Below are 125,436 nucleotides of genomic sequence, written 5' to 3' on the forward strand. Positions count from 1 at the left end.
GTGGGAATAAAAGCTCTTATTTAGATTGGCAACTGGGCTCTGCCCTTGATGAATTGCTTAAGGACAGGAACTGCCCTTGAAGTTAAATAAAGCAAGGGGGAGGGAGAGGAACAGGAAGAAATAAGGAAGCTAAGAAGAAGTTCTATGGTCTCTTTATTTATCCTAAATAGCCATGACATCCCCCCCAAAATGTTTTTACTAACTGCAGAGATGGTTCGGAATTGTAAACCAGGCACTTGGCCAAGAGGCTGTCTGGCAGCCTCTTTAGAGGAAGAACAGATAGAGTCCTTCTGGGCCAAACGCTACTGAGTAGGTACACACACGCTCATACACGCAGCTTTCACACACACCATCTCCCAACCTGACTTACACAGCGCAGAGATATATACAGCTGGCTTTATCTGTACAAAGTTTGCCACCACAGTGATATGCCGCATATCCCCCCCCCCATTTAACAATCTCCCAGCTGCCTGCTGCTGGGGTGGGACACATTTAGGAAGGTCTCGAGACCGTTAAAAACAAAAGACGCCGAACACGCTCCAAATCCGCATACATTCAAACGCGAGACACCCCCCCAAACAGGACAGACATCAAAAACAAATAAAAAAAATATTGCACTTAAATTTAAAAAAAAGGGGGGGATTTAGGAAGTTGAGAAATTCTCCCAGACACAACCAGGTGTGTATCTGGCTAGACTAGTTCAATAAATAACCCTAGAGAAAAATGGGGGATGGGGAGGCAGCAGAAAAGCAGTTCATCTGTCTGTCGAATCGCACAACCAGGGTTCCTTCTCAATAGAAGATGCTGAAGTGCTGATCTTCCCCAATTTGCGAGCCTTCCTTCATCCACTTTGAATCCCCAAGAGATAAGAATCTTTTGGGAAGGGACGGCAATGCTGCCCGCCTGCCCACAAAAGCCATCTGGTTCCAATCTGGGGTCCCAGTGTTCAAGCCATCTCCAGGGTGTAGGAGGGGAAAGACAGCTTCAGGTTTCACAGTGGTCTGGTGGGATCGAGGACCCTTAGCCCTGTTTGCTAGGACATCGTCGTACCAGAGCAGGGGGGGAAAGCAGTTCCAAGGATGGGATGGTGCCCAACTACTCAGCTCTCCGACTCCAGGTCCCTTCCAGAGGGCAAATATGGTTTCCATGTCCAGGCAGTCCCCTACCAAAAGGCAGCCGCCACTCATATGTAAACAGACACCTTCCTGGAGAAGCAGGCCCTGCGCTCCCCTCTACAACACAGGGGTGGGCTTCTTCTGGTTAATGAGGTCCAAGTACAGCTCTGAACGTAGGAAACGGGGGTATGAGTCCTTCTCCATCAGCCCGTAGATGCGTCTCTGGGCAAGGTCGAAACTGCTCCGGGTAATGTTTTGCATGTTTTCTTTGGTGTGCTCCCGAGTATAAGAGTCTAGGTTAACCTGGAAGAACAGATGCCAAAAAGGACAGATCAGTGACTTTACCTAGACAAGAGCAGAAACTGTTATGCCAATTCTAGAACTGCAGCAGAAAGGAGGACAGATGTGGGTGGAACAGCTGAACTAGCAAGAGGAAACACCACATCTCATCTTGTCTGGCTGTACAGACTGTTTTTCCAGAGAGCTGAAGGGGATGCAGCCAAAGCATCCTTGCCGATGTTGCGCGCGCGCGCTCCACTACCATCTCTGTTCGCAGGTCATGCTGTGCATAGTTAACTTGTGGAATTCCCTGCCCCAGGATGTGGTGATGGCTGACAACCTGGAAGGGAGTGGACATGTTCATGGAGGATCCATGGCTACTAGTTAAAATGAATACAAGTCATGATGCATACCTATTCTCTCCAGGATCAGAGGAGCATGCCCATTATATTAGGTGCTTTGGAAAACAGGCAGGACAATGCTGCTGCAGCCATCTTGTTTGTGGGCTTCCTAGAAGCAGCTGGTTGGCTGATGTGAACAGACCGCTGGACTTGATGGGCCTTGGTCTGATCCAGCAGGGCCTTTCTTATGTTCTTATGCTGCAAATACCTGCCAAACCAGTGGCAGTGGTGGGACAACAGACACAAAAGCCTACACTGCAGGACGCAGGGCCTCAGTCAATGCCACCATCAACTCTCTAGCCTGTCGTTCTGCCCGCCGTTCTGCCCAGCAGTCAGCTAGCCTCCTTTCAGAACTGCTGCTGCTGTGTGCTTAAAGAGGTTTAGTAGTTATTCTCTCTTCCAAGGGAGCCCCGGAAATCCGGTTCTCTTGGGGGAAGGAATGAGCGCCATGGATCTCGAACTCAGGACTTTTACAGCGCAGCCCTGAGAACTTGTTGCTGCACAAACAAATATGGGATTTCTGTAGCACCTCTAACACTAAACACGTTTGTTACGGCAAACGCTTCTGAATCTGATAAAGCGGGACCCTCGTCCATGAAAGTTTCCATTGCAATAAACCCGTCAGCCTTTGAGGCACCACAAAACTTCTTTGGGATTGTTTGCCGAATGTTACCATCTCACTATGTTCTACTTCCCGGAATTCTCTGAGGAAAACCATGGCAGGTAAAGTGGCATAAAGCCCAATCTTAGACATGCGCAGAGACCCCTGCTCTCTCCATGACTGAATCTTAATTCACAAGTGAGGCCCACAAAAGGGGTCTTGAGAGGCTGCAGAGCAAACAGCAAAATTGGGAGGGGGGGAGGCCTTCTACATTTGCTCGTGCCAATTTATGTGGCTATACTAAATTAATGTTCAGTCTCTTTCAGACTGAACGTTGATTCCAAGATTCAAACTCAAAGTTTTGCCGAAGTTGAGAACTGTCCTCTTTTCAGCTCCAGACGGAGGGCCTAACTATACGCTGAGTTTCCTCACATCCTCCCTGGGTCCTGCTGATAAAACAGTGTCTGGGAGTTCTGTGTTAGGACCCAATTCCAAGGCGCACGAGGGCCCGATTGGGACTGCAACACACACGGAGAGGGTGCTTCGGCCTTTTCTCCCTGGGCCATTTCCCCCACCTGAAACAGGCCTGGGGAGGGGCTGTTTGTTCTATGGGTACACATACGGCTCCCAATACAGCAGACAGCAGTTCCCAGGGGTCACTTCACATCAGGAAAATGTCTGGGGGGTGTGTGCATAAGCCCCTTCAAACATCATGGTCCCGATCAAAATTGTGACCCCCCCCCTCCAAACGTGCCTGGGCATTGAGCTCCGAGCATGGTTTTCACAGTGCACGTCTGACTGATGGGACTCTGGGAGATTGTGAGGATAAGGAAAACATAATGTGCATTTCGGCCTTCAGATGGGCCCCTGGGTTGTCACCACATCCTGCAGCCCCAAGAACATCTGAGCACACCTTATGCTGACCTGGAACTTTCTTGAAGCTCCAAGAGGAACTGCGGATTGGGTGCAGAAGTCCTTGTTAGAACACACTGGCTACAATCATTGCGATATGGCCTGGGATTTGCATTACTTCACATATGCCATGGACACAGAAGAAGAGTTGGTTTTTAGATGCTGAATTTCTCTACCGCTTAAGGAAGAATCAAACCGGCTTACAATAGCCTTCCCTTCCCCTCCCCACAACAGACGCCCTGTGAGGTAGGTGGGGCTGAGAGAGCTGTGACTAGCCCAAGGTCACCCAGCTGGCTTCGTGTGGAGGAGCGGGGATTCAAACCCGGTTCTCCAGATTAGACTCCAGCGCTCCAAACCACCACACCATGCTGGCTCTCAAAGGATTGGGGGAGTGGGAACAGAAGGCACTCCCTTGTCATTAAATCTAAATTTACTCTGGCTGAGCAAGATACCCGCTTTCTTTCAACCTCCCCCCTTCCCCCCTGCATTCCTACACTCACTTCTTTGCAAGACTGGATAGCAATGTATTCCGCAAAGATCTTCTTGGCTTTTGAGGCCATCTTGGACTGGGATTTGATCTTCTTGTAGTCCTCACATGCCAGCCAGAACTCCAGATTCTCCTCGCTAAACTCAGTGCGCAAGAAGGCGCGGAAGGCCGCCAGACCATCTGGAAGGAAGGAGGCACAGCCTTGAAATCCAAAGCAGGCACACATGGAACCCGGGACCTTTTCCCAACAGCCCTGACCAGCCATCCTTTAGGGCACCCTTGAGAAAAAAGTATCCCTCTACTAGATACAGAGTCAACTGCTTCTAACGGGTAACTTCCACATGCAAAGAGAGTATACCTCTGAACTTCATATGCTGGAGACAAGTGAGAGGGGAGAGTGACCACCTCCCTCCCCCACTTAAGAGCTTCCTGGAAACATCTGTCACCGTCAGAACATTTGCCCAGATGGGCCTGCAGTCTGACATCTGCTAACGTTACTTATCTGACAAGGCAGAGTGAGTTCTGGCTCTTAAAAAGACTTTGCCACAACGAAGTTTGTTAATTTTTAAAATGGCGCCAGACTCTTTGCCTTTTTTGAGGGATGTTCAGAACCAAAGGTCCTTACATTTATGTTGAAGCAGCTTTTCCAAGGATTCTCCCCATTTGAGGGCTTCTTCCAGCGTTGGCCTATGGGGTGGGGGAGAAAGAAGGGAGATGGTTTGAAAGAGAGACTGGAATGACGGGGGAGGAAGAGAAGAAAATATCCCTCCCACACCAGGTACTAAAATGCTTTTTCAACAGCCACCCTCCACCCCATGAATTTTTACAAAGAAAGATTCTGAAAAACTACTGGTTCAATTCACTTGCAAAAAAAAAGGGAACATCTGTTATCCTATGCTATTCCCCCTCCCCAAATGTCCAATTTTGGAATTCTTCTTTCCCTTAAGTCTGTTAGTTTCCAGACATGCGTTTATTAGTGTGCGCATTTTTGTAAAACCCAGGGTGTAAAAGCTGATATTGCAAAAAAAAAAAAAAAAAAAAAAAGTCGGAAAAAATCTCTTATTAAAAACAAATTTCTCAAGAAAACTACGAAAGCATTCAAAAGTCCTAAAATCATAATGAAGTTCTGAACTGGTCCAATATTTGCTTCACCCTTGCCAGTTCACCCGACTGCCAGAAGCCCTTCACAGCTATGAGCAGCATCCACAAAGAGAGTCAGATTCCTGTAAAACAATGGGGGAAATTTCCAGGCGGACTCTTCAGAAGAGTGGACAAGCGGGGGGGGGGGGCACGGTGGACTGTGGGTTTTGCGCTCCTGCGATCTCAGCCACGGCACTGAGTGTTTGGCACAGAGTTCGGAGGGACAATTTGAAAAGCAAGCGGGGATGAGGAGGGAGAACGTTGCCTATGCAGAGAACAAAGCAAGTGCCCAGCCCAGCTTTGCTTCTTTGGGGCGCACAAAGAACAAAAAGCCTCATTCCGGTGCCGTGAAATGCATTCGACCCGTTCCCTCGGAAAAAGAGAAGCCCAGCATGGCCCCCCAGGCAACCCTAGACTTACTTCAGAGACTTTGGGACTTTGTCCAGTTTGCTTGGGGGGTGTCCTCCGGGTGATTCGTTCCGCCGTCGGAAGATCCCCAAACGGTTCTTCATATCTTTGGCCCTGTGAGCACAAGCCAGGGCAGATTAGCGGCAGAGGAAAAAGGCATCGAGGGCTCCCCAAGGGAGCTAACAGGCTAATCAGATTTAACTCCTGCCCCCCTCCTCCCGTCGCCCTTGAATAAACGGTGCCAGGTCCAAGCCAGCCTAAAAAGGCATCTTCTAAACCAAGCTGGGCACGCTTAGCAGAAGTTAGCAGTGCCACAAGACGCAAAGCGCGTGAGAGTAAGCAGAGTGCTTCCCACCAGACAGCAGGCACCCAAGACCAACGCTTATGAAAGTCTCGCGGAGGAACTCCGTCGCTAGACAAAGAGTTTTGGGGAGTGGGGAAATGGCACTCTGCGTAGGCTCAGAGGCAAGCGGAGCCAAAAAAGGCATCTTCTAAACCAAGCTGGGCATGCTTAGCAGAAGTCAGCGGTGCCACAAGACGCAAAGCGCCAGAGCGTAAGCAGAGTGCTTCCCACCAGACAACAGGCACCCAGGACCAAGGCATCAGAAGTCTTGCGAAAGACCTTCGTCGCTAATCAAAGAGTTTTGGTAGAAAAAAGCAGGAGTCCAGGAGCACCTTAAAGACTCACAAAAATATTTTCTGGCAGGGGATGAGCTTTCGTGAGCCACAGCTCACTTCTTCAGATCTGAAGAATGAAGAATCATATCTGAAGAAGTGAGCTGTGGCTCACGAAAACTCACACCCTACCAGAAAATATTTTTGTTAGTCTTTAAGGTGCTCCTGGACTCTTAGCCCTTTTCTACTCCTGCAGACAGCCTAACACGGCGACCCACTGCAAAGAGTTTTGGGGAGCGGGGAAACGGCACTCCGCGTAGGCTCAGAGGCAAGCCGAGCACACCGAACCGCGAGGCGTCCCCGTCCCCCCGGCCCCCTTCCGCCAAAGCGCCTCTGCCCAGCCGGGGAGCCCAGCCCGGGGCGACCTACTCCTTCGTGGTGTGCCGCCGCTGCAGGCTGACGCCGAGCCGGAGCCCCCGGGGCGGCGCCGCCAGCAGGATCTCGGCGTGGAACTCGACGGGCTGCGGCTTGGCCGGGTCGCGGAAGAAGGGCATGGCGGGCTCCGCACCGTCCTCGCCGCCGCGCAGCCCGCCGGCCTCTGCCCGCGCCGCCGCCCGCGCCGCTCCAGCCTGCCCGACCGCCCGCCTCCCCCCCAAAGGCAGCTATTAATAGCCGCGCGTCGGGACGCCACCGGCTGCCAGGCGCGCAACACCGCCCCCTGGCGGCCGAGCTGCGTAGCCACAGCCGCCCGAAGCCCAGCCACAGAGGCACTTTGCATATGCTCAGGGCGGCCCCCCAAAGCGCGCTCCTCTTTCCCTGCTGCCCTCGACTTTTCCTACCTAGCACGACTGTCTCTTTCCCTGCTGCCCTCGACTTTTCCTACCGAGCACGACTGTCTCTTTCCCTGCTGCCCTCGACTTTTCCTAGCTAGCACGACTGTCTCTTTCCCTGCTGCCCTCGACTTTTCCTACCGAGCACGACTGTCTCTTTCCCTGCTGCCCTCGACTTTTCCTAGCTAGCACGACTGTCTCTTTCCCTGCTGCCCTCGACTTTTCCTACCGAGCACGACTGTCTCTTTCCCTGCTGCCCTCGACTTTTCCTAGCTAGCACGACTGTCTCTTTCCCTGCTGCCCTCGACTTTTCCTAGCTAGCACGACTGTCTCTTTCCCTGCTGCCCTCGACTTTTCCTAGCTAGCACGACTGTCTCTTTTCCTGCTGCCCTCGACTTTTCCTACCGAGCATGACTGTCTCTTTTCCTGCTGCCCTCGACTTTTCCTACCTAGCACGACCGTCTCTTTTCCTGCTGCCCTCAACTTTTCCTACCTAGCACGACCGTCTCTTTTCCTGCTGCCCTCCACTTTTCCTACCTAGCACGACCGTCTCTTTCCCTGCTGCCCTCCACTTTTCCTACCTAGCACGACCGTCTCTTTCCCTGCTGCTCTCCACTTTTCCTACCTAGCACGACCGTCTCTTTCCCTGCTGCCCTCCACTTTTCCTACCTAGCATGACCGTCTCTTTTCCAGCTGCCCTCCACTTTTACTACCCAGCACGACCGTCTCTTTCCCTGCTGCCCTCCACTTTTCCTACCTAGCCCGGCTGTCTTTTCTAGTGGCTCTTGCCTTCCCAAAGCGCCTTGCTTCGGCGGGGCTCGATCGGTTGTGGTTGTTTCGCGGGGCGCGTTGTGATCCGGCCTTCCCTCCGAGGCGCTAAAAGCGGAATGCGCGGATTTCTCCCTCCCGTGCCTTCATCTAATTCACACGGCAGTCTCGTGAGGCAGGCGAGGCGCCGGTGAGAATAACGCGCCTCAAGCCGCCCACCGACCTCCTTGGCCAGCACACTGCTTGGGATCTTTGTGGGTGTGTAAAGTGCCGTCAAGTTGCAGCCGACTTATGGCGACCCCTTTTCTGGGGGTGGGTTTCATGGCAAGAGACTAACAGAGGTGGTTTGCCAGTGCCTTCCTCTGCACAGCAACCCTGGACTTCCTTGGTGGTCTCCCATCCAAATACTGACCAGGGCTGACCCTGCTTAGCTTCCGAGATCTGCCGAGATCAGGCTAGCCTGGGCCATCCAGTTGAGGGCACTTGGGATTTTTACCCAGCTGCAAATTTCTCTTTCCCAGCGGGGCATACAGGAGGTTGCCTTATCTAGAGTATGACCAGGGGCCCATCTAGCCCAGTATTGGCGAGCAACAGCTCTCAGGCAGAATGACTCCTACTCCTTCCTCCATTATTACTTATTTTGAAAATTTATATATTGCCTCTCCAGAGACTTGCTCGAGGCAACTGGTGTAGTGGTTAAGAATGGTGGTTTGGAGCAGTGGCCTCTAATCTGGAGAACCAGGTTTGATTCTCCTCTCCTCCACATGAAGCCAGCTGGATGACCTTGGGCTATTCACAGCTCTCTTAGAGCTCTCTCAGCCCCACCTACCTCACAGAGTGTCTGTTGTGGGGAGGGGAAGGTGATTTTAAGCCGGTTTGATTCTTAAGTGGTAGAGAAAGCCGGCATATAAAAACCAACTCTTCTTCATCATCATCTTTGATAAACCCTTTCCTAAGTGACACCCCAAGGACAAGTATTGGCGGGCAGCAGCTCTCAGGCAGAAGAAGGCCCTTCTCCAAATCTTAATGTGCCAGGGAACAGAGCCATCTGAGACCTTCCTCTCATTCCTATTTTCTGATGCGTGACGTGCAGAAACTCCACAGGTGAAGCTCTGCATCTCCAGCTTGGTGAGGTGAAGGAAACAGTCCCCATTTAATTAACTGGCTTTTCACATCCTGTGCCTCCCTCCAAAGGTGGCCTACATTCTTCCCCATCTACAGGCCATATATGGGGGCTATCCTAGCTTCACAACACCCCTGCAAAGTAGGGTAGGCTGAGTTTGAGAGACTGGCCCAGCCTCAGGGTTCAAGGGATATTTGAAGTGAAATCTTCAAGTGTGACACATTGCATTCTCTTCTCCAGTTTTACTGCCTGGCATGCACAAAATGTACGATTAATCACTACATCTTTATGCCCTTCGGGTCTAAAAGAATGAGGCAAATAAGCCAAGGCTCCATTCAACAATAAACTATTAAAAAAGACAACAGTCAACCCTGTGAGCCTGAGAGCAAGAACACACCTTTTTGCTGAAGGGTTTGTACAATGCCTAACATTTTACAAATCAAACATGGTTCATCCATTCATTAAAAACATTGCAGGAAACATAGCCATTTAGTCCAACCCCTCCATCTCCAAATGGAAAAGCATTCCCCACCCCCCACACACTCCTGGCCACAAAGGAACGACCAGAGGCATCTGCACTACAGACTACTCAAGCAAGTGATCCAAGCCAGGTGCTGCAGGTTGGAAGACCACTCTCTCCTCTCCCCTCCCCCTAATATCAAACCAACATGCTTCCAACTATTGCAGAGCACCAGCGGAATGCCTCCTATTCCAGCCTCCATTATTACTTATTTTAAAAATTTATATATTGCCTCCCCAGAGACTTGCTGGAGGAAACTTCTTTTATCTTAGATAAACCCTTCCTTAAGTGACATGCCAACAGGGCCAGTGCTACTATTAGGCAAACTAGGCGGTCGCCTGGGGAGCAAACCTCAGAGGGGCACAGAACTGGCCCAAGGGCACAGTTTTAAACAGATTAGTTTCTTGGGAAATGCAACTGGCAACTTATATTTTTGTATTTTAAGATAAGTACCACAACAGTGCTATGGAATATAATTAATTATAATGTCTTTATATAAAAGGTTTTGTGCTTTTATTTTTTCTACAAGATATCTGTTTTTGAAAATTGGTTAGCAATGGGGGGGCACAAGTAGTTAGCCTTGCCTAGGGCACAAAAATGACTGGCACCGGCCCTGCATGCCAAGGATGGGTTTATTAAGCAAACTTCACACAACATTCTGGTTCCAATTGTGACAGCCCCCAATGCTCAGTGAGTGCTGTATTTTGTATGGGGAGTATTTGTGAGTGCTGCATTTTGTACGGGGAGCCCATGACCCTCGCATTCTTCCAGGCTGCCATGTGGACTATTCGCCTGCCCAGGTGTATTTCTGAGAGGAAGCTGAGCAAGGGGCATTGAAGGAAGTCCCCCCACCACACCCACACCCCTCAAGTCTTCCACTCCAAAGCAACACAGAATGGGACCACTGTGCCTTCATTGAATTGTTTTCAAAAGAAACACCTACTTTCTCTCCTCACCCCATACTCTCTCCTGCATATAAAAGGATATATATACACACACACACACACACACACACACACACACACACACACACACACACACACACACACACACACACGGGAGGCAGATCAAAATTTAATTGCAGAGCAAATGCAGAAGAGATGGAAACTCTCAGTGGCTTCCGCCCCCACAGCCTGGGGCCAGAGCAGGAAACTGAAATATCTAAAAGCACCCATGGCACATACAGAATGTTTCCTGCCGGCCTAGTAACCATGGAACCACACTGGGTTTAGGAAAGAGGTTTCTAGTCCACATGCTCCAACCACGGCAATTAAAAGAACTTCTCAAGCAATTCAGACTCAAACAGCAGGTCACTTCTTAAATAAACCAGCTGTTGTTTTGTGGGAGTCTGGTATGGAGTCCGACCGGTTCCCCCATCCTTACCTGGCCAAGTACCACTCGGAAACGCCCCGGACAGAGGGATGCATCTTAGGGAGGAACTTTCAGAGGATGCTACAGCTACTGGAGATTGGCGGGGGGAGGATACAAAACCCACCAGAATCCTCCGTTTTAAGGGGCAGGCAAATTCACACATGCAAAGTTGCGCCGCCGACACCGGACTCTCCCAAATGACCACCCTGGTTGCTGCAGCCTAAATAGCGCAGCTGTGACCAACCGCAGCCTCCCCTCCCCGCCCAACCGCAGACAAGCGTGGAAACAGCGGCACCACGCGGCCCGGCCCTGCAACAGCAGCTGCACATCCATACGGGCAGCAGGTGCCTCTTAAGGCGGGAGCTGTAATGCATCTACTGGGCACCCTCAGTTCTCGCCGCACATGCTCAGAGGCACTCTTGCAAGCCGTGCCGATGTCCACGCGTGAGAATCGAGCTCCCGCCCCCACCGTCCTTTTGGTAAAAACGATGGAGAAGAGAAAACAGGAGATTGTTTTAGGGGGGATCCAATTGTTGGGAAGCAAAGGGATGGGTTGACAGCTACGCGAGGCTGCTGTAGGGTTGCCGGCTCCAGGTTGGGAAATACCTGGAGGTTTTTGGGGCGGAGCCTGAGGAGGGCGGGGAGCCCAAAAATGCTGGCAAGAAAGATGGAAAGTGCCACAAGGAGACAAGAGATAAGGTTGCCGGGGGGGGGGGCTGGAGATCTCTTGGGTTTCCAACTAATCTACAGAGGACAGAGGTCAGTTCCCCTGGAGAAAATGGCTGCTTTGGAGGGTGGACTATGCGGCATTATACCTTGCCCTCCCCAGGTTCCGCCCTCCAAAGACTCCAGGAATTCCTCAACCCAGAGTTGGCAACTCTAAAGAGGAATGGCATGCAGGCGGTTTGCATGTTCAAAAGCCAATGGTGGCTTCAGCTCATAGCTTCTGGGCGCTCATAAGGACAAAGTGCCTTTGATCGCCTTTTCCCTTCGGACATAAATCAGCTTTGGTAGCTGGTTTGTTTGTTTTTTAAGGGCAACATAAGGATAGCGTCTTTCAGCACGTGCTAAGTACACACACTTAAAGTACCATCATTTTAAACGCACATGGAAGGAAGGTATAAACGTTTTTTAATAATTTAAAGAATGCGCACTTACACAGGAATGAAAGAAATCTCCCTTCTCCCCCTGAATACACAGAACCTTTTTTCTGGGTTCACACACCCATTCTGGAAAACTGCGTAGGAGGATAGTGCCCTGAGAAAGTCACTTCCCAGGAGAGACTGCCAGTATTTGTGATGTTGTATGTGTGAGGCCTTTCCCATGTAGCTTGGCTCATTTGTACTAGTGATATTATCCTGATAGGACCTTTGCATGGTGCATTTGGTCTGGATTATGCAGGTTAATCAGGAGTGGTAGGGGGAAAAGGGGCTGGTGGATATAGAAAGTAATAACGCTGCAAGGAAGGAACACCTCTGAGCACATACAGAATGCCTTCCCTTAACAGCATGTAAGCACTGCCTATAAACAGAGGATCACATCTGGGAAAAGTGAAATAACAAAGATAAACATTTTACCACGTGCAGAGGGAATTCCCCTCATCAATAAATCTGGCAGCCTTACACTCATAGTCCTAGAATAATAACAAATGCAAGATAGCCCTTATCGCCTTCTGAAGCACGACAAATGAACTTACTTTTCGCTGTATAGTCTCTTTGAACCATGAATCATATAAAATCTCACAAATCGGCTAACTCCTCTGAAGACAGAGCAGCCTACACCCTCCGTCCGCCACCTTCACAGAGACTTCCAAGCCAAATGCAAGATAGTGAGGGGTAGTGGTTAGAGCAGGGGGGTCCCCAAACTTTTTGAACAGGTGGGCACGTTTGGAATTCTGAATGAAAGTGGTGGGAGCAACCACAAAATGTCAGGGAGTGAAGTCAGGAGTAACTCTAATAGTACCTCTTCAACATTTCAGGCAGAAACTCTGTTTTAACAGGATGCGTTTTAAAATGGACATATTATTTAAAAATATTTCCTTGCAAATATAGAGCTTACTTTCAGCCATGCAGTGCAGATCCCTGTTCTGTGGTGGCAGCCGATGTCAAAGCAACTTTTAAAAAAATCTGCATTGTCAATCAGAACTCCAACGGCCAATCAATCACAAGGCCTGCTGAGCAAAAACCCTACCTGGCCCCACCCACTTTCTAAAAACACTTGGTGGCCCCCCGTTGGGGACCCCTGGGTTAGACTGTTTCCATACAGCCAGGAAGCTCACTAGCAGTACAGTTCTAGGCAGAATTGCACTCTTCCCAGCCCATTGATTTCAATGAATTCAGAGGATTGTTAACTGCTTAGGATTCCACTGTAGGTGAGTTGCTCACTTTCTCACAGGGGAGATTGTGCTGAGTAAGCACATGGAACTGCCTTGTACTGAGTCAGACCATTGGTCCACCAAGGTCAGTGCTGTCCGTGCTTACTGGCAGAGGCTTTCCATGGTCTCGGGCAGAGATCCATTGCATCCCCCACTTCCTGATCCTTCTAACTGGAGATGCCAGCAATTGAACTTGGAACTTTCTCCATGTCCAGCAGATACTCTACCACTGAGCCAAGAAACACACACCCCGTGGGGGAGAATCACAAGCCACTGAGCTCCTTGGAGGAAGGGAAGGATAAAAACGTGATCAGATTGCTGGAGAGATAAACACTGTGGCTCAGTGGTAGAGAATCTGCTGGGCATGCAGAAGGTCCCAAGTTCAATCCCCGGCATCTCCAGTTAAAGGGACTAGGCAAGTAGGTGATGTGAAAGACCTCTACCTGAGACCCTGGAGAGCCGCTGCCGGTCTGAGTAGACAATACTGACTTGGATGGACCAAGGGTCTGATTCAGTATAAGGCAGCTGCATGTGTTCATGTGCCTTTCCGTTGCCAGTGACCCCCTGGCTTTCCAGCCATAAAGGTGTGGTTTTAGTCAGCATTTGGAGCACTAGGACTTCGGCACGGAGGCCAATGCTTAGAGCCCACTGCTGGTTACTGGGGTTATCAGGCATCAAACTTACAGGTTCATGTTCATCCTTTTGCAGGCAGCCATGGCTTCTCGAGTACAGACACAACCAGGGTCCAGCATGTGCTGCTGCTGTGTTGGAAAGGGAAGGGGGGAGAGAAGAATATGTATTTTAGTTATTGTCCATTATGTACATATGTACACATACCTCTCAGTACCCCAGCATATAAGAACACTAAAAACTAGGCTATTATTCACTGAAAATTCAGTAACTGGTGAGGACTGGGGTGATGTTTTGCAAGGACTGAGCTTGCTAGAATTAAAAAGCAACCCCTCTCATAAAAACCCTGCAGGATGGCTTGTTAAAAATCAGTCTTGCAACTCCTAACTTATTAGTATAGCTCAATGAAGTGTTTCAGTTATTATTTTTAGCAACTGTCTTTATTGTTCTTAATTTTGTAAAGCAACTCAGGCATTGTGAAAACAGGATCCAAAATGTAAAAATAAAATTACAGAAAAACCCAGTTATTGGATTTTAAGATAAAGTTTCAACTTTCAAAATTCAAGGTTTTTCTATGTTTTCAAACAGCCCTTAAACCCACAAGCAACACTAACTGACCAATGCACTTTGGACCTCCTTAGGAGCATCCACGTTCACTTCATGCATAGTGGTGTGCGGCCTGAAACAATGCACATAAGTTTTAATTATATTTATTTCATTTTTATCCTGCCCTTCCTCCGTAGAACTCAGGTTGGCATACACTGCCCTCTCCCCTGTGCTCACAACAACCTTGCGAGGTAGTTTGAGCTGAGAGAGAATGATTGGCTGAAGGCCACCCAACAAGCCTTGAGACTGGGATTACTTGCAAGTATGCCCCATTGTGCTGAAAGGTGCTTATTCTCCTATAGGTGTCCATAACATCCCTGCCTTGGGAGCCCAGAGGTTCCAGATGTTGTAAGTAGCTGAAGAGAATTTAGCTTTGGAATTTGCACACACGAGCATGCTTGCCTTTCATTTCAGCTCCTGCAGACCCAACCGTGGGAACCGGCTCCCCAGCCAAAACCTCAGGCCCTGAGCTTTCTTAAGCTCCCTTCCCCAATTTTACCTGCCAAAATTAAGGTGCCTCTTCTTATGACCGCTCAGGACCCAATAAAAATTGAATTGGTGGCAAGGTTTCTACAGTTTGCGATCAAAGAATATAAGCGCTTGTGTATCAAATAAGGCTAGTTTAGGACTGCAAAATTAAGTAATCCGCTTAAATCGATTTGACTGTAAAAATGTTGGCGGTCTGATGTACCTTGTATATTATGGTCTTATGTATTTGCTTTTGTACACTTTATCTTTATGCCAATAAAGACTTAGGATCGGATCAGAGGTTCCAGTTGCTGTGAGCATCTGAAGAGAATTTTGCTTTGGAATTTGCCCATGCGAGCATGCTCGCCATTCATTTCAGCTCCCCGCTCCTGCAGACCCAACCGTGGGAACCGGCTCCCCAGCCAAAACCTCAGGGCCCGAGCTTTCTTAGGCTTCCTTCCCCAATAGGTGAGGCTTCCGGAGTTTATCGCAGAGGCAGCCGCCTTCCCAGGCAGACACATCTCCACGCATTCTGTGTGCACCAGGCACTTCCAGTTAGCCCCCAAACACATTTCCTCCCATTGTTGGTGGGGGGGGGGGAAACACTCTGCTTCCATGCAGAGACAAAAGGCAGAGAGCAGATGAGTGCCGCATGGCTTTCCAGAAGCACTGAAACACATACAAATCCGTGATCCCACCAGAGTGGGTAGAAAGAGGGAACAACCCATCCATAGGGGAGGGGCTGTGGCTCAGTGGTAGAGCATCTGCTTGGCATGCAGAAGGTTCCAGGTTCAATCCCCGGCATCTCCAGTTAAAGGGACTAGGCAAGTAAGGTTAAGGTCCCCTGTGTAAGCACCAGGTCACTCCTGTCACATCCCGATGTTTACTAGGCAGACTTTGTTTTACGGGGTGGTTTGCAAGTGCCTTCCCCAGTCATCTTCCTTTTACCCCCAGCAAGCTGGGTACTAATTTTACCGACCTCAGAAGGTTGGAAGGCTGAGTCAACCTTGAGCCGGCTACCTGAAACCAACTTCCGTTGGGATCGAACTCAGGTCGTGAGCAGAGTTTGGACTGCAGTACAGCAGCTTACCACTCTGCGCCACGGGGCTCCTAAGGCAAGTAGGTGATGTGAAATACCTCTGCCTGAGGCCCTGGAGAGCCACTGCCGAACTGAGTAGGCAATACTGACTTGGATGGACCAAGGGTCTGATTCAGTATAAGGCAGCTTCACGTGTTCATATGTTCATCCCAGGCACGGAAGGAAGACAGCTGTGTGTTTGCGCAGGGTTTTCGAGATCTAAGCATGCTTTGTTTTGCTCTGGACTGCACTGATTGAGAAGGTGAAACTAGCGGATGGGTGGGCCTGACATTTGGGCATGGAGAGAGCCAGGTGGACTTTTGACTCTCTTTCAGTTCTGTGGTTATTTGGGTGGATGCAACCTGGCATGACAAGCATGTTGAGAGCACAAGAACTATGCCAAGTGTCGTCCACAATTGCATTCCACAAGACTACAAACTGGCAGTGCCCACAGAGCTCTGGATTCTAAGAAGCTCAGCTTAAAACAAAACAAAACACAAGATTCTAGCCCTTTGTGAATTACTCCTACCGTTCATTTTCCTTGATGCAATAACAACAATCAACGTTTATGCAGCACACAAGTGTTCAAAACACTTCATTGGTCCATACAATAATGCTGCTAAGGCCAGTATTAAAAGGTAAAGGTAGTCCCCTGTGCAAGCACCGGGTCATTCCTGACCCATGGGGTGACGTCACATCCCGACGTTTACTGGGCAGACTTTGTTTACAGGGTGGTTTGCCAGTGCCTTCCCCAGTCATCTTCCCTTTACCCCCAGCAAGCTGGGTACTTATTTTACCAACCTCGGAAGGATGGAAGGCTGAGTCAACCTTGAGCCGGCAACCTGAAACCAACTTCCATCGGGATCGAACTCAGGTCGTGAGCAGAGCTTGGACTGCAGTACTGCAGCTTACCACTCTGCGCCACGAGGCTCTTTGTGAATTACTCCTACCGTTCATTTTCCTTGATGCCGAGAAGTAAAGCAATAACAACAATTAACGTTTATGCAGCACACAAGTGTTCAAAGCACTTCATTGATCCATACAGTAACCCTGCTAAGGCCAGCATTATTTATCCCTACATTGCCGACAGGAGGAACTGAGGCTGAGAAAGAGTGGTTTGCCTAAAGCCACCTAGTAAGTATGTTTCAGAGGTAAGGTAACTGGAGGATTTCTTTGCTCATGTTCTTAGCCAATATGGTGCGACACCAGTTTGTGTGTGTGTGTTAAGTGCCGTCAAGTCACTTCCGACTCATGGCGACCCTATGAATGAAAGTCTTCCAAAATCTTTGACAGCCTTGCTCAGATCTTGCAAATTGAGGGCTGTGGCTTCCTTTATAAAGTCAGTCCATCTCTTTTTGGGTCTTCATCTTTTCTTGCTGCCCTCAATTTTTCCTAGCTCGACTGTCTCATGACGTGACCAAAATACGATAGCCTCAGTTTAGTCATTTTAGCTTCTAGGGCAGGGGTCCTCAAACTTTTTAAACAGGGGGCCAGTCCATTGTCCCTCAAACACTGTTGGGGGCCGGACTATAGTTTAAAAAAAATATGAACAAATTCCCCGCGTGCGCGGGGGGGGGAGGAGGCGGCGCGAGGGGGCTCTCCTGAAAAGCATCCTCCTCCCGAGCCCGGACCTTCCCCCTTCGCTCTGCAGCTGGGGCTTGGCCTTTCCTCGGCAGACACGGCCTCGCCCCTGCCCCGGCCTCCCTTGCGCTCTCCGCACGCCCGCACGCCCAGAGGCGAGTTAATGGGGAATAAAGAGGCTGGAGTCCGTGGCAAGTGCCTGCGCCTTACAAATGTAGTGGTTAAGAGTGGCAGTTTGGAGCGGGGACTCTGATCTAGAGAACCGGGTTTGATTCCCCACTCCTCCACATGAGAAGCGGAGGCTAATCTGGTGAACCTGGTTGGTTTCCCGACCCCTACACACGAAGCCAGCTGGCTGACCTTGGGCTAGTCACAGCTCTGTTAGTGCTCTCTCAGCCCCACCTGCCTCACAGGGCGTCTGTTGTGGGAGGGTATGGGAAGGGGATTGTAAGGCAATTTGAGTCTCCCTTTAGTGGTAGAGAAAGCCGGCATGTAAAAACCAAGGCCATTTATGCACGGGAGGTTTTGCCTTGGTTTTGCCGCTCTCCAGATGCAAATTTTCCCCATCCGAATTCTCCAAACTCTGGCAGGGGGTGGGGGGAGCTTACTTTTGAGTTCTGAGGATTCGGATGGGGAAAATGTGCATCTGGAGAGCGGCAAATCCAAGGCAAAACCTCCTGTGCATAAATGGCCACAAGTCTTTTTCTTGTTCTCCCTGGAGATATGCCCAGCCCCCCCCAAGGGGCCCCTATAAGGATACCCCCGGGAGGAGAGAGAGCCACAAGCCATGAGAACGCTGCCCAATTGCGGCCAAAACAAGAACGCCAGGGCCACGTTGGGCTGCATCGAGCTCGAGGAGGCCAGGTCCAGCCAGGCCACAAAGCTAGGCAATGGGAGAAGTCTCCCGGTGGGGCATGCTGCGGAAGAGAAGGGGGCGACTGGGCCCAGGAAAGGGGGGTTTGGGCCTGGGAGGAAGAAGGCGAAGGGGGCGACTGGGCGGCGCACGAGGCGGCAAGACGCCTCGTGCACCCAGGAAAGGAGTTTTGGGCTAGGGAGGGTGGGAGGGAGAGGTCAAAGGGGGCGACTGGGCGGCGCGCAAGGCGGCAAGATGCCTCGTGCACCCAGGAAAGGGGGTTTTGGGCTGGAGAGGGAGCAGGGAAGGGGGTGACTGGGGTGGGAGGAAGGCTTCCGGCTGGGCGCAAGCGGCCAGGAAACCCAGAAAAGCTCTAGGGAGGGGGGCAAGGGGGGACTGGCTTTCTCAGTCCCTGGGCCGGACAAAAGCCCTCCGGGGGCCGGATCCGGCCCGCGGGCCGTAGTTTGAGGACCCCTGTTCTAGGGTCAGTTCAGGCTTGATTTGATCTATAACCCACTGATTTGGTTTTTTGGCAGTCCACGGTATCTGTAGCACTCTCCTCCAACACCACATTTCAAAGGAATCTATTTTCTTCCTATTAGCTTTCTTCACTGTCCAGCTTTCATACCCATATATAGTAATAGGGAATAAGATGGCATGAATTAATCTAGTCTTGGTGGCCAGTGACACATCCTTACATTTCAAAATCTTTTCTATCTCCTTCATGGCTGTCCTTCCTAGTCTCAATCTTCTGATTTCTTGGCTGCAGTCTCCCTTTTGGTTGATGGTGGAGCCAAGGAATAGGAAGTCTTGAACAATTTCAATTTCCTCATTGTCAACCTTAAAGTTGTGTAATTCTCCTGTAGTCATTACTTTTGTTTTCTTGACGTTCAGCTGTAGTCCAGTTTACAGAGGTGGAAAAGAGAACTCTTGTCCAATTCCTCATGCCAAGGAAGGCTGAAGAAATTAAGTATTGTCCAAACTGTCCCTTTCAAGCAACCCAGGTGAAAGAGCAATAAATCACTGCCATGCCTTGCAGAGGTAATTTATTATCAAATATAGGCCAGTCTACCAAGAGCCAGTGTGGTGTAGTGGTTAAGAGCGGCAGACTCTAATCTGGAGAACCGGGTTTGATTCCCCGCTTCTCCACATGAAGCCTCCTAGGAGACATTGGGCCAGTCACAGGCCTCTCAGAATTCTCTCAGCCCACGTGAAGGCAGGCAACGGCAAATCACTTCTGCATGTCTCCTGCCTTGAAGCCATAAGTCAGTTGTGTCTTGACGGCACTTTACACTCACACACCCTGGCCATTGCCAAAGCTTGAAGCTAGCAGGGCCGATACTTAGATGGGAAGGAAGATGGTGGCTGCTATGCAGAGGAAGGCAATGGCAAACCCCCTCTGTTCATCTCTTGCCTTCAAAACCCCATGAGGTAGAACTTCATAGGGTTGCTATGAGTCAGTTGTGAGTCCACCGCACGCGTTACCTTTTTAACTATATTTTGCGTTACCTTTTTAACTATATTTTGCCATTCTGGCCAGGAGGGGGCACTCAATACACACTCAATATACACCCATGCATACCTTCAAGAGTGGTGGCTGGGAAACAGATCTGCAAGCAAGAATGAGGCTTCCTTTAAAAAAAAAGAGTGGTGGAATAGCTAGACAATGTGGCCGCTACAAGCCAGCAGACCCTGTGTTTTTCAACAGGTTCTCCCTTTCTCTCTCTGTCCTCCCCCCTCACTGGCTTGCAACCACTAGGGCTGCCATCTGTTACTGCTTGCCCTGCTGCAGTTCCTTTAACGGGGCGGGGGGGGGGGTGTTGCTTGTGACTTAATCTCCATGTCAGAAAAAAAGCTTTCCCTGCTTAATTTCTGCATGTCAAGCAGAAATTAAAGGCACAAGAGCAGGAACGGTTTAAAAGGTGACCACCTCAAATAGCTAAGTGCCGTCAAGTTGCAGCCGACTTATGGCGACCCCTTATGGGGTTTTCAAGGCAAGAGACTAAAAGAGGTGGTTTTCCAGTGCCTTCCTCTGTATGTCCTGATCTCGTCAGTCTGATCTCGTCAGATCTCAGAAGCTATGCAGGGTCAGCCCTGGTTAGTATTTGGATGGGAGACCACCAAGGAAGTCCAGGGTTGCTATACAGAGGGAGGCTAGTCAGTTAGCCATCGTCATTTTCTCAATCATCAGTCTAGCTGTGTAAATCAGACTTGTGTTGCATGGGCATTTATTTCTCTGCCTTCACCAGCTGCCATGTCCTCTGCCTCCACTAGAGAGCAGACATGCGCTTCTAGTAACCTGTGGGAGGGTCACACAGGAAAAAAAATGTGTTATGACAGCAAGAGTCTGAGCTCCATCTGCGAATAAGGGAATGTACCAGGCGCTAGCCAGCCTCAGCCCTACCAGCGAGCTTGGTTTCCTGCAGCTAACTGGTTTAGATGCATGTTAGCTTCGGCCAAGGGCTCCAGTCAAGGCTGAGTATCAGTAGATGGGCCTGCCACATGCACATGAGCTCATAGTGCCCTGAGCTGCCATCCCAGATCCAACCCACACTGTAGGCAGAACGAGACAACCACTTAGGTTTGCTTTTTCTTGAGGACCCCTGAGATTGCCAGGGGAAGTTGGTGCTTTCGCTGCTATGGGGAAAGAAATGCAAAAAATGTGGTACATTTAGACCCTCATTGCAGGATCAAGTGGAAGGGAGGAGGTGAAAAACAGACAAAAGCTTATTGGTATAATTGACTGCTTATATTTCCTGGCCACCTCGCCCCGGCAGACCTTTTGCATCTGTAAGAGGAGGCTGAGAGGCCGAAATTTAACAGGTAAAGCATTGTTCATTTCTGCGCCACCACGCTGGGAGCTGCACCTATGGAATTTTAGCCACAGTCCTCATCCCGAAAGCCTTGCTCCTCACCCCCTCTTCTATTGGAGGCGCCATAAAAGAGACACAGAATTAAAGATACTTCTCCTCTTCAGGACAGAACACAAGAACTGGGAGTTGGCGGGAGTTCCGGGCAAAGTCGCAGGCTGAAGGGAAAGGTCACTGCCTGCCTCCCAAAGAACGGAGGCCCTGGAGTCACGGAGACTCTCCGCTCTGAAAGGTGGGGCTACACATTAAACATCTAGCCAGAACGAGAGGAAGCGGCTGGCTCCAGGGTGGAAGCAGGGAAGCCAGCCAAGAAGGATGGGCAGCTGAGGGTGGGATGTGGGCTCAGAGGCAGAGCACAAAATGCATTTTCCCTTTCAGAGGTGATGTCGCACAGTGGATCAGAGACTGAGTTGTGATCTGGGAGGACCCCAGTTCAAGTCTTTTCTCGGCCACAAATTCACTCTCTGGGCTGACACGAGCCACTCTCCGGCAGCCTCAGCCACCCATCTACAATATGGTGATAATAACTCTGGCCTACCTGACAGGTCAGTTATGAGGACAGCAATTAAAGTTCAATAGAATGGTCTTGTTCAGTATACAAGGTGAGAAGGTAAAGGATGGGAGGCATAAAGTTGGTAAAGTAATACATTTTATTGGCCCAACTTATGTACATAAACGTCCAGGTCTCACAGAATTCTTCATCAGGGAGAATGACAAAGAGCTCTGTGTACCTTTTATATATAGACAGCAGTACCTAAGCATGCCCTGACCTCGAGGGCCCAGGCTAGCCCACTCTTAGATGCTAAGGAGGGTCAGTCCTGATTAGTATTTGGATGGGAGACCACCAAGGAATTTTAGGGTTGCTGTACAGAGGCAGGCAATGGCAAAACACCTCTGAACGTCTCTTGCCCTGAAAATGCTATGGGGGTCGCCAAAAGTCAGCTGCGATTTGACGGCACTTATATACACCTAAGTACGCCTAATGAACTTATTTTGTATGTTGCCTCCTCTCTGAGGCAGGAACTGTTTGGGTACTCACTGTGGAAACCCATGGCAGGGTTTCATTGATTCAGGCCTTGCTAGGTTTTAGCCCCAGAGTCTGTTTTCAGTGTAGCTTAACCCAGAGTGCCCCACAGCATGTGCTGAGCACCTTTTCATCACTGCTAAGTAATTGTGATACACCTGCACATCTGGGGTTAGAGGACAGAGGGAATTTTAAGCTTCATGGAGTCATAGAATCATGGAGTTAGAAGGGACCACTAGGATCATCTAGTCCAACCCCCTGCACAATGCAGGAAATACACAACTACCTCTCCCCCACACCCTCAGTGACCCCTATGCCATGCCCAGAAGATGGGGGAAAACCCTCCAGGATGCCTGGCCAATCCGGCCTGGAGGAAAATTACTTCCTGACCCCAAAGTGGCATTATCCTGGGCTTGTAAGAAAGGGTCACGGAGCCAAACACTGCCCTCCCTCTCATGATCTGCCTAAGTTCAACGAATCAGCATTGCTGTCAGATGGCCATCTAGCCTCTGCTTAAAAACCTCCAAAGGAGAGCCCACCACCTCCTGAGGAAGGCTGTTCCACCGAGGAACCACTCTGACTGTCAGAAAGTTCTTCCCAATGTTTCACCGAAAACTCTTTTGATTTAGTTTAAGCTTCAAAAGGACAGGTTCCAGGCAGGATTGCTCCTCAGCTCCCCATACTTGGGCCTTTAATTTGGTTCACAGCCTGGTTTATCAGGCTCCTGGAAGGCAAGGCTGCTGTTTCTGAACCTGGGAGCACAGAAAGCATGCCGGCCCAAAGATAGATTTGGCACAGGCACTTCAAGGATTAGATTAAGGAAATATGTAACCTTGTCCTCTGCTGGCTTTTCGCAAGACAGGGAATGTATCTGAGAGGTACTTTCAACCCTGTCGTCAAAGCCAAAAGGGCCAAAAAATTACTTCAAAAGAAAACAAAAGCCTGAAAGCAGAGATTCTTGTGATGTTGAATTCTGTGCCCAGCAAAAAAAATTGCTAGTTTTTTCAGCACTTGTGCAGAATTACACGAAACACACAGCTCAGAGTGCTTCTGAACATGAAGGTCAGAAGGACAGCCATCTAAACACACTGAATGCCCAGAGCTGTCTTGAAAGTTAACCCCTGCAAGGAGAGACATGTCTTGCCTGAGCCAAAACCAAGTCTTCCAGTGCAGGGCTGTCCCGTCAGAGTTCCGCAATAATACCTAACAAGTTGCATACAGCACTTTCCATGCTGAAAATGCTCCACATGCATTACCACAGTCAGCCTGACAACAGCCCAGTAATGTAGGCCTGCGTTGTTATCCCCATATTGCAGATGGGAAAGTGAGAGAGATGGGTTTGCCTAAGATCACCTAGTGCATGGGATGTTGAACTCAATTGTTACGAGGGCCGGATATGACATAAATGTCATTCGGTTGGGCCAGGCCATGCCTCTCCAGCCCAGATCGAGAGTGTGTGTAGGGGGTGGCTGCCTCAGCTGGCTCGCGGGCCGGATAAGAACTCTCAAGGGGCAGGATCTGGGCCCCGGGCCTTATGTTTGACACCCCTGCCCTAGTGAGATTTGCACCAGGGACTTCCCACATAATAGTTCAGGGCCAAACTAAATGTTCCAGCTGTGAGGGATGGCGTTAAAAAATTAAAGGACAGCCCAAATAGGCTTACGAGCCCTGTGGCACAGAGTGGTAAACTGCAGTACTGCAGTCCAAGCTCTGCTCACGACCTGAGTTTGATCCCGACGGAAGTGGGTTTCAGGTAGCCGGCTCAAGATTGATTCAGCCTTCCATCCTTCCGAGGTTGGTAAAATGAGTACCCAGCTTGCTGGGGGTAAAGGGAAGATGACCGGGGAAGGCACTGGCAAACTACCCCGTAAACACAGTCTGCCTAGTAAACGTCGGGATGTGATGTCACCTCATGGGTCAGGAATGACCCAGTGCTTGCACAGGGGACCTTTACCTTTACCTTTTTACAAATAGGCTTGGAATGATGCCATGGGGGCGGAATGGCTCCTGCCTCCCACAAGCCATTTTCCCACTGAGGGGTGGTTATTTCCCCTTTTTTGCTTCTCTACGTGGAGTATTTTGTGCATGTGGAGTAGCAAAGACAGGGAAATAAATACCCGCCAGTGCTGTTTCTGTGCAGGAAAATGGCATGGGGGCGGCAGGTAGGAGCCCTTTCTCCTCCCACAGCAGCATTCTGAGCCCGTTTGGGCTCGCCTTTCTTTTTTATAAGCCGTCCTCTGCAGCTGCTGTGTGGCTGTGGGGAACCCCGACCCAACTCATTAAAAACCTGAATGTGTAGTTTGGCCTTCAGTCTGCAAGTCTCTACTCCTCTCCCAGATTCGAGCCAGTAGGCTACTGGGGGGAGGCATAGATAACTTCTGCTCCCACCCCAGAATCTTGGGACAACAGTCTTCAGGGCTAGTGAGCCTCCCCGCTCCCCCAAGATCTCACAGATCCATACTTTCCCCCTCCCTCATTCACCTACAGAGTGGGGAGGAAGCTGCTGTTGGGAAAAACACCATGATGGAGGAAACTCAACGCCCCCCCGCAGCAGAGACATGATGTGGAAGCAGCAAAATGAATTAGAATGGCCTGTGCCCTCCCTGTTCCAGGGCCAGCATCAATTCCCATAGTGCACCTGTGACTTTCTGATCCCTCCCAGCCCTTCCCTGCAGGCCGCCCAGGTCACCTACCTTCCGGTGTCCAGCAAAGAGCAGGCCAAACTGGTGAATGGAGCTCCCATACTCCGTGAGTTCTTTTTTGAGCGTCTTGGGGGACGGCAGCGTCCAGCCGGCAGTGGGGCTCTGCCCCTCGGCGTAATTCAGGCTGGTGTCGGAGCTGAAGCAGTGGCTGCCCCGGGGCTCGTTGAGGAGGCTGCCTTCGCTGTGGGTGCGGCGGCGCAGGGAATTCTGCACGCTGAGGCGGCAGGCCGTCTCACACTCCAAGGTGTCGATCATGCTGGAGCGCTTAGCGTCACTCCTGCACAAGTAGGCCTCATCGTTTTCCTCTTCTTCTTCGTCGTCGTCCTCCTCCTCTTCTTCCTCCTCCTCTTCTCCTTCTTCATCCTGATCCTCTGAGCTTACAAGTTCCAAAGTGGCGATGCCCTCCATGCCCTGGCTGAAGGTGCAGTCCAGTTGCAACTTAGGGATTGCAAAGACTGCAGGGCGACTGCAGGGCTCTGCCTCCTCTTGGGGCTCCACGAGGTTTGTCTCCTTGTCCCTTTCCATAGGGGCGTCCTGGACCTCTTTCACCATCTCCTCTGGTGTTCCCTCTGCCGAGTCCCCTTTCAAGGGGTGGGCAACAGGGTGGGTCGTGTCTTCCCCCACAGAGGGCATGGCTCCTGGTTTCTCTGATTCCGGCTCAAACATCTGGTGGAAAAGAAGGGAAAGGGTGAAGGACAGGCAGAGATCCCAGGGCTTCGGGGAAGGGGAGATAACAGAGGGATGGGTTAATGCCTTAAAAAACAAAACTGGTTCTGGATCTCACATCTACCTGGAATAGGCCCACCTGGAGACCCTGTCTCCAGAATCCTAGATCCTGTTTAATCTTTCATGGTTTTCTGCAAAAGGATAATGGGAAGTGTAGCTCGGGAAAGGGGCAGAAAAACATAGCGACAGCCGGTACCGTGAAGTGGGTTCAAATCACTCACAAAGTCTACCGGGCAAACAGCCAGTCATTCTTTTTCAACTTAGCTTACTTTACAGGTTTACTGAAAGGATAGGCAGCATGTAATGAGCTACAAACTATACAACATAACAAAATAATTACATTTATTGCAAGCTGTACACAGTAAAATTGTCAAAAACACAGGGCCTGGAATACAGGCTACATATATAAAAGTCTGTTATAAAATTCTTACGCACAGTTGATATACAAGCAGCATAATTGACCAAGACTTGACCAGATGTGTTTCGGCCTGAGTAGGCCTTCCTCAATGATCATAAATACATAATTAAAAAAAAACACACACATCTGGAAATAAACTTTATGAAATATTTTTATCTAATATTTTGTGTGGCTTGATGTAAATTCTTAACCCAAATTGTGGGTCTTGCCACGTGGACAGTTGCTCACCCAATCTGCTGCAAAATGTACGCTTCCGGATGGGGAGGGGCTGTGGGATCTGCTTGGCATGCAGAAGATCCCAGGTTCAGTCCCCGGCATCTCCAGTTCAAGCGAGTGGGACTAGGCAGGCAGGTGATGTGAAAGACCCCTGCCTGAGACCCTGGAGAGCTGCTGCCGGTCTGAGTAGACAATACTGACTTTGATGGACCAAAGGTCTGATTCAGTATAAGGCAGCTTCATGTGTTCATGCGTTTACATCAACCTGTGATGAATCTGAATTGGCCTGAGCTCCTTGGAAGAAAGATGGGGTGATAATTTTGTGCTTAAGATCACCCTCCCACTTTCGTTCATAGACCTAACAATCCTGAGGGTGGTTAGTCTGGGAGCCATGATGGTTAAGCAGGACTGGAATCTTGTCTATGCCACCCTCAAATTGTGGGGGGGGGGGGGAGGGAAAATCAGAAAATGCTGAAGGTTCCCAATCAAGAATCTTCCTATAATGGAGGCAGCTGTTTCCAAATCGGTGCTCTCTACAGACCCTCCTGGGCTCTTCTGAAACCACCTCCTGGTCCAGGATTGACTTGTTGCTTTGTGGGAGAAAGTGGACATCAGAAAACACACTGGCAGCCACCACGATTCCCATGGGCACCGCACCAGGGATCACAGCCTTGGTGAAAGGCAAGCTAACAACAGCTCCAGTTTCACGGACCAGCCCAGGCCTGGGGAGACAGGGGGAACAAATCACACCCAACCCAGAGAGTCCCCTCTAGAAGAAGAAGAGTTGGTTTTTATATGCCGACTTTCTCTACCAGTTAAGGGAGACTCAAACCGGCTTACAATCACCTCCTTTTCCACTCCCCACAACAGACACTCTGTGAGGTGGGTGGGGCTGAGAGAGCTGTGACTAGCCCAAGGTCACCCAGCTGGCTTCTTGTGTAGGAGTGGGGAAACAAATCCAGTTCACCAGATTAGCCTCCGCCGCTCATGTGGAGGAGTGGGGAATCAAACCCAGTTCTCCAGTTCAGACTCCACCACTCCAAACCACCGCTCTTAACCACTACACCACGCTGGCTCTACTCAATGCTGTGAACCAAAACTGGCCTTCCGTTAGCCTCTCAGCACACCCATTGCCCCCAAACACCTCCTGTGGCTACATAAGGGGAGGCTTGAACACATGAACACCCAAAGCTGCCTTATACTGAACCAGACCCTTGGTCCATCAAAGTCAGTATTGTCTACCCAGACTGGCAGCGGCTCTCCAGGGTCTCAGGCAGGGGTCTTTCACATCACCTCCTTGCCTAGTCCCTTTCACTGGAGATGTCAGGGATTGAATCTGGGATCTTCTGCATGCCAAGCAGATGTTCTACAAACTGAGCCACAGCCCCTCCCCTGTCTCCTACACTCCTGGCACTTGTTGGCTACCTCTTTAGCAGGAAGGCAAAGCAGCCCCCAAGGAAAACCAGACATGTGGCAGCTTTGGGCAAAAGAGAAGGAGACGTTGGCTACAGTTCAGCTCCAGAGAAATTCTTTCGACTCAGCACCACTTAGTGAAATTAGCCCTGCAGCCTGTTTTGTCACCATGATGCCTTCCCAGGCTGTTGTCCCCAGGCTGCACCATGAAAAGTTGTCTCCCACCAGTCAGAAGATGAACTGGCCCTTAGTCCCCTGGCTATTTATTCCCAAGTGAGCAAGAGCGCAGGCAGAGATGCCCTCTCAGCTTCCATCCAGACTTCTTTGTGCGGGCGTTTTCCTCTCAATTTTGGCAATTGCATCAGTCCAGCTGACTACCAAACATAATTCCAAGCTCCATTCAACGCAAACTTCTCTGCTCCTTCTTCATTTCCTCAATCCCATCCCCAGGCAAAAGTAAGAGCTGAAGGAGAAAGGGCTCCATTCTGCCAGCCCCTTCCCGGAGAAGAACAAACTAGCAGAGAAGCAGGATCGTACTGAACTTCCTGCTCAGGATCTTAGGCTCCAGCTCTTCGTTGCTGGCTATGAGCCCCACCCACAAAAGGCCTGGGTCTGGTGTACACAAACAACAATCAGGAAATTGTAAAAGTTTGTTGCAGATTTCAGTGGTTTTGTTGATTCACTTGATCATTTTATGCAGTGAACTGGTTGAAGGGAAAACTGCCCCCCAAGCCTTGCCTGTAGGTTATAATCATTCTTGGGAGAGGCTGTGCAGACTCCTCCAAGAACTGCCCCTAAGAAGCATCCCTGTGCTGACGGCAGCCGACATTAGATAAAGGCTGAACAGGAAATGAGCAGGCTCTTTTAAGATGGGAAACATTTTTTGGATTAAATTAAACCCTTCACAAATTCAATCAAAGGACCTGACGTGAGCAAGATAGGAACTCGAAAGCTACTGGACGCTTACGACAGTGAAATGCCAGCCCTGCGACGCGTCTGGTCTCTGCTCTGAAGTTGGATGTGAGCATAATAAACAATAGCATTAACAGTAGTATTGGGGGTGGCAAACTGAAGCCCTGTTCCCTGATGCTAAATGTGTAGGGACTGGCTGTGGTTACTTGGGGAGGGAAATAGATCCTATATGTGCTCAAAGGGAAAGTTTATTTCCCCAACCAGCCTGCAGGCCTTGCTGGACCAGACCCGTGAGTTCATCTAGTCCACGGGTTCCCAAGCCTTTCGGCCACCGCCCCCCTGGTTCCACAAACTCAACTACAGTGCCCCCTGCCCTATCCTATAAAAAGCATTATTCAAAATAGGGGCTTGCATGACTCACTAAAGAAGATAATAACAATAAAATTTCAAAACAGTAGCAATTAATTGCACATCTATTCAAAATCAAATTAAAACTTTTTAGTTGAAATTTATTCAACAAAACTGATGAACTTGATCCAGTGGTACCAGCTCTTCAAAGTCTGGAAAAAAACTCTGATAGTTTTCACCAAATTTGCCAGCATGGTGCCATAGCTTGATCTATTGTAAATTAGTGAACAGCACAGTGGAAGGGGCCCACCTCTAGTGTCCCCCTGCTGCCCTCTTGCCTCTTAGTGCCCCCTCCTAGGTAATCCCACCCCCCCAGGGGGTGGTACTGCCCACTTTGGGAACCAATGATCTAGTCCAACATTCTGTTTCCAACACAAGACAGCTAGACAATTTTCAAAAACTGACAAACAGGGCAAAAAACAAACCCATCCCCATGTTTGTGGCAAGCATCAGATACGCTCAGGTAGAGTACCTCTGGAGGGGGAGTTTCTAGTCTATCAAAATTACCAGCCATTAATACAACTGCAGCTCTTCTGTTTATTTAAGCAGCTGCTGCCACCTGAGTGCCAGGAGCAGCCAGTTCTTGTTTTCTCCATCTTCCACTCCCTCCCCTCAGCCTTTCTTTCCATAATTGAATCAGGTTGGCTTGCTCCTCGTTTCTGCCTTGACGCCAGGATGGCCAACTTAAACAGATGCAATCAACTTTAATACGGCCTGCATTCTTCCTGGGTGGACGTCATGCAGCAGCAGCTTCATTATCAGCTCGCAGCCGCAAGATTGCCACTTACGGAGCACAGGGAGGAACCTGGGACTGACTAGCAGGAAAACTGAAGAGGTACTTGTGGGGCCTCCATAGAGTGCTCAGAGAGGATACAAGGGCACCTCTGCGTTAGGGTGGTTTGGTACTGGTTATGCATTCCAGTATATGTTCAGTGTGCTTGACCTCTGCAAGCCTTGCGGCTCTGGAACATAGCTGCATGAATCCTCCGCGTAGCAGATGCCAGGAATAGCGAGCTGTGCACTTGTGTCGCAGTTTGCACTGGGCATGGGACACTCTTGGTGAGCAAGACCTTGGAGACAGTGTGGTGTAGTGGTTAAGAGCAGTGGTTTGGAGCGGTGGACTCTGAGAACCGGGTTTGATTCCCCACTCCTCCACATGAGCGGCAGACACTAATCTGGTGAACTGGATTTGTTTCCCCGCTCCTACATACGAAGCCAGCTGGGTGACCTTGGGCTAGTCACACTCTCTCAGCCCCACCTACCTCACAGGGTGTCTGTTGTGGGGAGGGGAAGGGAAGGTGATTGTAAGCCAGTTTTATTCTGCCTTAAGTGGTGGAGAAAGTTGGCATATAAAAACCAACTCTTCTTGACACCACATGGAAGACAGAGACTGTGAACGCAGCTCCAAAATGGTGCAGTAACTCCCCACCCTGGCAGTTTTGGCTCAGGAAAATGGCATGGTGGGGGAAGGCAGGAGCCCTTCCTCCCTTCATGCTGTGGTCCCAAGCTGAACGGGGCTGCTGCAGTCCTTTAAAAAGGCATTTCCTTGCAGCTGCTGTGTGGCTGCAGAGAAAGCAAGCTTGGTCCTGGGCACCCCAAACCCAACTTATTAAAAAAACAGGCAGACCAAAAAACTCTAACCCTGATAAATTGCCAAGTGTAGAGCTACTCTGTCATAACAGGCAGAAGCTTAACAGATGCTGCTTTAGCATTCAAGAATAGAGATAACAGCCTACATTAATTCCAGCCTGTTGTGCAGTTGTTCAAAAGAACAGAGCCCCAGGATGCTCAGATGGGCAGGACTCCCATACCTTTCACAGCAGGAAGGATCTTAATAGCTGCCCTGCAGGACTGCAAGGAGATGCACCAGCCAAAATCCCCTCGTCGACCCACCTGTTCCAAATACAGAAGTTCCGTTTTCCTTTGCATCTGGGTCACTCTACCCCTTCACAGTCTACAGGTCAGGCCCATCATCAGAATTTGGTGGTGGAGAAAGGCAGATGGTACATTTAGGGAGTTTTGGGAGAAAGCATCATAGGTAAATGCAAAATAAAAACAAAACCCTAAATGCAAGCAGACTAATTTGCTCATGTTGTTAAATGTAGAGTAATAAAACTTCAAAGGTGGTGAACCGAAGAGCGCAATCTGTCGTTCCTTGTGCCTCTGCTAGAAGATGAGAGCAGCCAGTCTTCTTCTCATGAAACTACATAAAATACTGTCTGCCTCTTACATCTCCCTAAGTAATAGAGCTGGAAGTTTACTTTGAAATAAACAACACCAGAAAGCTAAGATCAACAAAAAGAGAACTGCAACAGCAGTCAACAGCCACGAGCAGTGCTGGGTACGCCTGGTAAGGGACTGCAAGCAAACACTATAAAATCTCTCACCCCCTTGCAAGGAGGCAGCTAGTATATAGCGTGTCTGCACTATCTAGTCCACCCCTCCATCCCACATCCTGGGTTTCTTGGCATCAAACAGCAGAAACACCTACCCAGTTTATAGCTCTCTCTCTGGGCTGCTGGTCCAAGCTACCCCCTGCAACTGCAACCCCAAGCAAGCAGCACCCCGGCACTTCACTGGTGCCTTGCAGAGCCACCAGCTGCCCGGCTCCAGTGCGAAGATCTCCTTGCAGCCAGCCGATCCTGCGACACTTATTAATGCTAAGGGCATAAAAGCTGCTCCCAAGGTAGCAATCCTCAGAGTACACCGTTCTATTTCTGGCTCTGCCAAGGCTCCCTAGAGCATCTTGTACACTGCAATAAGGAAAGGGGCAAGTGACCTTCGTAAACAGGAAAAGCCCCGTCTTTGGCTCCACTTGCCTCTTGGATCAGCTTTCCTTGGGCTCCCTGCTCCTTCATGACAGGGATTGATTAAAGCCCTTGGGGACCCCTGTGCTAAGCCTGATCCTAAGAACTCTGCCCTTGGAGCCAATAAGCCATGCATCTGCTTCTGCTATCATTTGCAATCATGTTATTATTCATATACAAAAGCCACAGGTGAAATTTCTGGCCTCGAGCCATGGAGTTCCACAGGAAACCTGCCTCCCCATTAACTTTTCAGCTGGTTCCTTTCGTGCTGCCACTTCAACACTGTCAAGTAGCTCATTTCAGTTAAATGAGTCATCCCCCCCACCCAATGTTTTTGCACTGCACCATAGGTTTTGTATTCTCCAGGCAGCCTAAAGAGGTTACGACGCAGTGCATCATGGTTTTTTTCAGTCTTACGGCTTCACAATCAATTTGCCATGCTTGAGAGCTCTTTAGGGCAGGGAGTATGAAATGCCCCAGACATTTTTTTTAAAGAAAATTATTTCATTTAAATAGAAATAGAAACAGAAATAGAAAATAGGAAAATACAGAAAAAGTAGAAAACAATACAAAAGCCATTCTGGATGGGCATACAAAAACTTGATAGAATTACCATATACATACAATTATTTTACTATCCTACTTGAAAACTGTATTTTGGCAACTTTCTACACTCTTAATATATGATCCTCTTAGGGTTTTTTTTACTTGTTAGCTTATTCTCTATGTTGCTAAAAAAATTAACAATAATGCTAACTTATTTTTGAATTAACATCTAGTGCTTTCTTCTCTAGAATAAGATTATATCCAACCATACTCAGTTTTGTTTGTACAACATTTTATAAACATATGAATAAGAAATGCCCCATACATTGGTGGCTCTGTATAAATAATATATGTAATAAAGGAATGACCCAGCAGTGTGGCCAAGAGTGTTCTTACTCGGCACATAGCAACATGGGCAGAGGGCAGAACAAGGCCCTGAGGGTGACCTCGCAAGGGATGGGCTGGCCACCCTGCATTTTCATTGGTCGTTCATGCATGGGTACTTTCACTCACGTTTACCCCCGGTCTGTCTCGGTTGTTCCTTGGAGTTATGCATGAGTTTCCCGTCCATTAGAGATGGCCTCGCTGCCAGCCCTCACAAATCTCGGGACTTCCTGTTCCTCTGTTAACCCGATTCTTCCCTTTCCCTTGAGCTCAGCTTGGGTGAAATCCCCGTGCATAAGGCAAAGCACGGGACATGCAAGCTTGGTTTCAAAGCAGTGTGTAAAGAGGCGTGGATTCAAATGCTTCCTGCTTCCTCAGAGCTCTTTCTGAGCAGAAGAAAGACTTTTTAAAACTGAGGCTTTGATTTCTCCCCCCCTTTCAGATTGCTCCGTTTTTTGTTCTTAAAATGCTTTTTTCTGCAGCAATTAGGTTTTTTTTTGGGGGGGGGGGTTCTCTCACAGTAAGATATACAAAGTAAGCCAATTACAAAGCAGCATTTAAAAGGGCCAGGACTTGATTTGAGCTTGGAGACTGCTGATGCATAGATTCCCAACAGGAAAGTGTGGGTCCAGCGAGCAACGAACCTCAGGTAAAACTCCCATGCATAAATGACCCCTGACTAACACTGCCTTGTAGCTTTGGACCAAGAAGCTTCCCAGTCACCTCTTGTGGAGTTTAGCAGCAAACAGAAGGAGAACTGAGGGAGCTGAGTGAACAGGAAGCTTGCTGAAGAGCAGGTCTGATTAATAGGGGCCCTGGCTTTTAATTGGCAGTTAAGCCTCTGAAGTTTTAATCACGCCAATGAATCAATGCATGCTTTTCAGCCCCACTCATTCTATTTAAGAGGGACCATGTCACTATCAGATTCTAGGGATTTGGCGGGCGGGGAGGGATTAAGCAACACAGAAGGGCCTGGCTTGTTCCTGGATGCATTCGAGGTTCCTTTTCCTTAAAAAAATAAAACAAACCTGTATGTTTAAGAGCATGGGTTGTGATTATTCTCTTTTCTTGTGGCTCACAGCAGATGCAGCTACATAGAATGGTCCTCCATGTATTCATCCAAGCCCTGTTCAAAAGCCATCCAAGCCAGTGGCGATCACTATTGTTGGTGGTGATAAACCTGGCAGAGGAATCTACTCAGAGGGGATAGACAGACGGTGCCAGAAAAGGTCTGGCACTGTGGGGAATGTTCCCTTCCTTCCTCACCTCCCCACATAACCAATGTGCATGGTAGCCTGTTGTGGGAGCACACAGCACAGGCTGAAGAGCCAGTCAGCTTGCCAACTTCCTTACTGGCCATTCCAGACTGAACAAGAAGCACCAGTGGGCAGTCTTTCCCACGCACCCTTTGTATCCTGCACGCAGCATTCCATCTATCTGTGTGGGATGGATCTTCTCAGAAGTCCGCAGCTATCAAATGCCCTCTTTTACTCTGGATGTGTTTACCCACCACTCAAGCTCAGATTGCTGCCCTTCCTGTTTTTAGCTTCGCATTCCGTGTCAGCTAAGTGCTAATTACGCAATGGACTCGCTTTATCATTAAGGCAGGCTGAAGTGCAAGTATGCTCCTGGCTTTGGAAACAAAGAGGTGCTGGTCAGGCTCCAACACGCCTCAGTGTACAGGGAGCAACTGGCAGGGCCTTGTCGTCCCCAAGGGAGTGTAGGATGTAAACACCTTGCTGCCAAAGTGGGCAGCCGTGCCACATCACGGACACCTGGTGACTTCCCCTTGGCACACACCAAAGAGCAAATCTTTCCAGTGAGCACAATCGGGTTGATTAAGGAATGCTGACTTCGTATTCCCTGCTGCGAGGCACAGAAAGGTGGGGTAGATTTTGGGGCACCCTGAAAAGGGAAGCCATTGGTCAGTTATTTAGTATATTTATTTTTCTGACGACTGATCTAAAATGCTCTTATATGCTGTGGTATAAAATGCAACCATCTTGGGGGTGGGTGATTGCAAGCATGGACAAAAATTTTAAAAATTGAGTTTGGGTGAGTTAGGGGGATGGAAAGGGAGCACTGGAGAGGGTTTTCTTTGCGCCCCTTTGACAGAGCAATCGTAACACCAGGAACCTGTGTGGGTGCGTGCATCACCAGTTTGGGGAAAGTCCAGATCTGCAGTTGGATTTCCCATTTCAGGTAGCAAAGTAACAGGAATCCAAGAGCCAGCCGCTTCTGTACTGGACTCAGTAGATAGGCAGTAGATACAAGACAGATAAAAGAAAGTACCGTATTTTTCTGTGTATAAGACACCCCCATGTATAAGATGCCCCCTATTGTCAGGCGGGGTGGGCGGTGACCTATGTGAACACCAGACATCGGCCAGCCAGGGCGACTGGCCTCTTTTGTGGCTCGCTCTCTTCCCCGCCCGACAGCTGATGGGCGGGGAAGAGAGCAAGCAAGAGGCCGGTGGCCCTGGCCGGCTGGCATCCGGCGTTCAAGCCGGTTGCCGCCCACCCCGCCCGACAGCTGATGGGCGGGGTCAGTGGCAACGTCTTCGGGCCGGGCTTCCATGTATAAGACAACCCCCAATTTTGGATCAAATTATTTTAGAAAAAAAGTCTTATACATGGAAAAATACGGAACTTCCCCCCATACAATGCAGTATGGAACTCGCAGGATGTAGTAATGGCCTCTAACTTAGATGGCATTAAAAGGGGATCAGACACATTCCTGGAGCAGCGCACTTTCAACGGTTGTGAGCCATGACAATTAAACGGAACCTCCATGTTCAGACACCTTATACCTCTAAATGCCCAGTTGTTAGAGGGCAACAGGAGGAGGAGGCTTTGACTTCCATGCCCCTGTTTGTGGGGCCTTCCTGGGCATCTAGCTGGCCACTGTGGGAAACAGGATGCTGGAGCAGATGAACTTTTGGTCTGATCCAGCAGCATTATTGTTACCATTGGGCTGAAGAGATGTCACAGCCTGCCAACACAGAAGCCAACAGCACAGTCCCTGTAAGGAAGAAGCCATTGAGCAATCCAGCCTTGAGAGTTTCACCCCCTAGGGAATCACAGCTGGGATAGTTTTGAGATCAGGTGACACTAATGAGCAGGCAGGAAGCCAAGGTTGGCAGTTAAGTGAAAAAGGGAGGTTGCTCTGGAGGGAGGGGTCTTGGTTTGGGATTTTTGTTTGTTCTACAGTGACTGATAGTGAGAAGGAATAAGACCAGCTCTGTGTTGTAAGTAGAGTAGCTTTCTAGTTGCTTTGAGTTTGTTATTTTCCTTTTTAAATTGCCTGTAACGGTGTGAGAGTTTATTTTATTTTCTGCTCTCTCAGAAACCAATAAACTTGTTTATATTACTTAAGCAAAGGTGTGAGGCTCGTCCCTGTGTGGCTCTTCCCTGCCCAGAATGAACCTGCAGGCTGGGGGAGAAAAGCCTGAGTATTGGGAAATTACAGGCCCAAAATAAAGGAGGTCTAGGTCTCTCTCTCTTGCTTCTTGCGTTGAGGAGAGACTAGAACCATACATGGTGGAAGCGGTGGGATACAGTCCCATATGATAAACAAGAACAGCCACTGGGTAACTAGGATGGCAACTGGCTCCCCCCCCCCGCACACACACAGACACACACACACTCCAGATCATTAATGTGCCGCCAAAGGGTGGCACAGGTATCCATGAGCAGTCAGGCTAGCCAAAATTTGGGGTGGCTTTTTGGAAAGCTGTGGCAGATGATGTCAGCATTCAAACTTGCCTGGAACCTATATGTGAGACCGGCTAGGTGTCAGTCCGTGGATCTTATGACTGTGCACTTTGTATCAGAGATGTGAATTTACACATCGGGCTACTGAACTCAGGTGCATCTTTCAGCGATGAGCCTAATTTGGGCTTCATAGCAAATCATTGACGACTGAAAAAACATAGACAATAAATGGGCTTCATACTGGGTGCCCTTTTCGCCATTTGCTTCACTTTTGTATGAGCGCTGTATGTTCAGTTATAAACTTGTATCTGTCCTTTGTAATACTGGCTATTTTTGTATAGCATCAATAATGTGTTTGTAATTTATGTACACAGTTCCACAGCACATAGAATTCATAGTTTTAAAGCTTGTGGACTCTCTTATTTGAAATCATACAGATTCTTTTTGTTTAATCAGTTGTTAGATTATTGCTGTATAAATACAAGCTTGTTTAAAAGTGTTACATAATTACTGAACAAATACAGTTCTTCAAATGTACTTCCTTTAGTCACAGTGCTACAATTTTTTGCTGGAACCTACACATGCCAATCTGAAAAACCTGCTCCATATACTTCCAGCCATTTAAGGATGAGCTGTGGTATATCGCTGAGGGCAATATACTCTGCATATATTCAGAGGCTCTCTTGGCTTTTGTCGCTGCTTCAGATAAACTCAAGGGCTCACTGGAAAATAGGTTCCAGGCTTAGAGGAGCCTTAGCGCAGCACTGCTTTGCATTTCATCCTAGCATTTGGGGGGGATAGACGTAATGTAGATATGATCAGCTTCAGAAACCAACCAACCACCACCCTGAACTTATTTTCCATGCCAGGGTTCATACAGCAAACACATAAAGTAATCCTTAATGAAGACAGAGTGCTTCTAACTATGTGCAGAATCATTCCCTTCACTAAGTATGCATAAAGCCAACACACGCCTGATGTCCAAAACCTGATGTGGTTCCACATGGAGGTTTTTCCCGACTGAGCAATCTCAGTGTGCCAGGGTGTGTGTGTGTGTTTCCTCATAATATACTCATGCATCATATTTGAAGGGCTGTCACTTAGAGAAGGTCAGGGAGCTGTTTCTGTTGGCAGCAGAAGATAGGGCAATAATGGGTTTAAATTGTGGGAGGAAAGGTATTATTGCGGGAGGAAAGGCTGGATATTAGGGGGGAAATGTATAGTAAGAGTTGTTCGACAGTGGAATCAGCTACCTATGGATGTGGTGAGCTCCCCCTCACTGGCAGTCTTTAAGCAGAGGCTGGACTAGGACTTGTCAGGGATGCTCTAGGCTGATCCTTCATTAAGCAGGGGGTTGGACTAGATGGCCTGTATGGCCCCTTCCAACTGTATGATTCTATCTACTCATTGCCCAGTGTTCTTTTTGTAAATTTGAAAATATACAAGCAAGGCCACCAAGAACAAACCCTTCCATGCAAAAGCACCCCTGTTTTGGTACAGTCTTTCCAGGAAGACTGCACTTAAAGTGGATTTTTGGATCCATAAGGATAGGAAGGTGCAGATTTCTGCACCGCCCCACCCATATCTGGCAAACCAGCTTTTCATCCCCACTTGCCCTTGCATGCAGTGGGGAGGGGGGATGGCAGGCACGAAGGGAAAGCACGGAGAAAACTGCCGCATGGTGGCTTTGATGCGCAGCAGCAATAACAGTAAAACAGAGAATTGGCCCCGCAAGGAAGGAACCCACGTAGACACCCGCATTTCAAGAGCCCCCCCAACAGCTCGGCTCTTGGGGTACAGCCTGTGGGCATTACGCACTCCAGTTCCTTAGGTTTTTCTGTACCCTCCTGCTACCATCATCCTAAACAAGATACCCACAACTAGGTTGTATAATTGCCAGAAAGCCCTTCGAACCCAGGTTCTTGCAAGAACAACTTTGCTCAGTTAAGGGGGGGTGGAATGCAGTGTAGCCCCTGTCTGTACAACCACTGCAAGGGAAGGGTTCTTTGTCCTGGCCTCCCTTCCTACTCCCCCAGCACCATCAAGTGTTTCTCCACCCCACCCCCCAATGAATCACCAGCCTCATCACCTGGTCTACCTCTCCACCCCCCTCACCAACTCCTGATATCCAGGTGCCACTTTAAAAAAAATCAGCTTTGCCTCCGTTCCATTAGCAGTAATCAAGCTGAGATAAAACGATGGGGAAAAGCTGCAGCCTGCTTCATTTCTACCAGTCAGGCTGCTACAATGACACAGGAGCACAGCCAGGGAAAGCATTAAAAAAAGCTGGCAATCCTCGAACTTCTTTTGTGAGTTATAACTATACATTGCGAGAAATCCTATGAAAAATCATTGAGAGACCTGATAGTCTAATGCAACACGAAGCCCCGACTCTCTCATTCCACACACACAAGATCACACCCCTTGAACTCAGCATTAGTTAATCTGGAACAACTACTACATTCTGGTTCTTTACTTAAAGCTAATAAAGACCTGGAATCCCTCTTAAGCTGAAATCTTGCGCCTGCTTTGAAAAAGAGAGGAAGCCCATCCCTTTAGCTATCCTAGCTGTGAGTTTCACTGGGTGGGTTATAACATTTTAATCACTTGTGCCCCCCCCCCAAATATTCACACACAGGAACAGTTATTAGCACCAAGAAGTCACAGGAACATTACAACAACAGATAAGCATGATTTTAAAACCAAGCAAACTAAGGTTGAAGGGTGACGAAGGCAAGCAAAGCCTCGCTAAGTGATCTCGCATGTCTGTTTCTCAAACCCACCCAGATGAAGACGCAATACATATGCCAAGCCCTTCCACTCCCATTTTTTTGATCCAAACTGCTAAAAGCCAGCATACGTACCACGGCACCTAACAAAGTCCGGGAACAGGTGGCAAGAGGGCAGCAGAGCAGGGACTGGAGATGCCAACCTCCCAGTCTTCACAACAAGCCTGTGATCTCCAAAACTACCGCTTGGCACCACATCATTTGAAAGGACCCAGCCCTCGAGAGACGGCAGCGAGGTGGGCGAGGCTGCTGCTGACCTGGTGCCAGGCATCTACTTAGCAGGGTGTTGGAAAGGGTGCTCCGGAAGGGGGCTGCAGGCCACAGGAGGAAAGCCTGGACGGGCGGATGCCTGCCGTCTCCGTTCCTCCTCTCTGCAGTGAGCAACTACCCTTGGCTCGGAGAGCGACACTCACACAAGATTTTATTGTCCTCACTAAATCACATCATCATTGGATTAAGCGCCAGTTAGGGCCTTTGCCAGAAAGCAGCCAATTCAAATTACCCTCATAATTCCAGATGCTGCATTGATCTTGGCTGGACAGAGGCAGGCACGGCTGGCTCCCACCCTTCCCAGGGGCTGGCCGGGAACAAAAGCGCAGCTTTCAGAACAGGGCTGCCCTCAGGAAAGAAAACCCTCCCGTTGGCCTGGGCCGGAAGGGTCCCAGTGTGTATTGGCTCCCTCTGAGTTGGAGAAACAAGACTCCGCGGTGCAGCCAGCCCGGTGCAAATGTTCCTAAGATCTCTCCCAGGAAACAGACCACAGAGAAAGAGGGGAAAGGGCTTGGGATGCCACCTCTTCCCCCGCAGGGCTCTTGAGCCTTAAACAGCTGCATGACTGGCAGAAATCTTGTGGGTGAAACATTGCACTTTGCTTGAATCAGCCCTCCGCCCCGTAGCCACCATTTCCCTCCCTGCCAACCAGAGGGCTTTTTTTTGTCTTAAAAAAACCAGTAATTGACACATCACTGTAGCTTGTGTGTCAGTTATGGATTTTAACCTATATGCCAGTAACATCTGGGAACTGAAGTATGCTGCAGTATAAAATCAGTAATTGACATAACATTGTAGCCTAATGCTACTGCAATGTGTCAATTACCAATTTTTTTAAAGCCCCAAACAGCCCTCCATGCTGGAAGGAGAAGCCAACCTTCATAGGGATGTCATGGATTCTCAACTTCCCCAAGCTGTGAGGACTTGCAGGAGAGGAAGACAGGCTGCTGTTTCCTTGTGGACGACAGAGCACTGGAGCCTTACAACGCCTTCTCTGGTTCATTTGTTTTGTGCAGACAGACAGACAGAGCTAGTCTACAGAGCAGCATCAGTTCCCCCCAAAGCAAGTAGCATCCTCTTGGGGACCCTCTCCTCCAGCACTTATTTCCAGACAACTGCACAAAACAGGTCTGCTTCTTCCTCACTGGCCACATGGCATTCCCCTTACTGGTCTCTTTGCTCGGCCACATCAAACTGGTCTCAGCCTCTCATCATAGCTGATGTTCACACCCTGGCTGGTAGGAGCCACCTGCCATCAAAAGCCAGTGAAGGACCCCCTTCCTCTGCACCCCTCATAGAAACAACCATTGGTCTCCAGGGACCATTAGCAAGCAAGCAATATACCCGGGGCAGGGAGGGAGGTCTGAACAGCCATTATCATACCATTTCCTCCCTCCACATTACAATAATAAATCAGGACCAAAATAGCCTTGAAAAATAAACTAGGGAGCTCTCAACTTGCAGCCCCAAAAGCTGGAATTTGCCTTCGCTGTCCAGTCCAACAAGATCAAGTTAATTCATGCCATCATATTCCCGATTACTATGTATGGGTGTGAAAGCTGGACAATGAAGAAAGCTGATAGGAAGAAAGTAGATTCATTTGAAATATGGAGTGTTCTCGATACTGTGGACTTCCAAAACAAACAAACAAACAAACAAACAAACAAGCCACAGCCCTCAATTTGCAAAATCTGAGCAAGGACATTGATTCATAGGGTCGCCATGAGTCAGAAGCGACACACAATCCAGTCCACCAGCCCTTGAATTGATCAATGCCCTTTGCAACCTGATCAATAATCAACTGGAATTGGCAAACCAGGTGGCAGGCCAGGTGGCCCTCCCGAGGGCACAGTCTTTCCAGCATCTTCCCTCAGGCTTATGGGCTTCCTTACCTTGCTCTCCGCGGGAGGGGCTGTTGGGGTCGTCATTTGCTGCTTCGAGATATTATCAGCCAGGCACCAGCAGACTCTCTTCTTCTGCTCATGGGAGTGAGCCTCCAAGCTCAGCAGGCACTCCAACTTCTAGCATATAGGAGAGAGGACAGGGTTAGCCAAAACTCTGCTTGATACCTGAACGGAAATGAGCCAAAGCTCAACCGTCTCCTAGATTTACAAGCTGGCCTTCTCCAACTGCAGCTGCTGACAAAGTCCTACACAGCCCTCAATGGCTTCTGCCCAGCACACCTGAGAGCCAAACTGTCTCCACCCTAAGGATCTTTTACAACCTCTGATATCCACAAAGGGCCCCTTTCACAGGGCCAAATGCGACTCAGATTCTCAGATGTGCATTTTATTTGCAAAGAGCAAACCAGGGCAGGGGGGAGGCAAGATGACAATATGGATCTGGGCAACAGCACTGGGAAAGGTGGGTAATCTCATCCCCTCCATGTTGTTTTCCCATGTTCTCTGCCCACCTGCCCCCACAGATCCTTTGAGCCTCAGGAGGGGGGAAAGACAGACAATATGTGTCTTTCTTTTTTCTGGGAGGGGCATTTCTGAACTGAAACAGGACGTGGAGGGGGGAGTTAACCCTTTCCACAGCACTGTGGCCCTGATCCACATCATTCCAACACACACTGTGGCTGTATTTTTCAACTCAGATACATATCTGGGGATCCTTCCACTGATCCCCAGCATAATGTATGGTTTAGTCCTTAATGATACCATGCATGCATCAGGTTCAGACAGGAAGGACAAGAAAAGAAAGCATCTCTCAATGTCTATCCCTCAATTATGGAGCTCTTACCCAACAGAGACATGCCAAAGCCCAGCATTTCCAGGATGATAGACATACCTCGTTTGGCATAGCACTGGGCCCCCCAGGGTTAAGTCAGGAGATAGTGGGCACAGTTAAACAAAGCGAGCAAAATATTACTTGGTTTGTGGGTAGGAGTGCTTTTGTAACCTGCCCTGAGCCTTCGGGATGGGGAAGGCTATAAAACCACGTTCAGAGAAATACATTCAGCCAGACAGATTATTTCTCCATTACATCACACACGAAGACTAGGCAGGAGGTTAGTGCCATTTTTATCTAAGATGCCTTTTGGGGCTCGGGAAACGGGCCTGCTGTCGAATGGCAGGGATTTGTCATTTACCTACAAGGTTGCCTTCATTGGAACAGTGACTTTTAAAACCAAGTCTGTCACAAGGACAAGGAAGTTGAATGGTACAATGTTTGTACAATCAGCATGCCATGCATGCATGCTTCATCACTCCTTTGGCTTATCTCTGTTTTAACTGGATTTGCAGCTTTTACAACCTTTACAAGCTTTATTATGGCTGCCAGTTTCAATGGCAAACCATTAATTCATGTAGGACTTTCAGGACTCCCAAACTAGTTTGTCCTTAGCAGCCTCAACGGTACCCAGCTACTTCCTTTGTCTCAATAATACCCATTTCTGTCCTGCTGGGATCTCTGCCTCACACCCATGACTTGCAAAATGACTGTTAGAGGGACTCTGAAAGGCTTCAGGGAAGACTGCCTGTTGGGAGAGACTCTGGGTAATGAAATCGCTGAAGACACAACAAGGCCCCTTCTCTTGGGAGTGGGCTTGTACATTTCTGACTTTCTGCAAGTACATAGCAGCTGGTGCCAACAGTCATCTGTGGACACAAGCACACGAGCTTGGGAATTCTACACTCTTTAATTATCAGGGGCACAGGCCTAGGATCCAACCAGGCTTGTGGCACAAAGTTCCCCCCACCCACGCAATTTTCCCAACTTGAAACAGCTTGAAGGAACCTCTATTAGGCCTGTCAGGAACTGCCCATTTGCTCCAATGGGGCAAACAGCAACTGTTTACAGTTCTGATCAGAATCTGGCCCTCATGCGCTTGATTATCAGAGGAAAATAACTGCCAGAAGTTCCATTTGCAGAATTCCCAGCACCTTGTGTAGTTGATCCCAGATTTAGCCTGGGACTGGGTTTTTGAGATCTTGGGCGAGTCATCTGCTTGCCCCTGGAGGCTTTTCTTTTTCAGGTGGTGCAACTCCTAACAAACCCTTGCTCCTTGCTGTTAGAGCCAGTGTGATGTAGTGGTTAAGAGCGGTGGTTTGGAGCGGTGATCTGGAGAACCGGGTTTGATTCCCCACTCCTCCACATGAGCGGCGGAGGCTAATCTGGTGAACTGGATTTGTTTCCCCCACTCCTACACACAAAGCCAGCAGGGTGACCTTGGGCAAGTTACAGCTCTCTTAGAGCTCTCTTAGAGCTCTCTCAGCCCCACCTACCTCAGGGTGTCTGTTGTGGGGAGGGGAAGGTAAGGTGATTGTAAGCTGGTTTGAGTCTCCCTTAAGTGGTAGGGAAAGTCGGCATATAAAAACCAACTCCTACTCCTACTCCTTCTTCCCAACACCGCAGGACAAGAACAGTCCAGTTACCTAGTGCAGGGAGATGTCGGCTATTTCAGATAAGTGCTTGGAGGAAGCAACAGAGTGCAATTCTCTTGCACTCTGCATCTTCCGCTACCTCCAGGCTCTTCTCCCGCTGGGAAATGGAAGATTGATCCACATCTCCAGCTGGGAGTGGGCAGGCCCTGTGCCAGGCCATGAGCCCTGGCAGGGGCTCAACCACGCTGACCCCTGATGCCAGCCCTACTCTGGAACCAGCCTTGATGTTCAGCTCTTTCATTATCCCAGAGACATTTGAAGTAAGTATTTGAAGGGCTGTCAGAGGAGGGCAGGGTGCGGTTCCTGTTGGCAGCAGAGGAAAGGACTCGCAATAATGGGTTTAAATTGCGGGAGGAAAGGTACCGGCTGGAAATTAGGAAACAATTTTTACACTAAGAGTTGTTTGACAGTGGAATTAGCTCCCTAGGGGGGTGGTCAGCTCCCCCTCACCGGCAGTCTTTAAGCAGAGGCTGGACAAGCACTTGTCAGGGATGCTCTAGGCTGATCCTGCATTAAGCAGGGGTTTGGACTAGATGGCCTGTATGGCCCCTTCCAACTCTATGATTCTATGACATCTCCAGGTCCTCCTCACCCGTTTTGTTTGTTTGTTTGCACAGCCCTGCAAAGTGATGGGTGTGTGCAGGATTACTGATTTTTCTCTGGGAGGACCATTTTGAAATTTTCTTTTTAAGTTGCCTGCCCCCAAGCTCAGACCATAATTCTGAAAGGAAGGGAACACATCAATGCTGGAAGTGTTAAAAAAGTGTGATATGGGTGGAGCGAGAGTCAGCGATCCCCCCCATAAAGGACTGCAGCTGTGGGCGCGGCACACTTGCCTTGCACAGAGAACTCCAGCTTGCTCCTTGGAGCACCAGAAGAGGGTGATTTACAGGAAATCAATTCTGATTAAGAAGGCACCAATAGGACTGAGGGTGGGGTGGGGGTTACAGAATTGGCAGTACTTCCCCTGTAGCTAATACACCGTCTGTGCGGCCCATCAGAACGTCCCCCAAGAGGCAGCTGGAAAGACATTTCCAAGTGCTTTCCATCAAGAGCAATTCAGAAGACCGTCTCCTAATCCCTCTGCCCTCGCCACAGCTAATGGAATTAACGGCTTGCATCAATTCAATTAGGCCTGGCTGACAGTGATGTCGTGCAAACTTGCTGCACGGAAAGGAGGAACGCTCCGAGAGATGGCCCCACATATGTACCCGACTCCCTTATTCCCTCCATCAGAGGGGGCAGGGCATTTATTTACTTCTATCCTGCTTCTTGCCCTGACCTGGATGGCCCAGGCTAGCCTGATCTCATCAGATCTCAGAAGCTAAGCAGGGTCAGCCCTGGTTAGTATTTGGATGGGAGACCACCAAGGAATACCAGGGTTGCTGTGCAGAGGAAGGCACTGGTAAACCACCTCTGTTAGTCTCTTACCATGAAAACCCCAAAAAGTGGTCGCCATAAGTCGGCTGTGACTTGTCAACGCTTTACACACACACACACACATCCTGCTTCTTGGCCGCTTGACTTTCAAAGCGTCTCCTGCCGAAATACCCAAACTGGCACTACAGCAGGCGAGGCCCAGCAGTTAGGAGAGCAAAGTTTCCTTTGCCTATCACAACCCCACTCCTCAGACTCTGTTCCCCACCCTTTGAAGCTTTGTACCTTGTGTCGTGAGACAAGCTAGGACCCTGTTGGCCTTTCGCTGGCAAACTGTGGAAGCTGTGGGGGTGGAGCTTGGGGAGGGGAAGCATCACTGATACTATGATGTTGTTTCCGAGGGAACTGAGGTCACAACCCCCCCTCCAGAATTCCCTCAATTTCTTTGGTAAATACCAGCAAGATATGGGGAATTTCCTAGAGTGCTGAGGCTGGTCATTTGGAAGTGACATCACAGTGCCGGCAACATTGTCCCTTCCATTCCCTGCCCCCCCACCCCCCGCTGCTTGGTTGAGTGAGTGCAGGCAATGGAGTGTGAGGATGGGCACTTGTCCACCACAGATAGATATCTGGAGTGGCAACCCTATGTTATTATACTGTCCAATCTGCTGCCTAGTCCTTTCAACGTCTAGCTAAGTTGCTCTCAGCATTCATGTCAGAGATTCCCAAGTTAGTGGTATTTGGGCATTTCAACATCCACAATGAGTTTCCCCCATCAAATGCAGCTCAGGACTTCACAGCTGCCATGACAACTACGGGTCTGTCTCAGCCAATAGGGCCTCATGCGCATAGCTGGTCATACTCTCAATGGAATGCGCTATATATGGCTCATGTCACCTAATCCGGGTGGGGAGGAGACGAAGATAACCCTGCTGTGCTGGACAGATCACTTACCTAGTAGGGTTTAGAAAGTAGGATACTCAAAGCCTCTATAACAGTGCCCCATTGCATTGGAACACCCCCAGAGAAAGATGGATTCTCATGGATTCCTGACAGCCATTGTGGTACAAGGTTCCAACTGATATATACGGCAGACATGCTGAAGTATTGACAAGCTTCTGGAACTAGGAGGCACTATGTGTCATCTCCCTTACACTGAGTCTCACTTGATTGCCTAGTTTTTAGCAGCAAGGGGGGGAATTAAAGTGCCAGGGACAACTATTAGCATGATGGTGGTGGAAAACTCTTGCAGAGTCAGACCAAACACAGGCTAGAAGAGCCCATTTGGCAGCTTACTCTGTGACACCGATGGCAATAAAGAAAAGGTGTTGCTCCGCCACTACTGCTTCCACACAATGCTGTTTAGGGTTGTAAGATACCTGCTATATCTCTTCACTCCCCACCCCGGGGAGCAAACAGCAGAACCATCAACGGTTCACCATGACCAATTTGCTAAGCACCTGGGAGATAAAATTTGCTGCTATCCAATCCAACTTGGGCTAAAAACGCATGGTCGCTTTATCCTCCTTTAATCCCTGTTTCAACCAGGATTCAGCCTGGATCAAACGCTTACGTTTTGCCTAATGTGCGTTCGATCCTGGCTAAAACAGGGATTAAAGGAGGATAAAGCGACCATGCGTTTTCGCCCTTGGGACTCCCCGTTATTGGCAGTTTAAACAGAGATATCCTGTTGTTCCTGTCTGTCCAGTTCAACCTATGGGTGTAGACAAGCTTCCCAGAGCTTGAGGCCTACTACGTAACCTCCAGGTCTATGGCCTTTGTGGCCCCTGAAATCAGCCAAAGGTGGCCTGGTGCAGTGGTTAGTACCGATTATCAACACTTCTTTGAAGAAGGGGTGGCTGAATTGAAGGAGGCCGCAGTCAGAGCCTCTTCATTTTTTAAAGAAATCTTTAGAGGGTGTGGATTTAAATAATTACAGACCAGTTTCGAACCTCCCGTTTCTAGGCAAGATCTTAGGGACGGTGGTAGCTGAGCAGATTTAAGTACTCTTGGATGAAACTAAATATCTAAATCCTTTTAAATCTGGATTCAGGCCCAGTTACAATACCAAGACTGCCTTGGGATCCCATTAGATCATCTATATCCATCTACCAACAGGAGTGTTTGTTGGTCCTCCTGGACTGCTCTGCAGCTTTTGATACCTTTGACCACGGTATTCTTCTAGACCACCTAGCTGAGTTGGGCCTGGGGAGGGGAGTTTTGCATTGCTTTTCTTGAAGACAACCTCCAGAAGGTGGTGCTGGGGACTTCTGCTCAGCCAGTAACATACGGGGTACCACAATGGTCCATTTTGTTGTCATCCCCCCCCCCCGCCCATGCTCTCTAACATCTACATAAAACCACTTTGAAAGACCAACCAGATATCTAGAGAACAGTGACACACAGAAAATTCTAGGGAGGCAGGTTGTTGTTGTTTTTTTGCCATCAAGTCATGGCTGACTTATGGCAACCCTGAAGGGTTTTCAAGGCAAGAGAAGTTGGGAGGTGGTTTGCCATTGCCTGCCTCTGCATCATGCCCTTGGTATTCCGTGGAGGTCTCTCATCCAAATAATTGCCTGGGTCAAGGCTGAGAGTGTGTGACTGGCCCAAGGTCACCCAACAAGTTTCCATGGCAGAGTAAGGATTCAAACCTGGGTTTCCCAGATCCTAGTCCAACACCTTAACCACTACACCACACTGGCTCTCAGGGAGGCAGTACAAGAGGTAAAGTGCTGCCTGGAGACAGTGAAGGACTGAATGGGGGTAAATAAATGGAAACTTAATCCAGACAAGATGGAGATGTTGAGAGTGAGGAATAAGACAGATCTAGAAAGAGGTGTTATGCCTTTTCTTGATGGGGTTTGCAGCTGGGAGGTGATTCTAGACTCAGCATTGTGCTTGGATAAACAGATTCTGAAGTTGGCTAGTCCTCCAGCTGCAGCCATTCTCAGACAAAGCTGACCTTGTCTCGGTCGCATATGCCTTGGTAACATCCAGGTTAGATCACTGTAACATGGTTTATGTGGGGCTGCCCTTAATGACTGTCCAGAAACTTCAATTAGTACAAAGCTTAGCTGCCAATGTCCTCCTCACTGGGTTGCGCTACAAAAATCCTATAAAGCCAGTGCTACTCTAGCTGCACAGGCTCCCAATCAGTTCCCAAGCTCAGTTTGAGGTTTGGTTGCCATTGCAGAGAAAGCCCTACTTTAATAGTCACCTCCTCATTTCTGAAGATGGGTGAACCCAAGGTACGATGTATGTATTTAGAAAAGATAAATGCTGCCCCACCAAAGATCTGCCTCAGGAGGCTCACAAAGTAAAAACCATGCAATAAAACCATAAAAACCACAAGATAAGAATTATCAATATTAAAAGAGGTCATAAAAACAAGGCAAGGGAGTAGAAACAGGATAAAACAATACTCATCAGCCTAGCACATTATTAAAAAATGTCCTCAGGCTAGAAGCAGACCATAAAACTGCTTTAAAAAAGATGGAACCTACTCAGTGGAAAAGCCTGCACAAAAATAATTGTTTTGGCCTGGTGCCTATCGGACAGCAAGAGGACAGTGGAGGAGCATCAAGCTCTTAATTTTCAAGCAGGTTATATGGGGGGTGGGTTTTAAATCCAACGCTTCAGCCACAGTGAGGGCGCTCCCACTGGGAATTAAGAAAATCCACTTGTGAGTTTTATCCCCAGGACAAATCTGCAGACTTTGCCCCTTGGAGCGTCCCAAAATTATAATAATATTTTAATTTTTTTTCTGAATTGGAAGAATGCATCACACTTATCCTCCATTTTTTGAAAAACTTTTGAGCTGCGGTAGGCAACTCGTGGCTCACATAGAATCATAGAATCACAGAGTTGGAAGTGACCACCAGGGTCATCTAGTCCAACCCCCTGCACAATGCAGGAAATTCACAACTACCTCCCCGACACACACCCCAGTGACCCCTACTCCATGCCCAGGAGATGGCCAAGATGCCCTTCATCTCATGATCTGCCTAAGATCACAGAATCAGCATTGCTGACAGATGGCTATCTAGCCTCTGCTTAAAACTCCAGGGAAGGAGAGCTTACACCTCCCGAGGAAGCCTGTTCAGGCCAAACAGCAGTATACCAGACCTTCCCGCTCAGCATGGAAGGGTAGTTTTCCAAGTGAGCAACCAAGGCAAGGCAAGCCCCTGAGGCATTGACAGCACCCCTGGGGCTCAGCTTGCTCAGGGTGTTTGCTAGCACACCAATATCTTCACAGGTAGGATGTTGAGAGGTTTTTTTCTTTTCAGCACTCAAGCCAAAAAGGTCACCTGCCCCTGTTCTAGAGTTTTTAAGCATGACCACATACACATCCCCCCTCCTCATGTTTTGGTATAAATAATTGGCTGTGGCTCATTAGAAAGGCAGCAAGCCCTGAATGGTGACTCATGCATGGATGTAACGGGCAGCCTCCTCCAAGAATGGACAGTTCTGCTTCCATTTGCATGTTGGGTGTGATTAAATTATACAGTCACATTGGATGCGGAAGAATTATCCACCCTCTCCCACAGCAAAGTGCAATGGGAAGAAGCCACGGCCAAGAACAGCTACTCATGCAGAGATGCAGCAGATGGCCTCCTCTGGTGTGGGGGCACTTTATCTCATAGCGGACTTTCATTATTTAGTTTTTATTTCTTTTGCATAGTAAGCCACCATCGCCCGGTATGTACTATGGAAATTATTGTATCTGCCACGTCTCATCTATTCCAACACTATGCTTCAAGCCAGCATCTAATGTGTTCCATCCATGGGGCTGGCAAGGCAGGGCAGAAGGTTCTCCATAGTATCAGGGGGAGTTCAATGAGATATTGGCTGAAGTAGCAGGTGCACTCTCAACAGGTTCACCTCCTAGTTCCAGTTACACAAAGTCTTTCCTGTAGGGAGTCAGGCACTACGCCCAAGGATGTCAACACAGATTTTCTCAAAGTCACAGCGACTCACTGTTCCATGCACAGGGATGCCCCCTGCTGGGGAATAAGTCAGAGAGCAGCACTGTTGTTCTTGTATGTCTTGAGTTACAAGCAAGGCAGCTAGCCGCTAAGACCAGGAATAATTTTGTTCAAACAAAGTTGGTGTGCAGTCAGGGTGCTACTTGATAATACAGAGTGAATTGGGTTTGGGTTGTGTGCTTTAAAATACATCATGGGATATGCAGTTAGACCAACTCTTACTTATCAAGGGATTGATGTCTTCGGTTGTTTGTTCATATATATAACTGCTTTCCTCAGCCAGAGACATGTCTACACAATGAGGAGAACATTTGAAATCTGCTACACAGCTAAGGTTGCAGGCTAGAACTTGGAGTTTTCAAAGGAGCAACTAGGCTGAAGGCAGAGGAAGAGGAAGAAGAGATGGCTTTTATATGCCAACTTTCTCTACCACTTAAGGAAGAATCAGTGGCTCACAATCACCTTCCCTTCCCCTCCCCACAACAGATACCCTGTGAGGTAGGTGGGGCTGAGAGAGCCTCCACCATCTGGAACATTATCACAGAACATATTAATACAGTGCTTACCTCAGCCAGGTAGAGGATGCAGAACTTTAGATCCTCAGGGGAATCTGAAAAGGGAGAGATTAAAGCCACATTGTAGCTTTCCATACACACTCAGAATGTGGCTTTCACAAGAGGTCTTCCTAGCTAGTGGAATTTATTTTCTGTTCTTGTGGTCATTTGTTTGCTTTCGCCCACCCACCCCCAAAACAAGGGAAAAATGGGTTGAATCCTATGACTCCCTTCCACTAAGTTTTCATCCAACTAAGAAAGACTTCTTTCAACAGAGAAAGGCTTCCTCTGATGGAGAAAGTCTTTCTCCACTGGAAACAGTAATTCTCCTTAGGACAATGTATTTCCCTGCTGAAGGAAGACTTAATGGAAGAGAGTCATAGGATCCAACCCCCCAAAATGAAGTGGTTCTGAAATTACTGGCCTCATCCCACTTTCTGGTTGCTTCTGCTGCAGACCAGTACAACATTTCTCATTAAATTATACTATCATTTTATAGAACCTACCTAACCATCCACAAGGGAGGCTGGATAAGTCTGGCTCCCAACCTGGGGCATTTAAAGATTTGGAGATTTTGTTTAGGGAAAAAGATGCCTAAGGAGGAAAACATGATAAAGGTTTTTGCAATTTTGAAAAAGATGGTTAGAAAGAATATTTTCTCCACCATTTCTTCATAAGTGTTGGCATTTTAATTTATTGAATTACTGTACGATCGCAAGCTTTTATGGGCACAAACTGTTAAAATGTATAATAATAAAAAATACTAGAACTCTTAGCCCATCAAGCTGATTGGTAGTAGGTGGTTCAGGAGCTCTAAAGGCCCACCTCAGCATCCTTATATAGTTCAGTTCTGAAATTCATTGTTTCAAGTTGTGATGACACCCGGCGCTTAAGATTTTATTTTTAAAGATTAGAAACACTGATGGAGGATAGGCAAAACAGATCCTCTATGTTCAGATGCAGTCTACCTCCAATGCTGGGCCAGATAAGAAGGGAGGGCTGTCACTGTCTAAGCCCTGCCTGTAAGTGCCAAGAACATCTGTTGGAAACAGAGTGCTGAACTCAATGCGCTGTGGTCTGCCTGCAGGTGGACGGCTTGCAGGAATACAGACCCTGGGCCCCAAAGCCCTCCTTAAGCATGGCAGACTCACCCTCTTGCAGTCTGACATCCTGCAGGTAAAGCGGGTTCCGGAGGACATTACAGCGGCCTGGTTCATCTTCTTTGGTGAACAGCAGCAAGTCCGAGTAGATGAAGAGCGTCACCTGGGCAAGATGGGAAAAGAAGTTAAGGCTCGTAGGGCTGGAAGAAATTAAAATGCCCCAGCTGCCAAGGAAATTACTGTATACACATAAAAGCACCAGCCTTTACCATCTCAACACATACAAAGTATAAGGCTTCATTCCCCCCCCCTTTTTAAAAAACAACAACAGTGAATCTTTTATTATTAGCAAAGAGAGAATTGTAAAACAAGTTGATTACAAAGTCAGCTCAGAGCAGCTTAAGGCTCGATTTAAACTTGACACTGGCAAGACAAAAGCGCTTCCCTATGGGACACGGCACTCGCTTGGCCGCTACTCGTGTAAAACAGTGGATCGCCACGCATTCTCTACTGGGGATTTTGCACTCACGTAGGGTCTCGTTCAAAGAGTGCACAGGCAGCCGGCATGTTTAAATGAAACGTACCACAGGAAAGTGCTTTCGTTCCAGCCAGTGTCTCATTTAAATTAGGTCTATGGCTCTTCTTCGGGGCTTTACTAAGGATTTCCCCACCCTCCATTTAGAGAACAGATTGCAAAAAAATAAGATCTCTGGTTTTTAAAGTCTTCTGAATTCCAAACAGTTTGTGGTCATTGGTTCCAAGACTCAACAGCATCCTTTTCCCCTTTCCAGCACTAACGAATTCCCTCCACTGCAATGAATTGGTAGAGCACTGCCGTCCATCCCCTCCCATCCGTGTTTCCTTTAAGGCAGAGGTTCCCAAACCTTTTGAGCCATGGAGCACTTTTCAGGAGAGAAATTCGTCACGCAGCACTAATTTTCACCTAGCGCCTATATACTAAACCGAATGACAGTAGCATTTTTCTTTACAATCTTTTCACGGAGCATTAGGAGATGCTTCGCGGAGCACCAAGTGCTCCTTGGAGCACAGTTTGGGAACCTCTGCTTTAAGGTAAACAGGTCACGTGCCAAGAGAATGCCGAACACTGAAATTCTTCCTTGCCACAGACCCGGAAACCCATGACCCAGATCCGGGAAGGTCGTGGCTGTGGGAACCGCAATCAAGTCTAGACAGGATGTGATTGAAGCTGGACTATGGATCCAGGGAAAGCACCGGTTCTGGCACAGATCCACAAACACACTCTGTAACCACCAACCCCTGCCCTCGCTCCCGGTCCGTTTCATTTCGTTTATGTACCAATTCACGTAGTTTCACCCAACTTCTTATCAAAGGTCTTGAAGTGGCTTCCATAAAAAGCAAAAGGCAATGAAATCACCATTGCGACAATAATCAAAGGTAACACGTACAATGCACTGTTTTTAGAAATTATTGCATACCCTGTTTTTCTCCCCAATGGGGAGGGGACCCAAAGTGATGTACATCACTCTCCTCTCCATAATTTTATTCTCATCACAACAACTCTGGGAGGTAGGTTAAGCTGAGAGTGTGTGACTGGCCCAATGTCATCCCATAATCTTCCATGGTGGAGCAGGGATTTGAACCTGGGTCTCCTGGATCCTAATCTGATGCAGTAACAACTACACCATGCTTGACAACACTTATCATAGTGAAACTCAGCCAACAGACACACACAACACACAAAACTACTGAATTTGTTGATAGGAAAGAAAGCAACCTCTGGGTGGGGGAAAGCCTTCATGGGAGACAAGGAGGGACTGGATAGGGGGGAGTGGTTTGTCTCTGGGGAAAATGTCCCCCCAAAAGAGTGCCACTTCCAAAAAAGTTTTAGTTTTGGTCACCTCGCCAGCTGTCCTTCAGACAGAGAGGAGTACATCGCGCATGGTCTTTCTGAAAGCTCTTAATGCATGAGCCTATCCAAAGCGCAGATCCCTTCTAGGACTTAATCATTTCTGACTGCAAGTGGGATACTGCATGCTTGCATCTTCCCCTGGCCACAGAAATCTAGCACATGGCTAGGCTTGAAGCTTTCCCCCCTTCTGCGCTAGCTTTCAAAGAGCAGGGAATATTCTTTTAAAAGCTGGTGGAGCTTTCAAATATTATTATTCCAAACTGTACATGGATTAGTGAGGCTAAGAAGACCTGGAGGCACGGAGTGGCAGGGAGTAGGGGGTTTCCTTCAGCCTGCTGCTATATGCTTTTAGCTGCAGTTTGGCACACAGAAACATAGCGAGTGGGGATTTACTCACCACTTGAAGCTTTTCCTGACAACAGAGATGGTGGCAGAAGAAATTCTGTGCACCAGTCCTGTATCGAAGGCACAGGAGCAGGAAAGAAGGCAGGGCTGCCTACTAGTGAGCAGTCCTAGCGCTGGCTTTTGCCAGGTGAGCCAGCACTGAAGGGCAGCTCTAATGGGAGGCAGAGGTGCACAGGCACAGAGCTGGTTATCTACGAGCCAGCATTTCATAGTGGTTAGAGTAGGGCTGGGCACGAAGCTCCGTTTGGGCTATGAAGCTTCTTGGAGGCCCTCAGCCCGCCACGCTCTCTGCACCTACCTCACAAGGTTGTCACGAGGATAAAAACAGGGAAGGTAGAACCATGAATGCTTCCCCAAGCTCCATGAGAGGATACGATTAAGATAAGATGCACAGATAGTTCCACTGTAGAAACTGGGGGAGAAACACTCCGCAGAATGGGGGTGTAGCCTTTTGTTAAGACTTTGCCCCCGTCCCATGTCCCTGCTTTAGCAGCACAGGAGTCTGACTACACCCTTTGTTTTCTTTGTAATCAAGGCATTAGGAGAGCAAACATTGGCTCACTTCAATTTGGAGTTACCGGTAGTGGTAATAAACATGCATGCAGATGGGAGGGGGAGGCCAAGATTCTTACCTTTGTAGGTTTGTTTCTGGTTTCATGAAGCAGCAGCTCTTCCGACAAAAGCAGCGTTCGGGCTGGATTGCAAAGGTCAAGAGGCTATAAATAAGGGAGACACACATTTGGGACTTGGGACATGCAAGGAACTTTACTCCCCCCCCACACACACACACACACAAGAGCCACATCAGCTTCTCACTCCCTGCAAGCCCCTCAGCACGAAGCACCTCTTGCAGATGGAGAGTCCACAGTCCAGCCAAGTGATAAGAAGGAGCAGGAGTGTTTTGTAACTGGGGGGCGGGGGGGGGACACGACAACAACTTCACACTTCAAACACTTGCGTCATGCAGGAGCTAAGAAAAGAATTGGTGCTCTCTGCTTCTGCGTGTGGGGTGATCTTTCTGCAAAGCCGGGGCATGGCTGTAAAAAGCCACAAGTGGAAAATTCAGTCACAGCAGCCCGGGTGCGGCACGTGGGAAGCAGGAAGTGCACGTGGGAGAAGAGATGAACAGCCCTAGAGTGGGTAGCCTCCTTCCCTGACATGGCTGCCGCCCGTGAAATCTGCAGGCAACTTGGTTTCTGAATGGGCGCCAGAAGCTGACAATTAAACCTTTTGCCAAGATCCACCCAATTCACCATACTTGCTGTTCTCTCCCTTTGCTGTGATTGTTTTAGGAACGGCTTGACCAGATGTGAAAACTAGGTAGCTTCCCAGGCAGCACTGCCAACCACCTGTCTATCTACCTACTTACCTTGTACACTCCTGCCATTCCTCCAAGGAGCTTGTGTGTGTGTGTAAAGTGTCGTCAAGTCACAGCCGACTTATGGCGACCCCTTTTGGGGTTTTCATGGCAAGAGACTAACAGAGGTGGTTTGCCAGTGCCTTCCTCTGCACAGCAACCCTGGTATTCCTTGGTGGTCTCCCATCCAAATACTAACCAGGGCTGACCCTGCTTAGCTTCTGAGATCTGATGAGATCAGGCTAGACTGGGCCATCCAGGTCAGGGCCCAAGGAGCTTAGGGTAGTATATATGGCCCCCCATTTTATCTTTACAACAAGCCTGCGAGGGATTTGAACCTGGATCTCCCAGATCCGAAGTCCAACACTCTAACCACTACGCCACACTGTCACACTGTCAGAAGCAGCACTCAGGTCAGGTCTCTTATGCTTCATCCAGAACGTACAGCTTTCTGCACAAGCCAAAAGAGTACCCCAACATTTTCTGAAATGTCACAGGGGTTCTGGGAGGTATTTTCATTCACAAGAACATACTGTGCACTGTCCTCCACCAACACTGAGGGAACCAAAAAGAACGTCTGAACCAGATCTGAATTGTTTCCCAATCTGGGTACCTGTTCTCCACATCCACAAAGTTTCTCCTCCTCCGTTTTCAAACCATGGTTGGGAACTGCAGGGTTAGCATCTCCTCTTCTGCTCGCCCTCACAATACTTCTTGTCCCCCCTTATCCTCCAGACTTGAATAGGGTTGCCAACGCCAGCTTAGGAAATTCCTAGAAATTCTCTTTCCCACCCACCCCCGCCCAGCACCTAGGGAGGATGGAGTTTGAAGGTGACAGAGCTCAGCAAGGATGTGATGCCACACAGTACATCCTCCAAAGCTGCCGATTCCTAGAATCCCAGAATTGGAAGGGACCCGCAGGGTCATCTAGTCCAACCCCTGCACAATGCAGGAATTTCACAGCTACCTCCCCCCCACACACACACCCAGTGACCCCTGCTCCATGCCCAGAAGATGGCCAAGCCAAGAGAACTGATCTCTGTAATTCCAGGAGAACTCCAGGCCCCACCTGGAGGTTGGTGGAACTAGACTTTAGCAAAGACCCTCCCACCGACCCCATGCCTCACCCCTTCATCTGTCCTACCCCTCTTCCATATATACTATCCATGCAAGACTCTCTCCTTTGGCCTCACCTCCCTTCCCCACCATCAAAAGCTGACTGTAAGCCACCAGCATCAAGGCCATGGGTATGAGGGCATCTGAATGCACATCAGCCGTCTTTCAGACAAACCTATTAGTGGCTGAGGACTGCTCAGACTCACGGTGCCTGGCAGTCAAAACCACACACAGGAGGGACTGAGACATTGCCTGGCGCCAGGTAGACTAGCGGGGTACTGGAGGCGGATTGCCTGTTGCAACAGCAGCTCTGACTCCCTTGCAACAGATAAGAACATAAGAAAGGCCATGCTGGATCAGACCAAGGTCTATCAAAGCCAGTAGTCTGTTCACACAGTGGCCAACCAGGTACCTCTAGGAAGTCCACAAACAAAATGACTGCTGCAGCATTATCCTGCCTGTGTTACACAGCACTTAATATAATAGGCATGCTCCTCTGATCCTGGAGAGAATAGGTATGCAGCATGACTAGTATCCATTTTTACTAGTAGCCATGAATACCCCTCTCCTCCATGAACACGTCCACTCCCCTCTTCAAGCCTTCCAAGTTGGCAGCCATCACCACATCCTGGGGCAGGGAGTTCCACAATTTAACTATGCGTTGTGTGAAGAAATATTTCCTTTGATCTGTTTTGAATCTCTCACCCTCCAGCTTCAGCAGATGACCCCGCATTCCAGTATGACGAGGCAAGTGCCTCCTCAAGGAGACTGGCCTTTCCACTGGGCTTCCTGGTCATCTGCTGCCTTCTGTCACTGAACTCAGCAATGTCCGCAAGCGCCCAAGAGACCTACCTGCACAAAGATGGGGAAGACCAGCACTTTGGGAGCCAGGGTCACGTATGTGCCGTAACTGGAGTGAGCGATGTTGGGCCTCATCAGAGTGCAGTTCTGGGAGTGGGTGCCATGGCCCTTGATGGTCTGCACAGTCTTCATGAGCCGGGATTTCTTGCCATGAGACCCTCCTTTACATGCATTGCCTAGAAACAGGGCAGGGGAAAACAAGTGCGTGGGGAGTGGTGATATTTTTGGCAAAGTCTGCCCCAGCTGAGTTTTATAATAACTAGGAACTTAATGCCAGACTGCACCTCATACCATGCCCGCCTGTCCCAATCTGTAATTTATTTCCAGGTTTTTCAAGGTTAACTGAGCCTTCCATCCTTCCGAGGTTGGTAAAATGAATACCCAGTTTGCTGGGGGTAAAAGGGAAGATGACTAGGGAAGGCACTGGCAAACCACCCCGTAAACACAGTCTGCCTAGGAAACGTCGGGATGTGAAGTCACCCCATGGGTCAGGAATGACCTGGTGCTTGAACAGGGGACCTTTACCTTTTTTTACTTTTATCAGTTAGTTACTGCCCTGCCAGGACCCATCCTGCTAGTGAAGCTCATTTGGAGAAAGTATTTCATACCACCCTTCTTCCACCTAGGCCGACTCAAGGGCATACGGCTCCCCCCCACCCCCGCTTTCAAACAGCTACATAAAAGAGATAATTTTGACCAGCACAGCTTTTCTCTCCCCCCCGCCCCCGCATGATGAACTGCCCTGGCCAAAATTCCTTCCACTTAAAAGCATTTTTTGCTCCCCCTCTTCCAATATTTATAGGTGGATTTCCAACAGAAAACTGTTGGCAAAAACTGGCTTACAGGTTTTTAAAAAGTGCAAATAAAAATCCATACAGAACGGAAAAACAACACAACTAAGCTCATAGAAAAGGAAACCATAAAACCACACAAAAACAGTGAAATATCCATTCATCTCCAAACACCATATGGTATAAAGGACTTCTATCTGTCTGTGAAAGGAGACCGGGAGGAACACACACAGTCTTGCACACCTCTGGAGACACCACATAAAAGGCCTTGCTTCTGGGTGGTGACAACTTTGCCTCCCTAAATGAAGGGACTTCTCTCTTTTCATCTGGTTCTGCCCCTGCCTCAAATTAAGGCTTTATATCTTGTAGGCTTGGTCTATGGTTAAGTACACAGCCACCTACTAACAGATCTTCACAAAAGTTGTCTTTGGTTAGACCTGGTGTTATCTGCTTCCAATGGCTACCTAGTTCATCAGTCTTTTGGCCTTTATGATTTTACAGTTCTCCAAAGTGGCAGGGTGTGCACATGTGTGCCAACATTGGGTTTGATTTGAAAATCAGTGCCAGCACCCCCAAAAGAGCAGCCAAGCAATTGTTATATGTGGGAGCACTAACGTGTGTGCTTGGAATAATGGTGTTTATGCACTGCTTTTCATAACAACATTTTTACTTAAGAGGACGACAAGCTCTAGCAGTCGTTTTAGGAAGTTTTCCAGTTAATCAAAACTCTTCTTTAAGTTGAATCTTTAAGGGGAAGGGGGTAAGAGAGAGAGATGTTGTTGGGCAGGATGGGAAAAGCTCTAGACTAAGTCTGCCACAACCTTAAGACAGAATGGAGGTGCAAAAAAAGATATCAGGTTGCAAACAGTCACTGCTTTCCCATTGAAGACAGAAATGCCAGCAGGAATTCAGATCTGTACTTAGTTTTCCCCATAAGCATCAGAAGCAAAAGAAATTCTGCAAACTAAGCAGGCAGGTTGTTTGGCGCATAATTTAGGCTTGCTTGGTGCATAGTGTTGGGTCCTCTTTTTCAGCATGAAGAACACTAAACCCTCTATACTATGCAGCTTTAACTGACTCAGAACACCCGGAAACAGTCGAGGAATTTTTTTTGTTACTTATTTACCCACCACACAGCCCCAGCGCAAACCTTTTCCAAGAGTCAATAGGAAACGGAGCCTAACGGAAATGTTGAGTCAATCCATGGTATTGTTGGCTGGTGGAAGGCATTTCAGCAAATTTCCTACACAGCCGTTCCTGCTACAGAGAATCTGGAAAACAAAATTGCTGGGGCCCAGTTTCCACTGCCTCCATTTCCCACCAGCTCTCTGACACAACAGTGAGCGACCCAAAAGGTTTCATCTGTTTTGCCGAGTTAGGTTTTTTGATATCAAGAGATGGCCGATGACGCAGGATTATGTTGTCATTGGTCCAGGCTGGCGAAGACCCTACTACAAAGTGAGGCAGCCCCCCCTGCAGAATTTTGCAGCCAAAGGCAACAGAGTGGAAGAGTGATCCACCTTACAAGTAAATGAAAATGAATGAAGAAGAAGAATTGGTTTTTATATGCTGACTTTCTCTGCCACTTAATCAAACCAGCTTACAATCACCTTCCCTTCCCCTCCCCACAACGGACACCCTGTGAGGTAGGTGGGGCTGAGAGAATGTGACTCGCCCAAGGTCACCCAGCTGGCTTCATGTATTGGAGTGGGGAAACTAACCCGGTTCTCCAGATCAGATTCCACCGCTCCAAACCACCGCTCTTAACCACTACACCATGCTGGCTGAATGAAAACACTGGCTAAATGAAAATGAATGGGGGGGGGGAACAACCAATGGGAAATGAATCGAGTAGTAACTGTTCAAGGGTACAAGTTGCCCTTTGTTATTCTCCTTGGGGCCCCCAGAGTTGGGAGAAAAGCATCAAAGTCGGGGGGGGGGCAACCTTAGGCTATTCCCTCTGCCAAACACTGCTCATGTCTGTCAGGCAGAACCAACACCACCACCCAGTCCTGCAGGAATGCTGCTGCAATGATTGTTTCAGTATCACAGGTAGAAGTCTCTAAGTGCAGAGGAAAAGAGCCGAGCAATTTGGTTATGGTATTTCGCTCTTTAGCTGAGTGGCTAAGAAAACAAACTGTAAACTAGGATGTTTACAGCATGGTGCAGTGTTTAGAGTGTCAGACTAGGATCTGGAAATCTGGGTTCCGATTCCCACTCTGCCATGGAAGCTTGCTGGGTGACCGTGGACTAGTCACTCTCTCTTAGCCTAACCTACCTCACAGGATGGTTGTTGTGAGGATAAAATGGAGGAGGGGAGAAAAATCGTGTAAGCCCTAGCAGCTTTGGGTCCCCACTGGAAAGAAAACAAGCTTAAATATATAAATAAATACTGTCTTTGCTATGAGCCCATTAAGGGGGTCTTTGGCAAGCCTGCTTCTCTGTGTGTGTGTCTCTCTGTGTGTCCCTACTCCAGTCCCCAACCCATTTGCCATGCAAGGCCAGTAATAATGATCTACCTTGCAGGGTTCCTGTAAGGATTACAAAAAGGTAACTAGGCAAAACACTTTGAACACTTAGAAGTGCTGAACTTATCCTAAGCATTGCAAATCTGCCTGTGTTTTGTCAGCTTTCTCCTCCTGCATCAACTGGCTAGCAGATGGAAGACGGAAACAGAGAAGGAGGGTAAAGTAAAAGGCTACATCTCGGGAACCTGCAACCTTTAGCCAGAGTTTCCCCGAAGCCCCTTCCCTCTAGGAACTGCGCAGGGAAACAACATTATTCTTCCCCTGTTTCCAGAAGGCATCAGCGCCTTTGCGGCATCAGCAACCATGATACCAATCTAGCCCCAAATCTACAGGCAACCTTTGTAACCAACACCCTTCACACTAAGGAACGCACGGCAGTAGGCCATAAGCTAAGGGAAAGAAAGGGATGGGAAGCCGTGGCTGGCCGGCCCATTCTCTCAGCTCTGTTTCTCTCTCGACTGCATGATTTCCAGACACATATCTCCAGTTCTATTCAAAGGGCATTCCTCCATCGAAGCTACGCTGGGAAAGAGGGAAAGCAAACGAAACCGCGGTCCTCCTGGAACCACACAGCGGACACCCATGACCAGCTTGTGCTGACAGCAGACGCTCGTGAACACGGCTGGAGAAACCGATAGGGCCCACTCCAAAGTAAATAAGTCTGGCTTATTCCATTAGCCCTTCGGAAAGAGTTTGTTTGCTCTGAGGTAAACAACAGTCCAGACAGAGCAAGTTAATTGGCAAGGGCTCAGAACAAGCTGCTGCTTGCCATTTGCCCAGGGACCAGTCCCAGGTGTGTGTGTGGGGGGGGGCACTGCCAAAATCCACCGAGAGAGAGAAAAGCAACCTTTTAGGAGCTCTTTTGATGCTTCTCAACCAGCAGCAAGTTAAATGACAGCAGTATTAACAATATTTCGCATTTCTACAGAACATTTCGAATTGTTCAAAGAACCTCTTGTATATTCCAGGCTTAATTTTTACAACGGCTCCACCAGGTAGGCCAATAGTATTGTCCTTTCTATGATGCAGTTTGTTGGGCTGAAAGTGGGAAAATAGCGGTTCGCCTAAGGACCAAACTACTGAGATGTTGACGTTCTGTGACTGGAACTCCCAGAGTGCATTTGGCCCTACCTAAAAGCATCCACAAGGAGTTCGATATGGATCACAGAATCATAGAGTTGGAAGGGACCACCAGGGTCATCTAGTCCAACCCCCTGCACAATGCAGGAAAATCCAAACTACCTCTCCCCCCCCATACACCCAGTGACCCAGAAGGGGTTCTGGGGAAAGAGGGTTAATCCACCCCATGCCATTTTCTGGTTTAAAAAATATCCCCTGCAGCACTTTCAAGCCCTGATACAGAAAAAAGCAACCCAATATGTGAACCCATCTTTTTCCTTTACTGGGGCTTTAAACAGCCCAGGGAGGCCATTGTGGTTGGAGAAACCATGGGGAGGAGGGAGAATTAACACCCCTTCCTCAGTGCCCCAATCTATTCCCCCCTCAGCTGGGCTTTTCAACCAAAGATCTCCAAAATCATGCATAGTTTGGTCCTAAGATTACCTAATGATTCTGTGGCTGAGACGTAACTTGACCAAACCAATAGAGACACTGCTGTGACTACCTCAGAGCAAACTGAAGCAGCCAGCACAAAGCATATGTATGTAGCATACAGCCCTGATATTATAGCAAACAAAACAGTTATATTTTTGCACTAATTTTTAAAAGCCAAACGGTTCTAATGGTTTTATGCACAGATAGACTCCTGAAAACAAGGCAGCTCCACACATTTCAGAGCCTCTATGGAATTCCAGTATATTCTCTGTTTTGATTATAATCACTTTTCAAGAGTAACTTCATAGATGCCAACGAAACACAGGCAGACTCCAGCTTGATAAGGAGACCAGAGGTTTGCACACCAACTTCAATCTCACAGGAAAGTAACTAGTTCCATTTATTATGGGGGAATGGAAGTAGCTACTTTCTGATGAAATGGAGAAAGTGTTAATGGTGTGCAAACAGCCAGTCCACTTTTAAAGCCTAGGAGGGCTCGCTGGATCACAGGTTCTGCACAAAATGATGGCTTCATGCTCAAACGCACTTTGCACATGAGAGTGACCAGAAAAGGATACAGAGATTCAACATGCAGATGTCTCATTAGTCATCTGTCCCCAGACTGCTTATTGTTTCATTTAATGCTCCTTTCCATGCCTGCCTGCTAGAGAAAGCCAAGTCCCCAAGCCTGGCATACTTCCTGAAACACCCAAGAGATAAACTCACCTCCAGGGGCTTTGCCCTCCTGGTAGACGGGCCTCAGAAGCTGAAAGACACAAAGCAAGGAAGGCACCACTGCAGCTATTAAATCCTCCACATGTGCTGGTATATGACCATAATAAAAAATTAATTAATTCATTCAATTATTCACATAAGTTAATGTTGGAAACAGAATTTAGCAAGTGGAAAACCTTAGCTTTCACTTTCTAATTGGAGGACAGCATCTTGAACAAAATTTTATTTATTTATTCATTTTATTACATTTCTATCCCACTCTCCCCAACCCGTAGGTCGGGCTCAGAGTGGCTTACACAATCAAAAACAATAAAAACAATAACACATTTAAAAATATAATTTAAAATAGCCCCAAAATGCCCCTCAATGGCATTAAAACCTCAAAAATAGCAATCTGCAGGCAGCAGATAACTCTAACCACCCCCCAAGGTGGTATAGAAGGGGTGGTGCCCAGCAGCAGGGAATGGGGGGGAGGACTAGGGAGGCCAGTAATTATAACGAGAACTGTCGTTGGCCTCAACCATAAGCCCAGGGGAATAGCTCCGTCTTGCAGGCCCTGTGGAATTCCTGAAGGTCCCCCATTAAAGGTGGGCCCCGTTTTTAAAAAAACTATTCCACGAAGCCTGGGGACAGTCAGTATGCCTGGCACCATTGTGGGAAATGTGCTAAGAATAAGGTGGTCCAAATAACAGGTGTAACAGAGGCTCATTCTAGAGCAGGGGTATCAAGCTCATTTGTTACAAGGGCCATATATGACATAAATGTCACTTGGTTGGGCTGGGCCATGCCTCGCCAGCCCATCGAGAGTGGGAGAGGAGTGGCTGCCTCGGCTGGCAAGCCCACAAGGGACTCGCCAGCCCAGATCGAGAGTGGGGGGTGGCTGCCTTGGCTGGATTGTGGACCTTACGTATGACACCCCTGTTCTAGAGGAACAGCTCATCAAGCAGTAAAATGGTTCCCAGACTGCAGGTGAAAGAAATCTCTTTCCCCAGAAATCTAACATGTCAGGGAGATGGCTGTGCCAGAATCTGTCTCCCTGACATCTGTCTCCCTGACATCCCTGACATTTTCTGTATGCAGGAAATTTTTGTTATGATGTGACTAGTCCATCCTGCGATCCCCCATCCAAGGTGGTCCACTCCAGGAACACTTCTATTATGAGGTGAAGCTCATTTTTGTTTAATCTGGGCAAGCGAAAAGGGCAGTACTAACACTGAGAACCGGCTCTGCTCCAACCCACCTGGTATGCCTTTCTGGAAAGGTGTAATGAAGCCTTAAAAGACACGTGAACAGAAAGGTTGGCTGGGGCTGAAAAGCTCCTTGGGGCTACTAGAAAAGCACGGGTGAGCAACAGGCAGACAAGCACTTGAAGGGCAGGGCTGGATTCTATTCTGGGGTGCTCGTACCTGGCTTCCTGGGTTAAGGGGTGCCAAAATGATGTAGTTCTTGTCCCCACCAGTAGAGGGGGGTCGGGAGAGCGGGGGCATAGTACGCTGGGTGGCCTTCCCAAGCTCCGTGTAGCGCTCCCAGCCGTTCAGCACCAGCCCCTCGTTCCCGTCGTACACGACGTGGCAGCTCTGGCGGTGCTCAGGGAGACACGGCCGTAGCAAGCTGTTCTTCTCCCGTTTGTTGGGCGGGGACTGCAAGTCATACGTAGATTTGCAGGAGGAGCGGCGAATGACGGCTTCTAGGCCAGGTTTGACCCGAGGGACGATGCGCCAGACCAGCAGTGTGATCTCCTGCGAACAGTTCCTGTAAGAGACGTAGGTATGAGAGGCTGTGTGTGTGTGTAAGTGCCGTCAAGTCGCTTCCGACTCATGGCGACCCTATGAATGAAAGTCCTCCACAATGTCCTATCTTTGACAGCCTTGCTCAGATCTTGCAAATTGAAGGCTGTGGCTTCCTTTATTGAGTCAATCCATCTCTTGTTGGGTCTTCCTCTTTTCCTGCTGCCCTCAACTTTTCCTAGCATGACTGTCTTGAGAGGCTGTCATGAAAGGCTGGGTGGGTATAAAAGAGGGCCTCGAGGGGGCTGCAGAACCCCCTCCAAGGACACACCAAGCTCCACGAGATGGTATCGAGCTAAGTTCACTAATTAACCTCATGATTTCAGAGCCCACTGCCTCATTATCGTCAGAGCTCAGTCCAGACCTGCCACTCAGAGCGGTGGACTCTGATCTGGAGAACCAGGTTTGATTCCCCACTCCTCCACATGAGCGGTGGATGCTAATCTGGTGAACTGGATTTGTTTCCCCACTCCTCCACATGAAGCCAGCTGGGTGACCTTGGGCTAGCCACAGCTCTCTTAGAGCTCTCTGAGCCCCACCTACCTCACAAGGTGTCTGTTGTGGGGAGGGGAAGGAGACTGTAAGCTGGTTTGATTCTCCCTTAAGCGGTAGAGAAAGTAGGCATATAAAAACCAACTCTTCTTCTCCTCCTCCTCCTCTTGCAGCCCCAGACTCTCAGAGGCTTCCCTGCCTCCCCGCTTTAGAGAGCCCTTCACAAAGGACAGATATAGTGATCTATTCACTACATAGCTGACAGATCTAGTGATCTAGTGACAGCTATTCACCATAACAGCTAATTAGAGGATATTACAAGTTATATGCCATGAAAATTAAATGGAACCTCCATGTGCAGAGGTAAAGTACCAGATGCTCAAGACAAACAAGGGAGGAGGGTGTCGTCGTAAACCCCTGAGTGTGAACTTCCCCAGGCAATCAGGGATGAATTGAGAAGACTAGACAAATTAATGGGGGATATGTCTACCAGAGGTGATTATCCACAATACATAAATAAAATCTTTAGTTCTCGGGAACGTTTTGATGGCCACTGGTGGGAAGAGACAAGGTCCCGTAGGGCAGTTCCTCAGATTGTCACACTGGAACCCCCTCAGTCCCTATCCTCAATACACTCAGAGCTTGGCTCCACTGCAGCCACACCACCCATCAACACATGTGCTATAGTCACCGGATCTCATGCGCCAGCTCCACACATTTCCAGTGCTCAACAGGTTGCTCATTGAGTTGAAGGACAGTGTCTAGTTGCTGCAAGCCGGCCTTCTCTGCAGGACCACCTGAAAGGGAGTGTGTGTTAGCGATTATCTACGCCCAGAGTTTATCTAGAAGCTTATCTACATACAATTTTTTTAGGTATTTATTTATCTATATAGTTAGACCCATGGCCCAGCCCCCTGGCAGAGTGGGAGGGGGACAAGAACAAGTTCCTGCTACTTCTTGAACTCGCCCTGTCTGGGGTTCAGCCCACTTGCCTCAGCAGTGGCTGCTTACACTCACATGCTTGGTGGTGGCCAATCACACCTGCCCCATCCAGGGCTTGGCTACCTGGCTTCTGGGGGCAGGTCCTGCCTGTCTCACACAGGGCAAGGACTGCTTCTTATGCAGGCCTGGTGGGGGGCAGGCCTGGTGGGGTGCTGGCAAGGGGTGGCAGTGATTCTGGGGTCCCAACCTGAACTTTTGACCAGGGCCCCAGAATCACTAAAACTGCCCCAGAGGGAAGCTAGGGCTCTCTAACAAATAATTTGTATCATGTATGCCAAAATATAATTACCAGCTTTCTCAAGGGAAAGCCAGGACAGTTGTAGCACAGATGTGTGTGTGTTAAGTGCCATCAAGTCGCAGCCAACTTATGGCGACCCCTTTTTGGGGTTTTCATGGCAAGAGACTAACAGAAGTGGTTTGCCAGTGCCTTCCTCTGCACAGCAGCCCTGGTATTCCTTGGTGGTCTCCCAAGTAAAGACTTACCAGGGTTGACCCTGCTTAGCTTCTGAGATCTGACGAGATCAGGCTAGCCTGGGCCATCCAGGTCAGGGCTGTAGCACAGATAACACCCTTAAAAATAACACTGAGTAGGAAGTGTGTGGCAGGTGTCGAGAAGATCAAAAATAGTTTAAAAGGAAGGACCGCTGCAAACCAAACCAATCAACCCCACCACTCAGATCCTCTGCCCTCATTCTCACCAGAGTCCACAGCCTGCACCCTGACAGGTGAGTCACAGCAGATGGTGAACCCGAAGCCATTCTTTCCTCGTGGGATCGAAATCTGAAAGCAAACAACAAAATTACACACGTTGGTGTTTTTTGGGGGAAATTGAATAACATAGTACAGCCCTACACTTGTCACAGAAAGGCGGAATCTGGGGCTTGGGACAGGGATCCATAAGAGATAAGAGTGGGACAGGCCAGAGAGGCCCTGGGTAAGCTCAGATCTTAGTGCTGCCGCCAGCCATGTTAGGGACCATTTCGCTCCGTTCTTGTGGTCCAACTTCAGGAACTTTCCATTTGCCTAATGTACTGTAGACACAGTAAGCGGAACGGTTAAAACTATCGTGGGGAGGACCATGCAGCCCACATCCATTACCACAGAGATAACACCATGCTATCTAAGCCACATCCGGGACCACAGAGAAGATGCTGACACCACAGCAGCTATTATTAAGAATTTATCATATCCTCCTGCCTACTCAAGGGACTTTCCAAAAGTCACAACTTATAAGATTACTCTGTGGTTTGGGCATTTAAAAGGGTTTGGGAGCCGGTGAAAAACTTCCAGTTCCATCAACTAGCATAATGGGATACCATATTTTGGTCTTCTCCAACGTTGGCTGCCTTCAGACATCCAGAACAAACTGTGGCTCACTGGGTCATGAGAAAGAGACTCGAGAAGGCTCCCTCCCTTCCTCTTCTCCCCTTGCATGCTGAGATAGAAGGCTTACTGAATTAGAGCTAACCATAAACATAAAGCTGCCTTATACTGAATCAGGCCCTCGATCCATCAAGGTCAGTATTGTCTACTCAGACTGGCAGTGATTCTCCAGGGTGTCAGGCAGAAGTCTTTCACATCACTTACTGCCTGGTCCTTTCAACTAGAGATGCCTGGGATTGAACCTGGGACCTTCTGCATGCCAAGCAGATGATGTACCACTGAACCACAGCCCCCTCTCATAACATGTCATGATGTCTGAACTGGGCACTTCAACAAATTACCTTTTGTTTCTTGCTTAGAAACAGGACTCCAAACTATCATTTAATTATCACTTGCAGGCAAGAAACATACCACTCTTTTTGTTAAGTGCCTGTCTTTACTGGTCAACCAATGGCAGGAAAAAATGAAGGAGCAGATGAGGCTGAGGACATCTGAGGTTTGTTTTGGAATCAAGCAAACCAAAGTTTTTCTTATCTATCTGAATGCAATCATCGGTCTTTTATGCATGGCTGTTTCCCTTGAGGTTACCCCTCTGATGACTTCAGGTCTTTATTTTGATTATGCCTGCCGTTTCTGACCATCAGAGATTGCCTCGCTCTCCCCTTGTATTTCCGTGTTTTGCCCGTGTTTTCAGGGACCTGTTTTATCTCAAATTTGAAAACAAAGGCAAAACACAGGGAAACGCAGGGGGAGAGCGAGGCAACTTCTGACGGTCGTAAATGGCATGCATAATCAAAACAAAGGCCCGGAGTCGTCAGAGGGGTGACCAAGAGGGAAACAGCCATTATCTGAGTCTAATACTCACCAACTTTATTACATTAAAACTTTATTATGGTCCACGACCAGCACAAAAACAGCAACTTTAATTCTTTAACAGCAAATCTCTCTCACTGAATTGCGTCCAGATATTACAGTATTAAGATGCAATTATTTCACTAGCACTTGTACTGAAATTTAAGAGGGCACCTCTCTACTCTTTGAAACAGTTTTGTTTTTACTCGTCTTGTTTTATTATATGTGTAATTTCACATTTTTTTCTTTTGCTCTGTAACTTACTTTTACATTCTTCAGATCTAGATCATCCATCTCTTCAGGGAAACCGCATGGAATTGGATCTTAAAAGGGAAGGAGAGTGGCTTTCCATGGGAAACACTCTCTCCAAGGCAATGCTAGAGCTTTCCCAGAAAGAAAAACAGGTGTGGAAATTTGTTGGGTCTTATGTGGTCTACCAGAGGTGCGTGGCTGTTTTTCACACCATTACAGAACCACAGAGGATAAAAGAAACATCCTGCTGTTGAGCACCAAATGTTGTCCATTGCAACAAACCTTAGTCGTACAGAAAACAGACAGCACCAGCAGTTCGGTGCCTGCACCGGTTGCCAGTTAGCTCATGGCCCCAATTCAAGGTGCTGATTCTTATCTTTAAATGTCTCCTGGCTGAGGCTTTGCCTATCTCAGAGAACCTCTCCTGCCCAAGCATACCCTCCCCATTCCCTCAGGGGAGCGTGGCTCGATGTCTTCTCATTTACTGAGGGTTCAGAGTGGTGTTCTCACAACTGTGGTGCCTGCCCTGTGTCCCCGAAGAGCTACGGCTGGCCTCTTCACTGTGCATTTTTCATTGCAAAGTCCAAATATCTAAATAGCCCCCTTTTTAGGAAGATAACGGAGAAAGATGTTTTGGGCAATCTGAGTTTGTTTTTAAATCTTGCCTGCTGGTTTGGACATGTTGCTTTTGGTTTCAAAATGGTTATGTTGTCTGGTTTAATTGCACATTTGCAATTAGTTTTTTAATGGAGAACAAGTTCAGTAGACAGAGAGAGACAGCTGAACTGGATAACCCAAGGGAACAGAGGAAATGCCGTGTGACAGGCAGCCTCCCATAAGGGCTCTCTCTGAAGTGACCCATGGGGCATATCCATTCATGGGGTCAAGATGCTCAGAATCATGTCTCGTCAAGTCCTGGTGATTCCAGAGATGTCCGTCTGCCAAGTTTCCTGTTTGAGCAACAAAGGAGAAAGATCTGCCCTTCCGATTTCTCTGAAAGGCAGCCAGAAGAAAGATTCCTACTGAGGTCTCCTGTGTGAGCCACCAGGATCTGGTCAAAAGAGACATTAATTCAAAGAGATTTCTTTGACGCCTCTTTCTACCTTGGGCTCTAACAACAACAACAAAAAGTTATGTCAGTGATAGGAGCCGCAGCACAAGCAATTCCAAAGACTAGGGTCCTTTATGTATGGGTACACATGGTCCCATGAAGCTGCCTTATACTGAATCAGACCCTCGGTCCATCAAAGTCAGTACTGTCTATTCAGACTGACAGCAGCTCTCCAGGGTCTCAGGCAGAGGTCTTTCATATCACCTACTTTCCTAGTCCCTTTAACTGAAGAGGCTGGGTGAACTCATGTTCACCCCGGGACTGACTTGGTTGTTCCTTGGAGTTATGCATGAGTTTTCTGTCCCTCAGAGTTGACCTCGCACCCACCCAGCACTTTTCTCGGGTTTTCCCAATGCTGTTTTGCCATGGATTTGAAGTATGCTCTGAGATCAACTCTGTTCAAATTGTGTGCATAAGGCATCCCAGGTTTCCCCTTCTTCCTAAAGCCTAGCTGCAGGGTGGGGAGGAAGCAAGTGTTTGCATAATCAGGAACCAATTTAGCTGCCCTTGCATGGGCTCCACTGCAATAAATTACAGCACAAAAACAGTTGCAAAGAAAATGGGGAATGGATTTTCCATAAAGGTCAAGTGGCCCAGATAGACTACTCTGGCACTGGATTGTCAGCTCCCACAGTGAAACAATGGTTCCAGGGAACAGAATCTGTGCTCTGGGACTTGAATGACACCCACCCCCAGAGTGGAATGACAAACCCAAGGAGTAGCAGAAGTGTTCTGGGACTGGAATGACAGCCCCAGAGTGGAATAACAGTGCACTCTGGGGGTTGTCAATCCAGTGCCAGAGCAGTCTATCAGGGGGCAAGTGAACTTAATGGAAAATCCATTCCGTGATTTTGGTGCAATTGTTTTTGTGCTGTAGTGTATTTCAGTGGAGCCCATGCGAGTCAATTGGCAATCCTGGCTCCCATGCTCTTCAATAGGCCTTCCATCCTCTCCCATTGTTTCCAATAGGCAATCCCATCATTCCTTTCAGTACATCCCTGCGGAATGAATAATAAAAAGGAAGCCCTGAAGCAGTGTGTGTGTGGGGGTGTGTGTGTGTGACTGTGACCACAGGGAAACGTCCCTGCATACAGCTGACCCACTCAAGTTAAAGGAGCATGCAGGCTTTTTTTTTTCAGTTTCACTTCAATTCAGTCACATACGTACTCATTCACTCGCTAACAGGATGTCAACATTATTAAGGCACTTCCACAACAGAAGAGAGCTAAAATTTAGTATGCACATAGTATGGGCGGGGCCATAACTCCGTGGCAGAGCATCTGCTCTGCATGAAGAAGGTCAAAGGTTCAATCTCCAGCATTTCCTCTGTTCCCTTGGGTTATCCAGTTCAACTGCCTTTCTCTGTCAGCTTAAAAAGGATTGGGTGGTAGAGACCTTAGACCAGGGGTGTCAAACATAAGGCCCGAGGGCCAGATATAGCCCCTTGACAGCTCTTATCCGGCCGCAAGCCAGCCACAAGCAGCCACACACACCCCCACTCTCGATCTGGGCTGGCAAGGCATGGCCCGGCCCGACCAAGTGACATTTATGTCATATCCGGCCCTCATAAAAACTGAGTTCGGCACCCCTGCCTTAGACCCTGGAGAGCCGCTGCCAGTCAGAGTCGACTGTACTGACCTTGATGGACCCATGGTCTGAATCAGTTTAAGAAAGCTTTGTGGGTTCATGACACCTGATTATGAGAAATGGCTGAAACTCATGCCTAGGGCTCAGGACTGTATGTGGATCACAACAAAGACAAAGGGCCCATGAATCATCCTGGTGTCCAGCTTGCACCCCGACCAAGGAAACAGATAGAGCTGGGAGTTTCAGTCAAAAAGAACACTAGAGAAATGGCAGGCAGCTCTTCCTCCAGACGAGTCAGAGAAGCCCAAGTCAAAGGGTTGGGAGTTATCACAGAGCTGCTCAAATTTAATCCAAGCTCTAGGGCACAATGACACATCCAATGTCTCTCCCTTCTCTCATGGACAACCAAAGAAGCAGAAGTGCACCATGGGAAAGCTTTTTTGAAGGAAATAGACACATTCATAGTGGACAGGTTTAACAATGGCTGTTAGTCATGGTATCTAGCAATGGAACTTCCATGTTTATACGCAGTATATCCCCCAATTACCAGCCGCAAGATCGAACAAAACAAGGATTGCTCTCACTACCTTGTCCTGCTTAAGAGGGCGTGATCAGCTCAGCTTTGGTTCTGAACCGGGACAGCAGTGTACATAAAGCCACACAAAGCCACAGCAAAATGGAAGCTACATACAAAGGACAGTGCCGACAGTCCCATGTGAGCTCCCAACTCAACTCTGCTGTGATCTCACCAGGTGGTTTTAGGCAAGCCAGACTCTCTTTCAACTGTGTTTCCCCCATCTGGAATGTGGGGATAGTCATACACCTTACAGTGGTGTACACCTTACATACCACCTTAAAGTGGTGCGCTAACATTTCAGAGATAATGCTAATTTCAAAAAGCAATATGTAAACATGAAACATTAGAGTATTATTGCTGTCATATTTCTCACACAGTACCTTCCACCACCAAACCCTCTCTGAAGCCTCAAACATGTCAAGAGAGGCTTAGATCTAAAGGGACAGGTTTCAAAAACAAACAAGATCACCCCAAGCCACTCTGAAAGCCTGCCTGCATCCTACATTGCCTCTTTATAGTCCCGCCACCCAGAGAATACGCGGGGTCCAGGGTTTAGCCCCCACTGGAAGAATCCCAGGGCACATTCCCTCCTAGCCGACCCTGTTTTCTCTCATACACTATACTGCAGCCCCAGAGAGTTACATTGCCTCTACCCCTCGCATATACGCACACCTGCTTTGGGGATTCGGAAGGATGCACCGACCTGCTGGTAGCGCTGTTCAGAGCACACTCTGCACAGTCCATTGAACCGACTCATGTCCAAGGCCTCGAGGCTTGCGTCCGGCCCATTAAAATCAAAGCATCCCCCTGCCTCCCAGGCAAGCCAGAGCAGGAGAGACCCCCTGTCTCCTTGCCGCCAGGCAGCCGAGAATAAGCCTCCGCCGTCCTGGCATGGCTGCCCATGGGAACCCGGCGGCTCCACAGAAGAATGGCAGGAAGCCACCCCTCACCTCCCAGGCCGCCTCTGCCATGTGTGGCTTTATGATAAGCAAAGAGGCTTCCTGAGAACTCTGAGGGATGAGGAAGAGAGGGAGAGAGTTTGGAGTCAAATTCCTGTCAGCTCCCTTGCTGAGGCGGCCTTTGTTCCCTGCCGCATTGCTACCCGCGTTCTCACAAACACTTGGGCGATGCTGAAGCAGCCTTTCGCTAGTGCTGCCACTTCAGGACCAAAAGGGAGGGGTGGTGGTCTTGCATTCACATTCGTATTCAGGGGGAAGGACTGCCAGCGGCCAGGGAAATAATGCCGTTTCACAGAAAACTCCCTTTCATGCACACTCTTTGCCGAAGGAGACCCCCAAAGCAGCGAGGTCTCTTGACATAGCTGGGAATTTGCAAATTCTCATCTTCAAATCCAAAGACGTTAAAAAAAAAACCTCTTGATCGAGTTCAAGGCATATTTGAAAAACATGCCTTCACAGCACACGGCCTTCTCTTTGCTAGCACTGCAATCCTTTGAGCGGCGGAAAAGCCCTGAGCATCACCTGCGAAGATGGCAAGGAGGAGACTCATAATTGGGATGCCTCTGCTCTTCCTTTCCTTTCAAAGGAGAGAAGCAGCTTTTTTTGCCTTTAGCAGATAACACAACAGGCAGAAAAGAAGCCACACACTGAATGCTCCTTAGCACAAAGCATCAGGGATGGGGAGAATGCTTCACCGTTGGATTTCTGCCTCCTTTGCAAGCTGCTGGATGACACAAGCCTTCCTCTGCCCATTCAGAAAATAAGCAGAAACTGCAGGGGAAGAGCTTCTATAAAATGTTTTTGGTTTAGAATTTGGAGCAGGGGTGTACAGGAGAAGGGAAAGGGTCTTTTTGTGTCTGTTTCTCCCCTGCTTTTTCCAAACTGTAGGCCAAACTAGACATTTGGCAGCAGATGTGAGTCTAGGATGCCTTGTCACTGACAAAGAAGCAAGGAGAAGAAACACTTTGCATAGAAAAAGCAGCAGAGGGAGGGAGGAAGTTTCCCTTATAGCGGCTCCCCCTGCTACTTTTCATCCCAACGCAGCACACAGATGTCTGCTGGAGAGGCAGAGGAAGAATTAAGTGTCTCTGTCTGCCCACCAATTCTTCCCTACAAATTGCACCCTCCCATAGCAGCTTTGCAGATATTTAGCGGCAATCAGTGGTTCCTTCTGAATATCTTCAATTGCTGCTCACCAGCAATTTTACCCTTGGGATATTTGATTAGAGATAGGGTCATGGCTCAGATCATATGCAAAAATCTCAGGTTCAACCTCTGAGATCTCCAGTTAAACAATCTCAGACAGCAGGTGTCATGAAAGATCTTTTTCTACCTGCGACCCTGGAGAGTCGCTGCCAGTCAGAGTAGATGAATATTCGGCTTGCTGCCTAATGGTCTGGCTTGGTACAAGTCAGATGTAAGAGACATCTGTTGCGCATTGTTGCAAGGATTCTGAATCTTAGAAACTAGACCTCCAGACTGTTAGATGCCAACACAAGTGAGCCACAAGTGACTGATCCTGGCTAGCAGTGCAAGTTTGACATCCATGAACTGGAGACGTTTTGTCGAGCCAGTCCGGCTAAGATGCTCACACCTACCTTGAGCTGCTCTGTGTTCTCACTCTGCTGGCTTTCCAGCAACGGGGCTGGCTGGGCCAACATCAGCTCTGGAAAGCAGTAAGGAGGGGTGTGTCAGTCACCAAGTCTCAGCAAAGGGCCTCCCCAGTGCCAAGACATCCCGCTTCCCAGCCCGGCAGATCCTGAAACCAGAACTGCCATTCACAACTATGGAAAGAGTTAAAACCCTCCACCTGAGCATGCCATGACAGTGGAGACAATGGGGTGCCATCTGGTTCCAAAATACACCCCCTCTCTCTATTCCTCCCCTGCTTGGCACAACTGTGGGCACATTGCCAGCAACTTCATATTACCAAAGGTGCACAAGGGCTGCCCAGGAACTGTTCCCTTTAAGGTGGAATCTGGGTGCTTCAAAGCAGGCAGTGGGGGAAATCCAGTGGCTTTCTGCCTTGGATCCCCAAGAGCAGAGGATGCATATATCCTGGGGCCTCTGCCTACCATGTCAGGCTAGCAAAGGTATTTCTCAGCCCCTTGAGAACCATTTAGGACCCATTGACCCTGCCTCAAGAGGGAAAGTCAACTCAGAACAGTCCAGGTGAGGACTGTGTGCCATTGTCCACAAACAAAATGGGGAGGAGTCGTGGCTCAGTGGTAGAGTATCTGCTTGGCATGCAGAAGGTCTCAGCTTCAATCCCTGGCATCTCCAGTTAAAGGGACCAGGCAAGCAGGTGATGTGAAAGACCTCTGCCTGAGATCCTGGAGAGCCGCTGCTGGTCTAAGCAGACAATACTGACTTTGATGGACCAAGGGTCTGATTCAGTATAAGGCAGCTTCATGTGTTCATGTGACTGGGTTTTCCAATGCTTCCTCACCACAATGGGAGCCTGTACAGGTAGCTCTGCAGCGGTAATTGAGAGAGAGGGAAAGAAATGCATCTTCCACAATCCTCCCCCAACCCACCCCAGTGACTGGACAGAGGGACCCACCTCCACTCTGCTTCAGCCGTCGGGCAGCCACCTTCAGGTGTTTTGTCCTGCCCAGGTCTTCCCCCAGCAGGTAGTACCAGCCGCTGATTTCCTGGCCACAAAGAAAAGCAAAGAGGAGAGCTGCAGGAGATCCTAAACCTTTCAGGAATTAGAAACACTCTTCTAGTTTATATCTAGTCCAGGGGTGTCAAACATACGGCCCGGCGGGATCCAAGGCAGATCCAGCCCTTTGAGAGCTCTTATCTGGCCCGCAAGCTAGCTGAGGCAGCCACCACCAGCCCACTCCCAATCTAGGCTGGCAAGCCCACTGCAGGCTCGCCAGCCAAGACAGCCACAACCCCAGTCCAAAGATGTCCATGATTAAAGACTGTTAAATAAAAGAAAATACTGTAAGAGTGTTATTGTTTTAAGCATCTTTGTATTTTAAGTAAAAAAATGATAAAGTAAAAAAAAATCATTAATTGGCTTCCCCTGTGTCTTCTATAAAGTTTGTATCTCCAGTACCTGGCATTAAATTTTATGGTACACATAGCCCGGCCTGACCAAGTGACATTTATGCCATATCTGGCCCTTGTAACAAATGAGTTTGACACCCCTGATCTAGTCTGTGTGCCATTGTCCACAAGCAAAATGCTGGTCACTATGATAAGAAGTGTATCTGTGTGTGTCTAAAATAAGGAGGGTGATCCACGTGCTGCTCCATTGTGTCTATTATGAGTTTCTACGGGAAGCTCATATTGAACCGCTGATAAAAGATACCTTATATCCCTCTGCAAAAGACAAAGCGGCTTTTCTTTTGGCTGACCGGCACTCTTGTACCGTGGAGAAGGTAGCAAAGTTTCTTTTAGCTGCCATGAGAATTTGAGAAACTAAGCAGAATTTACCCGATAGCTACCATGAATGAATTTTATTAGTTGTATTTTTACATATTAGATATCCATTTTATACAATTGTCATTGTAACCAATATGCCAATAAAGGTATTGATTGATTGAAATAAGGGGGCTGACTATCACAAGGCCTCCAGCAGGTTGTGTGTGTGTGTGGGGGGAGGTTTCTGCCTCAGTGCGCACATGTTGCCTCTACTTGTAATTCCACTGGGGAATAACGCACCCAGTATGACTGAGGGGGTGAGAAGGTTTATTGGATTGGACTGCTGTTACCATGAAGCAGGACATTTCTCCCCCGGGAATGAGCAGCAATAATTAACTTACATGGGAGAAAAGAAAAAGATGCAATTTGGGAGAGCACAGCAGTGGGGGTTCAACCTGCTCGCTAGCACCGGTGATCAGTCATCATCTGACACGCACAAGCACAAAGGTCTCCTGCTATCTGCATAGCCCCCACCCCCAGACTCTGTTTCTTGGTTGTGCTACTAAGTGGTGGAAACTCCAAGCCTTGGTTTCCCTTCTTTAAAAAGAGAATGTCGGTGCCCTTTCGATATCCCTCCACCATCCTCTGCAAATTCCAGTGCGGAATTTGAATCGCTAAACTTCACGGGCTTACTCTGAAGTGACAAACCTGATTTCAAGCCTTTTGGTAGTTAAAAACTGATAGATGACAAGTCACCAGCAGAGGGCAATAGTAGCCTACTAACACCCTTGTCTGGCTGAGCTTTGACAATCAAGATTGCGAACAATTAAGAAAGAGAAGAAAGCAGAAAGAAATTCCCTCCTCGCTAACATTTACTTGCAAAATATTATTCTCCAAATACAAGCCTGTTAATTTTAATATTGCAAGCTTTGGGGCTGTTTGATTTGAGAACTGGGGGGGGGGTTACTGCCACTTCTTCAAATTATTGCTCCCTCTCTCCCTTCAATTCCCTCTGCAAAAACTACCCTGTTCCAAAAAAGCTTTGGTACAATGCCTTTCTCTTCCTCCTCTATGGAAGCTGCTGAAGCACACGTAACTGGGACGAATGGAGATTCTGCCCTTGTTTCTCCCCACATTCACCTCCCTCCCTCCCGTTGGTTGCATCTCAAATCAAATTTTGGATTTGCAAGCTCCTAAAAGAAGTAAATCAGCCCCTTTCAATGCAGAGTTATGCCTTTCCCCTTATATCTCCACAATGAAAGGAGCTAAAAAAAAATGAAAGCTGGGAATTCAGAAAACATGATAGAGTTATAATGCTATAATGATATACCAACCACTGATTAAAAGCAAAATAAAATAACGTGGGAAGGGGAAATGGCCACAAAGAGAACTAGGGCACAGAAAATGTAGGGAAGCCTACCATGTGGAAGCCCCACTGCTGCTGCACTATATATGTAATAGTGAAACCACACAAGCCCATTCCCGTATGGGAAAAAAAAACAAAGTCAGCAAAATCCTGCAGTATAGCTCTTGTGATTGTACCACTTCAGACCCGCAGATGGGGGTGGGGGAGCAGAGAGTGTGTTTTAATGCTGCCCCATCAAAATTATGCCATTCACGTGGAAAACTGGTATATCAGGGAGAAGGTTAAGTTTGAATCCTTCTCTCTGACTACAAGCTTTCCATGGGCAGCGAGAGTTTTCAACACTGGATGGAGCAAGGATGCTGAATTCTGTGTCCGACACCTTACTCCATGTTTCCCGTGGGCAACAGCCTCTGCATTCAACACAAGCAGCCTCCACTAGTTAGCTGTTGCTAGTTAGCTAATAGTTGTCACACCACCCCTCCCTAACCCAGCCATGCTCAGCTTGGGAAGCAAGCGCCCTCCCCTTCCTCCTTGTGTTCCTTCTGCTGTTCTTTGCTCTGGGGCAAAACGTCTCGCTGTCACTCCCAATCTTTTCTCCCTGCCACGCAGACTCTAAAAGACAAAGAGTTTCACCCTCCCCAGGACGAGCACTGCAGCTATGTCCCCGCTCCGCTCAACACAGGGAGCCATCCGTACCTTGTCTGGGCTCAGCAGGGTCTTCACGCCAAAGCTCATGCAGCCAATAAGTTCGCTTTGCCTGGGGAGGAATTGGTAACAGAGATAAGCATCTCTTCTACTGAGGACTCTGTTCCTCCCATCCCCAATACAGTTCACATTGCCTAGAGAGTCAGGGATGGGAAGCTACTTGAGACCATGACAAAGGACGCTTCTGAACAGGGGTGGAAGGGGGTTCTAAGCTCACTGTTTTAGCTGCTGTGCTATACCAGTTCGTCTGAACTTCAGTGGGCTAGGTTCCGGGGCAGGCGAAAGTGCCCTCACGTATCAGGATTGAAGGAACCTGGAAATCCAGATCGGGGCACCATGCCCCTTAAATGGAAACCGTCTGGACATGTCGCAGGTGGTGAGGAAACTGGGAAGCCGTAAAGCTGCTCTGTTTTTAGCTCATTAAAATTGGTAGACCACCATTCAGTATATGATATGATAACTATCTTCAAGTACTTGAAGGGCTGTCATATAGAGGAGGGTGCCAAGTTTTCTGTTGCTCCAGAAGGTCGGACCAGAACCAACGGGTTGAAATTAAACCAAAAGAGTTTCCGTCTAGACATTAGGAAGAATTTTCTAACAGTTAGAGTGGCTCCTCAGTGGAACAGGCTTCCTCGGGAGGTGGTAAGCTCTCCTTCCCTGGAGGTTTTTAAGCAGAGGTTAGATGGCCGGGCCCTCTGTCAGCAATGCTGATTCTGTGACCTTAGACAGATCATGAGAGGGAGGGCATCTTGGCCATCTTCTGGGCATGGAGTAGGGGTCACTGGGTGTGTGTGGGCGGGGGAGGTAGTTGTGAATTTCCTGCATTGTGCAGGCGGTTGGACTAGATGTCCCTGGCGGTCCCTTCCAACTCTATGATTCTATGAATCCTCCTGAGGCGATTCACATCATAATACCATAAATACATCACTTTAAAGCATAAATAAAAACACACTAAAGCCTCCAGCGAATGAACAAGAAGAAAGAACAGCTGGCTAAGCAATATTAGAAGTCAAGCAGCCATTGCATTGGCAGAGGGAAAATAAATTCTACTGAAAACTGGGGGAAAAGACTTTGTCTAGTCTCTTAAACTTGGTAAGCCTGGCACCAGCCAAGATGTTGCGGGGAATTAATCCCACATTCAAGGTGCCAGCAATGACAAGGTCCCATTCCAAGAACCTTACCAAATACCAGGTACCTCCTTACCACTGAGGGTGAACAGAGCAAGGCGCCCCCATGTAGATCTCAACAGACAGATAAGGTCACGTGGAAACAAGTGGTTCCCATAGGAAGGATGTCAGAGGGATGAGGTGCTGGTGGACCAGGGTCTCAGCGGAAGCGTGGCTCGGTAATGCTGCTGGTCCAGCACTCTGGACAGCTCCTTGGTGCTGATGCTATTGGGGCAGAAATTCTGGTTCCATGAAGGTGGGGTGGTGGAGGCAGAACGTGCAGTTTAACACCCAATAACTGCAAAAGCGTCAACTAGAAACTGCTGATCTTCCTTCCACTGGTCCTGTGCAGATGACCTCTTGGACTTGCGTCCTGCAACATGTTCAGAAACCGGGGCCCCCAAAGGGTACACAAATCCTGGTCAGCAGTGCCTCAAGTGGCCAGGCTGAGAGCTCCAGGCAACCCCGCAGAGAGTATCTGCTTTGTACCGGTTCAAACCTATTCTCGTCTTGACCTTACCTGGAATTCCTCGGTTGATTCCAAGCTGTGATCAGCAGACGCTTTCTCTCATCTTCCTCTTGCAAAGGGCTAGAAAATGAAAGGGGAAAGGATGCAGCCGTGACCCCCCAAAACTCAGCCACCCTTGCAGCATAGCTAGATCTGCAGGCAAGGAGTTCACCCCACAGGACCTCTCATGTTGTTCGCATCTAGCAGGGATGTGAAACTGGGCACCAGTCCCTCGTTTACACAGAGATTACCAAGCAGTATACATAATCTGTTAATTTTTCCCAGTCCAATGCAGCCCCCAACACACACACACACTTGAAAAACCATCCCCAGGCTCAGGTTCTCTTGAGCTAAGTAATGATCCAAGAGATATGGATATAGAGAAATATAGTTCAAACAGCAATGAACCTACATTGTAAAAGGAACAGACATCAGCTCGACACCAGTGCTACCCAAACCATCTGTCCTCCGACTCCTCCAAGGGCATGCTACAGCTTCCAGAAATCCTTTTACCTGGCTTGGTCCCCCCTCTGCATCAAGGGCTGCTCAGAGTCTAGGAAAAGAAGCTCCCCTCCCCGCCACTCCACACAGAAGCTACCAAAATTAAGAAATACCAAGGGTGCGGAGGGCAGAAGCCCAGCTCCCCCGCTGCGTGCTGACAGCCAGTTCTGTGCAAAGGTTGGAGGCATTTGGACTGTGAGAAAGAGCAGGACAGTAACTGTCATGCCTCATTTCGATGCAGCCGTTAACCATGCATGAGGCATGTTGTTAAGACATAATGGCACACAAGAGGGGAGAGACAGAGCAGAAAGGCATGTGGAAATCTCTTTGGCTGGGATCCTTGGCTAACTCCTTTCATAGCCTGGGCCCAGCCGGAATGACAGATATGATGGTGGGCAGAAGCTGACACACACACCGGTCCTTCCCCTCCCATACTTACAAGAGAAAGTGCTCGTGGAAGACCGGATTTTTATTGTCTGGAACAGTCTTGGTCTTTTGCCTGCACCTCCGATCCGTGTCCGGTACGATAGACATCTTCATTTGAAAAGAAAGAGAAACAGCTTCTTAACCCCCTGGGGGTGGGTCCAATCAGACTTTCTACCAATCCATCTCCTTGAGCAGAAAACCAGCAGGGGGAAAAACACCTGGATCTCAAGCCAAATGGAACCACAACTGAAGTTTATCGATTCATATTCTGCACTGGAATTTGCAGAGGATGGTGGAGGAATATAGAAATTAGCCCGCCCCCCCCCCCCACTCTAGAAGCTGCCAGATTCCCCCAAAACTGGAAGGGGACAGAGACTAAAACCCAAGATCAGCACAAGTGATTGAAACAGCTTTACTAGGAAAATTCCATAAACCAAAGAAGGAGAAAGGTACCACTTACAAGGGCCCTCAGCAGATGTTCTTCCTATGGCAGAAAGGCAGGGGTACAGCACATCCTTTGGATAGTTAAGGTGGGCTGCACAACAGCTGGAGAAAACCTTTCCACTCCCAACCCCCAAGAAAGACTCAAGAACACTCTGTGATCCCAGGAATTAGATGCACCAAAAGGATGGACCAAGATGCTGCAGAGATGCCTCGAATTCCACAGCCGCTCAGAGACGCTCAATGCCTCTTGCTTCCTCCTTCAGGTCTCGCAAATCTCCGCAAGCAAATGGAGAGAAGGTTCTTTTTATCATTTTTTTTTAAAAGAAATCAATGGCCACAGACAACGCAGTCAGCAGCCTGGTTAGGAGGAGGGCCTGAGCTGAGAAGGGAAGAGGAGCCCTGTGGGAGAATTCACCACAAAGGGGTTGTGCGTGCCAAGTAAGCCACGCACCACAAACTCCCTTCTAGAGAACAGCAAGCCCACCTTGACAAAGGAGTCGCAAATCCGGTATTCTTTCCCCATCAGGCCTTTGGCTTCCATAACTAGATGAGAGGGAAAAAGGAGGGGGGGAATTGCATTTCAAAACAGGCATGGGAAAAGCTGCTTGGCATAGAGTGCACAGCCCCTTAGCTGACAGGGGAAGAATGAATCGAAAGCTGACTTAGCAATCGCTGGCTGTGCTACACACACACACACACACACACACACACCAAGCCCTCAACTCACAGCTTCCAGCCTATCTCTTACTTTCTCGGCTCTACTCCCAGGTGCTTTTAGTTCTCCACTTACCCCAGCGCCTTGCTGACTCAGCATAATCTGATAAAATGCACATCTCCTCATGCACAGACAAGTGCTAGGCTTTAACTGAGTCCTGGGTTCAGACCTGGGGTCATGTGTATTCTGTAATCGCTCTGCCAAAGTGTGGGATTTGGTTGGGTGGATGCAGAATTCAACATCTTGAGAGTCAGGACATGTTTCTAGCTCTTATGCCCACCAACGCTGATCGATTCTAGAATAGGCAATGCTGAGAACTCCCCCTGACTTACTTAAACCTGAAAGGGTTCCCCTTACTTGGCAGTAGGTTGGCCTGCGCCTGCCCAGTAAGAGTGAAATCTGAAAGGAGAGGAGAATGTGTGTGCACGCATATAATGTTTTGCCATTAGTAAAAGCCTACTAAAAATACCCAAGGCCTGAGAGCTTGGTTGAAGGCAGAAGCAGTCCTGCGTCCAGATGCCAAATTGCATTTCATGCGCCTGACTTCCTCTGGCTCATAGTGCTGGGCTCCATGCCCAAGGCCCAAAAGCAACATCGAGTTAAATATCAAAGGCCGCATCCTGATTTTAGCTCTGACCTGCAGCTGCTCCACCACCACAGTACAAGAGAGGTTGGGATATTTCTGTCGAGAGCACTGAAAGCAGAATCTAACCCCAGCCTGCTTTGAGTCCTATGAAGCAAACAGCTGGAATCTTTCATATACAGCATTCTGCTTTGACTGATGGTTCCCTAGTTCCAACTAATCTCTCCCCATCCCATGCCATAATGGGAACAGCAGTGTTGGGTTGCTGGCAGACAGCCAAGCTAGACAGTAGGGGGAAGACACGCGAGGCTGCCACTGAAAACAGCAGTCATGAGCCTCTTTCCCCTTTTTCCACCATAACATCTGGGTGCACCTTACCAGATAGCATTTCTTTTTGTTTCCCTGCCCCACCTCCATATCATTGGATGCTGCTGGCAGTGGGTGAGCAAATGCAGAATGTGGTGATGTCAGGACACAATTAAGCTGTACTACAACCTTATAGCACTGAATGCGGCGGGGAGAAAGTAGACTCACAGCTACCATTTTTGACAGCCGCTGTTTTGACCCTCTGTTCACCATGACACTTTGTTTACCTCCTAAGAATATGTTTGGAGCCCCACAGAAAGAAAGCATTTCAGGGGAAGGAGATAAGCCAAAAAAAGGCAAGCACAGGAAAGAGTTAAACACACACACTTCTCTGCACCAAACTGCCCCTCCCCAAACTGCTTTTCTTTACAAGAAGCAGCCACTAGGATTTTATTACTGACCCAGACTCATGCATAAAAGCCCTTTAAAACCTCAAACATGATGTGTTTTAAAAATAAAACTGTTAATTTTATCTGGGGCCCATAATAATGATGAAGGAACTTGCCCACTTCAGAACATTTTTAAAGAATGTGCTCACTTCCTTGGAAGACAGGGTGGGTACCATGGGAAACAATGCTCAGAAAAGACCCAGGTGGCCTGAGCCACCTATTATCATAGTCCTAACTGATCTGCCACTGAGCAACCCTGATGCAGAAGTTGGGGGCTACCAGTTAACCCATTCTGGCTTCTGGATATACATGTTTTCTTGGCAGGCATGGCTGATCTCCTGGTAGCTGCCTCCTTCAGTCCGACCTGGGTTACTGAATCACCTTCCAACATCTCTCAGGTCAGCCATTCGAGATCTGCTATGAGCCTGAGGCTAAGAGACATCCCGCCTCCCTCCACTGTCCCCGGACACATACAGTAGTGCACACACCCTGTTCCCTTGAGACCCGGTCAACAGTTACTCACCGTACAGCATAAGGTCCCTGCCTTGCACATTGATGGAGAGCTTGAGCTGTCCTGGAGCAGACAAGAAAGGTCATGAGTGGCAGACAGAGAAGATGGAACATAAGAATGTAAGAAGAGCCCTATTGGATAAAATCAGTGGTCCATCTAATCCAGCATCTTGTCTCACATACTGGCCAACCAGGTGCCATTGAGAATCAACAAACAGGTCGTGGCCGCCTCCTGATGCTGCCTCCTATCACCGGGTTTTAGAGATTTTCTGCCTCTGACTATGGGGTTCCCTTTAGTCACCATGGCATCTCAGTGGCCTGTTCCCATACGACACACAAGATGGGGGGGATAGTAATGAGCAGCCAATGTGCCAAGGCTCGGTGAATGCCTGTCTTGCTGTTCAAATGGGAGAAGAGCGGATTAAAAAGCCCTTTTGCCATCTGGCAGTGAGTCAGTGGGCAGGGATCAATGTTGCTAGACTCCCAGCTCTTGCTCCGTTGAAAATACAGCTCCAGTTAAAAATAAGTTGTGGACCAAGGATTAATAGATTATTGTGGAGAAAAAAACACAATCAAGATTTTGAAGCACTTTGCAAATGGCAAGTTACAGGAACAGCAGCTGCAGGGATATGACCAGGGTAGCATCAGCAACCAGTCCACTTCTGTTAATCACTCAGAGCTGCTTTCCAGTGTTCCCTAAACATCTTCTTGAAGTACACCTTTTGTGGCTTTCCTCTTCTGTGCGTACTGATTAACCTACAGTTTGCAAGATGGAATTACGAGCCAACTGTCTGATTTCAATCCCAGATTCAGACAGAATTGTGCTAGTTCGTTCTTAGCATTAGTAACGCCAGATAACCAACAAGGCGTGGCAGTCCACAAAAGTGGAAATATAAAACAAAACAAAATAAAATAGTAATCCTGGAAATTATCCTTGTACGATAGCAACCTGCAGCAAACCTGCAGAAGACCAAACAGTGCGAAATGCATGCAGGGTGCCCCCGTGTGGACAGCTGGGGCAATCCAGCTCACACTGCAGAAGGTTCCCAGGGACACGCACAACCTCAAATCACCATGAATGAAGCAGAAGCACATTGTATGTTTGTTGAGGGGAGGGGGGCATACAATAACTTCCCTGCTGGATCAGACCAAGAGTTCGTTTAACCTAGCATTTTACATCCAGCCAGATGCCTCTGGAAACTCACCAGTAGGGTGGGAAGGCAATAGTGAGTCCGTTATCTGTTTTCAGTCATTATATGAAACTCAGAGGTACATGGAAGCTCTAATTAGGAACCACAATCAATGGCCTCCAATGGACTATCATGCAATAGTCTAATTTTAAAAAAAGGCATCTAAGTTAGTGGCTTTCTCTACATCTTCGAGTTGCAGTGAATGCTGCAAATTACTTATTCACTGCAACAATATCTAGAAGGATCATGTTAATCAGCTATAGAGGAGTAGATTGCCAGGCAAGTTCCTGCAGGAAGGGAGGGCCACATGTGAGGAGCCATCTCAGAAAATACTCTTTGAGATCTTCATGTTGTTTTTATCTTTAGGTTTCTTGCGGCAGCTACTTGGTAGCCTAAGCTCTTTGGGATGGAAATAACATAAATGGGATATGCTAAAAGCTTATCAATAACAAAGGAGCAGGAAAGTGGGGGGGGGGCTGGAATTTCTCCTTTTGAATAGGCATTTTTAAAGTCGCATTTTAAAAAAGAGCTTTGAGCAAGCATCAAAATTGACCATGTCTAAATGGCCTTACAGAAGCAATCAGGATGGTAGAAATCACTGAAATGTGGAGTTTATTGCAAGACTTAATCACAGAGTCACAAAACAAGGCCAAGCAATACATCAATGTAAAAACAATACTCCGTTTCACATGTCAGAATGTTGTGTGCCCCCACTGAGTACAGGGCCTGACCTTGGCAAGCCCTGGCTCAAATCCAGCTCAGTATACACCGCTTACTTTTTAAGCACAGATTTAACTGCCTGTGTGGTTTCGTGAACCAGCAATTAGACTGCCGGGCTAGGACTGGAGAGACCTGGGTTCAAATCCCCCCTCAGCTATGAAGCTCACTGACTGACATTGGGCCAATCACTCTATTTCAGTCTCAACTACCTCACAGGGTTGTTTTGAAGATAAAATGGAGGGGAGAACCAAGTCTGCTACCCAAGTCTGCTACCTTGGAGGAAGGGAAACATAAGCATGTAATGAATTAATAGACAGAGCTCTTGTAAAATGCCAGAGAGATGCATCTGAAGTTAAAATATGTGAAGAGTATCTGTCTGTCACTTATGTCTTTCCAACTATTCCATATCTGAGAGTGAAAAGATGCAATTTGGAGCACCTATCAGGTTAGGAATTAGTCATTTAGAAACTGCACAGATTATCGTCAGGATCACTGCAATCCTTGTCAGTTTCAGCAGCAGTTCCAAGCATGATTAAGATTTCAGCCACATAGGACCGCTTCAAGCGCTACAAAAATGTCTGAGAATGTCATTCAGTCATGTCTCATGTGTGAAGCCTACATACACACGCATTGCTGTATGAAGAGGTGCTGAGAGCCCATGTTGTCCCAGTGTGCATGTCAAGGCACTCAGCAAGAAAGCACAGCTTCCCCACCAGCAATGTGGGATAAATCCAGAGAGAGCCCCAGCCTTTAGAAGGAGCTGACAGGGAGGTGGGACCGTGGCCAGCTCCTGCTGTGGATTTGCATGTAATCACTTGCTGTAAACCCCCTCCCCACGCCTCCAACAGAGAGGCACCACTCCCCAAAAGAACCACAGACTCCTGGCAACCGGCTCTGCCTCCCCCCACTCCCCGCCCTTCCCTAGTTGGACTCACCAAATGCTTTCAAATGAAAGGAGGACTCTAAACGGTCCGCTGGCCTAGAGCACAGGGAGATTCTGTGGACCGTGCTGCGCTCCATGGCTCCCAATTTGCCACGGCAGAAAACACTAGGCCTGTGTTTCCAGAAACTGAAATCTGTAACTAAGCTTGGCAGCTTCAGAGAGGCCAAGTTCCCTCCTAGGCAGCTGGGCCCGGCTTTGCCTTCTAACCGCCACTGTTTGAATAGGACAAAAGGCACAGGATTCCCATTGGTGGATTTGAAAGCAGGACTGCACCTGACCGCTGAAGCCAGCAAAGCCTTTGCCGTGCCCTCAACATGCACCCTTGCGGCTTTGAAATCAGTCCAGTCGGAAGCAACATTTATTTTTTTCTCTTCCAATGCTGGTGCACACTAACTTTCCATTCAGCCCCAGGGGAAATCTTGCCCTCTGTATGCACTGCACTTGTTTGCCTGGTCAAAATGCCTGATTTCTCGCTTTGATCTCAGATGCAGCCTTTTTAACGCGAGCTGCTACGTGTTGAGAGCTATGGACTTTACTCACTGTTTAAACAGGCAAAAAAAAAAGGCACAAACTTTTTGCAGCATATTACGATTTTGCAAAGTTTGCCTCCCTGATCCGAAAGCACATATGCAGCCATTTGTTTACTAGGACGCAAGTCCCACTGTGATTTATAGAACACTCAGCCATACTTAGATGTTAACTCCCACTGATTTCAACATAAGTTACTTATGATAACAGGAAGTGTGCTCCTTACTGTAGACAACTCAAATGTTCATGGAGATTACCCCAAAAAATTCCAAAGAGTAATGTTCCAGGCAGGGGCTGTAACATGTAAAAATCTGCCTACTGTGATATTCTCTGACACTCCTTAACAGCCTGCCTTCTTTGCTGCACAGTGGGAAAACGTAGATAGACTGGCACAGCTAATAGCAGGTTACCTTCTTTTTTAAAATTTCAAACATTATGGTACATTACAGACTAACATTAATTGAACTTTCACCCCCAAAAAAGAGCTTAACCAACCAGCTCTATCAGTCTTTGGATAAGTGGTTTCCAGATTGTCTCGAAATTGTTGCGCATCCTTGCTATTTCTCAATGCCGTCAACTTAATTAGTATCTATGTACACTGCTGATATTCTCTGACACTCCTTAACAGCCTGCCTTCTTTGCTGCACAGTGGGAAAACGTAGATAGACTGGCACAGCTAATAGCAGGTTACCTTCTTTTTTAAAATTTCAAACATTATGGTACATTACAGACTAACATTAATTGAACTTTCACCCCCAAAAAAGAGCTTAACCAACCAGCTCTATCAGTCTTTGGATAAGTGGTTTCCAGATTGTCTCGAAATTGTTGCGCATCCTTGCTATTTCTCAATGCCGTCAACTTAATTAGTATCTATGTACACTTGACAATCCATTCTTTGATTGGGGGGGGGATTATATCCTGCGTCCAGTGTCTTGCAAAGACAATTCTGGTTACAGTAATTAGATGCAAGACCGTGTTCTGCAAATTCTTAGGAACCATAGGTACGCAATTAAGCAAGAGTTGCAATGACAAAAGGAAAATCTAAACCCAGTCTTAGGCTGTTACTGCACTTGTATTCCCAGCGATGTATTAAGAGTTTGAAAATGTTATAAAAAATACTGTTCGCACTTTCTGTGTATTCCCACCGATGTATTAAGAGTTTGAAAACGTTATAAAAAATACTGTTCGCACTTTGTTTGGCCCCTTTAGCTGTGAAAATGTCTTCCAACCATTTATAAGCCGTGGTATCCAAAAACCCTTTTAAAGCGATGTTTTTTACAACATTTTCAAACTCTTAATACATCACTGAGAATACAAAGTGCGGTAACCCCCTTAGTTTCACTGCATGAACAAATGAATGCAGTGATGATTGTCAGAGCAGCAGCAAAGAGGATTCCACCTGAAAGGTTTCCCCATAGTTTCCCTGTCCTAGTCCCCTGACAGCAGGCATCCTTCCTCCCCAGGGCAACAAGACTTTTCAGTGTTGTTTTTTAATCAGCAATTGAATATCATTACAGCAGTATAACATTATAAATATATATGTAAAAGTTCTCTGAATATCCAGCTTTTGTAAATTTCGAGCCCCTCTTGTTGTCTTTCCCCTTATATCTTCACAACGAAAGGGGACAGAGACAAAAAAATTTTAACTGAAAGATGGGAAATCAGAAAACCTGTTACACATAATGTTATATCAACAAACAAGATTCAATTGCCAATTTAAAAAAGATCCTTGGTGGCAGGGGATGGAAATGACTGCGAGGGACAGGGCAGGGAAAATGGCTGCCACGTGAGCCAGAAAATCCAAACTTTCCCCCACACACACAGTAGCCATCCAGGCTTTACTGCAATCTTTCCTAAAACTTTGGAGCAAAGCAAGCTCAGAAAGACTGGAGAAACCCAGGGAAACTCGGGGAGGTGCACATATGCACCATGCTTACCAGCAGCATTGAATCCAGGGCAAATAACCTATGCAGAAATGACCCAGGCTTGTGACCCAGGACAATCGCTGCCAGTTAGAAGAAACGGTGCTGAACTCAATGGGCCAGAGATCTGGTTTGCTGTAAGGCAGCTTCAGGTGTTCATTCTCAACCCCATTTCACCAATCCACCAGCACCTACCCTTGCCTTTAACACACGCATGGCTGATCTTTCTCCGCTGCCTCAGGAGCAATTCCGATTGCTTCCTTGGTGAAGTCTGGACTCTTGAGATACTTCCCTTTGGAGGCTGTCCAGGTGCCTGGCCCGCAGTGCATGTATTGGACTCCATTCCTGAAAGGAAAACAGAGCATGTCATGCCAATAGTGACATAATTGTACACCCCAGTCACTCCTGTGAGGCAGGTGATTACTGTTCTCATAACAGTGACCCTCAGTGGGTGTGCCAGTGGCTTTCCTATCTGGTTATCACAGCCGATCACTACAGTTTGGGAGTTTCCTAGAGATTTGGGGGTCGAGCCTGGGGAGGGCAAAATTCGGGAAGGGATGGGAGCTCAGCAGGGATGAGATGCCATAGAGTCCACTCTTCAATCAATCAATCATCATTTATCAATCATCATTTATTGCGGTCAAAAGACCAATTCAGCACAGACTTTAGAACTCGACACATTCAGTTTCCCCCCCCCTGCTTAAAAATGTACAAATCCAGTAATATTTAAAATTCACGCACTGCGTAACAAACAAACAGATATGAGTCCTAAAAGTAAACTAACTAGTAATCTCAAAATTCCCCGTCCTGCTCTGGGGTAAAAGTATGGCTCAATTTGGCCTTCCTAGTGATGCACTCCAGTCTGCAAAACCTGGCCACCTGTTTTATCTCTGGTGACGCATCGAGAAGAAAATTTACTCTATCTACTTCATTAAAACCTGTGCTTTTCTCTAAGAGAGGGCCTAATATCTTTCCACGCACCTCCGTATAAAAACTACATCTTCAAAGCTGCCATGTTCTCCGGGGGAACTGATCTCTGCAGTCTGGAGATCAGTTGTAATCCCAGGAGAACTCCAGGCCCCCGCTGGAGAACAGCAACACGCTTTGGCCTAAAGCACTGGTTCCCAACCGGGGGTCCGCGAGAACTAAATTAAGGTCCACGAAACAAAGTTATAAACCCATAATAAATTAATATTTTCAATTAAAAGTTCTCTATTATAAAAAACATATTCAAATATTATTCTAAGTTTAATGTTTAACTAACAGTTATGATTAAAGTTTATTTTCACATTCTCGGAATGTCTATTTTGAACCTTGGGGTCCCTGCACCGAACAAAAAAGTCCTAGGGGTCCCTGGTCAAAAAAAGGTTGGGAACCACTGGCCTAACGTGATGCCTGAGGGGAGTCAGGGAGTCTGACAACAATAAATATGAGCGTTGTGGCAGTGGATTTTTCCCCACGGCAGCTAAATGTTAGGAGACGCTGCTAGCCATGATGGCTAAAGGGAACCGCCATGTCCAGAACCAATAAACACCTGAATGCCAGTGCTAGGAGGCAGTATCAGGGGAAGGCCTTGCCCTCTGTGCCTTGTCTCGGGCCACTAGTTAGCTACTGCGTGAAACAGGATGCTAAGCCACATGAACCCCTGGCCAGATCTGGCAAGGTCTTCTCACATTGAGGTGGTCTCCTGAGAGGCTTCTTGCTCCATCAGAGCTTGGAGAAGCTGTCACCTCTACTGCTGAGGTGAGAACCTCCATGTCTGCATACTTGCATGTTGTAAAAACAGAAGTTTTGAGAGAGAGAAGAAGGCAAGTGCAAGCTGGCTGAAGGCAAAGCGTTGTAGGTAGGGCTGCCAGGTCCCTCTTCGCCACCGACAGGAGGCTTTTGGGGCGGAGCCTGAGGAGGGCGGGGTTTGGGGAGGGGAGGGACTTCAATGCCATAGAGTCCAATTCCCAAAGCGGCCATTTTTTTCCAGGTGAACCGATCTCTATCGGCTGGAGATCAGTTGTAACAGCAGGAGATCTCCAGCTAGTACCTGGAGGTTGAGGAGAAAATAGACACCACTGTACTAGTATCAAAGGATAAGAAATTCAGTACAGGAGCGAAGAATACTTATAAGTGCAAACAAATATTTATATGCTACCGTGTCTAATACAATACGCACTTCATAAATATACAAAAAGAACAATTCATACAGTTTTAACACACATACACAAAATCATCTCTAGGATGGTGGTGAATGGAAAAAGTTCAATAAAAGATGCAGTTTCTCTCAAGATATGCTCAACAGTCTGGAGGTTGGCAACCCTAATTGTAGGGTACAGCTTCATGTCTCCTCACCACCTTTCCAGGACCTGATGTGAAACGGTATATTTACTGCATCGTACAGAAGTGGTTCTTTCATAGCAACTATGTTCTACTTCTACATCTGTAAATAAAGACAAATATCACAAGGCTCTAGGAGATCCAGGTTTGAATTCCCACTCTGCCAAGGAAACTTTCTGGGTGACCTTGGGGCAACCGCTCACTCTCACGGTGTTGTTGTGAAGATAAAATGGAGAAAAGGGGGGGAATGGTATTGTAAACTGTGTTGGGTCTCCATTGTGGAGAAAAATGGAACATAAATATCAAAATAACTAACTGAATAGTGCTGTCTCATGCACAGGAAACTAACCCCAGGAGGGGCCCTGCCAGAAAACCTCAGTGCTCAGAGAAGCGGAGAGCATACAGTGCTGGTAGTAGATGTGGGGTTCCAGTTCCTTGGAAGAAACAATGAGTTTATCTCTGGCTATCATGTGAGGTATTCACTCTGTTCCTTTACAGGAGTGCCTCTTTGTCACCGTCTTCTCTCTGACAAATAATGCCCTGGCACTCTCATCCAAAGGAAACCCAACCCGGGAAGCACTGCCTTGGAAGGGCTCAGGAAAATGGGTAGCACCTAACAGGCATAACTGTGTGCTGCATGATGATTCAGTGGCAGAATCTGCCTTTTAATTTATGCCAGGCTAGAAAACTGGCTGCAAGAAGCCTTCCGACAGCCTGCTAGAGAACAATGTTTTCCCCAGAGTAGATGACTTTCCCCTGGTTATGTTTAAATGATATTAACCCAGCGCACATAAATTCTCAATCCTTTGCAGAAAGAACAAGGGATTGGCATCTGGAATGGACTTGTTCCCTCCCTACACCCAAGTGAGCTGTGACTTCAGACAGAGGAAACTCCCCAGCTATTTGTTCTGGGAGTCTATAAATCAGGTTGGCCGCATAGATCACCTTCAGGGGGATGCCATTATCTTTTCAGCTGGTTTGTTCCTGGAAATCAGGAAGGGAACCAGGGGTACACACATCTGCAGAAAGGTAACAGCACATTTGCAAATTAAAAACAGGACAGCAATCCTTTGGCTAATTTACTTAGTGAGGCTGGCAGAGCTAAGCATACATTTATTTAGCCTTCTTGGTTTGGGTGTGTTATTGTGTCAAGGAATGAAAAAGACAATACTAAATATAACCTTTCTTTCTAAAAATGTTCCAGATTTTTAATATTAAACAATAAGCTCTCTCACACTTCCTTCACTATCTCCCCTCCCCCCAAAACCTAGACTGAGGTCTTAGGAATTCAAACTTTTGTTAAACTATAACCAGTTCATGTTGTTAGGGATGGAACCAGAGAATCTGCAAAGTAACCATCAAGAACTATTTGGATACTTGACAACGGCGGCCAGATTAGTATTGGCAGCTCTTTGGAAACAAGAGGACATTCCTGATTTGGAAAAGTGGCAACAGAAAATGGAAGAATTTGCGGTGATGGCCAGATTAACCAACATGATGGAAGAAACACGGAAGAAATGGCAATGTTATTTTGAATATGTTAAACGGAAAAATAGGTTAAAATTTCATAAATAGAGATAATATAGATAATGTTTAGATTATATAGATACAGGATTTATTAAGTATATTGTATAACACTGAAATAATCTTATAAGAAGTATTAGATGTAAGAAGAAATCTATTCCCCGAAGGAATAGAATCTGTGTGATTGTAAATGTATGTATGTGTTTTGTTGTTTTTTTTCTTGTTAAAAAATAAATAAAATATCTTGGGGGGGGGGGGACTATAACCAGTTCATAAATCAATTAAACATTTTAAAGGCAGATGCTCAATCAGCTAATCATTGTTTAAGTAGGTGGACAAATATTCACTCAATGCTTAACTTGTGGAACTTACTGCCTCAGTATGACAACTAGCTGAGATGATTTTAAAAGATTAGACATGTTCCTGGAGCCCTGTTTCCACACAAGGGTTTTGCTCTGGTTTTCTTCTAAATTGGAGTGGGGGGGTTGGGGGAGGGGAATATCCACCCAATGTTGCAACCACTGTGAAAGCCTGTGGCCTTTCTCCCTGTTTGTGGACTTCCCAGAGGTATCTGGTTGACTGGTGTGAGCAACAGGATGCTGGACTAGATGAACCTTCGCTTTGATCTAGCGAGGCTCCTCTTATCGGAGTATGTTCCTCCCAGTTAAAAATGAGCAACACTCAGCATTTACACATGATATTCCCGGTGTTCCAAGCTTGGTAATCTTCATAACAGCCCTATGAGACAGGCCAGTTTTAGCAACACCATATAGCAGGGGGTGAGCACAGAACCCAAGTGCCTTCTTTACAGCCTCCAAACAAGTTCATGGCAAAAGAAATAAATTAGCTGCCTAGTGGCTGCATGGGAAGGAATTCTTCGAGAGAAATGGGGCGTTCAAGTTCCACCCCAACAGAGACACAGGCTCTGTAAGGCCAGGGGTACTTGAGGAGGCTGACAATGCTAAGCAAAGTTACAGCCTGTTAAGTCCACTGAAGGCAATTAGCCATGATGGCTAAATGAAGCCTCCATGTTCAGAGGCAGCCTGGGACCACTTTTTGCTAGAATGCCACTGTGGCCATCATGCTTTACTGGAGGGGGGGCTTCTCAGAGGTATCTGGTTGGCCACTGTGGGAAAAAGGGATGATGAACGAGGTGGACACTTGGCTTTACGTGTCCTTACAGATCAAGGATTTTCCTGCCTACAGCTCATACCATGACCATACATCAGCCAGTGCCCAAGAGCAACCTCAATTCAAGCCCCCACCAATCCATTCTGCCCCTTACATCTGGCAGCCCTTGTATTCTTCTGGGGACTGGTCTCTTTTTCTCACCCCACCCCACCTCCAATGCCAAGCTGTTGCCTCTCCCTTTCTAAATATAGCAAGCTTCCATTTTTTTCCTTCTTGCCTTGCATACCGTTGGTTGTATCCTGGAAACCCCCTCAAACATTCAAACACAACTTCCTAAACTCTGTATTTTATTGCAAATCTTTTTTCTTCTGTTGAGGAGGAGACAGAAGAAGCTCTGGGAAAAATGAGGGAGAGTAACCCAAGGTCATTGTTGCTTTAGTACAGCTTAACAGTAACTGGGGCGAGGGGGGTAAACTTGAGAGACACTCTCTCTTAATGCAGCCCAAAAAACAAGGAAATAAAGAGTTCTTGCGGGCTGGGGGAGGAATTCCTGAATCTCTTGCAAAGCATTTTTTGTAAATCTAGCAGGCTACTCAACCAACAGGATTTGCTGACAGTAAACATTTTGTTCCTGGTATTGAACAATCTGTTTTATCTGTATATTGTTTTTGCTTTAATTTTTAGAAGTTATCTCATGAGATTTTTAGTTGAAAGGGTAGATAGAATTTTTGAAATCAAATTGATATCCCAGATTTTGTGCTTGTTTGAATGGTGAAATTAACCAATCTTGTAAAGATCCACAATGGAAAACAGCCAAATTTTGGGTAATCGGACACCAAATACGGTCAAGCTCCTGGATCTTCATTAGCAGCACGGATATAGAAATGTCAACAAGCGCAACTTTTCTGAACTTTCCAGAATTTCCCCTTCTACACAACCGTGAACACTGTTTATTAGAGATCTTATGTTGTCAGATAAATTTTGTAAAATATTTTGAGCCTCGGTGAGAAAGGCAGGCTATAAATGAATAAAATAAAAATAAATAAAATACTGAAGCATTTTTAGCTCCACCTGCATTAGGATTGCCAACTGACCCAGAAAGAAATCTAGTATGGCCTATTTCTGAGCCTTTAACAGCAGCTGAATATACAGCAATCAGTAGGTGCCGTTTCTCACATGGAGATAATAAGCATTATTACCTGCTAGAATCTAGAATTGCTGTTAAAGGCATAGGTACAGAGCCTGATTGAAAAGCTGGCAATATTAGCATTTTCATGTGAACCAGATAACACTTTCTCACATATACTGTTGAGAAGGATTGAAGGTGTATACATGAGAGACCCCACCGGAAGGTCCCAACCAAAGCTATGTGCGATTGTGCGCGCCCTGGGGCAGGGTAGAAAATTTCACCCTATGCTCTCCTGAAGTTAATCAGTTGCAGACCTGTACCTTTCAGAAGTCCTTGCTTTAATGAGTAACCTGTACTTAGCTCTCTAGTTGGAGGCTGGGAGTAGGTGGGCAAGGCAAGGGTGTGCACTAAGGTTCATTTTGTAGGGAGCGCTTTGGACGAAGTGGACTCTCTTGCCTGTAAAAGCTCACGAAGTGTGCGCACATGCAAAGTCCTGAGAAGGCAGAATGGGCTGCACCACTTCAGGTGGGGGATCACATTTTGGAACACTCCTCCAGGTTAAAAACTCCTTGCAAAGAGGGAGAGGAGAACCTTCCTCTCCATGTGTGCTTGGTTTCTGTTGTAGGGACTTATTTACCAAAAGGAATATATTCGAAACAGGAATCCACCCACTGCTGGTTGAGGTGGTACAGCGCATTCCCCTGCACATGTGAACCAGGCATAACTACGCATTATGTTTCCCTGGCGTTCTTGCAATCAGACATACCTTGCGAGTTCTGTGCTCAAAACTCAATTTGCAGGTACAAGCGAATTCAGCTCTGGACTGGGATACATGTGGGACTGTGGTGCCCAGTATGCTTTCCCAACCAAAACGGGGCACTATTTGTCCTGCTGAGGAAACTTACAGGCAGCCCATCTGTACACAAGCTTTCCACAACTGGGAAAATTGCTCCCCCCCCCACCCAGGGCCATTTCAGGTTCATAAAATGACATGGAGAACTTAAGAGCCCCCTTATTATATGCTGATCCTCTATCCAAGTCACGCCCCCATGTGCCAAGGAATTTAGTTCTAAGCATGAAACTTGCAGCATATACTGGATTGCCAGGACCCATGGAGAACAGGAGGAGGCTACGTTATACCAGCAAATATGCATCTCAAAAATATGTCACTGTGGTTCGAGTATCAGACTAGTATCTGGAAGACCCAGTTTCAAATTCTGGCTCTGACATGGAAGCACTTGCTGGGTGATCTTGGGCCAGTTACACTCAGCCTAACCTTCCTCATAGGGGTGTTGTGAGGGTAAAATGGAGCAGAGGAGAACAATGTAAGCCCCTTTGGGTTCTCGTTAAAGAGAAAGACAGGATAAAACCAAAGTAAATCAATAAATAAAAATGAATGCAGGAATGTGCTTGTGGTGAGTATCTGCAGGGTAGAATTGGAAAGGGGGTCAAGGATCATTTAACCTTTTCTGCATCTTCTGTCCCCCTCTGACCTTTTCACAAAGCCAGGCTCAGGGGCAGACTAGGATGTTAAAATGGCTCAGGGACAAACCCAGCCAAGAAACCCCCATGGTGGTGGCAGGGCTCCAGAGACTGCCCACCAAGCAACCAACAACGCTGGGCACAAGCTTGTCTGCTTCCTTGCCTTTCCCATCTGTGAGTCTAAACCCATCATCATCATCACTGCTGGCCATGTCCAATTTGAATGTCCCCACCCCCTGCACCGTTATGAAAAGCAGGGGTTAAAAAAAATTGGGAGGAACTGCAGGTGAGACTTAGATGGCACTGAAAGGGTTAAACACACGCCACGCCACGCCACACCACACCTGAAAAAATTCGCTGTTAATGCTCCCCCCATTCCTAAAACAGCTTGCAATCCCAGAATTTATGGGATTTAAAAAATAAACAAACTTGTGCAGTTTTCTGGCAATGTAGAAAACTGTTGTCTTCAGTTCAAAGCAGTCATGACTTTAAACTTCAGAATTAGTTGTTGGTTTTATCCTGTCCATGCAACTCCAGAATGATAATTGTTTCTTTGTACTGTATCTTGAGTGGAAAACTATAATTTTTAAAAACTTTATTTTCTACTTCTAGGCTTATATGCCTGGTGCACTCTTATAACTGAAGCTCAAATGATGAGCCTGTGTGAGTACTTCATGGGAAGACTGAACATTGCAGGCAGATTTTTTTCATATCACACCCTACGCAGCATTTTCCATCAGACTCTGTGCATTCATTCAACTGCCGGTCCATCAAGTAAATGAGCAATGAGAAGCCAAGGGAAATATATGCAGATGAGCACTGGCCCTAAAAGAATCGCTCAGCACATATGAAAAATGTTGTAAGCCTCTTCACAGGTATTTCTGTGTTCAACCTTTCTCTGTCATAGCCACAATTGTTTGTTTGTACAGATGAGAAACTGAGGCTAACAGTGACTCGTGCAAAGGCATACAATGAGTCCCTGGCAGATCTTCTTAGATGTCAAGTCCAATTCTGACTTCTGGAACATATCAGGAATGTCCCCTCCTTCCCAAGTATTCAGCCCCACTGACTTCAGTTGTAGAAGCCCTGCTTTGACCTGCACAGCTGACCTTTCTTGAAACCATTTTCAAAGAAGCTGCGCCTTAGGACTTTTCACGCAGACGATTTCATCATTTTTCTACCCATCAGCCTTTAAACAAAACCAGATCTCCTACAGAAAGACAACCTGCCCCTTACCTGCAAATGGGGCCAAGGAAATTCCCGGAGGAGGAATAAACTGCTCTCAAGGGACCAGGCAAACAGATTGCGCTGCCAGTAAGCCGTTGATACTGGGATTGTCTGTCTGCTAAGGATAAAGTGGGGGGGAAAGAGAATGGGAGGATTAACAACGTCCAAGGAGGAGGAGTCCCAGGAGGTGGCTATTTTTTCTTACAAGTGTGCCGTTGCCAAGAGAAACCCCAACAAGCTTCAAGGACTTCTGCCCCACGGAGCCCAACAGAAACGTATTAGCCCATTTTGCCTAGTGGTAGGAATTTTTGAAATCCAAACAGACTCCCTACCCAGACCACCTCTTTCTCCTTCTGCTTGGGAAGAATATGTACCTTTTGCCAGGCTCTCCAACCGAATCCGGTCTTCTTCCCCAGTTCAGAGATAACAGCATAAGATGTGCTTCGTTCAGGATGATGCTCAAAAATAACGCCTCAGGATCTTCTCCTCTGGTTTGTGGTATGTGTTTGCCAAATCCTGTTTTTCAAAATCTACCTAAACCTCAATTCCCACCTAAGGAAAGGAACTAGAGCTGCCCTAACTTGAGCACTGTTTGGAACTAACTAGAATTTAGGAATTAACTTGAGCCTTGTTCACGACAGCCAGCCAGTCAGCCCCCCTTGCCTGTCATCGACCAAAGCAGCACAGGAGGGGAGATGAACCATTTCCCAGGAAATATTCACAGGTACTGGTATGGGAGGCAGAATAATGCACTGGATTTTATGCCACTGATAAATATCCATTTTACTGATGCTTTTTTAAAGTAATGTTTCTATTGTGGCAATATTTCTAAGCTGCCCTGAGAACTTCTTTTTAAGTGGAAAAGCAGCATGATAAATGTCCTAAATAAACAAAACTATCTGGTCTCTTCGTGGTTGGTCTTGCTTTCTACAATGCAGTGCAGTGATAAGTCTGGCTATCTGGAGAGTCTTGAGTTCAAATCCCAACTCTGCCACGAAACCCTGATTCAGTTACCAACCCCACTTCACTGGGTTCTTGTGAAGGCGAAATGCGGGAAGAGGGGGTTAACTATGCACACTGCCCTTGGAGGGATACAAATCCAGTCACTAAAGAAAATCATCCAGCAGCAAGGGCTTCAGAAAAACAGCACAACTGCTTACTCAGATGAAGAGAAAGGGGGAATAAGGAATCGATGTGCTTCCTGGACAATCACATGCACAAAGAGGCATTTTGCTTTGCTGGGATACATGAGATAGTACAAATGTATATGAAATATTTAGAGGCTGCTTGTTTGTTTGTTTTTCTCCTAACAAGTGAAACTTTTGGAAAAAATGTTTTGCCACATCTTGATTAACATTTGGGAGAGAAGAAGGACAGACAAAATGGCTTCAAGGATCTCATTTGGCCTGCACACCAACATTTGGCCATCCTCCCTCTACATCTCAATTGTAACAACAGAACCATCACAGCGTCTAGAAATATAATTCATATTCCAGAGGGGTAGCCACATTACTTCACCACGGCCAAACCACAAAAAGCCTTGCACCACCTTAAGGACCAATACATTTATCATGCATTAGCTTTTGCGAGAAAGGTCAGAAGCCAATTCAGATTTCCTTATTGCAGCCTGCCATGAATTCTGTAAAAAAATAAGTTTTAGTCCAGCAATAAAATAAATCTGACACCAACCCTGTATCACAGAAGTGTAAAAAGTTACCTTTTCTACAGCACCTGTGCCTCTGTTATCAAACTCAACTCTTTCCTGATTATAGAAATATTCACAATCTTCAAGAAGTAAAACAGATTTGCACCCCTCAGAGCATTGGCCTGTGCAGTCGGGAACATTATTCTCTACTTTTCTTGCCACAAGCGCAATTATGCCTTTGAAAGGGATTTCTTGTAGCTCCGGTTCCAGGCAGTGGAGGGCAGTGGTTAGAATTCCCAAAAGAAAATCAGTGTAGGTGCAACCCAGTTTTGGTTCAGAGCACGGCCCAGTTATGAGTCATAACACCTCACCAACAGAAGGCCATACTGGGACCCAAGTAAGCTCCTGCTTATGTTCCATCTCTGTCTTTCATGAGGTCAGCAGAAGATGAAAAAAGCAGGCTTTCAAGAAAAGGATCAATACACCACAACCTCAAGGTTAGACAAGTCGGAGACTGAAATGCTTCCCTACTCATTTCTGCACTACCTAAAACGTCCATTGGGTCATTTGCCCTCCATATATCTGAAGGTCTGCTTGCCTTTTCAATTTTGTTTGAGGAATGAGCTCTGTAAAATTCCAGTGCTTGCAAATGCCCTTCATCAAACCAAGCTGGTACAATATTGTTTGAGCCTTGTTCTGTTCTAATGTGAAAAGTAGCTTCCCATTCAAATTTGGCTTGACCAACACCAAGAGGTACCTTAAGTCACACCCAGGGGCTGCCAAGATTGCAGGCTGAAAGTAGTTTTGCTTGACAGTGTGTCCGGGAAAAACGCTGTGTGTCCAGGCATTTTACTTATGGCTTCCTGTTGGATTATCAGTATTGAAAGTTGGTTAGAGAGCCACTGCAGTATAGTGGTTAGAGTGTTAGGCTAGGATTTGGGTGACCCAGTTTCAAATCCACACTCTGCCATGGAAGCTTACTGGGTGACCTTGGGCCAGTCACTCTCTCTCACCTAGCCTACACCACAGGGATGTTGTAGGTATAAAATGAAGGAGAGAACAATATAAGCTGCTTTGGTTCCCTACTAGGAGAAAGTCAGGGTATAAATAAAGTACCGGTAAGTACATCGATTCTGCTTTTAGATCAATTCAGCTTCAATATTGTTTCACCAAAGGATATTTGACTTTTCTGTTATTTATTGCTTTGAATTTATTGCTAGATTTTACTGCTCAAATTTTATAGAGTAATTTGATTCTTCCATTTCATTACCTATCGCCATCTGCATTGTGCAGGGGTTGGATTAGATGACCCTGGAGGTCCCTTCCAATGCTATGCTTCTATGATTCTAAGTATCAGTGTGGTAAGATGATGTCATTCCCCAGGTATTTGTGTAAAAAACAACAACCCCATCTTGCTTTATAATTGTTGGGTTTACCCCTTGTAAATGCTCAAAGGTTACTGACCAATACCATCATGACCAATAGGTCATAATGCATACCTATTCTCTCCAGGATCAGAGGAGCATGCCTATTATCTTGGGTGCTGTGGAAGACAGGCAGGATGGTGCTGCTGCAGTCGTCTTGTTTGGGGCTCCCTAGAGGCACCTGGTTGGCCACTGTGTGAGCAGACTGCTGGACTTGATGGGCCTTGGTCTGGTTTATGTTCTTATGTTAAGCTCAAACTGCCCTTAGTGGAAGTCTTGTCAAAAGAAACAGCCACTTTCCCTACCACCACCTTCTCAATTCCTTCTAACTTCCAAGCTTCAGAGTTTGGGGGCAATACAGCCGCTGGTGTGATCATGAAGCCAACCCAAGAGACAGGATGAGTGCGCTTTGTGCACCTATGTTATGGAGAACATCCAGCCTCAAAGTGACCAAATGGTTCTAGTTTCTTCTCTTCCCTTCCTAGTGAATTTACATGGGAATGGTTTTGAGGGTTTGTAGAAGCAGCAGCCTTACCTTGGATGAAAGGAACAGACATTCTTGGTGTGAGGTAGTCATGCTTGAGCTATACAGAGCATGTTAGAGACTCCATGGGAACTCTGAAGGAAGCACACGCTGGCACAGGATTGGATGCCAGGTGACCCGCCAAATGGAGGAAGGAGGTAAAACTGAGATGAACATAGCCTGATCAATGAACCTGGACCCATTATGATACGCTTGCCTGTTTTAGACCCAGGGAAAGAAGACTACATTTATTTCTATTTCATTTTCTCTACGCTCAAAGGCCGTAGTCTTTTGCTGTTCGACTGCAGGCTTTTACCAATTGTATCCATTTTATTTATTTATTTATTTAGAGATTTATAGCCCACCCTCCCCAGCTAAAGCCAGCTTAGGGAGGGTAACATCATACAATTACAATAATATAATCAACAATAAAATTAGCCAAAAAACTGAATTTAAAACAATAAAATCCAAATTTGAAATGCAAAACTACAAAATATAAAAACATTGCTCATATTGCCAAAAATATTCAGTAGGTTACCCCTCAGTTGACATTAATATACCCACAGGGAGGAGGATAGGGAGGCCAGCAGATGATATTCACGGCTGTCCTCAACCATAGGCCTGGAATAGCTCTGCCTTGCAGGCCCTGTGGAACTCTTTGAGGTCCTGCAGGGTCCTGATGTCACCAGACAGAGCATTCCACCAGGCCTGTGCCAGGGCCAAAAAGGCCCTGACTCTCGAGGACAGCCGCACACTCTTATGGCCAGGGACCACCAGTAAGTTGTTATCAGATGACCGCACCGCTCTTCGGAGGGGGTATACCAGGAGAGGTGGTCTGGAAGATACTAAGGTCTCAGGCCGTGTAAGGCTTTAAAGGTTAAAACCAGCACCTTGAACCTGATCCGATACTCCAGCTGGAGCCAGTGCAGTTGGCAGAGCACTGGCTTTATATGCTGTCGGGGCGAGTCCCCAGTAAATGGGTCTCGCCGCTGCGTTCTGTACCAGCTGGAGCGGCTGAATCAGTCTCAAGGGCAGCCCTATGTAGAGCGAGTTACAGTAGTCTAGCCTAGAGGTGACCATCATGTGGATCACCGTGGCTAGATCAGGGCGGGAGAGATAGGGCACCAGCTGCCGGGCCCGGCGTAGATGGAAAAAAGCCACCTTGACCACTGCTGCGACCTGGGCCTCCATAGACAGGGAGGTATCCAGAATCACACCCAGACTCTTGACGGTGGATGCAGATGTCAGTTGCACACCGTCAAGAGCGGGGAGCCAGAACACAGACCCCCAAACCACCCCAGCCACAGGACCTCCGTCTTCGCTGGATTTATTCGCTGGATTTAGCTTCAGCCTGCTTTTTCTCAACCAACCAGTCACAGCGTCCAGACACCTGGCCAGTGTGTCCGGGGCGGAATCCGGATGGCCGTCCATCCAACAGATAAAGCTGGGTGTCATCAGCATACTGATGACACCCCAGCTCAAAACTCCAAACCAGCTGGGCAAGGAGGTGCATGTAGATGTTGAACAACATAGGGGAGAGGATCGCTCCTTGTGGCACTCCACACACCAAAGGGTGCTGCTGCGACACCACCTCTCCCAGTGCCACCCTCTGTCCCCAACCTTGGAGAAAGGAGTGCAGCCATTGAAGGCTGTACCCGATCCCCATGCCGGCAAGGCGGTGGTCTAAAAGATCATGGTCAACCATGTCAAAGGCTGCTGATAGATCTAACAAAATCAGCTTCCCTGACCCGCCTCGATCCAGCTATCTCCTGAGATCGTCTGTCAGGGCGACCAGAGCCATCTCCATCCCATGACCGGGTCAGAAGCCTATCTGGAAGGGATCTAGAGCCGATGTTTCATCCAGGAACCACTGTAGTTGCTCGGCGAATGCCCTCTCAACTACCTTACCCAGGTACAGAAGGTTCAATACCGGGCGCTAGTTGGCAAGTTGTTTGCTTATAATCCTAAAAGATGTTTCTTCTTCTGAAACTGGCATTACTCAGGCTCTGAACCACAGAAGAAGTCTCATCTCATGCTTATCAAAGTATAAGAGAGAAGCAAGAAGAACTTGACTTGTTGGGAATATTTCTACCCAGTGAGATTTCTAAGAAATTTCCCCTTACCTCCACGTTGGCTGGATTGGGAGGGGATTTTAACCACCACCACCCAGTCTTACAGCAAGCTATTAGAATGCAATTATATTAGTGGCCTGCTGGGGACAGTGGAGAGCAAACACCTATTTGTAAAAGGGAAAAGAGTAGAATAAAGCTGGAGAAGCAAACTCCTCATTGTGGGTCTAGAGCAGTGGTTCCCAAACTTTTCGGGCCACCGCCCCCTTAGTTCCACAAACTCAACCCCAGCGCCTCCTACCCTATTCTATAAAAAACATTATTCAAAATAGGGGTTTGCATGACTCACTGAAGAAGGTATTAACAATAAAATTTCAAAACAGTACCCATTAATTGCACATCTATTCAAAATCAAATTAAAACTTTTTAGTTGAAATTTATTCAACAAAACCGATGAATTTGATCCAGCGGTACCAGCTCTTCAAAGTCTGGGGGAAAATTCTGATGGTTTCCACCAAATTTGCCAGCATGGTGCCATAGCTTGATCTATTGAAAATTAGTGAACAACACAGTTGAAGGGGCCCACCTCTAGCACCCCCCTGCTGCCCTCTTGCCTCTTAGTGCCCCCCAGGGGTGGTATTGCCCACTTTGGGAACCACTGGTCCAGAGCCTGAGACCTGGGCCAGCTGCCTCATTCCATGGGCTAAAAAAACAAGGGCTGGAGGAGTCATTTTATCACAAGTAATTCTTCCTGTCTTCTTCTTCTTACAAATTCAGCTACGCTAATAGCACTTGCTTCTACACACAAGGACAACTCAAGCAGCCAAACTGAAGATGTGGCTGTGAGAGTTCCCCCCTCTCTGAGTCTAATTCTCCAAATCAATTGCTCAGGCGTTGGTAAGGAAACAACAGATTTATTGAAGACATCAGGAGATGAGACAGGCACAGGTAGAAAGTTGCAAGTGAGGGGCTTATCGGGTTTACAGAATATATTGACTCCAGGGCACAGGGGCACTGGGGTTCACACTTATTGTTATGGGAAGTTACAAGCTTGGCATAATACAAAACATCAAACAAGTCCCAGGAAGTCTGCTGAAGCTATCACACTTCCAAGGCCGCATCGGCCTGAGGGAGTACTGACAGGAAGAACAGCGGGGGGGGAGATACTTGGGGCAATCAGGCCAGGCGCCTGGGACCAGAAGGTGTGAACTGCTTTTACGAGTTCACTGATAACAAAGCAGGTGATGGAAAGCAGAGACACAGAGACCCTCACATTCTGCCCCCCTTAAGGCCCCCCTCCGGGGTCCTCGAGAGGGCGAGGCTTATCGGGATAAGCGAGGTGGAATTCTCGGATCAAGCGAGGGGCCGCCATGTGGGGTGCGGCCACCCACTCGTCGTGCGCGGACCCAAGGTTTTTCCAACGAACAAAGTAAAACAGTTTCCCTTTCTTCCATTTGGAATCTAAAACCTTGGACACTTCCAAATGGGTATCCCCTCCCACCACGGTAGGAATTTCGTGTTCAGGAGGGGGGTGGAACTGGGGAGCTGCCACATAAGGTTTGAGGAGGCTTATATGAAAGACCGGATGGACTCCTTTGAGGGTCTTTGGGAGTTCTAGTTCCACGGTAACCTCGTTGATCACTCTGGTAATGGGGAAAGGTCCCACATAACGGTCGCTCAGTTTTTTGCAGGGACGAAGAGAGCGGAGGTTTTTGGTGGACAGATAAACTTGCTCCCCCACCTTAAGTTCCCATCCCGGAGACCGGTGTTTGTCTGCCTGTTCCTTGTACTTGCTTTTTGCCCTCTCAAGGTTTTTGAGCAGCCACGGCCAGGTAGATTGAACTACCTGAATCCACTCCTGAAGATCAGGGGTGGACTGGAGATCTGGCGTGACGGGGGCGGAACCGAAAGGACCGAATTCCGTCCCGTATATTACTTGGAAGGGACTAAAGCCGGTAGAGGAATGGGGCGCGTTGTTGTACGCATATTCGGCAAATGGCAGCAGGTCCACCCAGTCGTCCTGGTGAAAATTTACATAGCAACGCAAATAACATTCTACCACCGCGTTTACACGTTCAGTTTGACCATCAGTTTGGGGGTGATAGGCGGAAGAGAGGCCCTGTTCCTCCACCCCCATCAATTTTAGGAAGGCTCGCCAGAATTTGGCTACAAACTGGACCCCCCGGTCGGAGAGGACCTTCCTCGGGATCGAGTGTAGTCTGAGGACGTGCGTGACAAATAGTTTGGCCAAGCCCTGGGCCGAAGGAAGACCCGCACATGGAACGAAATGGACCTGTTTGGAAAAAAGGTCCGTGATTACCCAAAGAACCGTCTTTCCCCGACTGGGAGGTAGGTCGGTGATAAAATCCATGGCTATGACTTCCCAGGGACGGGAGGGGTTCTCAAGCGGTTTGAGAAGCCCGGGGGGTTTTCCCATCCGTTTCTTGGCTGTGGCGCAAGTGGGGCAGCTGCGCACATACAATTCTACATCGGATCTCATACCGGGCCACCAGAATTGCCTCCTTACTAGGTGAAGAGTCTTTATGAAGCCAAAATGACCCGCCAACCTGGCACCATGTACGAGTCCCAACACCTCTTTGCGAAGGGAAGATGGGACATATAGCTTTCCCCCTTGTACCCACCAGGTGTTCGTTCGTTCCATGCCAGTGGGGAGGAGATGGTGCTCCTCCTCCTGTAAGGAGGCGTTCCGGAGTCGTTGTTGGAAAGCTTCCGGGATACCCTTGAGCGTAGGGGGGGTCCCTGGTTGATGGGCTTGGGACCGGGTAGTGACGGCTAAGCTTGGGACCTCCCCCCGCTGCTCGGGAGTGAACAGGGAGTCGACCGGGCGATCGAAATCGTTGCGATACTGGGGAAGTCGTGACAGAGCATCGGCTAGGGCGTTTTCTTTGCCAGGGACATGTTTGAGGGTGAACCGGAATTTGGCGAAAAATTGAGCCCACCGAATCTGTTTGGCGTTGAGCTTTCTAGCTCCCTTGAGAGCCTCAAGATTCTTGTGATCGGTACACACCTCAAATGGCAGTTCGGCTCCTTCTAAAAAGTGCCTCCATATGGTGAGGGCATGTTTGACCGCTGCCGCCTCCTTCTCCCAAATAGCCCAGTTGATTTCGGACTGGGAAAACTTCTTGGAGAAGTAGGCGCATGGTCGCAACCGCCCCCCTTCATCCCTTTGCAATAGGGCCCCGCCCATGGCCACATCCGAGGCATCCACTTGCACCACAAAAGGCTTGGTGCAATCCGGGTGAGCCAAAACGGGCTCGGACGAAAAAAGTAGCTTTAAACGTTCAAAAGCCTGCTGGCATTGGGGGGACCATTGCAAACGGGCCGAGGGAAGCGCGGCGCTAGCCCCCTTGTCTTTGGTACGCAACAGGGCAGTGAGGGGAAGCGCAACCTGGGCAAAGTTAGGAATGAAGTTGCGGTAAAAGTTGGCGAACCCCAAAAACTGCTGAAGTTGGCGACGGGTAGTGGGGGTTTCCCAATCCCACACCGCTTGGACCTTAGCGGGGTCCATTTCCAAACCCTGGTGGGAGATCACGTACCCAAGAAAAGTAATGGAAGGTTGGTGGAATTCACATTTGGACACTTTAGCATACAGTTTGTGCTCCCGCAGCCGCTGGAGCACGTCTCGCACCAAACGCACATGTTCTTCCATGGTTTCAGAGTAAATAAGGATGTCATCGAGAAATACCACCACCCCCCGAAACAGCAAATCATGTAAAACCTCATTAATCAATTGCATAAAGACACTGGGAGCCCCCGAAAGTCCGAACGGCATGACTAGGTATTCAAACATTCCAAAACAGCTGGAGAAGGCCGTTTTGGGTTCGTCTCCTTCTTTAATGCGAATGCGGTGGTATGCTTCCACCAAGTCCAGTTTGGTGAAGATTCGGCCCTCCTTTAATTGTGCTAGAAGGTCGGGAATAAGAGGGAGAGGGTAAGCGTTAGACTGGGTGACTGCGTTGAGTCTACGAAAGTCAATACACAGTCTCAAATCTCCCGTCTTTTTCTTCACAAAGAAGGCTGGGGCCGAATAAGGAGCCTTGGAAGGGCGTATGAAACCCCTCGCCAAGTTGGCATCCAGATAGTCCCGTAACACCGCCTTCTCACTAGGGCTCATGGGATAGACCTTCCCTTTAGACAGCTTGCCTTCCCCCACAATTTCGATGGCACAGTCCGTCTCTCTGTGGGGAGGTAGTTCGTCACATTCCCTAACATCAAAGACATCAGCAAACTGCGAGTATTCAGTGGGCAGTTGAGGAGGAACGGAGGCTGGGGTGGGGGACCCTACCAATGCGGCAGCCGGAGTCCTGAGTACCCGTTCCTTGTCATGTAACCCACAGGGGTTTTCGGGAAACGAGAGCACCCGTTTAACCCAGTCGATGGAGGGGTTGTGTCCCCGTAGCCAGTTCATCCCTAACACCACAGGGGTTACAATAGGGGCGATGGTAAAATACAAGCGTTCCCAGTGTTCCCCCACAGACATAATCACGGCTGCAGTTCTGTGGGTCACTGGGCCCCGTTTAAAATCACTCCCGTCCATTTGGGAAAAGCGAAGGGGTCCCGGAAGCCGCTTGCGCCGGACTCCCAGCTTCTTGGCAGCTTCCTCACTAATCATGGTGCGGGCACACCCCGAGTCAACCAAAGCGGGGAATTCTAAACTGGGACCCCCTTTGGGTAGGGACAGGTGAACACGTACATACACATTGTCCTCTTGGGCGCTTACCATCGGTGGAGCTCCTTGCACAACGACAGGGGCGGTCTGCTGCGGAGCCCCCTCTACAGCAGACCGACGGCGTTTTTTGCCTGCTGTTCCCACTCTTCCTCCTCGCTGGAAGAGGGGGATGGAGTGGTGGCATTCGGGGATCCGTCCGAATCAAAAGTAGTACTTGTAATCCGGGACCCCGTTGGGCCTGTAGAGGTGGAGGCTCCATCCTGGGGGCGCGCATGGAGAGCGGAGGGTGCGCCGGAACGTCGGCCCGGTGGTCCGCTCCTGCGGCGGGGTGGGTCCTCGGCAGCCGCCTTCTGCGGTTCGGTCGGGGCTTGGCGAGGGGGGTTGGGACGACCCGAACGAGAGGGGCATTGTGACGCAAAGTGTCCCTTTCCCCCGCAGGTCAGGCAGACCCCGGTCTCAAAACGCTTGCGGCGTTCAGCGGCCGAGGGACCCCCGCTCCCTCCCAGTCGGAAGTCTCGGCCCCGGTCACTCCGGGGTTTCGGGTCTCGTCCGATGCGCTGCTTAGACAAATTCAGGAGTTGTTTACGATTCTCAATGTCCGCAGCGTGGCGAACCCAACCTTCCACATCCGGGGGGTTCCCTTGCATGAAGGCCCAATGTTGGAGGTCCGGGTTGAGACCTTCCCTGAAACACTGTACCAAAGTGGCCTCACTCCAGTCCAGAATTCGGCTAGCCAGTGACTGGAACTCACTTGCATACTGCGCCACCGACTTGGTCCCTTGGCGCAGTTGCATCAGGGAGGCTTTAGCCCGCTCACCCAGAGTCGGGTCCTCAAAACGGTTTCGGAGCGCTACCATAAACTCGTCCAGGGTTCGCAGCACCGGCGAGCGGAGTTCATACTGCAACACCATCCAGGCGGCCGCCTCCCCTTGCAGTAAGGAAGCCACGTACTGCACCCGGGACTCCTCGGAGGTGAAGGTCCGACCTTGTTCTCGCATAAAAATGTCCACTTGGACCATAAAAAAGGTCAACTGGTCCCCTGAACCGTCATACGTGACTTTCAGGTCCCGACGGGACGGAAGGCTAGGAGGTGCGGGAGGAGCTGCAGGCGCCCCGTCCGGGGGATTGCCGGTGGGTGGTTGCACTTTCAGTGCATCGAGGGCCGCTGCCATCTCACCCATCACACGCTGCATGGTCTCCATCTGCTCCTGCATAGCTTGGCGGTCCTCCTGCCACTGCCGCCGTTCCTCCTCCATTACGGCCTCCTTGCGCGCCGGGTCCCCCTCGAGTCCCGTACTGGGGAAGGCCAACCGGCGTTCCTTCGCCGCAGTCCGTGACAGAGACCAACCTTTGGGAGAGTCCAGCCAGTTGTTGAAGAGTCCCCGGGGGCGTCCTTCCCGGCCCTGGTCGGGGATGGGACCCCTAGGTATCTTTGGCTTGGCGCCCTCCTCCTTGGGATCCGGTTTCTCCGGCACCTCCGGTTCCTCCGGTACCTCTGGGGTAGGGGTGGTTTCCTCGTCGGCTGACATTCTGTCCCAACAGGTACAGTTGCAGTCCGAGAGGCAAAGACTTGCAACTTAATGTGAGAGTTCCCCCCTCTCTGAGTCTAATTCTCCAAATCAATTGCTCAGGCGTTGGTAAGGAAACAACAGATTTATTGAAGACATCAGGAGATGAGACAGGCACAGGTAGAAAGTTGCAAGTGAGGGGCTTATCGGGTTTACAGAATATATTGACTCCAGGGCACAGGGGCACTGGGGTTCACACTTATTGTTATGGGAAGTTACAAGCTTGGCATAATACAAAACATCAAACAAGTCCCAGGAAGTCTGCTGAAGCTATCACACTTCCAAGGCCGCATCGGCCTGAGGGAGTACTGACAGGAAGAACAGCGGGGGGGGGGAGATACTTGGGGCAATCAGGCCAGGCGCCTGGGACCAGAAGGTGTGAACTGCTTTTACGAGTTCACTGATAACAAAGCAGGTGATGGAAAGCAGAGACACAGAGACCCTCACATTGGCATTTTAATGATTTTAAGCCTGAGAGCATCCAGCCTCATTTGTACAAAAAAAAGTAATCTCCTTTGGGGCAGGGCTGCCACATGTGCAACAGAAGCCTGCCCACTCTTTCAGCTTTATGTAAGATCTTGTCAAGGCTCTTCGCTGCATTCAGAGATGAGTGGGGAGGGAGGAGGAGGGTTAGGGGATAGGAGTTTCTCCTCTGATTTCTGAACTGCTTTCATGAGCCACGGCTCTCTGCTATCAGTTGACAGATCACCCTGAGCTACTGCAGCCTCCTTCCGGATTGCGATCTGCTTGCAATACTGCTTGTACTTGGACTCGCTCTTTGATATTTGATGAAGACTAAGGTCATAACCTGAGCCAAAAAATAAATAAATGGATGCATTCAGCATCAGTTGCCCTTATAAGATATACATGCTTGAAAGAACAAGTTTGCAGGGCTTTTAAATTCAGCGTTGCTGATGGAAGCACGTGTGGCATCTGTAGCCTTTGCCTCATTCCTGGTTGGAGCAGGAGCTGCTCCCCTTCTTGGACAGAGAGGCGTTCCACAAATCGAGGTTAGAATACTGTAATATTCTGTCCTGGGAATATGCTCAGAAATTTCAACTTGTGCAGAATAGGAAAGCTAAACATATTGCTTGGTGTTAAAAAAAAAATTCTACTGGTTTTCCAGTTTGTTTCCAAGCCAAATTCTAAGAGCTGTTATAAAGATTTAACACCAAAAATGGGCTGAGGCCTGGGTAGCTAAAAGACCACCTATTCCTGCAGGAGCCTGCCCATCAGTTAAGTTCTTCATATGAGGCCCTTCTCTATATTACCCTTCCTTCTTCCTTGAGTAATGTGGGTAGCTACGAAACAGAGGGCCTTTTTCACCACTCAGGCTCTGGAGATCTCTCCACAGGCACAAGGGCCTACAACCATCTCTGCTAGCATTCCAGCACCAGACAAACCCTGTCCGGTTTCTCCAAACTTTTAATAGCATTTAAGATCCTTTTGTTGTGGTTTCTTGCTTTTTGGAATCCATGCTTATAATTGCCGCTGCTAGTTCTATTTATGTAATGGATTTAAACTAATAGGCAAGCGATTCCACCTAAACATTAGGAAGAACTTTCTGACAGTGAGGGCGGTTCAATGGTGGAATGCACTGCCTCAGAGGGTGTTGGAGTCCCCGTCTTTGGAGGTCTTTAAGCAGAGGCTGGATGGCCATCTGTCGGGAGTGCTTTGATTGTGGGATCCTGCATGGCGGGGGGAGGGTTGGGGTCACTGGGTGTGTGTGGGGGTGGGGAGGTAGTTGTTAATTTCCTGCATTGTGCAGGGGGTTGGACTAGATGACCCTGGACTAGATGACCTACTGATAGAAACGGCTTTTCAAGACACAGGCCTTTGCCTTGTACCAGATGATTGCAACAGCAGAGACCAGCCACACTTACCCGCCATGAACAGACTTGCTGTGCTGCTTTTGTACTCCACAAACTTCGAAGAAGGCTTTGTTCTAGTAACGGGCACTTGTGACGTCCGAGAGCCACACTCTGGCAGGCGCACCTTCTCTGAAGACTGGAGAGGACAAGCGGGGACAGTGGTTACATAGCCACAGCATTACTGGTTGTTGTACCTGGGCCACCAAAACGCACACTCAGAAAGTATAGCAACTGGCACATCGGGAGCACCCCTCCAAATTTTGTTTTCACAGACTTAACCGATTTAATAGATATCTTTTCTTCCCATGTGATCTGGGAATGGTGGTTCCTGGGTAGCAGCTAGGGACCTCCAGCAGAGGTTTATCAGCACCCAATTCAAACTACACAGGATTTTGTGGGGGAAGCCATGAATGGTTAAAATGGTACAAAAGGGATATGCGTGTACAGTTAGTTTCCTTTGTGGGGAGGGGAAGGTGATTGTAAGCCAGTTTGATTCTTCCTTAAGTGGTAGTGAAAGTCGGCATAGAAAAACCAACTCTTCTTCTACCCTGTTTCCATCGCCTCTGTGCCATGGTGTGCAAAACTGTTGCTAGTAAACCAGACACACAATCTGCTTGCCATCACTTACAGATTCCTGGAGCAGATAGGTTTTGTATAGCAACCTTTCTCCGTCACTCCTTTGTCCATAGGCCTCTGAAGGCTGGAAAGTCAAAGTAGTACTGTCCATCAGCTGTGCTAGGGGTGACACAAAGTGCTTCAAACCCCCAGAGCCTAGAGCAAGGTCAGAACAAGCAAGTCAGTTTTTTTCTAGAAAATATTATGGATGCCACCAGACCAGGCAGTACACAAAGCCAGAATTATAACATTCAAACCTTCTAAAGCAGCCTGGAATTGGCTTTGGATTCTTCCTGGGCTTCTTTCTTTCACAGGAACCTAAAGAAAGAAAGAAAGGAACAGGGTGGGGTTAGATGGAGGAAGAGAAATGTATTTAGAGTCAAATAATGTGTCTGAACGGTTTCTTGCAAGCCAAACACAACACAATCATTTGCGCCCTAGACAACCACAAGGAATTTGGGTCACAGAAGGCTCAATGCATTCTCAAACAATTAATAAGATAGAAACAAACTGTTACCTAATGTGATTTGCTAAATAACAATGGATAATATCAATCTATATATTTTTGTTGTGCCTTGCCTATTCGTCACCTTACCAGGCTTCAAAGCCACCCAAATAGTACTAGAAAAAGAAAAATACTCAGTTTCCAATATTCTTATCTAGCGACCCCAATTATAGTTCTTCATTAGGTCATTCCCAAGATAGACTCTGTCTTTTAAATCAATTAACATGATTATCATTACATCACTAATTTATCTTTCTTTCCATGTTAGGGGACTAGATGTCAATACACAAATGCATCCAAATAACTTCTTAGCAATATATCACACAACATAAGCACAAAACCCATGACACCTTGGTGCTCAAGAAAGCAAGCCATACTTCACAATGTGGAAAACACCAAGAAAAGCAAACCAAAAAATCAGCCAGGCTACAGTGACAGAGGGGAAACTGGATTAAGGATTAGCAATCCATTAATGTGGTTATAATTTTGCATCCTGGAAACATGTGGATTATATTCACAGATTTCCTATAGCATCCCATAACATCAAACAACTTTTTAAACAAAATGGCTTGCCCTGGTGGGAAATCCCAAAGTCTACTAGAGACTGCTCCCTTTCCTAAGGAAAGGATGGGAGAAAGGAGGAAACCCTGATACATGCATACAAGCCCCATTTCTGCAGAGGGCCACCCAAAAACACTGGTTAGAAGGGCTTCTGTGAACGCATACAGGATATGACCAGCTGAAGAAACCATGCAGAGAGGTGGAGAGAAGCCAGGTCCAATCCAGCTGTTCTATCAAATGAAAAGTAAGCCTCCTCTGAAAACTAGGTCTGGAGCAAGAATATACCACACCAACAAGGGGACATGGCACTAGTCCCACCAAGATTTTTCTTTCTTTCTTTCAAAACCAAACAGAAAAGAACAGAGAGTGGGGAAAACTCAAAATCTAGCAATTAATTTAAAAAAGAGCCAGAAGTGTTTGCCTCCTGCCTGTTTAGCCACAACTGTACAGAGAGGTTTTAATATTACAATGCTGTGTGCATTTCTGAATATGAAACCTTCAGACAGGAAACTAAGGTAACACACATTCCCCTTTAATTCCTCCCATCCCAAGTTCCTACTAACCTTAGGTTCAAATCTGTACAAACTAGGTACTTTCTTCACAATAAGTGGGGATTCTTCCTTCTCTTTCCTGCCTAGCGACACTCTTTTCTTGTTCTCCGGATGGACAGCATCCTTCCTCTGCACCTCTGCTACTGGAGAAAGCTGCAGGTGCGATGAGAAGGATTTCCTCTTCCCAGCAGGCCTTTCCACAGCCTTTCTTTCTTTGCCTTCAGGATTACTTCAGAACAAAACCAACACAACACAACAGATTCAGATTGTTTATTTACGACCCTTAGCCAGATAAAACCAGAAACATGGACTAAAATATTCTTACAAACAAAGAATTACAGTCCGTCTTATAACACTTAAAAAAAGAAATAACAACCGAGACATTCTGCCAATTGGGATAAGAGACTGTTCTATGCCGTCGAATTTTCATTGCTGCCGAGCAAAATTTCGCAACCTATAAAGTGATTGAAGGATTATCCCCTTGTAGGAGCAACTCAATGTTTTCTCCTGCCCTGTCAGGTCCCATTCTCAATAAGAGGGGATCAATAAACTTAGAACGGGGTAATGTGTAAAAATTACAGTTCAGGAGGGCATGCTCAATAGTTTCTAAGTCCCCTGATTTACAGGGGCAGAATCTCTCCTCCCTGGGTATCTTCTTAAATTTCCCCTCTAGAATAGCAGAGGGTAAGGCTGCACACCTGGCCAGGGTAAAGGCCCTTCTATAATTATTTATCTCTAAGTAGTACACAACACAATTACTGCTCTGGGCTAAAAATACCCTATTCCTGAGCATGGAACTGGCATCATTGTCATTTTCCAAATGATGCAAATGTTCACAGTTAAGGTATTTGCATTTTCATCAGGGCTTGAAATTGGCAAAGTTTTGGAGGGCAATGGTGGCACTTCCTGTCCCAAAAGCTCTCCAGTGCTTCTTTGTCACACTGAAATTAGTGGGCCAGGATGCTATCCCAGTTCTTTCAGTGGCAGAATTTGTCTTCAGGCTCTTCCCTTAACCAAGTTATCACTCAGGAGAGCTACAGCTTGTGACTGACCTTGATTTGTTGACAGGAATCTTTGGGTGCCTTTTTAGATGCAACAGGTAGGGCTGGCCTCCTGTAGGAACTTTATTTGACTTTTTTCTTTTCTGGAGATTAGGGCAACACTAGCAAAAGGGGGGAAAGCATACATGCACAAATGAGAAAGCCAGTTTCACCTTAAACAGCACACCCTGCCTCATTAGGGTTGCCAAGTGCCCAGTGGTGGAGGGTAAAATCCCACCAATCCACCGGGCTGCCTGCCAACCAGCTGAGGGCCGGCAGGCACTGTGTGCATGTGTGGACGCATGCAGCATGCGCATCACTTTCGGGTTTACCCGGAAGCGATGCGGACGCTCTGGCAACCTCAGCTAAAACTCTATGGAAACAATAGAATTTCGGCTGAGATCGCCAGAATGTTTGCGTCACTTCTGGGTTTACCAGAAGATGTAGGCGCGGGGGGAGGGGGCGCATCGCACACCTCGGCCGCAGCCTTGCAAAGCTCCCGCCAGTGGAGCTACAGGGCCTGGCAAGCCTATGCCTCATGCTCAGGGGCTCTCTGTGATATAAACGTTGTGGGCATAAGGCACTCAATGTTTATATGGAGGCCCTGAGTGGGCCCCTGCTTTCCTAAAGCTGTGCTGCACAACTCTGCCATTTAGTACATGCTACAGAATTACATTTGCTGGACTTTCTTGGAAATGGAACACTTGGATTTCTTTTTCTGTTTTGGGAGATGGGCGGCCACTGGCCCCACACCTACACTCTAACAGCAGCCAGGGTCAAATATCTCACTTCAGTTCAGTTCCATTTCCATGCAAGCCACGGGCCATAACTTGATTCCTTATAAAATAACATCAAAAGACATGGTCCATGTCTTACAAATTACAGCAGACAGAAAGCACTAGTAGAAAACTTGTTGCCATTACAACAATTACAGTAACATTCACAATCTCAGTCTCTATACGGACAGCACAGAGACTGAGCAGATAGAGAGACCAGCTTTGTCGTTTAGTTGACTGAAATGTTCCAGGACCGTCAATGACAGCAATACCAAAAAGAAATAAGCAACGATTTTAAAAGCACATGAAATACAGAAAAGCAAATACTGTATTTTTCCGTGTATAAGACAATGTTTTTTTCTTTAAATTTTTGCCCCAAAATTGGGGGTCGTTTTATACACAGAAGCCAGCAGTTGCCTTGGAGCTCCGGCCCCGCTGCTCATGCTCCGGGTCCCAGAGAGCTGCCCAGCGCCGGAGCTGGAGCCAGCAAGGAGGGCGGCGGCGGCAGGAACAACATCGCGAGGAAACCTGCCCAAGGGCCAGCCGGAGCTCATGCAACCCACCGCCGCCACTCACAGAGCTGAAAAAGGGAACAGTTATCAGGCCGCTCCACCCCCTTGTGCCCTCCCCCCCACAGGAGGAGGACGCTGGCTGGCCAGGGCGACAGGCCTCTTTCGCCCCAATGTATAAGATGACCCCTATTTTTTTTTCTTAATTTTGGGTTAAAAAAACAGGAGTCGTCTTATACATGGGGGCACCTTATACACAGAAAAATATGGTATATTATATCTTGGTGCTAGAAAATTATCTGGAAGAGAGGCTGATCCTGACATTAAATTATGCTTCTATTACTGGCTACTGATCTCTGTAAATTCAAAGTGTTGTGTTCATCCAGGTAAGTAAATGAGGAGCAACAGGAGCCAAAACGAGAAAAAGGGAAAGGAGAATGAAGGAAGGGGTTGGGGGGGGAGTGGGGCAGCTCGAGATAGCAAATCACAATGGGGGCTGGTGTCAGAGGTCAGCATTGTGGGGCACCTGCAAAAAATCCACAGCCCAGTAGAGGGTCCACCACCAGTACGAGACTCTTGACCCATCTGTTCCAACAACGAACATGAAAGATTGCCCCAGAGGCCCTGCCCCTCTGGGATGGTCTCCCATTTCCTGATGGGAATGGCTCTATAGGAGGCAATGTCGCACAGCTCTCTTATGTGAGCATTGCATTCTACTCCCTCCTGGCAATTCACCAACTAGTAAATGGGAGCCTGTGATGTCACAAGAGCCTCTGGGTTCATTCGCTGTTTTGTTATTTTTTTAAAAAAAATTTTTATTGTTTTTTCAAGTATCAATACAATCATTTAACATTTTTCATTAATCTTTTCTAAATCTAATTTAATCTGCAATATATCTAACATTCTCTTCTTATACTACTACTGTGCCTTCCCCTCTTCCTTTATCTATCTCTAATTCATCTTCGTAGTCCTCTTTGCATTTATGTCCTAATTCTATATTTAACATTCATTAATTATTGGAAAAAAGATTGTAGCAAGTTAGAATTAGTCTAAGTCATAACCTTTAACATTTTGGATATTGAGTTCATTTTTACAGTATACAATCCATACCTCCCACTCCTTAACAAATTCATCATTGTCTTTTTTATTTATTAAAGCAGTCAATTTTGCCATTTCTGCTAGCTCAAACAACTTATGTTCATTCGCTGTTTTGGACAGGAAATAAGGTAAAGAGAAAGAGGCGAGAGAGCTCCTCTTGTGTAAGAGAATCACCTCTACCGCCTCTCTCCAGCATTTCTCTGACTGGGAAATGGGACACTATTCCAGAGGCCCCTATGGTATCACAGACACCTCTGTCTCCCATTGCCTGGTTATGAGACATTAAAGGGGCATGTTATCCAGCTCACACGCCCACTCAAATTCTAGAACTGGCTTGGGTATCTACCCGGCCCCGGGCTCGCTACCCAGCTACTTTTGCACTCTGACCTCCCCTTTTTTGAGATGTCTCTTTATGCAAGCTCATCTAAATTTTCTCCCCATGGCCTGGACCACGGGCAGATATACCAGAGTCCCCTATGAGAAAAGGCTATGTTCTTGTGCCTCTGGACAGGTTGAAACCGTGGCCCATGTACTACTACATTGTAAGCATGGCTCGCTTTTACAGGAACAGGTTATCGAACCCCTACTGACAGATTACCCTGGTGGCACTGATAAGGAGCTAGTTCGATTTCTTTTAAGTGATATTTATCCCCAGGTTACTGCAGGGGTTGCCAGCTTCCTGGGATTTATATTAAAGTTTTAACTTTTAATATTGTAAGGAAGATCTCTGTCAAAAGTTTATAAATCTCCTTTTAACCTCAATATGTACTCTATTTTTTATGCCAAATAAAGGTGTGATTTGATTTGAACTGGCTCGGGTCCCAATGGCTGTCGCTGGCACCAAAGCACCCCAGGAAGGCATCCCATGTGCCTCAGAATTTAAGTAAAGTGTTCTTTTATATATACACATTACAGTTCATAGAGGGTAGTCTAGGATTTCTACCAGTCATCAACATTATCTGATTGTTACCAGTCATCAACATTAGGTAGAGCTGGATTTCCAAGCCCACAGAAGGCAAAACTTCTTCCATCACTTCATGTCAGAAAAAGCTTCCCTTGCAAAATCTCAGTGTGTCAAGCTGCTATTACACAAAGGTACAGGAGCAGGGTTAGATATTTTTTTTAAGGCAATCCTATTTTCAGATGACTTCTAATCTAGCAGTAGGCGGTAGAAGAATCTAGACAAGGAAACTTACAGTCTCTTTGCTGTTCTTAAAAGACAGGAGGCTTTCCAAAGCAAGGTCTTTCACACACATTCTCTGTGTAGGAGTCCGTCTAAACAAAGAGAACCCATATTATTGACTTCTTGTGGATCTTCATTGAGGATTATAGGGGTCATTTAAGAGGTAACTGCAAGCAATTCCTGCAAGTGTTAACAGGATGAGGCTCTCTGTATTTGAAATGGCACAGTACCTGATTTGTTGGCAATGAAGGGAATCCTTTGCTCTCAAGCTTATACCGGTATGAGATCTCCTCGGTTAGGGGGGAAAGCTGTGTTCAGCGCATATCGTGTGATGTTGTATATGTACTAAGCTACTTACCTTCTTGTGAGTGGTCTCTCACCGAGAACCAATTTATTCCGTATATTTGGGATCCACTTCACGATCAATTTCCCATAGGCAGGCGGGTAACCCAGTTTGGGTGCAGTAAGCTCACTGATATCTGTCACTTGTATCTAGCACATGGGGGTAGGAAAGATGCTGAAAAGGAAAACCTATAGCCAGTTGCTCTGAAAGAGCTCAAAAAGATCAGTTTAGTATTTTAGTATTTTTACTGCTTTTTATGTATTAAGTATTATGCTGTTAACCACCCTAAGCCCAGCCTTGGCAGGGGATTGAGGGCGTGATAAAAATAAAAATAAATAAATAAATAAAATGCAAGATATGGTGCCTGAAAGATGTAAAACTTCCTCAGTAGTTTAGAATGTGGCTGCATGAGTGCCTCAAACGCTGTTTAATTTTGGCAACGTGATAGGCAACACAGTTCTGCCCTGCCTGAATTATTTATTTCTTAGGGTTGGGAGGGATGGCCATATGCTCCCCAAATTACCTGTCTGCGCATTATACACAAACACACAATGAAGTGCCAGTGTCAGCAGTTCCCTTCGTATAAAAGTAAATATATGGCATCTCTATAATTCACAAAAGAGCAGCCACCCTACACCAGATGTCCAGAAACCCTGCACACCAAGTTGTTTAATTCGCAGCCAACTTGCAGCTGTCTAGTCTTTGAAATACAATTTCTAAATGCATCCCTCTGCCCTTCAGCAGGAGGAATGACATCTTCTCCAAGCTCTGATGGGGTCCTGACAGTTATCTCCTAACAATTCCTATCGACTAAACATCCGTAGCCATTAAAAAAAAAACCAACACGCTTTTGTCAAAGTCCCTGATTCTGGCATTGGAACCATAGCAATAAACTCATTCATAGTAATCAGACAGGGAGACAATTTTAGTTTATTAAATTAAATTTGAATCAGAGGGGCTGGCAATTCAGGCCATGCTTGTTTTGAGGCTATTTACATTCTGATATAGCACTAACAGAGTATGAAAAAGAAAGCATTGAAGATTACCTTTCCTTTTTAGCACTGAGTGGCAACTCGTGTTATTTTGAAGGACACCTACACTGATGTTAAGGAAATATGTAAGCTTGTTTAAATGTAGCAGACTAATAAATTAATCAGCAGGCAAATTTTCATTGTTGTTTTGATGTCATGTTAGTTCCCATTGAGGCAAAAAAGCAGGATATAAATGGAACCAATAAAGGCTACATAAAACAAAGTTGCAGCAGTTTTGAGCAAGCCCTAAATAAAGGGAGGTTATTGCATGGGAGCTAAAAGAAGCATTATTGACATTGCTGAAGAGCTCAAGAGCTATACTTACCCCAAACTCCCAACCCCAGCAAATTGCTGAACTTACTTTTTCGGCTTGTCTTAAAGAGGTGAAACTTATTGGTGTATAGTGGGGAGTGTGACACTCCACCCTAGAATTCAGCCCTGGGAAGTGATTTCTTTCAGAACTGAAATATGCAAACAAAAAGAAAACACTGTCATGCAGACTATGTGCAATTGACAGAAATTCTGTCTAATAAATACTCACTACTGTTCAGTCTTTGCCCACACACGCTAATTGGCACAGGCTGCAATCAACCAGCACATTCATTTGCGCAAGCCAGACTGAAATGTACAAGGGCTGGACAAAAGCAGGACCTCATTCTTATGTGGCTCTAGTTCGACTCAACAGGGCTTGCACAGGCGAACTTTCTGGTGGATTCCTGTTGTCAGGGTTGCTTCCAGACTAGGACACATTTGAACTACTCAGTCACTGCTTTCCCACTATCCACTGCAAGCAAAACTAACTGGGGCCTCACGCAGCACTTAATATAGAGTTATATTCCTCATAAATTCCGGCAATGCACTTCCCCATGAGAAAATAATATAAATCCAAAGCCCCAACTTCTAGAAGCATGTATGTGTGGGGAAAAGAAAGATCTGAATTTATTGACCTTAGTGCAGAGATAGGGGGGACAAAAGCCTCAATCAACCTTGGAGTTGTAGAATAGTTTCTACTATCTTTGATGCTGATGAGAGAGCTGTAAATTTCAGCAGGCTTGATCCTTCTTCTATAAGAATAATTGAATGGGAGGTCAAAAATTTTCAGTGTTGGCAGTTCATCTGAAACAGAGAAACACAAATAAGATCCGCAGACAGGGAAAGCTTTTCATCTCGCATGTACTGTTTGTCTCTGTTTTAAGTAACAGCATCTTTTTATAGAATATTTTTTTCAAACTATACCTCTCCAGTTTGCTTTCAATTCCTTTGGACTCCAAGCAAACTAATTAAAATATGCAACTAAGAAGAGGCTTAAAAAACATTTTGCTCTTAGGTTACTCAAGGAAGTCAGATTTGAAAACATGTCTGTTATGTTTTACACTAACCCGTTCCCCCAGAGTTATCTCAGTCTGTTACAGCACAACTAAAACGGTTTCTTGTAGCACCTTAAAGATGAATATTTTGATGGTGGCAGCTTTTGTGGACATGAGCTCATTTCATCACATGAATCAAATGCAATTGGCTCTCAGCATTGAAAGCTTACACCACTAAACAACTGAGGGCTTTCAGGGTGCCACAAGACTCTTCTTGGATTTCTTCCTCTAAAATACGATTACTAAAATTTGCTGCAACACAGCTAGGTTCAGGGCTTAGTAAAACCATGATCTGTCTGAAGTTTGTGTCCGACAAAGGGAACCTGGACCCTACCAGTCTCTGCCCATAACCTACAAGCTCTTCACCTTTGAGTTCCCTAAGACCTGCTCTGATCTGCCAGGCTGTGTTCGTTCTGTACCGGCCCAGGGAAGGGGATCAATTATTTTAAAATTAGTGCTAATATGCCAGACAGCAACAATTACAGAAATTGGGAGTTCTCCTTGCCCCATTACTGTTGAGCAGGCTCATAATTGAGGTAGGAGGGGAGCTCAGTGGCCGGACACAGAATATCCCAAGCATCTCCCGTGAACAGGTCTCAGGTTACAAGTGTTAAGGAAGATTATTTTTCACTGCCTGAGACCCTGGGGAACCACTGCCACTCACACTATTGAGCTAACAGACAAACAGTCCAATTTGACATAAGACAGCTTTGTATGTTGTGGAGTTCAAACTTGACCAACATGGCCTAGCATCTGTTTGCTACCAGAAGATACATTTATCAAGCAGGCAGCTGGTTCCTTTTCAGAAGAATGCCTGCTTACCTTCTGTTTCTGGAAAATGTCTCTCAAGCGACTTAAAGTTCTTTAAAAGGATCCGAGGTTGCCCCTTTTCAATCCTCCGCATCGCCTCCCAGCATGGCGGGTGTTGGCAAGCAATCATATTGCAAATGGTTTCATCCCACAGGCTGATGTCTGTGGTCACCATTTCTGCAGCTATTTCTTGGGTTAAGGAGCAGTCTGAAAACACTGTGTACAAGGAATAAGCAAGTTTTACAAAAGAAAAGGATTACTGACCAATATCTACCCCAGCACTGGTTAGAATTGTGTCAGCTACCTGATGTCTTCTGGTCACAATTCAGAATATTGATGCTGGTCACTAAAGGCCTTAACACTTTGATCCCTAAATAGGACATAGGCATCAGCTCTTCTCTGTTGTGCCATCAAGACCTTTCAGATCAGGGGAGAGTGCCCCCTGAGAGGACTATGACATCTGTATGCCACATTTTAAACTAGGAACAGAATTTTCTCAGGGGCGGCACCTCGTGCCTAGAACTCCCTCCCCATACTAGCTTCATCTGATGGATTTAAGTACCAGATAAAGACCCTTTTTGTTACCAAGGTTTTTGGTTGATATGAGTTTTTAAAACTGGCTCATAGTGTCATCCTAAGCGGAATTGCACCCTTCTACATACTTGGGAAGTGTGTATCTCTGCTTAGGACTGAACTGCTAGTTATTTTCCCTCACTTCTAATTTGATTAATGTAATTGTGGTTTTTTTCATGCTAGTTTTGTTGAAGCAAATTTTATTGTTGTACTTATAACTGTGTTGGCCTTCTCGGGATTTTTAGTTTCTGTATCTTTTTTTAGGGCTGCACTGGTGCTGGCAGAAAGTGCCGTCAAGTCGCAGCCAACTTATGGTAACTCCATAGGGTTTTCAAGGCAAGAGACGTTCAGAGGTGGTTTGCCATTGCCTGCCACTCAGGGAATTTAATTTTTCTCTTTTCCAATGCTTTTTTTAAATTGTCACGACGTTTTTATTACAAACTGCCTTAGTTGCCATTGGTTGTGAGGTGCAGTTTACAAGTCTTTTAAATAAATATGCAAAGAGTAAGGACCTGTCAAGAGACATTCTCAGCAGCTGTCTGACAACCAAGCCCCTCAATTTCTCTAGAGATCTAAGTCTGAGCCTGTATATTTGTTTTTTTAGGCTAGCATTTGACAGCCACGAGAAAACTGCTGTAGATCAACTTAAAATTTAATGGATATTTAGCTTGTCTATTGTTTTAACTGTATTCTTCTTTTGTTAGAAAAGTATACAAATAGCATTGTACATAGAACAAAAGTAGCAACTTGTCTCACTTGGGAAAGGAGAGATCCTGAGGCATCAAATACAATAAGTACCACAATGGTAAACAAAGGAAGAAGAATTGCAAAATACTCAAAAATGCAGCAAATACTCTCTATACAGAGAAATACAAAAGTTAACATATATAAATATATAAAAACAAGGGTACATTTGAACGTAAAGAAATCACTGGACTCTGACAAGAAAGTGACTAGGGTGGGGAGAGTCGAAAGACAGTAGCAGCTAAATTTTACAGAAGCACTACATTGTTACTTTTAACAAATCTGAACTCTTGAGAAGAAATAAGATAGAAATGCAATAAAGAACCATTTAATCACATTAAAAACTGTTCACTATACCTGGTAAGCCTTAAACTGGGACACAATAGGAGCAAGACATTATTCTAATTGTTCTCAGGCCCAGTTCTCACAAACTGCTAAGGCTGTAAACTGATGTTTGAGTTGCACTACTTTAGACGGCAAGTAGAGGAATCACAAAATGTAATGTTCCACCATAATAATAATAATCCCTGCACATAAAAAACAATCACGTCAGGGAGAATACTAAGCTAGAGCCTGACATGCATCTTCTAGGTACAGGGTATTTATTTTCTGTCTGGAGGAGCATTCTAATCATATGAGCCCATACACAGTATTACTACCTCTGTGTCAGAGAGGCCTTGTACACAGAACTGTCTAAAATGAGCGGAAGGTGGTAGGTAAGAGAATCGCTGATTATTTATGGCATTTTTATTTTGCTTCATCTTCATAGTAAAAATGCAGCAAATTTCAAGCACACATAAATGTCCCCATTAGCAAAACCTTTAAAAAAACACATACTAATACACAAAATCAAACAGCAGACAGATGTCATCAGGACAAACCAAGAACAACTATGCAGACTCATCTTATTGGTCAAAGACCAAATGAAATGAATCAACTTTCAAAATTTCAGCAGGGATAGTGTCAGTCTAATCTCTTGAAGTAGGGTGTTCTAGGGCCAGCTACTTAAAAGGTCCTACTTCTGGGGCAGTTCAACCATTTCTCCACACAAGATGGCATCAAAAGCCAATCTCAGGGGCGAGGGAAGCTCAAATGAAAGTGGTCACTGAAATACAGTAGCTGTTTGGGTGTTTGTACAGCCATAGCCACCACTTTGAATTAGGTTAATTGTTCACCTGTACAGTTGTTCCAGCATAAGTGTAACACGAGAATATCCTTTTATTACCCCCCCAAACTAATTCAGTTACAGCATTCTGCATCAAAAGCTGTTTCTAAACCATCCTCACAGCCAGCTTCACATTGCATGTATTTCAATAACTTAGAGGTCACAAAGCATGTCAACAGTAAGATCTCTGCATTCCAGTAGAGGATGAAGTCAGCTACCAGCCACAAGTGAGAAAAGGGCACAGCCAATGCATGAGTAAGGTCGAGCCCGGTAGATTTTCTAAGGAAAGTGTGACCCACCCAAAACAGGTCTCTCCCCATTAATCTGGACTGAGCAGGACTGTTGCACTTAAGTGTTTTGATTTCTAAACAAAAGACACCAGTACTCAAGGTCTCATCTGCACATTACAGTACCCCTTTGTATGTGTGGTGTGCAAAAAAACCCCACCTTTCCTTGCCTAAGGTTCATTGAATTTTTATCCCACCCTTCTTCTGAAGAGCTCAACTCAGTTCCAACCTCATACTAGATAGAATGATCAACCCAACATCAACTCATGAGCTTAATGGATGGACAGGAATTCGTGCCTGGGTTGCCAAGC

General features: G+C 47.5%; 1 protein-coding gene and 1 long non-coding RNA gene across 6 annotated transcripts; both read right to left on the minus strand.

The window, feature by feature from the left end:
- Nucleotides 1–1,231: 1,231 nt before the first annotated feature.
- On the minus strand, nucleotides 1,232–98,296 carry RGS3 (regulator of G protein signaling 3). 5 transcript variants are annotated; one of them, XM_056860297.1, is made up of 24 exons: nucleotides 98,187–98,296; nucleotides 89,555–89,704; nucleotides 84,070–84,120; nucleotides 81,978–82,036; nucleotides 81,063–81,157; nucleotides 80,135–80,203; nucleotides 78,440–78,500; nucleotides 75,566–75,656; nucleotides 74,601–74,668; nucleotides 66,980–67,061; nucleotides 65,971–66,076; nucleotides 64,407–64,752; nucleotides 62,992–63,031; nucleotides 57,384–57,568; nucleotides 54,691–54,774; nucleotides 51,814–51,925; nucleotides 50,675–50,718; nucleotides 41,251–41,379; nucleotides 24,748–25,422; nucleotides 13,629–13,705; nucleotides 5,356–5,457; nucleotides 4,421–4,482; nucleotides 3,809–3,975; nucleotides 1,232–1,418 (listed from the first exon to the last, which is right to left on the minus strand). In XM_056860297.1, exons 2-24 carry the CDS (start codon nucleotides 89,700–89,702, stop codon nucleotides 1,233–1,235), a joined length of 3,039 nt encoding a protein of 1,012 aa, XP_056716275.1. In that variant the 5' UTR covers nucleotides 89,703–89,704; nucleotides 98,187–98,296; the 3' UTR covers nucleotide 1,232. The 5 variants fall into 5 exon arrangements, with proteins under 5 accessions (XP_056716275.1, XP_056716272.1, XP_056716271.1 ...); XM_056860294.1 differs by lacking the exons at nucleotides 74,601–74,668; nucleotides 75,566–75,656; nucleotides 78,440–78,500; ... (4 more) ...; nucleotides 89,555–89,704; nucleotides 98,187–98,296 and adding an exon at nucleotides 72,747–73,142 and having other exon boundaries at nucleotides 13,629–13,702; XM_056860293.1 differs by lacking the exons at nucleotides 74,601–74,668; nucleotides 75,566–75,656; nucleotides 78,440–78,500; ... (4 more) ...; nucleotides 89,555–89,704; nucleotides 98,187–98,296 and adding an exon at nucleotides 72,747–73,142.
- Nucleotides 98,297–114,373: 16,077 nt separating this feature from the next.
- On the minus strand, nucleotides 114,374–118,897 carry LOC130487490 (uncharacterized). Its single transcript, XR_008933786.1, has 3 exons — nucleotides 118,819–118,897; nucleotides 115,252–115,361; nucleotides 114,374–114,428 (listed from the first exon to the last, which is right to left on the minus strand). It is a non-coding gene; the product is annotated as an uncharacterized LOC130487490 (long non-coding RNA).
- Between the last annotated feature and the right edge of the window lie 6,539 nt (nucleotides 118,898–125,436).

The sequence above is a fragment of the Euleptes europaea genome, chromosome 14, assembly GCF_029931775.1.
Source record: "Euleptes europaea isolate rEulEur1 chromosome 14, rEulEur1.hap1, whole genome shotgun sequence".
Taxonomy (NCBI): Eukaryota; Metazoa; Chordata; class Lepidosauria; order Squamata; family Sphaerodactylidae; genus Euleptes; species Euleptes europaea.

Bases quoted from the DNA above. Each gene is read 5' to 3' on its own strand.
- RGS3 (XM_056860297.1), bottom strand. From the start codon at position 89,702: ATGGAGTCCAATACATGCACTGCGGGCCAGGCACCTGGACAGCCTCCA. The intron at 78,501-80,134 runs GTAAGGTCAAGA...ATTCCTCCCCAG, and splicing joins AATCAACCGAGGAATTCCAG to GCAAAGCGAACTTATTGGCT. The intron at 41,380-50,674 runs GTAAGCACTGTA...CCTATATGCTAG, and splicing joins GCATCCTCTACCTGGCTGAG to AAGTTGGAGTGCCTGCTGAG.